Source organism: Somniosus microcephalus, chromosome 23 (assembly GCF_052327205.1).
Source record: "Somniosus microcephalus isolate GS21.2 chromosome 23, FLI_Smic_1.0, whole genome shotgun sequence".
Taxonomy (NCBI): Eukaryota; Metazoa; Chordata; class Chondrichthyes; order Squaliformes; family Somniosidae; genus Somniosus; species Somniosus microcephalus.
In genome coordinates this window covers 69,747,546-69,866,314 of record NC_141009.1, presented here as the reverse complement: position 1 = coordinate 69,866,314, position 118,769 = coordinate 69,747,546, and the positions used below count along the sequence as shown (strand labels likewise).

Below are 118,769 nucleotides of genomic sequence, written 5' to 3'. Positions count from 1 at the left end.
CCCGGGTTACACACTGCATTACCCCCCGGGTTACACACTGCATTACCCCCTGGTTACACACTGCATTACCCCGGGTTACACACTGCATTACCCCCCGGGTTACACACTACATTACACCCCGGGTTACACACTACATTACCCCCCAGGTTACACACTGCATTACCCCCCGGGTTACACACTGCATTACCCCCGGGTTACACACTGCATTACACCCCGGGTTACACACTGCATTACCCCCCGGGTTACACACTGCATTACCCCCCGGGTTACACACTGCATTACCCCCGGGTTACACACTGCATTACCCCCACAGGTTACACACTGCATTACCCCCACGGGTTACACACTGCATTACCCCCCGGATTACACACTGCATTACCCCCACGGGTTACACACTGCATTACCCCCCGGATTACACACTGCATTACCCCCCAGTTACACACTACATTACCCCCGGGTTACACACTACATTACCCACCGGGTTACACACTACATTACCCCCGGGTTACACACTGCATTACCCCCGGGTTACACACTACATTACCCCCGGGTTACACACTACATTACCCCCCGGGTTACACACTGCATTACCCCTGGGTTACACACTGCATTACCCCCCGGGTTACACACTACATTACCCCCGGGTTACACACTGCATTACCCCCAGGTTACACACTGCATTACCCCCAGGTTACACACTACATTACCCCCGGGTTACACACTGCATTACCCCCCAGTTACACACTACATTACCCCCGGGTTACACACTACATTACCCCCGGGTTACACACTGCATTACCCCCCGGGTTACACACTGCATTGCCCCCCAGGTTACACACTGCATTACCCCCGGGTTACACACTGCATTACCCCCGGGTTACACACTGCATTGCCCCCCAGGTTACACACTGCATTACCCCCCGGGTTACACACTGCATTACCCCTGGGTTACACAGTGCATTACCCCCGGGTTACACAGTGCATTACCCCCGGGTTACACAGTGCATTACCCCCAGGTTACACAGTGCATTACCCCCAGGTTACACACTGCATTACCCCCGGGTTACACACTGCATTACCCCCCGGGTTACACACTGCATTACCCCCGGAGTTACACACTACATTACCCCCGGAGTTACACACTACATTACCCCCCAGTTACACACTGCATTACCCCCGGGTTACACACTGCATTACCCCCGGGTTACACACTGCATTACCCCCGGGTTACACACTGCATTACCCCCGGGTTACACACTGCATTACCCCCCGGGTTACACACTGCATTACCCCCGGGTTACACACTGCATTACCCCCGGGTTACACACTGCATTACCCCCGGGTTACACACTGCATTACCCCCCAGTTACACACTACATTACCCCCAGTTACACACTACATTACCCCCAGTTACACACTACATTACCCCCAGTTACACACTACATTACCCCCCGGGTTACACACTGAGCTCAGTCAGTTTTTACCTCTTCTGTTTGAGAAAGAAAGAGAAAGAAACCTCTGGTTTGTAAAATACAAAAGAAATCTTTATTGGTGAGACAGCCCGTAACTTTGACAAACAGTACCTGAGTACAGGGATATCATCAGCTGACGGCTCTGTTCAGGGAACACCTTCAATGTTACAGCACCGGTGCCGCGGGAAATACGGACTTACAGCCCAATCCGTCCGGCGTGCGAACACAGCGGCTCACTGGGGACTGAGGGGTAGGGCAGGGGGAGCAGGATAGCAGCACGGGAACCGTGAGACAAGAAAAGCCAAGGTCCATCCACTTCGCCGTCTGCTATCCTGGGCGTTGCAGATAGAATCCTCCCGGATTTGTTGACTAATCAATCTCGATCAACAGACCCAGACAGGAGGTGAGGTAAACCCCAGTGCTGGAGAGCTGTGGGGACCACAGGATCCCTTCAGTGTGCATTCACCGCTTAACAGGAAGACGTTTCAGGACCATTTCAACATGCTGCCATGTGCCTTTAAAACTAATGAAAGACACCACCTCCAAACCCATGTATATCAAGCACGCGTATTCATGGGATAACAGGGTACTGTAATTGGAGGGAGTAATGGAGAGAGTGATTGGAGAAGACAGTGGAGGGGGTAATGGGAGAGGACAGTGGGAGAGGGCAATGGGAGAGGGTACTGGGAGAGGTCAGTGGGAGAGGGCAGTGGGAGAGGACAGTGGGAGAGGGTAATGGGAGAGGACAGTGGGAGAGGGCAGTGGGAGAGGGTAGTGGGAGAGGGTAATGGGAGAGGGCAGTGGGAGAGGGTAGTGGGAGAGGGTAATGGGAGAGGGCAGTGGGAGAGGGTAGTGGGAGAGGACAGTGGGAGAGGGTAATAGGAGAGGGCAATGGGAGAGGACAATGGGAGAGGACAATGGGAGAGGGCAGTGGGAGAGGGCAGTGGGAGAGGACAATGGGAGAGGGCAATGGGAGAGGGTAATGGGAGAGGGCAATGGGAGAGGGCAGTGGGAGAGGGTAGTGGGAGAGGGCAATGGGAGAGGGCAGTGGGAGGGGGTAATGGGAGAGGACAGTGGGAGAGGGCAATGGGAGAGGGTAATGGGAGGGGGTAATGGGAGAGGGCAGTGGGAGGGGGTAATGGGAGAGGGTAATGGGAGAGGGCAATGGGAGAGGGCAATGGGAGAGGGTACTGGGAGAGGGCAGTGGGAGAGGACAATGGGAGAGGGCAATGGGAGAGGGTAATGGGAGAGGGCAATGGGAGAGGGCAGTGGGAGGGGGTAGTGGGAGAGGGTAGTGGGAGAGGGCAGTGGGAGAGGGCAATGGGAGAGGGCAGTGGGAGAGGGCAATGGGAGAGGGCAATGGGAGAGGGTAATAGGAGAGGGCAATGGAGAAGGCAATGGGAGGGGGTAATGGGAGAGGGTAGTGGGAGAGGGCAGTGGGAGAGGGCAGTGGGAGAGGGCAATGGGAGAGGGCAATGGGAGGGGGTAATGGGAGAGGGCAATGGGAGAGGGCAATGGGAGAGGGCAGTGGGAGAGGTCAATGGGAGAGGGTAATGGGAGAGGGCACTGGGAGAGGGCAGTGGGAGAGGGTAGTGGGAGAGGGCAGTGGGAGAGGGCAGTGGGAGAGGGTAGTGGGAGAGGGCAATGGGAGGGGGTAATGGGAGAGGGCAATGGAGAGGGCAGTGGGAGAGGGCAGTGGGAGAGGGCAATGGGAGAGGGCAATGGGAGAGGACAGTGGGAGAGGGCAGTGGGAGAGGGTAGTGGGAGAGGGCAATGGGAGAGGGCAATGGGAGAGGGCAGTGGGAGAGGGCAGTGGGAGAGGGCAATGGGAGAGGGCAATGGGAGAGGACAATGGGAGAGGGCAGTGGGAGAGGGCAGTGGGAGAGGACAATGGGAGAGGGCAATGGGAGAGGACAGTGGGAGAGGGCAGTGGGAGAGGGCAATGGGAGAGGGCAATGGGAGGGGGCAATGGGAGAGGACAATGGGATGAGGGCAATGGGAGAGGGTAGTGGGAGAGGGCAATGGGAGAGGGCAATGGGAGAGGACAATGGGAGAGGGCAATGGGAGAGGGCAGTGGGAGAGGGCAGTGGGAGAGGGCAATGGGAGGGGGTAATGGGAGGGGGTAATGGGAGAGGACAATGGGAGTAGGGCAATGGGAGAGGGCAGTGGGAGAGGGTAGTGGGAGAGGGCAGTGGGAGAGGACAGTGGGAGAGGGCAATGGGAGAGGGCAATGGGAGAGGGTAATGGGAGAGGGTAGTGGGAGAGGGCAATGGGAGAGGGCAGTGGGAGAGGGTAGTGGGAGAGGGCAGTGGGAGAGGACAGTGGGAGAGGGCAATGGGAGGAGGGCAATGGGAGAGGGCAGTGGGAGAGGTCAATGAGAGAGGGCAATGGGAGAGGGCAATGGGAGAGGGCAGTGGGAGAGGTCAATGAGAGAGGGCAATGGGAGAGGGCAATGGGAGAGGGCAATGGGAGAGGGCAATGGGAGAGGACAGTGGGAGAGGGCAATGGGAGAGGGCAATGGGAGAGGGCAGTGGGAGAGGACAATGGGAGAGGGCAATGGGAGAGGGCAATGGGAGAGGGCAGTGGGAGAGGTCAATGAGAGAGGGCAATGGGAGAGGGCAGTGGGAGAGGGCAATGGGAGAGGGCACTGGGAGAGGGCAGTGGGAGAGGTCAATGAGAGAGGGCAATGGGAGAGGACAATGGGAGAGGGCAGTGGGAGAGGACAGTGGGAGAGGGCAATGGGAGAGGGCAATGGGAGAGGACAATGAGAGAGGGCAGTGGGAGAGGACAGTGGGAGAGGGCAATGGGAGAGGGCAGTGGGAGAGGGCAGTGGGAGAGGGCAGTGGGAGAGGGTAATGGGAGAGGGCAGTGGGAGAGGGTAGTGGGAGAGGACAGTGGGAGAGGGTAATAGGAGAGGGCAATGGGAGAGGACAATGGGAGAGGACAATGGGAGAGGGCAGTGGGAGAGGGCAGTGGGAGAGGACAATGGGAGAGGGCAATGGGAGAGGGTAATGGGAGAGGGCAATGGGAGAGGGCAGTGGGAGAGGGTAGTGGGAGAGGGCAATGGGAGAGGGCAGTGGGAGGGGGTAATGGAGAGGACAGTGGGAGAGGGCAATGGGAGAGGGTAATGGGAGGGGGTAATGGGAGAGGGCAGTGGGAGGGGGTAATGGGAGAGGGTAATGGGAGAGGGCAATGGGAGAGGGCAATGGGAGAGGGTACTGGGAGAGGGCAGTGGGAGAGGACAATGGGAGAGGGCAATGGGAGAGGGTAATGGGAGAGGGCAATGGGAGAGGGCAGTGGGAGGGGGTAGTGGGAGAGGGTAGTGGGAGAGGGCAGTGGGAGAGGGCAATGGGAGAGGGCAGTGGGAGAGGGCAATGGGAGAGGGCAATGGGAGAGGGTAATAGGAGAGGGCAATGGGAGAAGGCAATGGGAGGGGGTAATGGGAGAGGGTAGTGGGAGAGGGCAGTGGAGAGGGCAGTGGGAGAGGGCAATGGGAGAGGGCAATGGGAGGGGGTAATGGGAGAGGGCAATGGGAGAGGGCAATGGGAGAGGGCAGTGGGAGAGGTCAATGGGAGAGGGTAATGGGAGAGGGCAATGGGAGAGGGCAGTGGGAGAGGGTAGTGGGAGAGGGCAGTGGGAGAGGGCAGTGGGAGAGGGTAGTGGGAGAGGGCAATGGGAGGGGGTAATGGGAGAGGGCAATGGGAGAGGGCAGTGGGAGAGGGCAGTGGGAGAGGGCAATGGGAGAGGGCAATGGGAGAGGACAGTGGGAGAGGGCAGTGGGAGAGGGTAGTGGGAGAGGGCAATGGGAGAGGGCAATGGGAGAGGGCAGTGGGAGAGGGCAGTGGGAGAGGGCAATGGGAGAGGGCAATGGGAGAGGACAATGGGAGAGGGCAGTGGGAGAGGGCAGTGGGAGAGGACAATGGGAGAGGGCAATGGGAGAGGACAGTGGGAGAGGGCAGTGGGAGAGGGCAATGGGAGAGGGCAATGGGAGGGGGCAATGGGAGAGGACAATGGGAGAGGGCAATGGGAGAGGGTAGTGGGAGAGGGCAATGGGAGAGGGCAATGGGAGAGGACAATGGGAGAGGGCAATGGGAGAGGGCAGTGGAGAGGGCAGTGGGAGAGGGCAATGGGAGGGGGTAATGGGAGGGGGTAATGGGAGAGGACAATGGGAGAGGGCAATGGAGAGGGCAGTGGGAGAGGGTAGTGGGAGAGGGCAGTGGGAGAGGACAGTGGGAGAGGGCAATGGGAGAGGGCAATGGGAGAGGGTAATGGGAGAGGGTAGTGGGAGAGGGCAATGGAGAGGGCAATGGGAGAGGGTAGTGGGAGAGGGCAGTGGGAGAGGACAGTGGGAGAGGGCAATGGGAGAGGGCAATGGGAGAGGGCAGTGGGAGAGGTCAATGAGAGAGGGCAATGGGAGAGGGCAATGGGAGAGGGCAGTGGGAGAGGTCAATGAGAGAGGGCAATGGGAGAGGGCAATGGGAGAGGGCAATGGGAGAGGGCAATGGGAGAGGACAGTGGGAGAGGGCAATGGGAGAGGGCAATGGGAGAGGGCAGTGGGAGAGGACAATGGGAGAGGGCAATGGGAGAGGGCAATGGGAGAGGGCAATGGGAGAGGGCAGTGGGAGAGGTCAATGAGAGAGGGCAATGGGAGAGGGCAGTGGGAGAGGGCAATGGGAGAGGGCACTGGGAGAGGGCAGTGGGAGAGGTCAATGAGAGAGGGCAATGGGAGAGGACAATGGGAGAGGGCAGTGGGAGAGGACAGTGGGAGAGGGCAATGGGAGAGGGCAATGGGAGAGGACAATGAGAGAGGGCAGTGGGAGAGGACAGTGGGAGAGGGCAATGGAGAGGGCAGTGGGAGAGGGCAGTGGGAGAGGGCAGTGGGAGAGGCAATGGGAGAGGACAATGGGAGAGGGCAGTGGGAGAGGACAATGGGAGGGGTAATGGGAGAGGACAATGGGAGAGGGCAATGGGAGAGGGCAGTGGGAGAGGTCAATGAGAGAGGGCAATGGGAGAGGGCAATGGGAGAGGACAGTGGGAGAGGTCAATGAGAGAGGGCAATGGAGAGGGCAATGGGAGAGGACAGTGGGAGAGGACAGTGGGAGAGGGCAATGGTAGAGGTCAATGAGAGAGGGCAATGGGAGAGGGCAATGGGAGAGGACAGTGGGAGAGGGCAGTGGGAGAGGTCAATGAGAGAGGGCAATGGGAGAGGGCAGTGGGAGAGGGCAATGGGAGAGGCAGTGGGAGAGGGCAGTGGGAGAGGGCAATGGGATGAGGGCAATGGGAGAGGGCAATGGGAGAGGGCAATGGGAGAGGGCAGTGGGATGAGGGCAATGAGAGAGGGCAATGAGAGAGGGCAATGAGAGGCAATGGAGAGGGCAATGGGAGAGGGCAATGGGAGAGGGCAATGAGAGAGGGCAATGAGAGAGGGCAGTGGGAGAGGGCAATGAGAGAGGGCAATGGGAGAGGGCAATGGGAGAGGGCAATGAGAGAGGGCAATGAGAGAGGGCAATGGGAGAGGGCAATGGGAGAGGTCAATGGGAGAGGGCAATGAGAGAGGGCTATGAGAGAGGGCAATGGGAGAGGTCAATGGGAGAGGGCAATGAGAGAGGGCAATGAGAGAGGGCAGTGGGAGAGGGCAATGGGAGAGGGCAATGAGAGAGGGCAGTGGGAGAGGACAATGGAGAGGGCAATGGGAGAGGACAATGGGAGAGGGCAATGGGAGAGGGCAATGGGAGAGGGCAATGAGAGAGGGCAATGAGAGAGGCAGTGGGAGAGGGCAATGGGAGAGGGCAATGAGAGAGGGCAGTGGGAGAGGGTAATGGAGAGGGCAGTGGAGAGGACAATGGGAGAGGCAGTGGGAGAGGGTAATGGGAGAGGGCAATGGGAGAGGGCAGTGGGAGAGGGTAATGGGAGAGGGCAATGGGAGAGGGCAATGGAGAGGGCAGTGGGAGAGGACAATGGGATGAGGGCAATGGAGAGGGCAATGGAGAGGGCAATGGAGAGGGCAATGAGAGAGGGCAATGAGAGAGGGCAGTGGGAGAGGGCAATGGGAGAGGGCAGTGGGAGAGACAATGGGAGAGGACAATGGGAGAGGGCAATGGAGAGGACAATGGGAGAGGGCAATGGGAGAGGGCAATGGGAGAGGGCAATGGGAGAGGGCAATGGGAGAGGGCAATGGAGAGGGCAGTGGGAGAGGGCAATGGGAGAGGGCAATGGGAGAGGACAATGGAGAGGGCAATGGGAGAGGGCAATGGAGAGGGCAATGAGAGAGGCAGTGGGAGAGGGCAGTGGGAGAGGGCAGTGGGAGAGGGCAATGGGAGAGGACAATGGAGAGGGCAATGGGAGAGGCAATGGGAGAGGGCAGTGGGAGAGGGCAATGGGAGAGGACAATGGGAGAGGGAATGGGAGAGGGCAATGGGAGAGGGCAATGGGAGAGGACAATGAGAGAGGGCAATGAGAGGACAATGGAGAGGGCAGTGGGAGAGGGCAATGGGAGAGGACAATGAGAGAGGGCAATGGGAGAGGACAATGGGAGAGGGCAATGGAGAGGACAATGGGAGAGGGCAATGGGAGAGGACAATGGAGAGGGCAATGGGAGAGGACAATGGGAGAGGGCAATGGGAGAGGACAATGGAGAGGGCAATGGGAGAGGACAATGGGAGAGGGCAATGGGAGAGGGCAATGGGAGAGGACAATGAGAGAGGGCAATGGGAGAGGACAATGGGAGAGGGCAATGGAGAGGACAATGGGAGAGGGCAATGGGAGAGGGCAATGGAGAGGGCAATGAGAGAGGGCAGTGGGAGAGGGCAGTGGGAGAGGGCAGTGGGAGAGGGCAGTGGGAGAGGGCAATGGGAGAGGGCAATGGGAGAGGGCAATGGGAGAGGCAATGGGAGAGGGCAATGGGAGAGGGCAATGAGAGAGGGCAGTGGGAGAGGGCAGTGGGAGAGGGCAGTGGGAGAGGGCAATGGGAGAGGCAATGGGAGAGGACAGTGGGAGAGGGCAGTGGGAGAGGGCAGTGGAGAGGGCAGTGGGAGAGGGCAGTGGGAGAGGGCAATGGGAGAGGGCAATGGGAGAGGACAGTGGGAGAGGGCAGTGGGAGAGGGCAGTGGGAGAGGGCAGTGGGAGAGGTCAATGGGAGAGGTCAATGGGAGAGGGCAGTGGGAGAGGGCAGTGGGAGAGGGCAGTGGCAGAGGGCAATGGGAGAGGGCAGTGGGAGAGGACAATGAGAGAGGGCAGTGGGAGAGGGCAGTGGAGAGGGCAGTGGGAGAGGGCAATGGGAGAGGGCAATGGGAGAGGGCAGTGGGAGAGGGCAGTGGGAGAGGGCAATGGGAGAGGTCAATGGGAGAGGACAATGAGAGAGGGCAGTGGGAGAGGCAGTGGGAGAGGGCAGTGGGAGAGGGCAATGGGAGAGGGCAATCGGGAGAGGGCAGTGGGAGAGGTCAATGGGAGAGGTCAATGGGAGAGGGCAGTGGAGAGGGCAGTGGGAGAGGGCAATGGGAGAGGTCAATGGGAGAGGTCAATGGGAGAGGGCAGTGGGAGAGGGCAGTGGAGAGGGCAATGGAGAGGCAGAATGGGAGAGGACAATGAGAGAGGGCAGTGGGAGAGGGCAGTGGGAGAGGGCAGTGGGAGAGGGCAATGGGAGAGGGCAATGGGAGAGGGCAGTGGGAGAGGGCAGTGGGAGAGGGCAATGGAGAGGTCAATGGGAGAGGTCAATGGGAGAGGGCAGTGGGAGAGGGCAGTGGGAGAGGGCAATGGGAGAGGTCAATGGGAGAGGTCAATGGGAGAGGGCAATGGGAGAGGGCAATGGGAGTGGGTAATGGCAGAGGGTAATGGCAGAGGGTAATGGCAGAGGGCAATGGGAGAGGGCAATGGGAGAGGGCAATGGGAGAGGGCAATGGTGAGAGGGTAATGGGAGAGGGTAATGCAGAGGGTAATGGCAGAGGGCAATGGGAGAGGGCAATGGGAGAGGGTAATGGGAGAGGGCAATGGGAGAGGGCAATGGCAGAGGGAAATAATGGGACAGAGTAATGGAGAGTGATGGCTGTGGCACTCCTATGTTACAATCTGGATTTCCAATACGGGCCTGTCTGGTTTTGTGGTTTTCTGTCACTGAGGTCCAGCGGGATCCGGGCGGAGTTTCAGCAGTTTTCAGCCGGGCTGCCAGGTGTAGCTCTCCAGTGATGTGTGGGCAGTGATCGGGGCTTGACCTGTGATGGGAGAATGTGTTCCACATTGGGGGACACAGGCCCAGGAAACACTGCTTGGTGGGCAGTGCAATAGCTGCTGTGCTATTCACTTCAACACTCTCGCCTGGAGTGTCCCTTTACAGAACAGTCATGTAACATCCTGGACATGCGCCTATTTGGCTTAATTATATTACGTTATTGCAATAAAGTCAGGTTCTGTTCACAAAGGGTTAACTCGCAGAGTTGTAGAATGGTGATTAGGACAGTTAGCTAGAAGATCAATCGATACAGCCATCAGGATTGTGACATCTCACATATCACATTGTTTTGGAGACAAGGGAGAGCCACTGAGGTTTGGAAAGGCAGCATCTTTGACAGTGCAGCACTCCCTCAGCACTGCCTCTCCGACAGTGCAGCACTCCCTCAGCACTGCCTCTCCGACAGTGCAGCGCTCCCTCAGCACTGCCACTCCGACAGTGCAGCACTCCCTCAGCACTGCCACTCCGACAGTGCAGCACTCCCTCAGTACTGCCACTCCGACAGTGCAGCACTCCCTCAGCACTGCCACTCCCTCAGCACTGCCACTCCGACAGTGCAGCACTCCCTCAGCACTGCCACTCCGACAGTGCAGCACTCCCTCAGCACTGCCTCTCCGACAGTGCAGCACTCCCTCAGCACTGCCTCTCCGACAGTGCAGCACTCCCTCAGCACTGCCTCTCCGACAGTGCAGCACTCCCTCAGCACTGCCACTCCCTCAGCACTGCCACTCCGACAGTGCAGCACTCCCTCAGCACTGCCACTCCGACAGTGCAGCACTCCCTCAGCACTGCACTGGAGTGTCAGCCTGGATTTTTGTGGTCAAGTCTCTGGGGTGGGACATGAACTAACAACCTTCTGACTGCGAGGCAAGAGTGCTGCCCAAAGCTAAATGTTCCTGTCAGTTGGGTTTGCCCTCCTCAGAAGCGCCAAGCGTGTCGAGGAGTGAGAGCTAACGGCAATGGTCCAGTTTCCTGACGCTGCCTTTCTATAAAGGGCCGAGACACGTTCGGCCAATGGTCCGAGGAGCCTGCGTTTAACCCTTTGTGACAAATGTCCCTCCACCATCTGGTTTGGGATCGGGCTGAAGCCGGAGGGGCCAAAACCAGGAACCACTGCGAATGGAGGGACTCAGGCCGTCCATTGCTGGAGGCCCCACCGCTCCCCGGCATGGTGAGGCTTTACCAGACCCGCCGGCGGTGGGTGGCACCTTCTGGGTGAAAGCACCACGGTGTGATGGGAGTCCCAGGGCCACAGTCGGCTGTTCACTCATGGTTCAAACCGTGTGCAACAATCGAAAGTAAAACCCACCTGAAGGTTCCCTTTGAAATGTTCTAATCAGTGCCCTGGGTGCCCTACACACACGCACACACACTGGCACACACTCCACCGCCAAGATCGGACCAGCCAGACTCTCCTCCGACCGGTACAAGCTGGGGGCCTGAGCGGGCACCTCCCTCACCTAGTCCTCACCAGCGGTCCCGGTGGGAGGGGTATCGGAGGAGAAGTGAGCAAGGCTCAGAGAGAGGGGAATTGGCGAGCAAAACACCAGAGAGCCATCGAGGACAAAAACCCTAGAAATGGAAATCAAATGAGTTCATGTTGCAGCATGAGAAGGGAGGCTGAAGGAAGCCTGGCTCCTGGTCGGGCTTCGAGATGATGGAATTCTCAACTGTTGAATGGGATAGATCGATCTGATCCCTGTGGTGAAGGGGTTAACAATGAGGAAGTGAACTGTAAGAAGCGGAGTCCTGAGGGAGTTCTCCCACCCAATGGGAATTGAGTCGGGGAGTAAGTTACCAAGGCAGGACATTGAAGGGGGCCATGTAAATGGGGTCAAGGGGCAATGAGGCTCGTTATTGGAGAGTGAAGGGTTGGGGCTATGGGGAGAGGGTGGGTAGGTGGGGTTGGGGAGAGGGTGGGTAGGTGGGGTTGGGGATATGGGGAGAGGGTGGGTAGGTGGGGTTGGGGAGAGGGTGGGTAGGTGGGGTTGGGGAGATGGGGAGAGGGTGGGTAGGTGGGGTTGGGGAGAGGGTGGGTAGGTGGGGTTGGGGATATGGAACTGAGCTTTGTAAAGCGTCCTTGGTCCCGCTAAATGTCATTAAATTAGCTTTGAACCATGTCTCAGGAGCGCTGCGAGTGCAGCGAGAGGTCTGAGCACCGCCCAGTGCTGGAACTGTGCTGAATCCTCGGTTAAATTTCAAATGTAATTACATGAGGACTAAGTGGGGGTGGGGTGGGGTAAGCGGGGTGGGGTGGGGTAAGCGGGGTGGGGGTGGGGTGGGGTAAGCGGGGTGGGTGGGGTGAGCGGGTGGGTGGGGTGAGCGGGTGCGGGTGGGGTGGGGTGCGGGTGGGGTGGGGGTGGGGTAAGCGGGGTGGGGTAGGGTGGGTGGGGTAAGCGGGGTGGGGTGGGGTAAGCGGGGTGGGGTGAGCGGGGTGGGTGGGTGGGGTAAGCGGGGTGGGTGGGGTGAGCGGGGTGGGTGGGTGGGTGGGGTAAGCGGGGTGGGGGAGGGGTGGGGTAAGCGGGGTGGGTGGGGTGGGGGGGTGGGTGGGGTAAGCGGGGTGGGTGGGGTAAGCAGGGTGGGGGTGGGGTGGGGTAAGCGGGGTGCGGTGCGGGTGGGTGGGGGTGGGGGTGGGTGGGTGGGTGGGGTAAGCGGGGTGGGTGGGGTAAGCGGGGTGGGGGAGGGTGGGGGTGGGGTGGGGTAAGCGGGGTGGGTGGGGGGGTGGGTGTGGTAAGCGGGGTGGGTGGGGTAAGCGGGGTGGGGGAGGATGGGGGTGGGGTAAGCGGGGTGGGGTGCGGGTGGGTGGGGGTGGGGGTGGAGGTGGGGTAAGCGGGTGGGTGGGTTATGGCTGCTCTTGCTGTTAGTACATGGCACAGTCGAAGGGCTCCAATCCTCCAGCTCGGGGTGCGGAGTGCCAGTGACGAGGCCGTGTTAGTAAACGAGGGAGATCCCAGCCGAGGGATGAGTCCACACACTACAACACCGAGTCAGTCTTCACCGAGCGGGTGGACAACACAAAGACCAGGACTCCCACCACAATGACCAGGATGAAGATGACGATGAGCACCGACCAGGCACCGAGCACCTGTGCTTTCCGGAAGTCAGGGTCTTCAGCTGGGATCATGTTGGTGAGATTGAGCATGTAACCCAGAGCCCACCCGATAGTGGTGTCCCCAGCCTGCAAAAGGGCAAAACAAGAAGGATGGTCAGAGGCTGAGGCAAGGGGCTGTGAGGGCAGCAAACCAGAACAAGGGAGGGGGGAAAAGGAGAAAGAGACTGGGGAAGAGAGAAAGAGAGAGACGGGGAGAGAGAGAGAGAGAGACTGGGGGAGAGAGAGAGAGAGACTGGGGGAGAGAGAGAGAGAGACTGGGGGAGAGAGAGACTGGGGAGAGAGAGAGAGACTGGGGGGAGAGAGAGAGAGACTGGGGGAGAGAGAGAGACGGGGGAGAGAGAGAGAGAGAGACTGGGGGAGAGAGAGAGAGAGACTGGGGAGAGAGAGACTGGGGAGAGAGAGAGAGACTGGGGGAGAGAGAGAGAGACAGGGAGAGAGAGAGACGGGGAGAGAGAGAGACGGGGGGAGAGAGAGACGGGGAGAGAGAGAGAGACTGGGGGAGAGAGAGAGAGAGACTGGGGGAGAGAGAGAGAGACGGGGAGAGAGAGAGAGACTGGGGAGAGAGAGAGAGACGGGGAGAGAGAGAGAGAGACTGGGGAGAGAGAGAGACTGGGGGAGAGAGAGAGAGAGACTGGGGGAGAGAGAGAGAGAGACGGGGGAGAGAGAGAGAGAGACTGGGGGAGAGAGAGAGACTGGGGGAGAGAGAGAGAGAGACGGGGAGAGAGAGAGAGACTGGGGGAGAGAGAGAGAGACTGGGGGAGAGAGAGAGAGACTGGGGGAGAGAGAGAGAGATGGGGAGAGAGAGAGAGACTGGGGGGGAGAGAGAGAGAGACTGGGGGAGAGAGAGAGAGAGAGACTGGGGAGAGAGAGAGAGACTGGGGGAGAGAGAGAGAGAGACTGGGGGAGAGATAGAGAGACTGGGGGAGAGAGAGAGAGAGACTGGGGGAGAGAGAGAGACTGGCGAGAGAGAGACTGGCGAGAGAGAGACTGGGGGAGAGAGAGAGAGAGACTGGGGGAGAGAGAGAGAGAGACGGGGAGAGAGAGAGAGACTGGGGGAGAGAGAGAGAGAGACGGGGAGAGAGAGAGACTGGGGGAGAGAGAGAGAGACGGGGAGAGAGAGAGAGACGGGGGAGAGAGAGAGACTGGGGGAGAGAGAGAGACTGGGGGAGAGAGAGAGAGAGACTGGGGGAGAGAGAGAGAGACTGGGGGAGAGAGAGAGAGACTGGGGGAGAGAGAGAGAGAGACTGGGGGGAGAGAGAGAGAGAGACTGGGGGGGAGAGAGAGAGAGACTGGGGGAGAGAGAGAGAGAGAGACTGGGGAGAGAGAGAGAGACTGGGGGAGAGAGAGAGAGAGACTGGGGGAGAGATAGAGAGACTGGGGGAGAGAGAGAGAGACTGGGGGAGAGAGAGAGAGAGACTGGGGGAGAGAGAGTGACTGGCGAGAGAGAGACTGGCGAGAGAGAGAGAGACTGGGGGAGAGAGAGAGAGAGACTGGGGGAGAGAGAGAGAGAGACGGGGAGAGAGAGAGAGACTGGGGGAGAGAGAGAGAGAGATTAGTCCTAGGAGAAGGAGACAGACCATACCTAGGGGCCAAATATGTAACAACATGTCACAACCTGAGGACTGTTTAAAATTAAGACTGTTTAAAATTAATATTGAACGTACCAAATGAAGTACAAAGACTGTTTAAAATTAATATTGTTTAAAAGTAATATTGTATGTACCCAACAAATGTCAAATCGATTGACACCTACAGAATGTTGGAAAACTGTACCTTTTTGCTATGTAAGCTTTGGCAATATGGTTCTCTGTAAACTTTCATGCCAATAAAGCATTTGAACTGAACTGAACTGAACTGAACTGACTGGGGGAGAGAGAGAGACTGGGGAGAGAGAGAGAGACTGGGGGAGAGAGAGACTGGGGGAGAGAGAGATACTGGGGGGGAGAGAGAGAGAGACTGGGGGAGAGAGAGAGAGATGGGGAGAGAGAGAGAGAAACTGGGGGAGAGAGAGAGAGACTGGGGGAGAGAGAGATTGGGGGAGAGAGAGAGATTGGGGGAGAGAGAGAGACTGGGGAGAGAGAGAGAGACTGGGGGAGAGAGAGACTGGGGGGAGAGAGAGATACTGGGGGGGAGAGAGAGAGAGACTGGGGAGAGGGAGAGAGACTGGGGAGAGAGAGAGAGACTGGGAGAGAGAGAGAGAGAAACTGGGGGAGAGAGAGAGACGGGAGAGAGAGAGAGAGACTGGGAGAGAGAGAGAGACTGGGGGAGAGAGAGAGATACTGGGGGGAGAGAGAGACTGGGGAGAGAGAGAGAGAGAGACTGGGGGAGAGAGAGAGAGAGACTGGGGGAGAGAGAGAGTGAGACTGGGGGAGAGAGAGAGAGAGACTGGGGAGAGAGAGAGAGAGACTAGGGGGAGAGAGAGATACTGGGGGAGAGAGAGAGAGAGACTGGGGGAGAGAGAGAGTGAGACTGGGGGAGAGAGAGAGAGAGACTGGGGAGAGAGAGATACGGTGGGGAGAGAGAGAGAGACTGGGGGAGAGAGACTGGGGGAGAGAGAGATGGGGAGAAGAGTGAGGGAGAGAGTAAGGGAGATATGGAAAGAGAGAGTGGAAAGGAGAGAGAGGGAGATGGAGAGAATGAGGTTGTGAAAGATGGGGAGTGAGAAATAAAGGGAGAGAGAGCGAAAGCAATAGAACAGAGAAACAGAGAGAGAGGCAGATGACCAAAGGGGGCAGAGAGAGACAAAGAGGGAGAGACAGAGATATGGAGACACAGAGAGTGTAACAGAGGGAGAAATAGAGAGACAGACAGAGAGAGAGAGAGAGAGAGAGACAGATAGAGCTATAGAATCATAGAAAGTTACAGCACGGAAGGAGGCCATTTCGGTCCATCGTGTCCGCGCCGGCCAACAAAGAGCTCTCCAGCCTAATCCCACTTCCCAGCTCTTGGTCCGTAGCCCTGCAGGTTAGAGCATCCCAAGGGCACATCCAAGTACTTTTTAAATGTGGTTAGGGTTCCTGCCTCTACCACCCTTTCAAGCAGTGAGTTCCAGACCCCCACAACCCTCTGGGTGAAGAAATTTCCCCTCAAATCCCCTCTAAATCTTCCACCAATTACTTTAAATCTGAGCCCCCTGGTTGTTGACCCCTCTGCTAAGGGAAATAGGTCCTTTCTATCCACTCTATCTATGCCCCTCATAATTCTATACACCTCAATAAGGTCTCCCCTCAGCCTCCTCTGTTCCAAGGAAAACAAACCCAGCCTATCCAGTCTTTCCTCATAGCTAAGATTCTCTACTCCCAGCAACATCCTTGTAAATCTCCTCTGTACCCTCTCTAGTGCAATCACATCTTTCCTGTAATGTGGTGACCAGAACTGCATGCAGTACTCTAGCTGAGGTCTAACTAGTGTTTTATACAGTTGAAGCATAACCCCCCTGCTCTTGTATTCTATGCCACGGCTAATAAAGGCAAGCATTCCGTATGCCTTCTTAACCACCTTATCTACCTGGCCTGCTACCTTCAGGGATCTGTGGACATGCACTCCAAGGTCCCTTTGTTCCTCTACATTACTCGGTGTCCTACCATTTAATGTGTATTCCCTTTCCTTGTTAGCCCTCCCCAAATACATTACCTCACACTTCTCCGATTGAATTCCATTTGCCACTGTTCTGCCCACCTGACCAGCCCATTGATATCTTCCTGCAGTCTACAGCTTCCTTCTTCAGTATCAACCACACAGCCGATTTTAGTATCATCTGCAAACTTCTTAATCATACCCCCTATATTCAAGTCTGGATCATTGATATATACCACAAAAAGCAAGGGACCTAGTACTGAGCCCTGCGGAACCCCACTGGAAACAGCCTTCCAGTCACAAAAACACCCATCAACCATTACCCTCATCTACCCTCCTTGTTACCTTCTCAAAAAATTCAATCAAGTTGTCAGACACGACCTTCCCTTAACAAATCCGTGCTGACTATCCTTGATTAATCCGTGTATTTCTAAATGAAGATTTATCCTGTCCTTCAGAATTCTTTCCAATAATTTTCCCACCACCGAAGTTAGGCTGACTGGCCTGTAATTACTCGGTCTATCCTTTTCTCCCTTTTTAAACAAGGGTACCACATTAGCAGTCCTCCAGACCTCCGGCACCACACCTGAAGCCAGAGAGGATTGGAAAATGATGGTCAGGGCCTCTGCTATTTCCTCTTTTGCTTCGCTTAACAGCCTGGGATACTTTTCATCCGGGCCTGGGGATTTATCCACTTTTAAAACTGCTAAACCCCTTAATACTTCCTCTCTCACTATGTTTATTTCATCTAATATTTCACACTACTCCTCCCTGATAGCAATGTCTGCTTCACCCCTCTCCTTTGTGAAAACAGACGCAAAGGAGTCAATTTTATCTCAGGTGCGGGGAATTGGCGGGTTCCCCGAATTTAGCGATTCCCACACGATTCTAAATGGGTCTATGAGATTGATGCAATTTTAACTCAATTGGCCAATTGATTTCCAGCGTGTGGGAAGCCTTGGCAATTGAGTATTTCCAGTCAGAAAGTTGCAGAATATGACGTCATCATTGCTGCTGCTTTTAAGGTCCACAGCAAGCCTTGCTTCCTCTGCAGGCTTCCAACCTTCAACATTAAGATGGCACAGGAGCCTGCAAGAGCAACGGCCAGTGGGAGGGCCAGATCTGCCCCCAAATTTGATGAGGCTTCACTCCAGGTATTACTGGATGGTGCTAGGGTCCATAGGGAGGTCCTGTTCCCTTCTTCAGGGAGGAAGAGGCCTCCCAGCCAGACCAAGGCTGTGTGGCTACAGGTGGTAGATCAAGTCAACTCCTTGGGGCTCACACGAAGAATGTGGTTGCAGTGCAGGAAAAGATTCCATGACCTTCTTCGCACTGGAAAAGGAAATACTGTATGATGTTTCCATCACCCTCAATCTGATCCCCATTGCCTTTCCTCACCAGCACTCAGCTTTAGCAATCTCTTCCTGCACTTCCCACTAGACACTCACATCCATGCACCCTTACCCATTCCCTCTCTCTCTATGCTCACATTCACAGAACTATTCCACCATGCAGCCCTCACACTCCCTCTCACTCTGATGCTTTGAACACAACTGACAACCTCACTCCATCTTTGTCTCCTTCTAAGTATCTATGCTATGCAATCTCTACACTCACTCCTTCATTCTCACTCAACCTCCACTTGTCTCCCTCATTGCAGGAACAGAGAGCTCACAACAGGAGAGAGCGAGCCAGGACAGGAGGAGGGCTGCCCTCATTAGCCCAGCTCAAACCCTGGGAGGAAGGCATCCTGGAGATTGCCGGGGCTGACCGAGATGTGGACGTTGGGGAAGGACAGGCAGGAGCATCCCTGCAAGCTGGTGACAGAATAGTTTTCCATCTCTCTCATTGGCATTGCATGAGTCACTGATAATGATTCTGAAGCTACATCATATGGACTTATGATCATCTGCAAAATGCAATGTGCATGTAACCTTGGCATCACATCTCTAACTTTTTCCTTGACTCCCCCACAGGACCATCGAGAGCCCCCGTCCCCAGTGTGCAGGAGGAAGAGCCTGAGCAGCCAGACTCCTCAGAGGAATCTGCAACCTCTGAGGGCGCAGCGTCAGCAGAAATAAGCACACCCAGCACCAGCGCAGACACTCACACCTCAGTGGGACCTTCGGGACATAGAGTAGAGTTGTCACCTGGTGTATCACAGCTCACAAGTGAGCATCAGCAGATTGTGGAGACAGGGACAGCAGTGGAGAGTCCTCGTCGGAGGGCGCAGGACTCTGCCAGCTCGGCTCAGCAGCATGTCAACCCTCTGCCTCTGGGTCCATCCGTAAGATCAGAGGTGATGGAACTCCATGCACAGATGCAGGAGTCTCTGGCAGGTTTTGTCTCCAGGGTCGCTGCGAGTGTGGAGCGAATGGAGGAGTCCATAGTGAACATGAGCAGAGCCTTTGTGGAGTCATTGGCGCATGAACGCATCAACACGGACAGGATGGCTACCTACGTGGAAATGATTGCTGCCTCCGTGGTAAGGCTGGCTACGGTAGAGGAGAGGAGGGCTACGGCCATGGAGGAGGTTAGTCGCCAGGGTATGGAAAACATGGTGCGTGTTCAGAATAGAATGACATCTCTTGAGGAGCGATGGGCATCTATTGAACAAAGAAACCAGACCTTCATGGAAGTCCTTCTGAGTAGGACTGCCATTGTAGATACGGGCCCCCATGGCCTCCCTGATGTGTAGCAAGCTGCTCTCAAGCCACTTGCAGGCACTGAGGGGGACCTGACCCATGAGAGGGAGGTTGGTGGCAGACCTCAAGGAAGTGGGGGGCTCCTCTCCAAGCGCTCACACTTCCATGCCACTGCAGAGCCCTCGGTCAGAGCCCCGCCGGAGTCCACACCCAACGGAGATAGAGGTCTCTACCCCTGCACAGCCGCAGGAGCAGCAGATTGTTGACGAACCCTCACAGGCTCGCCATCCCAGAGGACGCCCGCCAAAGGTGTCGAGACAGGAGCAGCAGGAAAGTGAGCAAGGGGCCTCCACATCTGCTGAAGCCACGGGGGAACCACTACGTAAGAGCATGCGTAAGAGGAAAATAAAGCACAAATAGTCACGAGGGTAGTCACTTGGGTGAAATGCTATGTATTTTGTAAAAATGTCATCAGTTGTGTGTTTTTCATAAAAATTCTGATGGCAACTTCTGCAGTTGTGGCGTGTGTCATTTCGCGAATGGGGCTGGAGGTCCTCTAATGCCAAGAGGGGAAGGAAAAAAAGGCCTCCCATGCTTCTGGTAGGTGCCTCAGTTGAGGAAGCGCTGAGTGAGGGTGGCGAGAGGGGTCTCGCAGGAGGTCGCACTGGAGAAGTGTGTGAGGCTCAAACTTCCACAGCTGTGGCGATGCCTTCTAAAAGTTCCCCCAGACCTGAGACAACAAAGTCCTGCCACCTGCAAATGATGACTGATCAAATATCCTCTTTAATGTTAGACCTGCAGCTGATAGTCAGCAAGCCAATAGTGTTCATGCCAGGTTTCACAGGCGTGATCTCCACCAGGCGCGTTTTACGTGGGAAAAGGGTTAAACAGGCAAATGGGATTATAAAGGCCAATCAGTGCTGTTTAAGGGCCCTAAAGACCAGTCCCGCCTGTTGCAGGCGGGACTGATTCGGGTCAATCAGACACACCTAGGTTAAAATGGCGTGGAGGCGGGAACCAGGTTTTGCGATTTTAACCCCCCACACGCCTAAAAGCCCGCCTGTCGGCTGCATTAAAATCGAGCCCAAAGCATTCATTAAGAACTCTACCGACATCTCCCGCCTCCACACACAGATTACCCTCATGATCTCTAATAGGCCCTACCCTTTCTTTAGTTATCCTTACTCTTAATATATTTATAAAACATCTTTGAGTTTTCCTTGATTTTACTTGCCAAGAATTTTTCATGCTCTCTCTTTGCTTTCCTAATATCCTTTTTAATTGCACCCCTGCAGTTTCTGTACTCCTCTAAAGATTCTGGAGTATTTAGCCCTCGATATCTGTCATACGCCTCCCTTTTTTACTTTATCCTACCCTGCATGTCTCCAGACATCCAGGGGGCTCTAGATTTGTTAGTCCCAGCTTTTTTCTTTAAGGGCACATATTTGGTCTGAACCCTCCGGATCTCCTCCTTGAATGCCTCCCACTGCTCGGACACTGATTTACCTTCAAGTAGCTGTTTCCAGTCCACTATGGCTAAATCCCCTCTGAGCTTAGCAAAATTTGCTTCTCCCCAATTTAGAATTTTTATTCCTGGTCTATCCTTGTCCTTTTCCATAACTACCTTAAATCTAAATGAATTATGGTCACTAGCACCAAAATGCACCCCCACTGATACGCCTTCTACCTGCCCAGCTTCATTCCCTAAAACTAAGTCCAGAAACGCCCCCTCCCTTGTTGGGCTTGCTACATTCTGGCTAAAAAAGTTCTCCTGGATGCATTTGTCGAATTCCGCACCCTCTATACCCTTCACACTAATTTTATCCCAGTTAATATTGGGGTAGTTGAAAGCCCCTACTATTACTGCCCTATAGTTTTTGCACTTCTCAGAAATTTGTCTGCATATTTGTTCTTCTATCTCCCGCTCACTGTTTGGGGGTCTGTAGTACACTCCCAGCAGTGTGATCGCCCCTTTTTTGTTTTTCAATTCTACCCATATGGCCTCGTTTGATGATCCCTCCAACATATCATCCCTCCCCACAGCTATAATAGTTTCTTTAATCAATACCGCAACCCCCCCTCCCTTTTTACCTCCCTCTCTATCCTGTCTGAAAATCCTGTAACCAGGAATGTTGAACTGCCATACCTGCCCCTCTTTCAGCCACGTCTCTGTAATAGCTATAATATCATAGTCCCAAGTATCTACCTGTGTCCTCAGCTCATCTGCCTTGTTCGCTATACTCCTTGCATTGAAGTATATACCATTTAGTACAGGCAAACCTCCTTGTTGACTACGATCTAGCCCTTGATTCCTCTGTCCTTCCAATTTACTTTCTACGTTTTTGTTTTCCAATTCCAGTTTTTCTTCCCTCCCTACTGACTCTATACTTAGGTTCCCATCCCCCTGCCAAGCTAGTTTAAACCCTCCCCAACAGCACTAGCAAACCCTCCCGTTTGCTCCCATTGAGGTGCAACCCATCTGGCTTGTAGAGGTGACAGAGACAGAGAGAGCAATAGAGAGAGAGACAGAGGCAAAGAGAGAGGTAGACAGATAAAGAAACAGATAGAGGGAGAAAGAGAGAGGGGGAGAGAGATGTAGTATGAGAGAGAAAGACAGAGACAGAGACAATTAGATAAAGATGGAGAGAGACTGAGGGGGAGATAGAGAGAGCATAAGAGAGTGAGAAAGACAGAGAGAAAGAGAGCAAGAGAAAGACGGACAGAGTGAGATAGAGATCAAGACAGAGGAGAAAGAGACAGAGCGAGAGATAGAGAGAAAGAGACAGAGAGAAAGACCAACAGAAGGAGACAGAGTGGGACACAGAGTGAGAGGAACAGATAGATTGAGCGAGACAGAAAGATGAAGAAAGGGACAAAGAAAGACAGAGGAACAGGGAGAGAGGAGAAAGGAGAAAGAATAGAGAGACAAATACATAATACATGCGACAGTGAGGCTGAGAGGGAGATTGAGAGAATGGAGGGTGAGAGCCGGTCAGCCGCTGCGCTGGAAGCAGTCAGACTCCAACCTTTTTCTGGAAGGCGATGTTTTTGAAGGTTTGTTCGTTGAACTTGTAGCCTCTGGTTGTCAGGCTGTGAATGTACTGGGAGGTTGTGCAGTAATCCACCAGTCTGCGGACCGACACACTTGGTGCTTTCTCCTTCAGCTACAATGAGAGAAAGGAACCCAATTAGAATCATCACTGTACAAAGGACTGACCATTGTGAAGGGCGGCCTAGAATTCAGTACACGCCGGCACACAGTGTAAAGTGGATGTAGGGAACGATCTCAACCCAGGAACGGATAGGCCCGAGGCACACCCGATATTGGGCCTCAAGCCTCGTTTACAGGAGGCCGGCGAACTGTAGACATCAGCTGGGCCTCCCAGACAGCTCACTGGCAACCAGCCCAGAGGAGGTCCTGGGAGGGGCGGGTGGAGAAATCCGGATAGAGAGGGAACAATTGGGGAGAGAGGCAATCGGGAGAGAGAGTGAGGGAGATTGAGAGTGAGGAGGGATTGGGAGAGAGGGAAGATTGGGAGAGGGGGGATTGGGAGAGAGGGAGGGATTGGGAGAGAGGGAGGAATTAAGAGAGAGGGAAGGATTGGGAGAGAGGGAGGGATTGGGAGAGAGGGAGGGATTGGGAGAAAGGGGGGATTGGGAGAAAGGGGGGATTGGGAGAAAGGGGGGATTGGGAGAGAGGGGGGATTGGGAGAGAGGGGGGATTGGGAGAGAGGGGGGATTGGGAGAGAGGGAGGGATTGGGAGAGAGGGAGGGATTGGGAGAGAGGGAGGGATTGGGAGAGAGGGAGGGATTGGGAGAGAGGGAGGGATTGGGAGAGGGGGGATTGGGAGAAAGGGGGGATTGGGAGAGAGCGGGGATTGGGAGAAAAGGGGGATTGGGAGAGAGGGGGGATTGGGAGAGGGGGGATTGGGAGAGAGGGGGGATTGGGAGAGAGGGGGGGTTGGGAGAGAGGGATTGGGAGAGAAGGAGGGATTGGGAGAGAGGGAGGGATTGGGAGAGGGAGGGATTGGGAGAGAGGGAGGGATTGGGAGAGAGGGAGGGAGTGGGAAAGAGGGAGGGATTGGGAAAGAGGGAGGGATTGGGAGAGAGGGAGGTATTGGGAGAGAGGAGGGATTGGGAGAGAGGAGGAATTGGGAGAGAGGGGGGATTGGGAGAGAGGGGGATTGGGAGAGAGAGAGGGATTGGGAGAGAGAGGGATTGGGAGAAAGGGGGGATTGGGAGAGGGAGAGGATTGGGAGAGAGGGGGGATTGGGAGAGAGGGGGGATTGGGAGAGAGGGAGGGATTGGGAGAGAGGGGGGATTGGGAGAGAGGGGGGATTGGGAGAGGGGGAGGGATTGGGAGTGGTGGGGATTGGGAGAGAGGGAGGGATTGGGAGAGAGGGAGGGATTGGGAGAGAGGGAGGGATTGGGAGAGAGGAGGGATTGGGAGAGAGGAGGGATTGGGAGAGAGGGGGGATTGGGAGAGAGAGAGGGATTGGGAGAGAGAGAGGGATTGGGAGAGAGGGGGGGATTGGGAGAGAGGGGGGGATTGGGAGAGAGGGGGATTGGGAGAAAGGGGGGATTGGGAGAGAGAGAGGATTGGGAGAGAGGGGGATTGGGAGCGAGGGAGGGATTGGGAGAGAGGGGGGATTGGGGGAGAGGGAGGGATTGGGATTGGGAGAGAGGGAGGGATTGGGAGAGAGGGAGGGATTGGGAGAGAAGGAGGGATTGGGAGAGAGGGGGGATTGGGAGAGAGGGAGGGGTTGGGAGAGATGGGGATTGGGAGAGAGGGAGGGATTGGGAGAGAGGGAGGGATTGGGATAGAGGGAGGGATTGGGACAGAGGGAGGGATTGGGAGAGAGGGAGGGATTGGGAGAGAGGGAGGGATTGGGAGAGAGGGAGGGATTGGGAGAGAGGGAGGGATTGGGACCGAGGGAGGGATTGGGACAGAGGGAGGGATTGGGACAGAGGGAATGATTGGGACAGAGGGAGGGATTGGGAGAGAGGGGAGATTGGGAGAGAGGGGAGATTGGGAGAGAGGGGGGATTGGGAGAGAGGGGGGATTGGGAGAGAGGGGGGATTGGGAGAGAGGGGGGACTGGGAGATAGGGGGGATTGGGAGAGAGGGGGGATTGGGACCGAGGGAGGGATTGGGAGAGAGGGAGGGATTGGGAGAGAGGGTGGGATTGGGAGAGGGGGAATTGGGAGAGAGGGGGAATTGGGAGAGAGGGGGGATTGGGAGAGAGGGGGGATTGGGAGAGAGGGGGGATTGGGAGAGAGGAGGGATTGGGAGAGAGGAAGGATTGGGAGAGAGGGATGGATTGGGAGAGAGGAGGGATTGGGAGAGAGGAGGGATTGGGAGAGAGGAGGGATTGGGAGAGAGGAGGGATTGGGAGAGAGGCGGGATTGGGAGAGAGGAGGGATTGGGAGAGAGGAGGGATTGGGAGAGAGGGATGGATTGGGAGAGAGGGATGGATTGGGAGAGAGGACGGATTGGGGGAGAGGAGGGATTGGGGAGAGGAGGGATTGGGAGAGAGGGGGGATTGGGAGAGAGGGGGGATTGGGAGAGAGGAGGGATTGGGAGAGAGGAGGGATTGGGAGAGGGGGGATTGGGAAAGGGGTGATTGGGAGAGGGGGGAATTGGGAGAGAGGGGGGATTGGGAGAGGGGGGATTGGGAGAGAGGGGGGATTGGGAGAGAGGGGGGATTGGGAGAGAGGGGGGATTGGGAGTCAGAGGGGATTGGGAGTCAGGGGATTGGGAGAGAGGGGGGATTGGGAGAGAGGGGTGGATTGGGAGAGAGGGGGGGATTGGGAGAGGGGGGATTGGGAGAGAGGGGGGATTGGGAGAGTGGGGGGATTGGGAGAGAGGGGTGATTGGGAGAGAGGGGTGATTGGGAGAGAGGGAGGGATTGGGAGAGAGGGGGAATTGGGAGAGAGGGGGGATTGGGAGAGAGGGGGGATTGGGAGAGAGGGGGATTGGGAGAGAGGGGGATTGGGAGAGAGGGGGATTTGGAGAGAGGAGGGATTGGGAGAGAGGAAGGATTGGGAGAGAGGGATGGATTGGGAGAGAGGAGGGATTGGGTGAGAGGAGGGATTGGGAGAGAGGAGGGATTGGGAGAGAGGAGGGATTGGGAGAGGGGAAATTGGGAGAGGGAGGAATGGGAGAGAGGAGGAATTGGGAGAGAGGAGGGATTGGGAGAGAGGAGGGATTGGGAGAGAGGGGTGGATTGGGAGAGAGGAGGGATTGGGGGAGAGGAGGGATTGGGAGAGAGGGGGGATTGGGAGAGAGGGCGGATTGGGAGAGAGAGGGGATTGGGAGAGAGGAGGGATTGGGAGAGAGGGGGGATTGGGAGAGAGGGGGGATTGGGAGAGAGGAGGGATTGGGAGTCAGGGGGGATTGGGAGAGAGGGGGGATTGGGAGAGAGGGGGATTGGGAGAGAGGGGATTGGGAGAGAGGGGGGATTGGGAGAGAGGGGGGATTGGGAGAGAGGGGGGATTGGGAGAGGGGGGGATTGGGAGAGAGGGGGGATTGGGTGAGAGGAGGGATTGGGAGAGAGGAGGGATTGGGAGAGAGGAGGGATTGGGAGAGAGGGGAAATTGGGAGAGGGAGGAATGGGAGAGAGGAGGGATTGGGAGAGAGGGGTGGATTGGGAGAGAGGAGGGATTGGGGGAGAGGAGTGATTGGGAGAGAGGGGGGATTGGGAGAGAGGGGGGATTGGGAGAGAGTGGGGATTGGGAGAGAGGAGGGATTGGGAGAGAGGGGGGATTGGGAGAGGGGGGGATTGGGAGAGAGGGGGGATTGGGAGAGGAGGGATTGGGTGAGAGGAGGGATTGGGAGAGAGGAGGGATTGGGAGAGAGGAGGGATTGGGAGAGAGGGGAAATTGGGAGAGGGAGGAATGGGAGAGAGGAGGGATTGGGAGAGAGGGGTGGATTGGGAGAGAGGAGGGATTGGGGGAGAGGAGTGATTGGGAGAGAGGGGGGATTGGGAGAGAGGGGGGATTGGGAGAGAGTGGGGATTGGGAGAGAGGAGGGATTGGGAGAGAGGGGGGATTGGGAGAGAGGGGAAATTGGGAGAGGGAGGATTGGGAGAGGAGGGATTGGGAGAGATGGGTGGATTGGGAGAGAGAGGGATTGGGGGAGAGGAGTGATTGGGAGAGAGGGGGGATTGGGAGAGAGGGGGGATTGGGAGAGAGGGGGGATTGGGAGTCAGGGGGGATTGGGAGAGAGGGAGGGATTGGGAGAGAGGGGGATTGGGAGAGAGGGGGGATTGGGAGAGAGGGGGGATTGGGAGAGAGGGGGGATTGGGAGAGAGGAGGGATTGGGAGAGAGGGGAGTCGATGGGGGGCTATCTGAAGAGGGGGAGTTTGGTAAGGGGGATGATTGGGAGGGACACAGGGCTGCATGACTGTTCCCTGTTAATGCTGCTGTTATCGACAATTACCTTTTTGAAGTCCATTGCACAGATGGTATCAGCGGCTTCCTGCAGCTCGCTGGCTGATGTAATGCTTATGTCCAAAGTAGTCTGTAGAAAATTAACTGTGTAATAGAATGCTGCAAAGGCCTAGACAGACAGAGAAAGCAACATTATCAGATTAACTGTAACGACCAGCTCAGGTGGTGTTATAAAACCTCAGTTGTAACAGATGGAATTCAGTAAACAGGATTAAACACAGTGCAGAGAATTGTTCTTCAGGAGAGAGTGATGTTTGTGCTGGAGACAGAAATATTTACAGACACGGATGCGAGAGTCACATTAGGCATCGGTTAGATACAGAGTAAATTACCCTCTTCACTGTCCCATCAAACACTCCCAGGGCAGGTACAGCACGGGTTAGATACAGAGTAAAGCTCCCTCTACACTGTCCCATCAAACACTCCCAGGGCAGGCACAGCACGGGTTAGATACAAAGTAAAGCTCCCGCTACACTGTCCCATCAAACACTCCCAGGGCAGGTACAGCATGGGTTAGATACAGGGTAAAGCTCCCTCTACACTGTCCCATCAAACACTCCCAGGGCAGGTACAGCACGGGTTAGATACAGAGTAAAGCTTCCTCTACAATGTCCCTTCAAACACACCAAGGGCAGGTACAGCAGGGGTTAGATACAGAGTAAAGCTCCCTCTACACTGTCCCATCAAACACTCCCAGGGCAGGTACTGCATGGGTTAGGTACAAAGTACAGCTCCCTCTACACTGTCCCATCAAACACTCCCAGGGCAGGCACAGCACGGGTTAGATACAGAGTAAAGCTCCTTCTACACTGTCCCATCAAACACTCCCAGGGCAGGTACAGCACGGGTTAGATACAGAGTAAAGCTCCCTCTACAATGTCCCATTAAACACTCCCAGGGCAGGTGCAGCACGGGTTAGATACAGAGTAAAGCTCGCTCTACACTGTCCCATCAAACACCCCCAGGGCAGGTACAGCACGGGTTAGATACAGAGTAAAGCTCCCTCTACACTGTCCCATCAAATACTCCCAGGGCAGGTACAGCACAGGTTAAATACGGAGTAAAGCTCCCTCTACACTGTCCCATCAAACACTCCCAGGGCAGGTACTGCATGGGTTAGGTACAAAGTAAAGCTCCCTCGACACTATCCCAACAAACACTCCCAGGGCAGGTACAGCACGAGTTAGATGCAGAGTAAAGCTCCCTCTACACTGTCCCATCAAACACTCACAGGGCAGGTACAGCACGGGTTAGATACAGAGTAAAGTTCCCTCTACATTTTCCCCATCAAAGACTCCCAGGGCAGGTACAGCAAGGGATAGTTACTGAGTAAAGCTCCCTCTACACTGTCCCATCAAACAATCCCAGAGTGGATTCAGCATGGGGTAGATACAGAGTAAAGCTCCCTCTACACTGTCCCATCAAAAACTCCCAGGGCGGGAACAGCCCGGGTTAGATACAGAGTAAAGCTCCCACTACACTGTCCATTCAAACACTCGCAGGGCAGGGACCGCACGTGTTAGATACAGAGTAAATCACCCTCTACACTGTTCCATCAAACACTCCCAGGGCAGGTACAGCACGGGTTAGATACAGAGTAAAGCTCCCTCTACACTGTCCATTCAAACACTCCCAGGGCAGGTGCAGCATGGGTTAGATAAAGAGTAAAGCTCCCTCTACACTGTCCCTTCAACCACTCCCAGGGCAGGTAAAGCACGGGTTAGATGCTGAGTAAATCTCCGTCTTCACTGTCCAATCAAACACTCACAGGGCAGGTACAGCACAGTTTAGAGTAAAGCTCCCTCTACACTGTCCAATCAAACACTGCCAGGGCAGGTAAAGCACAGGTTAGATGGAGACTAAATCTCCCCCTTCACTGTCCCATCAAACACTCCCAGGGCAGGTGCAGCATGGGTTGGATACAGAGTAAAGCTCCCTCTACACTGTCCCATCAAACACTCCCAGGGCAGGTCCAGCATGAGATAGATACAGAGTAAATCTCCCCCTTCACTGTCCCATCAAACACTCCCAGGGCAGGTCCAGCATGAGATAGATACAGAGTAAAGCTCCCTCTACAATTTCCCCATCAAAGACTCCCAGGGCAGATACAGCACGGGTTAGGTACAGAGTAAAGCTCCCTCTACACCGTCCCATCAAACACTTCCAGGGCAGGTGCTGTACGGGTTAGATACTGAGTAAAGCTCCCTCTACATTGTCCAATCAAACAGTCCCAGGGCAGGTACAGCACGGGTTAGATACAGAGTAAAGCTCCCTCTACACTGTCCCATCAGAAACTCCCAGGGCAAGTGCAGCACGGGTTTGATACAAAGTAAAGCTCCCTCTACACGGTCCCATCAAACACTCCCAGGACAGGTGCAGCACGGGTTAGATACAGAGTAAAGCTCCCTCTACAGTGTCCCATCAAACACTCCCAGTGCAGGCACAGCATGGGTTAGATAAACAGTAAAGCGTCCTCTACACTGTCGCATCAAACATTCCCAGGGCAGGTACTGCACGGGTTAGATACAGAGTAAATCTCCCACTACACTGTCCCATCAAACACTCGCAGGGCAGGGACCGCACGGGTTAGATACAGAGTAAATCTCCCTCTATACTGTCCCATCAAACACTCCCAGGGCAGGTACAGCACGGGTTAGATACTGAGTAATGCTCCCATCTACACTGTTCCATCAAATACTCCCAGGGCAGGTACAGCATGGGTTAGATACAGAGTAAAGCTCCCTCTACACTGTCCCATCAAACACTTCCAGGGCAGGTGCAGCACGGGTTTAATACAAAGTAAAGCTCCCTCTACACGGTCCCATCAAACACTCCCAGAGCAGGTGCAGCACGTGTTAGATACAGAGTAAAGCTCACTCTGCACTGTCCGATCAAACACTCCCAGGGCAGGTGCAGCATGGGTTAGATACAGAGTAACGCTCCCTCTACACTTTCCCATCAAACACTCCCAGGGCAGGTACAGCACGGGTTAGATACAGAGTAAAGCTCCCTCTACACTGTGCCATCAAACACTCCCAGGGCCGGTGCAGCATCGGTTAGATGCAGAGCAAAGCTCCCTCTACACAGTCCCATCAAACACTCCCAGGGCAGGTACAGCACGGGTTAGATACAAAGTAAATCTCCCTCTTCACTGTCCAATCAAACACTGCCAGTGCAGGTAAAGCACAGGTTAGATGCAGACTAAACCTCCCTCTACACTGTCCCATCAAACACTCCCAGGGCAGGTCCAGCATGGGATAGATACAGAGTAAAGCTCCCTCTACACTTTCCCCATCAAACACTCCCAGGGCAGGTACAGCATGGGTTAGATACAGAGTATAGCGCCATCTACAATGTCCCATCAAACACTCCAAGGGCAGGTACAGCACGGGTTAGATACAGAGTAAAGCTCCCTCTAAACTTTCCCATCAAACACTCCCAGAGCAGGTGCAGCATGGGTTAGATACAGTGTAAAATTCCCTCTACACTGTCCCATCAAACACTCCCAGGGCAGGTGCAGCACGGGTTAGATACAGAGTAAAGTTCCCTCTACATTTTCCCCATCAAAGACTCCCAGGGCAGGTACGGCAAGGGATAGATACTGAGTAAAGCTCCCTCTAAACTCGCATCAAACACTCACAGGGCAGGTACAGCACAGTTTAGATACAGAATAAAGCTCCCTCTACACTGTTGAATGAAGCACTGCCAGGGCAGGCAAAGCACGGATTAGATGCAGAGTAAATCTCCCTTTTCACTGACCAATCAAACACTAACAGGGCAGGTACAGCACAGTTTAGAGTAAAGCTCCCTCTACACTGTCCAGTCAAACATTGCCAGGGCAGGTAAAGCACGGGTTAGATAAAGAGTAAAGCTCCCTCTACACTTTCCCCATCAAAGACTCCCAGGGCAGGTACAGCCCGGGTTAGATACAGAGTAAAGCTCCTTCTACACTGTCCCATCAAACACTCCCAGGGCAGGTACAGCACGGGTTAGATACAGAGTATAGCGCCATCTACAATGTCCCATCAAACACTTCCAGGGCAGGTGCTGCACGGGTTAGATACTGAGTAAAGCTCCCTCTACATTGTCCCATCAAACACTCCCAAGGCAGGTACAGCACGGGTTAGATACAGAGTAAAGCTCCCTCTACACTGTCCCATCAAAAACTCCCGGGGCAGGTGCAGCACGGGTTTGATACAGAGTAAAGCTCCCTCTACATGGTCCCATCAAACACTCACAGGGCAGGTACAGCACGGGTTAGATACACAGTATAGCGTCATCTACACTGACCCATCAAACACTCCCAGGGCAAGTTGAGCATGGGTTAGATAAAGATTAAAGCTCCCTCTACAAAGTCCCATCAAACAATCCCAGGGCAGGTAAAGCTCGGGTTAGATGCAGACTAAATCTCCCTCTTCACTGTCCCATCAAACACTCCCAGGGCAGGTGCAGCACGGGTTGGATACAGAGTAAAGCTCCCTCCACACTGTCCCATCAAACACTTCCAGGGCAGGTACAGCACGGGTTAGATACAGAGTAAAGCTCCCTCTACACTGTCCCATCAAACACTCCCAGGGCAGGTACAGTACGGGTTAGATACAGAGTAAAGCTCCCTCTACACTGTCCCATCAGACATTCCCAGGGCAGGTACAGCACAGGTTAGATACAGAGTAAAGCTCCCTCTACACTGTCCCATCAAACACTCCCAGGACAGGTACAGCACGGGTTAGATACAGAGTAAAGCTCCCTCTACACTGTCCCATCAAACACTCCCAGGGCAGGTACAGCACGGGTTAGATACAGAGTAAAGCTCTCTCTACACTGTCCCATCAAACACTCCCAGGGCAGGTACAGCACGGGTTATATAAAGAGTAAAGCTCTCTCTACACTGTCCCATCAAACACTCCCAGGGTAGCTACAGCATGGGTCAGATACAGAGTAATGCTCCCTCTACACTATCCCATCTTACACTCCTAGGGCAGGTACAGCACAGGTTTGAAACAGAGTAAGGCTCCCTCTGCACTGTCCCATCAAACACTCCAAGTGCAGGTACAGCAGGAATTAGATACAGAGTAATGCTCCTTCTACACTGTCCCATTAGAATGTCTCCGGTCAGGTACAGCACGGGTTAGATACAGAGTAAAGCTCCCTCTACACTCTCCCATCAAACACTCCCAGGGCAGGTACAGCACGGGGTTAGATACAGAGTAAAGCTCCCTCTACACTGTCCCGTCAAACACTCCCAAGGCAGGAACAGCATGGGTTAGATAAAGAGTAAAGCTCCCTCTACACTGTCCCATCAAACACTCCCAGGACAGGTACAGCACGGGTTAGATACAGAGTAAAGCTCCCTCTACACTGTCCCATCAAACACTCCCAGGGCAGGTACAGCACGGGTTAGATACAGAGTAAAGCTCCCTCTACACTGTCCCATCAAACACTCCCAGGGCAGGTACAGCATGGGTTAGATACAGAGTAAAGCTCCCTCTACACTGTCCCCATCAAACACTCCCAGGGTAGCTACAGCACGGCTCAGATACAGAGTAAAGTTCCCTGTACACTGTCCCATCAAACACTCCCGGGGCAGGTACAGCACGGGTTAGATAAAGAGTAAAGCTCCCTCTACACTGTCCCATCAAACACTCCCAGCGCAGGTACAGCACGGGTTAGATAAGGAGTATCGCTCCCTCCACACTGTCTCATCAAAGACTCCCAGGGCCGGTACAGCATGGGTTAAATACAGAGTAAAGCTCCCACTACATTGTCCCATCAGACACCCCCGGGGCAGGTGCAGCATGGGTTAGATAAAGACTAAAGCTCCCTCTACACTGTCCCATCAAACACTCCCAGGGCAGGTACAGCACGGGTTAGATACAGAGTAAAGCTCCCTCTACACTGTCCCATCAAACACTCCCAGGGCAGGTACAGCGTGGGTTAGATACAGAGTAAAGCTCCCTCTACACTGTCCCATCAAACAATCCCAGGGCAGGTACAGCACGGGTTAGATACAGAGTAAAGCTCCCTCTACACTGTCCCATCAAACACTCCCAGGGCAGGTACAGCACGGGCTAGATATAGAGTAAAGCTCCCTCTACACTGTCCCATCAAACACTCCCAGGGCAGGTACAGCACGGGTTAGATACAGAGTAAAGCTCCCTCTACACTGTCCCATCAAACAATCCCAGGGCAGGTACAGCACGGGTTAGATACAGAGTAAAGCTCCCTCCACAGTGTCCCATCAAACACTGGCAGGGTAGGTACAGCACGGTTTAGATACAGAATAAAGCTCCATCTACACTGTCCCAAAACACACTTCCAGGGCAGGTACAGCACGGGTTAGATACAGAGTAAAGCTCCCTCTAGACTGTCCCATTAATCACTCCCAGGGCAGGAACAGCACAGGATAGATACAGAGTAAAGCTCCCTCTACACTGTCCCATCAAACTCTCCTAGGGTGGGTACAGCACGTGTTAGATACAGAGTAAAGCTCCCTCTACACTGTCCCATCATACACTCCTAGGGCAGGTACAGCACAGGTTAGAAACAGAGTAAGGCTCCCTCTGCACTGTCCCATCAAACACTCCTAGTGCAGGTACAGCAGGAATTAGATACAGAGTAATGCTCCTTCTACACTGTCCCATCAGAAAGTCCCCGGTCAGGTACACCACGGGTTAGATATAGATTAAAGCTCCCTCTACACTGTCCCATCAAAAACTCCTATGGCAGGTACAGCACGGGTTAGATACAGAGTAAAGCTCCCTCTACACTGTCCCATCAAACACTCCCAGTGCAGGTCCAGCACAGGTTAGATACAGAGTAAAGCTCCCTCTACACTGTCCCATCAAACACTCCCAGGGCAGGTACAGCACGGGTTCGATACAGAGTAAAGCTCCCTCTACACTGTCCCATCAAACACTCCCAGGGCAGGTACAGCACGGGTTAGATACAGAGTAAAGCTCCCTCTACACTGTCCCATCAAACACTCCCAGGTCAGGTGCAGCACGGGTTAGATACAGAGTAAAGCTCCCTCTACACTGTCCCATCAAACACTCCCAGGCCAGGTACAGCACAGGTTAAATACAGTGTCAAGCTCCCTCTACACTGTCCCATCAAACACTCCCAGGTCAGGTTCAGCACAGATTAAATACAGTGTAAAGCTCCCTCTACACTGTCGCACAATACATATCACACCCTCCTCTAGAAAACTGTAAAAACAGCTGCCATTTTGATCCATAGTATCTGAAGTAAAAGAGCAGTTTTGACTGATCAACAATCTGCGAAATGTCTCTGAGTAGAGACACGGCAGGGATTTCGAAGATGGTAGGAATACTGGAGACAGGATTTGCGGTAGCATTGGGAGCTCTGGTTCGACATATTCCTGGAGATATCATCATATGTCCTTCCTGATGTGCCTCAATGAATCCGAGACTCGACGTTAACGGAGCAAGGCAAGGCTTTTATTAACTCAGAAAGTAATACACATTGGAGAAGTGTCTCTCATCCAGAGATCTGCTGTACTGCTGTGAGACACGCTGGGGCTTGCTTAAGTAGGGGCCAGGTATGGGCGGAGCCCTACACACAATACAATACAGGTAAGGAAATGAAACTGAAACTAAACTAAACACAGGGAATACAGTGCCTGATGAATGGCATATTTCATCACACTTCCCGCCTTTAAGCACACTGCCCCAAAGCACTTTACAACCAATGAAATACTTTTGAAGTGTAGTCACTGTTGTAGTCGAGGAAACACTTTGATTACTAATCTCCCATTAACACTTTCATTACTAATCTCACATTAACACTTTTATTACCAATCTCCCATTAACACTTTCATTACCAATCTCCCATTAACACTTTCATTACTAATCTCCCATTAACACTTTCATTACCAATCTCCCATTAACACTTTCATTACTAATCTCACATTAACACTTTCATTACTAATTTACGCACAGCAAGCTGCCACAAACAGCAATGTGATAATGACCTGATAATCTGTTTTAGTGATGTTGATTGAGGAATAAATATTGGCCGGGACACCGGGGAGAACTCCCCTGCTCTTCTTCAAAATAGCGCCAAGGGATTTTTACGTCTGTCTGAGAGTCTGAGAAACCTCGGTTTAACATCTCATCTGAAAGACTAATAAATGAAAATGTTCAAATAAAATGAAAAAAAGAACATTTTAGTTACCGCCCCAGTGATTGTTCTCCAGGGTTGTTGGAAGCAGTGTCCAAGAGATTAACCTTCAATTCCTGGAGACTCCAGGAGAATCCTGGAGGGTTGGCTACCTTGGATGAAGGATGGTTTGCAGGCAGGTTGTGAAGGGAACAGGGAAGCCAGGAAGGAAGTGGGTACAGGAGGGATACCCAGAGGGACTGAACGGTCAGCATTCCAGGGTGGAGTGGGAACGGGGAAGGAGTCATCCAGATGTGGGAGGAGCAGAGCCTTTGCCCAGGCTGGTGAAGAACCCTGCAATACCCTGGGTGACATCATGAGTTGGGGAATAAATGAGCATCTGACTGGAGTGGCACGGAAAATGGATGGCTATCCGAGTTAAACCCGATCAACCTACCAGAAAGTCCCCAGTAACCCTGGGCTGATAGACATCATTGAAGGCACAGCTGCTGTAGTTGCAGGTGGCAAAATCAAAGATGAGGTCAATGAGCTGACGGCACTTCGTCGGTTCCGAAGAGCCACTGAAGGTTACGAGTTTTACGCTGGTGTAATTTATGGGCCTCTCACTTGCGGTGCACGAGCTGTCGTATATAAAGCTCTGCGCGTAGGAGATGTTGTAGCCCTCTGGCATGCACGGGTTGAGAACACTGCTGCTGTAACCCTGGGTCTGTGGGAGGAACAGAACCGACAGGTAGTTAGACTTCCGACTGCAATATCAAATCCCCAACCCCACCTACCCACCCTCCCCCCAACCCCACCGACCCACCCTCTCCCCATATCCCCAACCCCACCTACCCACCCTCTCCCCATATCCCCAACCCCACCTACCCACCCTCTCCCCAACCCCACCGACCCACCCTCTCCCCATATCCCCAAACCCACCTACCCACCCTCTCCCCAACCCCACCTACCCACCCTCTCCCCAACCCCATCGACCCACCCTCTCCCCATATCCCCAACCCCACCTACCCACCCTCTCCCCAACCCCACCTACCCACCCTCTCCCCAACCCCACCGACCCACCCTCTCCCCATATCCCCAAACCCACCTACCCACCCTCTCCCCATATCCCCAACCCCACCTACCCACCCTCTCCCCATATCCCCAACCCCACCTACCCACCCTCTCCCCAACCCCACCTACCCACCTACCCACCCTCTCCCCAACCCCACCGACCCACCCTCTCCCCATATCCCCAACCCCACCGACCCACCCTCTCCCCATATCCCCAACCCCACCTACCCACCCTCTCCCCAACCCCACCTACCCACCTACCCACCCTCTCCCCAACCCCACCGACCCACCCTCTCCCCATATCCCCAAACCCACCTACCCACCCTCTCCCCATATCCCGAAACCCACCTACCCACCCTCTCCCCATATCCCCAACCCCACCTACCCACCCTCTCCCCATATCCCCAACCCCACCTACCCACCCTCTCCCCATCGCCCCAACCCCACCTACCCACCCTCTCCCCATATTCCCAACCCCACCTACCCACCCTCTCCCCATCTCCCCAACCCCACCTACCCACCCTCTCCCCATCGCCCCAACCCCACCTACCCACCCTCTCCCCATCGCCCCAACCCCACCTACCCACCCTCTCCCCATCTCCCCAACCCCACCTACCCACCCTCCCCCCGTATCCCCAACCCCACCTACCCACCCTCTCCCCATCTCCCCAAGCCCACCTTCCCACCCTCTTCCCATTGCCCCAACCCCACCTACCCACCCTCTCCCTATATCCCCAACCCCACCTACCCACCCTCTCCCCATCTCCCCAACCCCACCTACCCACCCTCTCCCCATATCCCCAACCCCACCGACCCACCCACTGCCCATATCCCCAACCCCACCTACCCACCCTCTCCCCAACCCCACCTACCCACCCTCTCCCCAACCCCACCTACCCACCCTCTCCCCAACCCCACCGACCCACCCTCTCAGCATCTCTGTCAACCCCACTGAACAAATTACATGAAATCCATCAACTGAGAGTACAGCCTCTTACACTCATCATTTTCGAGAAGACTTTCTTCATAACCTGGTCTCTCCCATAACAGAGGTAGCTGTGTGTGTACACTTTATAGTCATAGCCGTAGAGGTGTAGTAAGACTTCACTTTCAGGGTCTTCTATCTTCTCACTGGGCATGAAGGAGATCTGTGTGGAAGCCCCTCCAAAGTCCATTGCCCCCATGGTACTTTTTGCTGGCTTAATCCATCTTCCAATCCAGCCATACTGCAAAGGAAGAGAACATTATTCACAAGGTGTTTGTACCACTCAATCCGAGGCAGTGGCCAAGTGCCCCTCCCCTCCCCTCCCCCCTCTGAGGAATGTCCCTCCGAACCACGAGAGGAGAGCCAGATTTCCCGAGGGTGAGCTCCAGCTTTGGCCTTGCTTTCTCTCTGATCTGTGCAGTTCTGAGGCCGAGTGTTTACCTCCTGCTCGCTCCCCACTGACTAAACAAAACAGCTCAGTGTTGGCAGCAGCCCTGCTGTGTGGGAGAGGCTGCTTTGTTTAACCTCAGGTTCTGAGTATTTAAAAGCTTTTGAAATGGCGTGCCAGCTTCCCGTCATCGATAATCTGCAAATAGATTACTCGGCTTCTGACGTTCAGTGAGTGAGTGAGTAATCCGCGTGAGACCAGTAGGGTCCCGCTTGGATTCCTGGTCTGTGATTGGTTGGCTCATCTCAGTCGGGTTAACAGTTCAGGTGCCACAATTGGCCTCAGTACCCTTGGCTTCGGGACAGGGGGAACGCAGGGTTCCTGCTCCTGATCACTATCCCGTGACTCCTGCGTGACTGGCCTCGGCTCAGTGGTAGCGCTTAATCTGGCTGCCAGCGTTTGCAACCCTCCAGGATTCTCCCGGAGTCCTCAGGAAATTACAACAACAACAGCTGATTTCTATAGCGCCTTTAACGTTGCAAAACATCCCGCAGTGCTTCACAGGAGCGATTATCAAACAGAATCTGACACCGAGCCGCACAAGGAGGTATTAGGGCAGGTGATCAACAGCTTGGTCAACGAGGGAGGTTTTAAGGTGCGTCTTAAAGGAGGAGAGAGAGGTGGAGAGGTTTAGGGAGAGAGTTCCAGAGCTCAGGGCCCAGGCAGCTGAAGGCACGGCCATGGAAATCGGGGATGCGCAAGAGGCCAAAATTGGGGGAGCGCAGAGATCTGGGAGGATTGTAGGGCTGGAGGTTACAGAGATAGGGAGGGGCGAGGCCATAGAAGGATTTAAAGACAAGGGTGAGAATTTTAAAATCGAGGCATTGCTTAACCGGAAGCCAATGTAGGTCAGTGAGCACAGGGGTGATGGGTGAATGAGACTTGGTGTGGGTGAGGGCTGGGGGTGGGGTTTGTGGTGGGTGAGGGCTGGGGGTGGGGATTGGGGGGGTGGGGGCTGGGGGTGGGGATTGGGGTGATGGAGGACTGGGGGTGGGGATTTGGGGTGATGGAGGTCTGGGGGTGGGGTTTGTGGTGGGTGAGGGTTGGGGGTGGGGATTGGGGTGGGTGAGGGCTGGGGGTGGGGTTTGTGGTGGGTGAGGGCTGGGGGTGGGGATTGGGGGGGTGGGGGCTGGGGGTGGGGATTGGGGTGATGGAGGACTGGGGGTGGGGATTTGGGGTGATGGAGGTCTGGGGGTGGGGGTTGGGGTGGGTGAGGGCTGGGGGTGAGGATTGGGGTGGTGGGGGCTGGGGGTGGGGATTGGGGGGGTGGGGGCTGGGGGTGGGGATTGGGGGGGTGGGGGCTGGGGGTGGAGATTGGGGTGATGGAGGACTGGGGGTGGGGATTGGGGTGATGGAGGACTGGGGGTGGGGGTTGTGGGTGGGTGAGGGCTGGGGGTGGGGGTTGGGGTGGGTGAGGGCTGGGGGTGGGGATTGGGGTGGGTGAGGGCTGGGGGTGGGGGTTGGGGTGGGTGAGGGCTGGGGGTGGGGGTTGGGGTGGGTGAGGGCTGGGGGTGGGGGTTGGGGTGGGTGAGGGCTGGGGGTGGGGGTTGTGGGTGGGTGAGGGCTGGGGGTGGGGGTTGGGGTGGGTGAGGGCTGGGGGTGGGGATTGGGGTGGGTGAGGGCTGGGGGTCGGGGTTGGGGTGGGTGAGGGCTGGGGGTGGGGGTTGTGGGTGGGTGAGGGCTGGGGGTGGGGGTTGGGGTGGGTGAGGGGTGGGGGTTGTGGGTGGGTGAGGGCTGGGGGTGGGGGTTGGGGTGGGTGAGGGCTGGGGGTGGGGGTTGGGGTGGGTGAGGTCTGGGGGTGGGGATTGGGGTGGGTGAGGGCTGGGGGTGGGGGTTGGGGTGGGTGAGGGCTGGGGGTGGGGGTTGGGGTGGGTGAGGGCTGGGGATGGGGATTGGGGTGGGTGAGGGCTGGGGTGGGGTTTGGGGTGGTGGAGGGCTGGGGTGGGGATTGGGGTGGGTGAAGGCTGGGGGTGGGGATTGGGGTGGGTGAGGGCTGGGGGTGGGGGTTGGGGTGGTGGAGGGCTGGGGGTGGGTGAGGGCTGGGGTGGGTGTTGGGGTGGGTGGGGGCTGGGGTGGGGGTTGGGCTGGGGGCTGGGGGTGGGGATTTGGGGTGATGGAGGGCTGGGGGTGGGGTTTGGGTGGGTGAGGGCTGGGGGTGGGGATTGGGGTGGGTGAGGGCTGGGGGTGGGGATTGGGGTGATGGAGGACTGGGGGTGGGGATTGTGGGTGGGTGAGGGCTGGGGGTGGGGATTGGGGTGGTTGAGGGCTGGGGGTGGGGGTTGGGGTGGGTGAGGGCTGTGGGTGGGGATTGGGGTGGGTGAGGGCTGGAGGTGGGGGTTGGGGTGGTGGAGGGCTGGGGGTGGGGATTGGGGTGGGTGAAGGCTGGGGGTGGGGATTGGGGTGGGTGAGGGCTGGGGGTGGGGGTTGGGGTGGGTGAGGGCTGGGGGTGGGGATTGGGGTGGGTGAGGGCTGGGGTGGGGGTTGGGGTGGGTGAGGGCTGGGGGTGGGGGATGGGGTGGTGGAGGGCTGGGGGTGGGGATTGGGGTGGGTGAAGGCTGAGGGTGGGGATTGGGGTGGGTGAGGGCTGGGGGTGGGGGTTGGGGTGGTGGAGGGCTGGGGGTGGGTGAGGGCTGGGGTGGGTGTTGGGGTGGGTGGGGGCTGGGGTGGGGGTTGGGCTGGGGGCTGGGGGTGGGGATTTGGGGTGATGGAGGGCTGGGGGTGGGGATTGGGGTGGGTGAGGCTGGGGGTGGGGATTGGGGTGGGTGAGGGCTGGGGGTGGGGATTGGGGTGATGGAGGACTGGGGGTGGGGATTGTGGGTGGGTGAGGGCTGGGGGTGGGGATTGGGGTGGGTGAGGGCTGGGGGTGGGGATTGGGGGGGTTGGGGCTGGGGGTGGGGATTGGGGTGATGGAGGACTGGGGGTGGGGTTTGTGGTGGGTGAGGGTTGGGGGTGGGGATTGGGGTGGGTGAGGGCTGGGGGTGGGGTTTGGGGTGATGGAGGACTGGGGGTGGGGATTTGGGGTGATGGAGGTCTGGGGGTGGGGTTTGTGGTGGGTGAGGGCTGGGGGTGGGGATTGGGGTGGGTGAGGGCTGGGGGTGGGGTTTGTGGTGGGTGAGGGCTGGGGGTGGGGATTGGGGGGGTGGGGGCTGGGGGTGGGGATTGGGGTGATGGAGGACTGGGGGTGGGGATTTGGGGTGATGGAGGTCTGGGGGTGGGGGTTGGGGTGGGTGAGGGCTGGGGGTGAGGATTGGGGTGGTGGGGGCTGGGGGTGGGGATTGGGGGGGTGGGGGCTGGGGGTGGGGATTGGGGGCGTGGGGGCTGGGGGTGGAGATTGGGGTGATGGAGGACTGGGGGTGGGGATTGGGGTGATGGAGGACTGGGGGTGGGGGTTGTGGGTGGGTGAGGGCTGGGGGTGGGGGTTGGGGTGGGTGAGGGCTGGGGGTGGGGATTGGGGTGGGTGAGGGCTGGGAGTCGGGGTTGGGGTGGGTGAGGGCTGGGGGTGGGGGTTGGTGTGGGTGAGGGCTGGGGGTGGGGGTTGGGGTGGGTGAGGGCTGGGGGTGGGGGTTGTGGGTGGGTGAGGGCTGGGGGTGGGGGTTGGGGTGGGTGAGGGCTGGGGGTGGGGATTGGGGTGGGTGAGGGCTGGGGGTGGGGGTTGGGGTGGGTGAGGGCTGGGGGTGGGGATTGGGGTGGGTGAGGGCTGGGGGTGGGGGTTGGTGTGGGTGAGGGCTGGGGGTGGGGATTGGGGTGGGTGAGGGCTGGGGGTGGGGATTGGGGTGGGTGAGGGCTGGGGGTGGGGATTGGGGTGGGTGAGGGCTGGGGGTGGGGATTGGGGTGGGTGAGGGCTGGGGGTCGGGGTTGGGGTGGGTGAGGGCTGGGGGTGGGGGTTGTGGGTGGGTGAGGGCTGGGGGTGGGGGTTGGGGTGGGTGAGGGCTGGGGGTGGGGGTTGTGGGTGGGTGAGGGCTGGGGGTGGGGGTTGGGGTGGGTGAGGGCTGGGGGTGGGGGTTGGGGTGGGTGAGGGCTGGGGGTGGGGATTGGGGTGGGTGAGGGCTGGGGGTGGGGGTTGGGGTGGGTGAGGGCTGGGGGTGGGGGTTGGGGTGGGTGAGGGCTGGGGATGGGGATTGGGGTGGGTGAGGGCTGGGGTGGGGGTTGGGGTGGTGGAGGGCTGGGGTGGGGATTGGGGTGGGTGAAGGCTGGGGGTGGGGATTGGGGTGGGTGAGGGCTGGGGGTGGGGGTTGGGGTGGTGGAGGGCTGGGGGTGGGTGAGGGCTGGGGTGGGTGTTGGGGTGGGTGGGGGCTGGGGTGGGGGTTGGGCTGGGGGCTGGGGGTGGGGATTTGGGGTGATGGAGGGCTGGGGTGGGGATTGGGTGGGTGAGGGCTGGGGGTGGGGATTGGGGTGGGTGAGGGCTGGGGGTGGGGATTGGGGTGATGGAGGACTGGGGGTGGGGATTGTGGGTGGGTGAGGGCTGGGGGTGGGGATTGGGGTGGTTGAGGGCTGGGGGTGGGGGTTGGGGTGGGTGAGGGCTGTGGGTGGGGATTGGGGTGGGTGAGGGCTGGGGGTGGGGGTTGGGGTGGTGGAGGGCTGGGGGTGGGGATTGGGGTGGGTGAAGGCTGGGGGTGGGGATTGGGGTGGGTGAGGGCTGGGGGTGGGGGTTGGGGTGGGTGAAGGCTGGGGTGGGGGTTGGGGTGGGTGAGGGCTGGGGTGGGGGTTGGGGTGGGTGAGGGCTGGGGGTGGGGGTTGGGGTGGTGGAGGGCTGGGGGTGGGGATTGGGGTGGGTGAAGGCTGAGGGTGGGGATTGGGGTGGGTGAGGGCTGGGGGTGGGGGTTGGGGTGGTGGAGGGCTGGGGGTGGGTGAGGGCTGGGGTGGGTGTTGGGGTGGGTGGGGGCTGGGGTGGGGGTTGGGCTGGGGGCTGGGGGTGGGGATTTGGGGTGATGGAGGGCTGGGGGTGGGGATTGGGGTGGGTGAGGCTGGGGGTGGGGATTGGGGTGGGTGAGGGCTGGGGGTGGGGATTGGGGTGATGGAGGACTGGGGGTGGGGATTGTGGGTGGGTGAGGGCTGGGGGTGGGGATTGGGGTGGGTGAGGGCTGGGGGTGGGGGTTGGGGTGGTGGAGGGCTGGGGGGTGGGGATTGGGGGGGTGGGGGCTGGGGTGGGGATTGGGCGGTGGAGGGTTGGGGGTGGGGATTTGGGGTGGGTGGAGGCTGCGGGGGTTGGTGTGGGGGAAGGAGTTAACAGCAGAAACGGGTCCCAGATTCTCAGACACGGCCCTTGAGGTTCTTGAGGTGAAAATCAAGGTCCGGGGATTACGCTGGCTGGGCTCTGAGGTCCCCCCGATCAGACAACGGGGGTCCCCCCGATCAGACAATGGGGGTCCCCCCGATCAGACAATGGGGGTCCCCCCGATCAGACAATGGGGGTCCTCCCGATCAGACAATGGGGGTCCCCCCGATCAGACAATGGGGGTCCCCCCGATCAGACAATGCGGCTCCTCCCGATCAGACAATGGGGGTCCCCCCGATCAGACAATGGGGGTCCCCCCGATCAGACAATGGGGGTCCCCTGATCAGACAATGGGGGTCCCCCCCGATCAGACAATGGGGGTCCCCCCGATCAGACAATGGGGGTCCCCTGATCAGACAATGGGGGTCCCCCGATCAGACAATGGGGGTCCTCCCGATCAGACAATGGGGGTCCCCTGATCAGACAATGGGGGTCCCCTGATCAGACAATGGGGGTCCCCCCAGTCAGACAATGGGGGTCCTCCCGATCAGACAATGGGGGTCCCCCCGATCAGGCAATGGGGGTCCCCCCCGATCAGACAATGGGGGTCCTCCCCCCCGATCAGACAATGGGGGGTCCCCCCGATCAGACAATGGGGGTCCTCCCCCCCCGATCAGACAATGGGGGTCCTCCCCCCCCGATCAGACAATGGGGGTCCTCCCCCCCGATCAGACAATGGGGGTCCCCCCGATCAGACAATGGGGGTCCCCCCAGTCAGACAATGGGGGTCCCCCCAGTCAGACAATGGGGGTCCCCCCGATCAGACAATGGGGGTCCCCCCGATCAGACAATGGGGGTCCACCCGATCAGACAATGGTGGTCCTCCCGATCAGACAATGGGGTCCCCCCCATCAGACAATGGGGGTCCTGCCCCCCTGATCAGACAATGGGGGTCCCCCCGATCTGACAATGGGGGTCACCCCGATCAGACAATGGGGGTCCCCCCGATCAGACAATGGGGGTCCTCCTGATCAGACAAACCATGGGGTTCCGCCCCCCCCACCCCCCCCGTATATCAGACTGTGGGGTCCACACACATTCAGCCATTCCCCAGCCAGGACCAGCGCCTTTGTGCCAGGTGCTTGGAATTGTCCAGACCTCTCGCTCTCTCTGGCCCAGTCACACTCCGTGTCCAGACCTCTCGCTCTCTCTGGCCCAGTCACACTCCGTGTCCAGACCTCTCGCTCTCTCTGGCCCAGTCACACTCCGTGTCCAGACCTCTCGCTCTCTCTGGCCCAGTCACACTCCGTGTCCAGACCTCTCGCTCTCTCTGGCCCAGTCACACTCTGTGTCCAGACCTCTCGCTCTCTCTGGCCCAGTCACACTCCGTGTCCAGACCTCTCGCTCTCTCTGGCCCAGTCACACTCTGTGTCCAGACCTCTCGCTCTCTCTGGCCCAGTCACACTCCGTGTCCAGACCTCTCGCTCTCTCTGGCCCAGTCACACTCTGTGTCCAGACCTCTCGCTCTCTCTGGCCCAGTCACACTCTGTGTCCAGACCTCTCGCTCTCTCTGGCCCAGTCACACTCCGTGTCCAGACCTCTCGCTCTCTCTGGCCCAGTCACACTCTGTGTCCAGACCTCTCGCTCTCTCTGGCCCAGTCACACTCCGTGTCCAGACCTCTCGCTCTCTCTGGCCCAGTCACACTCCGTGTCCAGACCTCTCGCTCTCTCTGGCCCAGTCACACTCTGTGTCCAGACCTCTCGCTCTCTCTGGCCCAGTCACACTCTGTGTCCAGACCTCTCGCTCTCTCTGGCCCAGTCACACTCCGTGTCCAGACCTCTCGCTCTCTCTGGCCCAGTCACACTCTGTGTCCAGACCTCTCGCTCTCTCTGGCCCAGTCACACTCCGTGTCCAGACCTCTCGCTCTCTCTGGCCCAGTCACACTCCGTGTCCAGACCTCTCGCTCTCTCTGGCCCAGTCACACTCCGTGCTACCTTACCTTGATGAAGTTTTCCAGCAGGTAGTTGACGGTGACCCAGCCGAACACCCCCTCCTCGTTTCCCGACAGGATCTTCGCTCCTCGGTAGTTGAACTTGTAGGATTTCAGGGTGGTGGTGACGGCAGCAAGGACCCCCTCAGTGGCCTCAGGATCGGTCAGACTGCAGACAGACAAAGACAAGGGCTGCAGTAGCTTAGTGTTATGGGACTGGGCTGGCAACCCGGAGATCAGGAGGGGGGGCGGGGTGGCAGGGCGGTCTTAAGGAACGGCGGGATCGATGTCACTGCGGGGGGTCCGAGGTGAATGGGTAACCGTCCACACCCCTGCCCCCGCCCCAGAGAGATTTTAACCCCCAGGCCTCATGTACATGGCTTCTGACAGCCTCTAGCCCAAACCCATGACCTTCTGACTCAGAAGTGAGAGTGATTCTTGTAAAACCCCAACTGGTTCACTCAAGTCCTTCAGGGAGGGGAGCCTACCCACCCCTCCCTGACTTGGGCCTACATGTGACTCCAGTCCCACACTCTGAGTGTCCTCAGGGCAGCTAGGGATGGGCAATAAATGACAGCCTTACCCGTGTCGCCCAGTAACAGAGGAGGTCACATGTAACTTGGGCCCAGACATTAAAGCATTTGTCAGGCTGGTGAGGAGTTGGTTTGGTAGCTAGGACCTTGGTTACGAGCTCTGCTCCAAGCTCTGGGGCTTGGTCCCCAAAGTCACTGAATGAAACACCCTCAACTGGAATGTCGGACAAAGCTGTTGGAAACTCAGCACGGTGACTCCTTGTTTCTTTCTCTTTCTCTCCCCCTCTCTCTCCATCTTTCTCGCATTATCTGTTATCTGCCTCTTTCTCCCCTTCTCCCTCTCTGTTTCTCCCCATTTGTCTCTCCCTCGCTCTCACTTCCTCCTTCCCTCTCACCTCTCTCCCTCTCTCTTCTCTCCTACTTCCCTTTTCCCTCTCTCTTCCCCTCTCTTTCTGCCCTCTTCCTCCTCTCTCTGCCAGTCCCTCTCCTTTCTCTCCCTCTCTCACCCTCCCCTACCTCATCCTCCTCTCTCTTCTCTCTCACTCCTCCCTCTCTCTTTCTCCTCCCTTTCTCTGCACCTCTCTTTATCTCCTCTCTCTGCACCCTCTCACTCTCCTGCCTGTATTTATTAATACTATTCTGCTCTCTTGTCCTCAAGCTCTGGACCTCTTGCCTTCGACACTCTGCCTCCTCTCTGAATCCTCACTGAGTTGAAATCATCACCCTGCTTCCTACTCTAACAGGACCGCAAACCTGTTGATCTCCTCCCCTCTTTAGTCTTCCATACAGGCTTTTAAAACCCACACTTGACGTCAACTTCCCCTCATTGCTTAGATCTTCCCTCTAGTTCTTTTTACATAGGATTACATAGAATACACAGCACAGAAACAGGCTATTCGGCCCAACCAGTCCATGCCGGCGTTTATGCTCCACTCGAGCCTCCTCCCGTCTTTCCTCATCTAAATCAGTATAACCCTCTATTCCCTTCTCCCTCATGTGCTTGTCCAGCCTCCCCTTAAATGCATCGATACTATTCACCTCAACCACTCCCTGTGGTAGCGAGGTCCACATTCTCACCACTCTTTGGGTAAAGAAGTTTTTTCTGAATTCCCTATTGGATTTCTTGGTGACTATCTTATATTGATGGCCTCTAGTTATGCTCTTCCCCACAAGTGGAAACATTCTCTCTGTATCCACTCTATCAAAACCTTTCATAATTTTAAAGACCTCTATTAGGTCACCCCTCAGCCTTCTTTTTTCAAGAGAAAAGAGACCCAGCCTGTTCATCCTTTCCTGATATGTATAGCCTCGCATTTCTGGTATCATCCTTGTAAATCTTCCCTGCACCCTCTCCAGTGCCTCTATATCCTTTTTATAATATGGCGATGAGAACTGTACGCAGTACTCCAAGTGTGGTCTAACCAAGGTTCGATACAGGTTTAGCATAACTTCCCTACTTTTCAATTCTATACCTCTAGAAATAAACCCGAGTGCTTGGTTTGCTTTTTTATGGCCTTGCTAACCCGTGTCGCAACTTTTAGTGATTTGTGTATTTGTACTCCGAGATCCCTTTGTTCCTCTACCCCACCCAGACTTGCACCCTCCAAGTAATAAGTGACCTCCCTATTCTTCCTAGCAAAATGTAATACCTCACATTTATCTGTGTTGAACTTCATTTGCCAATTATATGCCCATTCTGCAAGTTTATTAATGTCCTCCTGTAATTTGTTGCAGTCCTCCTCAGTATTGACTATCCCCCCAATTTGGTGTCATCCGCAAATTTAGAAATTGTGTTTTTGATTCCAAAGTCTAAATCGTTAATATAAATTGTGAACAACAGTGGTCCCAGCACTGATCCTTGTGGAACACCACCTTCTGCCACTGTGAATAGCGACCATTTACCCCCACTCTCTGCTTTCTGTCCTGAAGCCAGCCAGCAATCCATTCTGCTACTTGTCCCCTGACTCCGCATTCTCTGACCTTGTTCATCAGTCTATTATGGGGTACCTTATCGAAGGCCTTTTGAAAATCCAGATAAATTACATCTACTACATTACCCTTGTCTACTCTCTCTGTTACCTCTTCAAAAAATTCAATGAGGTTGGTCAAGCAAGACTTTCCCTTTTGAAATCCATGCTGACTGTTCATTATTATGTTTTTGGTTTCTAAATGTTCTTCTATTTTCTCCTTTAGTAGGGATTCCATTATTTTTCCTGCCACCGATGTTAAGCTGACTGGTCTATAGTTCCTTGAACATGTTCTATACCCCTTCTTAAATATAGATATTATTTTAGCTATCCACCAGTCCTCTGGCACTACACCTTTTCCTAACGAATTATTAAATATGTGTAGTAATGCCTCTGCTTTCTATTCCCTAGATTCTTTTAAAATGCTCTGATGCAATCTATCCGGACCAGGGGTTTTATCCTCTTTGAGTTTGATTAATTTATTTAATATATCCCCTCTTTATTTTAAATGCACTTATCTCATTACTAATCTCATCATTCAATGTCATGTCCACCTGTTCTATCTCCCTGGTAAATACTGAAGCAAAATAATGATTTAATATTTCTGCCATCTCTCTATCGTTACCTGTGGTATTATTCTGTCTATCCCTTAATGGCCCTATTCCCATCCCAACCTTCCTTTTTTTATTGATGTGCCTGTAAAATATTTTACTATTTTGTTTTATGTTCTTTGATAATTTAATTTCATAGTTCCTCTTTGCTTTCCTAATTGTTTTTTTGACTTCTCTCCTAATCTCTTTGTATTCTCCCTTAACTTGCACTGCCCTGCTGTCCATGTACTTAGTGTATGCCTCTTTCCTTACCCTCAGTTGCTCCCTTATGGCTTTATTCATCCATGGAGTCTCGTTAGTGTTTAGTTTGTTCTTTCCTTTTAGCGGAATATATTGTCCCTGCACTCTGTTGAACACCGTTATAAATGTTTCCCATTGCTGTTCTACATCATTGTTTGCCAATATTGTTGCTCATTTTATTTTCCCAAGTTCTATTCTCAGCCCCTCAAAATCAGCTTTTCTCCAATCTATTACCCTGGTTTTTGTCATATTTATGTCCTTCTCAATTATCATCTTAAAGTGTATTACATTATGGTCACTATTGCCTAGATGTTCCTCTACTTTTACTTCTCTTATCTGCTCTGGTTCATTCCCCATTACTAGATCCAATAGCGAATCCTCTCTTGTTGGGCTTTTTACATATTGGGTTAGAAAGGAGTCCTGTACACATTGTAGGTACTCCATTCCCTTATCCCCTTTACCTACCTCTTCCAGTTCAATTAATATCAGGGTAGTTGAAATCCCCCATTATTATTATATGTTTTTTACTCATTTCCCTAATTTGTCTGCATATTTCTTCCACCGCCTAGCTTCCACTATTAGGTGGTCTGTAGACTACACCTTTTAGTGTAATTGATCCTTTATTGGCCCAGAAATTCGGGTCTCCACGGGTGAGTACGCACGGGGTACTCACCCGTAGACCCAATGGAAGTGCCGGTTTCCTGCATGCACTGCGCATGCGCGGGAAACCGGCACTTCCGTTCCTCTGAACAAAGGGGTTCAGAGGTCAAACGCATGCACAGGAGGGGCTGCGCGTGCGCATCGAACTTACGTTTTCTTTTTACAGGTTTTCCCGGGAGGGTAAGTCTCCAGAAGTTAGAAATGTAAAAAGCAGGCGTAAGGCCTGCTTTTCACAAGGTAAGTGGAGAATTAATTAAAATTAAAACATTTTTTCCACAGGTTTATTATTTTAAAATACTTTAAAGCAAGGTAAGTTTATTTTTAGCCCTGTTAGAAAATACAATTATTTTTTTCAAAAATTTAAATTATTGTTTAAAATAGTTATTTCATGTAATTTATAGTTTATTTAAAAAATGTGATGTTTTTAAAAAATGTATTTGAAGATTTAGTGCTGTTTGGGGCCGTAGTATTTCTAAGGGACTAACAAGGCAAAGGAATACACAATGAATGGAAAGACCCTAGGCAAGACGGAGGGTCAGAGGGATCTGGGTGTGCAAGTACACAGATCCCTGAAGGCGGCGGAACAGGTGGATAAGGTGGTAAAAAAGGCATATGGGATACTTGCCTTCATTAGCCGAGGCATTGAATATAAGAGCAAGGAGGTTATGATGGAGCTGTATAAAACACTGGTTAGGCCACAGCTGGAATACTGTGTGCAGTTCTGGTCACCACACTACAGGAAGGGTGTGATCGCGTTGGAGAGGGTGCAGAGGAGGTTCACCAGGATGTTACCAGGGCTGGAGCGCTTCAGCTATGAAGAGAGACTGGGCAGATTGGGTTTGTTTTCCTTGGAGCAGAGGAGGCTGAGGGGGGACATGATTGAGGTGTACAAAATTATGAGGGGCATAGATAGGGTGGATGCTGAGGAGCTTTTTCCCTTAGTAGAGGGGTCAATAACTAGGGGGCATAGATTCAAGGTAAAGGGCGGGAGGTTTAGAGGGGATTTGAGAAAGAACTTTTTCACCCAGAGGGTGGTTGGAGTCTGGAACTCACTGCCTGAGAGGGTTGTGGAGGCAGAAACCCTCACAACATTTAAGAAGCATTTGGATGTGCACTTGAAATGCCATAGCATACAAGGCTACGGGCCAAATGCTGGAATATGGGATTAGATTAGACAGGGCTTGATGGCCGGCGCGGACACGATGGGCCGAAGGGCCTCTATCCGTGCTGTATTACTCTATGACTCTATGACCCTATGACTCTATAAGTCTTGACAGCACTTTCTGTCAGACTTATGAATGGAGCATTCCCTGCTCCGATTGGCTCCCCATGGCCCACGTGATCCCAGGGGATGCATCGAACTAACTGCGCCCCTGGGATACGCAAGCACTGCCCGCCGGCAGCTGGAGCAGGCCCCGGATCGGAATTCCACGGGGGTCCACAGCACAACGGCCAGCGCGCTAGGTAAGTGCAGATCGGGGGCTTGCACTCATGGGAAGCCCCCGACCCGAATTTCTGGGCCATTATCTTTTATCTCTATCCATATGGATTCTATTTTTTTACTGCTGATAGCTGCGTCACTTTTTTCTACTGCCATTATATTATCCCTAATAAGTACAGCTAGTCCACCTCCTTTTTCCCGCTCTATCTTTTCTAAATATGTTTAATTCCCAGTCCTGATTTTTCTGTAGCCATGTCTCAGTAATCCCTACCATGTCTGATTCCTCGTAACGCATGATTGCCTCCAGCTCCCCTGTTTTATTACAGACACTGTGTGCATTTCTGTACAGACAGTTTAACTCATTTTTAATAGGATTTCCTCTCACTTTATGTTTAAGCTCCTGTTCTATAACTCTATTTATTCCCTCTATTTATACTGCTCTCTGAACCTCACTGAGCACCCACACGAATCTCCCACCAAGCCTAGCTGCCTGCTTCTACCAGAGGTGCGATGAAGGGTACGGTAGTGTAGTGGTTTATGTTACTGAACCATCGATCCAGAAAATGTTAGTTCAAATCCCACCGCGGCAGTTTGAGGATTTAAATTCAGTTTAAAAAAAATCTGGAACTAAAAAGCCGGATCAGTAAAAGTCACAATGAAGCTGTCGGATTGTCGTAAAAATCCATCTGGTTCACTAATGTCCTTTAGAGAAGGAACCCTACCATCCTTACCCAGTCTGGGTCTATATGTGACTCCAGTCCCACACCAATGTGGTTGACTCTTAACTGCCTCTCTGAAATGACCCCTTAGTTGTATCAAACCTCCTACCGCCAGTTCAAGAAGGCGGCCCACCACCACCTTCTTACTACAGGGAGGTTACTAATCTGCTGATACACAATTATCTTCCCCATCATGGGCATTAGAAAGACAAAAGGGGCATCGGTACACGGGGGAGGAATAATGTGAAGCACCAAACCCAGTCAGTGATGTACAGGGCCCAGCCCACAGTGACTGAAGAAACCAGACCCGGTTAGAGTTCCATGGGATTCCCGGGATATTACCGATGTTTCGGAGATTGTGTCACATCCGTGTCCACTTTTCCAAAAGACTTTGTGCAGAGAGTTAAGTCCCTTTGGTGATTGGGGGAGAGTGTACAGCCCTTTGGTGATTGGTAGAGAGAACGTACGGCCCTTTAGTGATTGGTGGAGAGAGTGTACAGCCCTTTGGTGATTGGTGGAGGGAGTGTACAGCCCTTTGGTGATTGGTGGAGAGAGCGTACAGACCTTTGGTGATTGGTGGAGAGTGTACAGACCTTTGGTAATTGGTGGAGAGAGTGTACAGCCCTTTGATGATTGGTGGAGAGAGTGTACAGACCTTTGGTGATTGGTGGAGAGTGTACAGACCTTTGGTAATTGGTGGAGAGAGTGTACGGCCCTTTGGTGATTGGTGGAGAGAGTCTACAACCTTTAGGTGATTGGTGGAGAGTGTACAGACTTTAGGTGATTGGTGGAGAGCCCCGAGATGTTACTTACTTCAATAAGCGCATCCCAGCCGTAGCGCCGAGGTAGAGGGGGGTCTCAGCATGTCGCTCTGAGGGGATGTTTTTCACAGTCTTATCGAGACAATACTTCAGACTTCTCCCAGCCGCTGGCAGGTCTGCTGCATAGCTGGAGATTCCAGAACCTACAGACAGACATCGAACATGGCATCAGTGCTGTTGGGGTTTGTGTCCCTGGAGTGTGCACTCTTTCTTTACTTCCCCCCTAACACTCTGAAGAATGGCAGTTGCCCTCCAGTGCTTTGTCAAAACATCCATTTTCCATCGCTCGGAGGCTAGTCCACTAAGGATGGCATCACAATCCATCCTGATCCGGGATGATTTTCCCCTCCCTAGCACAGGGGCACTGAACCCAATTGACACACCTGCCATCCAAGCTCAAACTAGCTAGCGCAGCGAGAACCAGAAGTCAATCCAGAGTGTTATTAATATCAGGCAGATTAATGGTTACAGCAAGCAGTGACTCTCCATGTAAAAACACTCCCAGGGCAGGTACAGCATGGGTTAGATACAGAGTAAAGCTCCCTCTACACTGTCCCATCAAACACTCCCAGGGCAGGTACAGCACGGGTTAGATACAGAGTAAAGCTCCCTCTACACTGTCCCATCAAACACTCCCAGGGCAGGTACAGCGTGGGTTAGATACAGAGTAAAGCTCCCTCTACACTGTCCCATCAAACAATCCCAGGGCAGGTACAGCACGGGTTAGATACAGAGTAAAGCTCCCTCTACACTGTCCCATCAAACACTCCCAGGGCAGGTACAGCACGGGCTAGATATAGAGTAAAGCTCCCTCTACACTGTCCCATCAAACACTCCCAGGGCAGGTACAGCACGGGTTAGATACAGAGTAAATCTCCCTCTACACTGTCCCATCAAACAATCCCAGGGCAGGTACAGCACGGGTTAGATACAGAGTAAAGGTCCCTCTACACTGTCCCATCAAACACTCCCAGGGCAGGTACAGCATGGGTTAGATACAGAGTAAAGCTTCCTCTACACTGTCCCATCAAACACTCCCAGGGCAGGTACAGCACGGGTTAGATACAGAGTAAAGCTCCCTCTACACTGTCCCATCAAACAATCCCAGGGCAGGTACAGCACGGGTTAGATACAGAGGAAAGCTCCCTCTACACTGTCCCATCAAACACTCCCAGGGCAGGTACAGCACGGGTTAGATACAGAGTAAAGCTCCCTCTACACTGTCCCATCAAACAATCCCAGGGCAGGTACAGCACGGGTTAGATACAGAGTAAAGGTCCCTCTACACTGTCCCATCAAACAATCCCAGGGCAGGTACAGCACGGGTTAGATACAGAGTAAAGCTCCCTCTACACTGTCCCATCAAACACTCCCAGGGCAGGTACAGCACGGGCTAGATATAGAGTAAAGTTCCCTCTAAACTGTCCCATCAAACACTCCCAGGGCAGGTACAGCACGGGTTAGATACAGAGTAAAGATTTACACTGTCACAGCCCAAAATGTAGATCAGTGCCCCTGACAGCGCTAGCTCAAGCCTCACATCTCAGGACCTCACTCCATCTCAGGGCCCAACCCAATCTCAGGCCCTCACTCCATCTCAGGACCTCACTCCATCGCAGGACATCACTCCATCTCAGGACCTCACTCCATACCAGGACCTCACTCCACCTCAGGACCTCATTCCATCTCCGGACCTCACTCCATCTCAGGACCTCACTCCATCTCAGGACCTCACTCCATCTCAGGACCTCACTCCATCTCAGGACCTCACTCCATCTCAGGACCTCACCCCATCTCAGGACCTCCCTCCATCTCAGGACCTCACTCCATCTCAGGACCTCACCCCAACTCAGGATCTCACTCCATCTCAGGACCTCACTCCATCTCAGGACCTCACTCCATCTCAGGACATCACTCCATCTCAGGACCCCACTCCATCTCATGACCTCACTCTATCTCAGGACCTCACTCCATCTCAGGACCCCACTCCATCTCAGGACCTCACTCCATCTCAGGACCTCACTCCATCTCAGGACCTCACCTCATCTCAGGACCTCACTACATCTCAGGACCTCACTCCATCTCAGGACCTCACTCCATCTCAGGATGTCAGCCCATCTCAGGACCTCACTCCATCTCAGGACGTCACCACATCTCAGGACCTCACTCCACCTCAGAACCTCACTCCACCTCAGAACCTCACTCCATCTCAGGACCTCACTCCATCTCAGGATCTCAACCACAACTCAGGACCTCACTCCATTTCAGGACCTCACTCCATCTCAGGACCTCACGCCATCCCAGGACCTCACTCCATCCCAGGACCTCACTCCATGTCAGGACCCCACTCCATGTCAGGACCCCACTCCATCTCAGGACATCACTCCATCCCAGGACCTCACTCCATCTCAGGATTTCACTCCATCCCAGGACATCACTCCACCTCAGGACCTCACTCCATCTCAGGGCCTCACTTCAACTCAGGACCTCACTCCATCTCAGGACCTCACTCCATCTAAGGACCTCACAGCATCTCAGGACCTCACTCCATCTCAGGACCTCACCACATCTCAGGACCTCACTCCATCTCAGGACCTCGCTCCATCTCAGGACCTCACCCCATCTCAGGACTTCACTCCATCTCAGGACCTCACCCCATCTCAGGACCTCACTCCATCTCAGGACCTCACTCCATCTCAGGACCTCACTGCATCTCAGGACCTCACTCCATCTCAGGACCTCACTGCATCTCAGTGCCTCACCCCATCTCAGGACCTCACCCCATCTCAGAACCTCACTCCATCGCAGGACCTCACTCCATCTCAGGACCTCACTCCTTCTCAGGACCTCACTCCATCTCAGGACCTCACTCCATCTCAGGACCTCACTCCATCTCAGGACCTCACCCCATCTCAGGACCTCACTCCATCTCAGGACCTCAATCCATCTCAGGACCTCACTCCATCTCAGGACCTCACTCCATCTCAGGGCCTCACTCCATCTCAGGGCCTCACTCCATCTCAGGACCTCACCCCATCTCAGGACCTCACCCCATCTCAGGACCTCACTCCATCTCAGGACCTCACTCTACCTCAGGACCTCACTCCATCGCAGGACCTCACTCCATCTCAGGACCTCACTCCATCTCAGGACCTCACCCATCTCCGGACCTCACTCCATCTCAGGACCTCACTCCATCTCAGGACCTCACTCTATCTCAGGACCTCACTCCATCTCAGGACCCCACTCCATCTCAGGACCTCACTCCATCTCAGGACTTCACTCCATCTCAGGACCTCACCTCATCTCAGGACCTCACTCCATCTCCGGACCTCACTCCATCCCAGGACCTCACTCTATCTCAGGATGTCAGCCCCTCTCAGGACCTCACTCCATCTCAGGACCTCACTCCATCTCAGGACCTCACTCCACCTCAGAACTTCACTCCACCTCAGAACCTCACTCCATCTCAGGACCTCACTCCATCTCAGGACCTCAACCACAACTCAGGACATCACTCCATCTCAGGACCTCACTCCATCTCAGGACCTCACGCCATCCCAGGACCTCACTCCATCCCAGGACCTCACTCCATGTCAGGACCCCACTCCATCTCAGGACATCACTCCATCCCAGGACCTCACTCCATCTCAGGACCTCACTCCATCCCAGGACCTCACTCCACCTCAGGACCTCACTCCATCTCAGGACCTCACTTCAACTCAGGATCTCACTCCATCTCAGGACCTCACTCCATCTCAGGACCTCACTCCATCTCAGGACCTCACACCACCTCACGACCTCACTCCACCTCAGGAACTCACCCCATCTCAGGACCTCGCTCCATCTCAGGACCTCACCCCATCTCAGGACCTCACTCCATCCCATAACCTCACTCCATCTCAGGAGCTCACCCCATCTCAGGACCTCACTCCATCTCAGGACCTCACTCCATCTCAGGACCTCACTCCATCTCAGGACCTCACTCTGCCTCAGGACCTCACCCCATCTCAGGACCTCACTCCATCTCAGGAGCTCACTCCATCTCAGGACCTCACTCCATCTCAGGACCTCACTCCATCTCAGGACGTCACTCCATCTCAGGGCCTCACCCCATCTCAGGACCTCACCCCATCTCAGGACCTCACTCCATCTCAGGACCTCACTCCATCTCAGGACCTCACTCCATCTCAGGACCTCACTCCATCTCAGGTCCACACTCTACCTCAGGACCTCACCCTACCTCAGGACCTCACCCCATCTCAGGACCTCACTCCATCTCAGGACCTCACTGCATCTCAGGACCTCACTCGATCTCAGGACCTCACCCCATCTCAGGACCTCACTCCATCTCAGGACCTCACTCCACCTCAGGACCTCACTCCATCTCAGGACCTCACTCCATCTCAGGACCTCACTCCTTCTCAGGGCCTCACTCCATCTCAGGACTTCACTCCATCTCAGGACCTCACCCCATCTCAGGACCTCACTCCATCTCAGGACCTCACTCCACCTCAGGACCTCACTCTATCTCAGGACCTCACTCCACCTCAGGACCTCACTCCACCTCAGGAACTCACCCCATCTCAGGACCTCACTCCATCTCAGGACCTCATCCCATCTCAGGACCTCACTCCATCCCAGGACCTCACTCCATCTCAGGTCCTCACCCTATCTCAGGACCTCATTCCATCTCAGGACCTCACTCCATCTCAGGACCTCACACCATCTCAGGACCTCACTCCATCTCAGGACCTCACTCTACCTCAGGACCTCACCCCATCTCATGATCTCACTCCATCTCAGGACCTCACTCCATCTCAGGACCTCACTCCATCTCAGGACCTCACTCCATCTCAGGACCTCACTGCATCTCAGGACCTCACTCCATCTCAGGACCTCACTGCCTCTCAGTGCCTCACCCCATCTCAGGACCTCACCCCATCTCAGAACCTCACTCCATCGCAGGACCTCACTCCATCTCAGGACCTCACTCCTTCTCAGGACCTCACTCCATCTCAGGACCTCACTCCATCTCAGGACCTCACTCCATCTCAGGACCACACCCCATCTCAGGACCTCACTCCATCTCAGGACCTCAATCCATCTCAGGACCTCACTCCATCTCAGGACCTCACTCCATCTCAGGACCTCACTCCATCTCAGGACCTCACCCCATCTCAGGACCTCACCCCATCTCAGGACCTCACTCCATCTCAGGACCTCACTCCACCTCAGGACCTCACTCCATCTCAGGACCTCACTCCATCTCAGGAGCTCACTCCATCTCAGGACCTCACTCCATCTCAGGACCTCACCCATCTCAGGACCTCACTCTATCTCAGGACCTCACTCCATCTCAGGACCTCACTCTATCTCAGGACCTCACTCCATCTCAGGACCCCACTCCATCTCAGGACCTCACTCCATCTCAGGACTTCACTCCATCTCAGGACCTCACCTCATCTCAGGACCTCACTCCATCTCCGGACCTCACTCCATCCCAGGGCCTCACTCTATATCAGGATGTCAGCCCATCTCAGGACCTCACTCCATCTCAGGACCTCACTCCATCTCAGAACCTCACTCCATCTCAGGACCTCACTCCATCTCAGGACCTCAACAACAACTCAGGACCTCACTCCATCTCAGGACCTCACTCCATCTCAGGACCTCACTCCATCTCAGGACCTCAGGCCATCCCAGGACCTCACTCCATCCCAGGACCTCACTCCATGTCAGGACCCCACTCCATCTCAGGACGTCACTCCATCCCAGGAACTCATTCCATCTCAGGACCTCACTCTATCCCAGGACCTCACTCCACCTCAGGACCTCACTCCATCTCAGGACCTCACTTCAAATCAGGATCTCACTCCATCTCAGGACCTCACTCCATCTCAGGACCTCACTCCATCTCAGGACCTCACTCCATCTCAGGACCTCACCACATCTCAGGACCTCACTCCATCTCAGGACCTCACTCCATCTCAGGACCTCACCCCATCTCAGGACTTCACTCCATCTCAGGACCTCACCCCATCTCAGGACCTCACTCCATCTCAGGACCTCACTCCACCTCAGGACCTCACTCCATCTCAGGAACTCACTCCATCTCAGGACCTCACTCCACCTCACGACCTCACTCCACCTCAGGAACTCACCCCATCTCAGGAGCTCACTCCAGCTCAGGACCTCACCCCATCTCAGGACCTCACTCCATCCCAGGACCTCACTCCATCTCAGGACCTCACCCCATCTCAGGACCTCACTCCACCTCAGGACCTCGCTCTACCTCAGGACCTCACCCCATCTCAGGACCTCACTCCATCTCAGGACCTCAGTCCATCTCAGGACCTCACTCCATCTCAGGACCTCACTCCATCTCAGGACTTCACTCCATCTCAGGGCCTCACCCCATCTCAGGACCTCACCCCATCTCAGGACCTCACTCCATCTGAGGACCTCACTCCATCTCAGGACTTCACTCCATCTCAGGACCTCACTCCATCTCAGGACCTCACTCCATCTCAGGACCTCACCCTACCTCAGGACCTCACCCCATCTCAGGACCTCACTCCATCTCAGGACCTCACTCCATCTCAGGACCTCACTCCATCTCAGGACCTCACCCCATCTCAGAACCTCACTCCATCTCAGGACCTCACTCCACCTCAGGACCTCACTCCATCTCAGGACCTCACTTCATCTCAGGACCTCACTCCATCTCAGGACTTCACTCTATCTCAGGACCTCACTCCATCTCAGGGCCCCACTCCATCTCAGGACCTCACTCCATCTCAGGACTTCACTCCATCTCAGGACCTCACCTCAACTCAGGACCTCACTCCATTTCCGGACCTCACTCCATCCCAGGGCCTCACTCTATCTCAGGATGTCAGCCCATCTCAGGACCTCACTCCATCTCAGGACCTCACTCCATCTCAGAACCTCACTCCATCTCAGGACCTCACTCCATCTCAGGACCTCAACCACAACTCAGGACCTCACTCCATCTCAGGACCTCACTTCAACTCAGGATCTCACTCCATCTCAGGACCTCACTCCATCTCAGGACCTCACTCCATCTCAGGACCTCACTCCATCTCAGGACCTCACCACATCTCAGGACCTCACTCCATCTCAGGACCTCACTCCATCTCAGGACCTCACCCCATCTCAGGACTTCACTCCATCTCAGGACCTCACCCCATCTCAGGACCTCACTCCATCTCAGGACCTCACTCCACCTCAGGACCTCACTCCATCTCAGGACCTCACTCCATCTCAGGACCTCACTCCACCTCACGACCTCACTCCACCTCAGGAACTCACCCCATCTCAGGAGCTCACTCCAGCTCAGGACCTCACCCCATCTCAGGACCTCACTCCATCCCAGGACCTCACTCCATCTCAGGACCTCACCTCATCTCAGGACCTCACTCCATCTCAGGACCTCACTCCATCTCAGGACCTCACTCCACCTCAGGACCTCACTCTACCTCAGGACCTCACCCCATCTCAGGACCTCACTCCATCTCAGGACCTCACTCCATCTCAGGACCTCACTCCATCTCAGGACTTCACTCCATCTCAGGGCCTCACCCCATCTCAGGACCTCACCCCATCTCAGGACCTCACTCCATCTGAGGACCTCACTCCATCTCAGGACTTCACTCCATCTCAGGACCTCACTCCATCTCAGGACCTCACTCCATCTCAGGACCTCACCCTACCTCAGGACCTCACCCCATCTCAGGACCTCACTCCATCTCAGGACCTCACTCCATCTCAGGACCTCACCCCATCTCAGAACCTGACTCCATCTGAGGACCTCACTCCACCTCAGGACCTCACTCCATCTCAGGACCTCACTCCATCTCAGGACCTCACTCCATCTCAGGACCTCACCCCATCTCAGGACTTCACTCCATCTCAGGACCTCACCCCATCTCAGGACCTCACTCCATCTCAGGACTTCACTCCACCTCAGGACCTCACTCTATCTCAGGACCTCACTCCACCTCAGGACCTCACTCCACCTCAGGAACTCACCACATCTCAGGACCTCACTCTACCTCAGGGCCTTACCCCATCTCAGGACCTCACTCCATCTCAGCACCTCACTCCATCTCAGGACCTCACTTCATCTCAGGACCTCATTCCATCTCAGGACCTCACTGCATCGCAGTGCCTCACCCCATCTCAGGACCTCACCCCATCTCGTCACCTCACTCCATCGCAGGACCTCACTCCACCTCACGATCTCACTCCACCTCAGGAAATCACCCCATCTCAGGACCTCACTCCATCTCAGGACCTCACCCCATCTCAGGACCTCACTCCATCTCAGGACCTCACTCCATCTCAGGACCTCACTCCATCTCAGGACCTCACTCCATCTCAGGATCTCACTCCATCTCAGGACCTCACTCTGCCTCAGGACCTCACCCCATCTCAGGACCTCACTCCATCTCAGGACCTCACTCCATCTCAGGACCTCACTCCATCTCAGGACCTCACTCCATCTCAGGGCCTCACCCCATCTCAGGACCTCACCCCATCTCAGGACCTCACTCCATCTCAGCACCTCACTCCATCTCAGGACCTCACTCCATCTCAGGACCTCACTCCATCTCAGGACCTCACCCTACCTCAGGACCTCACCCCATCTCAGGACCTCACTCCATCTCAGGACCTCACTGCATCTCAGGACCTCACTCCATCTCAGGACCTCTCCCCATCTCAGGACCTCACTCCATCTCAGGACCTCACTCCATCTCAGGACCTCACTCCATCTCAGGACCTCACTCCATCTCAGGACTTCACTCCATCTCAGGACCTCACCCCATCTCAGGACCTCACTCCATCTCAGGACCTCACTCCACCTCAGGACCTCACTCTATCTCAGGACCTCACTCCATCTCAGGACCTCACTCCATCTCAGGACCTCACTCCATCTCAGGACCTCACCCTACCTCAGGACCTCACCCCATCTCAGAACCTCACTCCATCTCAGGACCTCACTCCATCTCAGGACCTCACTCCATCTCAGGACCTCACTCCATCTCAGGACCTCACCCCATCTCAGGACCTGACTCCATCTCAGGACCTCACACTATCTCAGGATGTCAGCCCATCTCAGGACCTCACTCCATCTCAGGACCTCACGCCATCTCAGGACCTCACTCCACCTCAGAACCTCACTCCACCTCAGAACCTCACTCCATCTCAGGACCTCACTCCATCTCAGGACCTCAACCACAACTGAGGACCTCACACCATCTCAGGACCTCACTCCATCTCAGGACCTCACGCCATCCCAGGACCTCACTCCATCCCAGGACCTCACTCCATGTCAGGACCCCACTCCATCTCAGGACATCACTCCATCCCAGGACTTCACTCCATCTCAGGACCTCACTCCATCCCAGGACCTCACTCCACCTCAGGACCTCACTCCATCTCAGGATCTCACTTCAACTCAGGACCTCACTCCATCTCAGGACCTCACTCCATCTCAGGACCTCACTCCATCTCAGGACCTCACTCCATCTCAGGATCTCACTCCATCTCAGGACCTCACCACATCTCAGGACCTCACCACATCTCAGGACCTCACTCCATCTCAGGACCTCACTCCATCTCAGGACCTCACCCCATCTCAGGACTTCACTCCATTCAGGACCTCACCCCATCTCAGGACCTCACTCCATCTCAGGACCTCACTCCACCTCAGGACCTCACTCCATCTCAGGACCTCACTCCATCTCAGGACCTCACTCCACCTCACGACCTCACTCCACCTCAGGAACTCACCCCATCTCAGGACCTCGCTCCATCTCAGGACCTCACCCCATCTCAGGACCTCACTCCATCCCAGGACCTCACTCCATCTCAGGACCTCACCCCATCTCAGGACCTCACTCCATCTCAGGACCTCACTCCATCTCAGGACCTCACTCCATCTCAGGACCTCACTCTGCCTCAGGACCTCACCCCGTCTCAGGACCTCACTCCATCTCAGGACCTCACTCCATCTCAGGACCTCACGCCATCTCAGGACCTCACTCCATCTCAGGGCCTCACCCCATCTCAGGACCTCACCCCATCTCAGGACCTCACTCCATCTCAGGACCTCACTCCATCTCAGGACCTCACTCCATCTCAGGACCTCACTCCATCTCAGGACCTCACTCCATCTCAGGACCTCACCCTACCTCAGGACCTCACCCCATCTCAGGACCTCACTCCATCTCAGGACCTCACTGCATCTCAGGACCTCATTCCATCTCAGGACCTCACCCCATCTCAGGACCTCACTCCATCTCAGGACCTCACTCCACCTCAGGACCTCACTCCATCTCAGGACCTCACTCCATCTCAGGACCTCACTCCATCTCAGGTCTTCACTCCATCTCAGGACCTCACCCCATCTCTGGACATCACTCCATCTCAGGACCTCACTCCACCTCAGGACCTCACTCTATCTCAGGACCTCACTCCACCTCAGGACCTCACTCCACCTCAGGAACTCACCCCATCTCAGGGCCTCACTCCATCTCAGGACCTCACCCCATCACAGGACCTCACTCCATCCCAGGACCTCACTCCATCTCAGGACCTCACCCTATCTCAGGACCTCATTCCATCTCAGCACCTCACTCCATCTCAGGACCTCACTCCATCTCAGGACCTCACTCCATCTCAGGACCTCACTCTACCTCAGGACCTCACCCCATCTCAGGACCTCACTCCATCTCAGGACCTCACTCCATCTCAGGACCTCACTCCATCTCAGGACCTCACTGCATCTCAGGACCTCACTCCATCTCAGGACCTCACTGCATCTCAGTGCCTCACCCCATCTCAGGACCTCACCCCATCTCAGAACCTCAGTCCAAAGCAGGACCTCACTCCATCTCAGGATTTCACTCCTTCTCAGGACCTCACTCCATCTCAGGACCTCACTCCATCTCAGGACCTCACTCCACCTCAGGACCTCACCCCATCTTAGGACCTCACTCCATCTCAGGACCTCAATCCATCTCAGGACCTCACTCCATCTCAGGACCTCACTCCATCTCAGGACCTCACTCCATCTCAGGACCTCACCCCATCTCAGGACCTCACCCCATCTCAGGACCTCACTCCATCTCAGGACCTCACTCCACCTCAGGACCTCACTCCATCTCAGGACCTCACTCCATCTCAGGACCTCACTCCATCTCAGGACCTCACTCCATCTCAGGACCTCACTCTATCTCAGGACCTCACTCCGTCTCAGGACCCCACTCCATCTCAGGACCTCACTCCATCTCAGGACTTCACTCCATCTCAGGACCTCACCTCATCTCAGGACCTCACTCCATCTCCGGACCTCACTCCATCCCAGGACCTCACTCTATCTCAGGATGTCAGCCCATCTCAGGACCTCACTCCATCTCAGGACCTCACTCCATCTCAGGACCTCACTCCACCTCAGAACCTCACTCCACCTCAGAACCTCACTCCATCTCAGGACCTCACTCCATCTCAGGACCTCAACTGCAACTCAGGACCTCACTCCATCTCAGGACCTCACTCCATCTCAGGACCTCACGACATCCCAGGACCTCACTCCATCCCAATACCTCACTCCATGTCAGGACCCCACTCCATCTCAGGACATCACTCCATCCCAGGACCTCACTCCATCTCAGGACCTCACTCCATCCCAGGACCTCACTCCACCTCAGGACCTCACTCCACCTCAGGACCTCACTCCATCTCAGGACCTCACTTCAACTCAGGATCTCACTCCATCTCAGGACCTCACTCCATCTCAGGACCTCACTCCATCTCAGGACATTACTCCATCTCAGGACATCACCACATCTCAGGACCTCACTCCATCTCAGGACCTCACTCCATCTCAGGACCTCACCCCATCTCAGGACTTCACTCCATCTCAGGACCTCACCCCATCTCAGGACCTCACTCCATCTCAGGACCTCACTCCACCTCAGGACCTCACTCCATCTCAGGACCTCACTCCATCTCAGGACCTCACTCCACCTCACGACCTCACTCCACCTCAGGAACTCACCCCATCTAAGGAGCTCACTCCAGCTCAGGACCTCACCCCATCTCGGGACCTCACTCCATCCCAGGACCTCACTCCATCTCAGGACCTCACCACATCTCAGGACCTCACTCCATCTCAGGACCTCACTCCATCTCAGGACCTCACTCCACCTCAGGACCTCACTCTACCTCAGGACCTCACCCCATCTCAGGACCTCACTCCATCTCAGGACCTCACTCCATCTCAGGACCTCACTCCATCTCAGGACCTCACTCCATCTCAGGGCCTCACCCCATCTCAGGACCTCCCCCCATCTCAGGACCTCACTCCATCTGAGGACCTCACTCCATCTCAGGACCTCACTCCATCTCAGGACCTCACTCCATCTCAGGACCTCACCCTACCTCAGGACCTCACCCCATCTCAGTACCTCACTCCATCTCAGGACCTCACTCCAGCTCAGGACCTCACTCCATCTCAGGACCTCACCCCATCTCAGAACCTCACTCCATCTCAGGACCTCACTCCACCTCAGGACCTCACTCCATCTCAGGACCTCACTCCATCTCAGGACCTCACTCCATCTCAGGACCTCACTCCATCTCAGGACCTCACCCCATCTCAGGACTTCACTCCATCTCAGGCCTCACCCCATCTCAGGACCTCACTCCATCTCAGGAATTCACTCCACCTCAGGACCTCACTCTATCTCAGGACCTCACTCCACCTCAGGACCTCACTCCATCTCAGCAACTCACTCCATCTCAGGACCTCACTCCATCTCAGGACCTCACTCCATCTCAGGACCTCACTGCATCTCAGTGCCTCACCCCATCTCAGGACCTCACCCCATCTCGTCACCTCACTCCATCGCAGGACCTCACTCCGTCTCAGGACCTCACTCCTTCTCAGGACCTCACTCCATCTCAGGACCTCACTCCATCTCAGGACCTCACTCCATCTCAGGACCTCACCCTACCTCAGGACCTCACCCCATCTCAGGACCTCACTCCATCTCAGGACCTCACTCCATTTAAGGACCTCACTCCATCTCAGGACCTCACTCCATCTCAGGACCTCACCCCATCTCAGGACCTCACTCCATCTGAGGACCTCACTCCATCTCAGGACCTCACTCCATCTCAGGACCTCACTCCACCTCAGGACCTCACTCCATCTCAGGACCTCACTCCATCTCAGGACCTCACTCCATCTCAGGACTTCACCCATCTCAGGACCTCACTGCATCTCAGGACCTCACTCCATCTCAGGACCTCACTCCATCTCAGGACCTCACTCCATCTCAGGACCTCACCCCATCTCAGGACTTCACCCCATCTCAGGACCGCACTCTATCTCAGGACCTCACTCCATCTCAGGACCTCACTCCACCTCAGGATCTCACCCCACCTCAGGACCTCACTCCATCTCAGGACCTCAACCACAACTCAGGACCTCACTCCATCTCAGGACCTCACTCCATCTCAGGACCTCACCCAACTCAGGACCTCACTCCATCTCTGGACCTCACTCCATCTCAGGACCTCACTCCATCTCAGGACCTCACTCCATCTCAGGACCTCACTCCATCTCAAGACCTCACCCCATCCTAGGATCTCACCCCATCTCAGGACCACTGACTAAGACTGCAGCCACTCCAGGATGACACGTTTTTCCTTACCATTCACTTGGCAGTTGCTGTGCTCACTCACAATGCCAGTGTTGTTCTCTTTTCCAGCTGGCCATTTGTAAACAAACAGTGTAGTGCGAGAGGAGCCGGCATCAATGACAATCCCGTACTGTCGGAATGGAAAACAAAAAAAGTGCTTCAGAACATCTTTGTAATGTACAAGTTTAGAAAGCACAGGAGTCAATAAATAAAATATCTGTAATATTGTGCTGGGCCTATTCTACAGTGTTGTTTAGATGTTAGCTGTGGGTCAATAGTAGTGTTCTCACCTCGGAACCAAGTTTGTGGGTTCAAGTCTCATTCCAGAGAATTGAGCCCATAATCGATGCTGACATTCCAGTGCAGTGCTCAGGGAGCATTGCACTGTCGTGCGGTCTGTACTGTGGGAGCGCCGCACTGTCGGAGAGGCAGTACTGAGGAAGTGCTGCACTGTCGGAGAGGCAGCACTGAGGAAGTGCTGCAATTTCGGAGGGGCAGTACTGAGGGGGTGCTGCACATTCGGAGGGGCAGTACTGAGGGAGTGCTGCACTATCAGAGGGCAGTACTGAGGGGGTGCTGCACTGTCGGAGGGGCAGTGCTGAGGGGGTGCTGCACTATCAGAGGGCAGTACTGAGGGAGCTCTGCACTGTTGGAGGGGCAGTACTGAGGGAGTGCTGCACTGTCGGGGGGCAGTACTGAAGGAGCGCTGCACTGTCGGAGGGACAGTACTGAGGGAGTGCTGCACTGTCAGAGGGGCAGTACTTAGGGAGTGCTGCACTGTCGGAGGGGCAGTACTGAGGGAACGCTGCACTGTCGGGGGGCAGTACTGAGGGAGCACTGCACTGTCAGGGGCAGTACTGAGGGAGCGCTGCACTGTCGGAGGGGCAGTACAGAGGGAGGTACAACCATCGGGCAAGGAACTGTACAAGGAAGGTTTTAGAGCAAGAGGGCAGGAGAGGGAGAGGGAGAGGGCAGGTGAGGGAGAGGGAGAGGGAGAGAGCAGGTGAGGGAGAGGGCAGGGAGAGGGTAGGTGGAGGGAGAGGGAGAGGGCAGGTGACAGTAAAGGAGAGGTAGAAAGCAGGTGAGGGAGAGGGCAGGTGGAGGGGGAGCAAAAGCGTGACGGCAGATGTGGAAGGGAGAGGGTAGGTGAATGGGAGAGAGAGGGGAGAGGAGGGAGAGTGCAAATGGGGGGACAGGAAGTGACGGCATCCAACATATTGATCTTCGCACCTCCAAATTTTCATACAGATCTGATCGGTGGTTTGGTACAGGTGTGATCGGGGGTTTGGAACAGGTGTGATCAGGGGATTGGTACAGGTGTGATCGGAGGGTTGGTACAGGTCTGATCGGTGGTTTGGTACAGGTGTGATCGGGGGTTTGGAACAGGTGTGATCGGGGGATTGGTACAGGTGTGATCGGAGGGTTGGTACAGGTGTGATCGAGGGTTTGGTACAGGTGTGACCGGGGGTTTGGTACAGGTGTGATCGGGGGATTGGTACAGGTGTGATCAGGGGTTTGGTACAGGTGTGATCGGGGGTTTGTTACAGGTTTGATCGGGGGGATGTGGTACAGGTGTGATCGGGGTTTGGTACAGGTGTGTTCAAGGGGTTTGGTACAGGTGTGTTCGAGGGGTTTGGTACAGGTGTGAACTGGGGGTTTGGTACAGGTGTGATCTGGCGGTTTGGTAAAGGTGTGATTGTGGGTTTGGTAAATGTGTGATCGGGGTGTTTGGTGCAGGTGTGATCGGGGGTTTGGTACAGGTGTGATCGGGGTCTTTGGTACATGTGTGATCGGGGGTTTGGTGCAGGTGTGATTGTGGGTTTGGTACAGGCGTGATCGGGGGTTTGGTACAGGTGTGATTGGGGGTTTGGTAGAGGTGTGATCGCAGGTGTGGTCGGGGTGTTTGGTACACGTGTGATCGGGGGTTTGGTACAGGTGTGATTTTGGGTTTGGTAAAGGTGTGATCGGTGTGTTTGGTACAGGTGTGATTGGGGGTTTGGTGCAGGTGCGATCGGGGGTTTTGTACAGGTGTGATCGGGGTTTTGGTACAGGTGTGATCGGGGTGTTTGGTACAGGTGTGATCGGGGTTTTGGTACAGGTGTGATCGGGGTGTTTGGTACAGGAGTGATCGGGGTGTTTGGTACAGGTGTGATCGGGGGTTTGGTACAGGTGTGATCGGGGTTTTGCTGGAGGTGTGATCGGGGTTTGGTACAGGTGTGATCGGGGGTTTGCTGGAGGTGTGATCGGGGTTTGGTACAGGTGTGATCGGGGTTTTGGTACAGGTGTGATCAGGGTGTTTGGTACAGGAGTGATCGGGGTGTTTGGTACAGGTGTGATCGGGGGTTTGGTACAGGTGTGATCGGGGTTTTGCTGGAGGTGTGATCGGGGTTTGGTACAGGTGTGATCGGGGTTTTGCTGGAGGTGTGATCGGGGTTTGGTACAGGTGTGATCGGGGTTTGGTACAGGTGTGATCGGGGTTTTGCTGGAGGTGTGATCGGGGTTTGGTACAGGTGTGATCGGGGTTTGGTACAGGTGTGATCGGGGGTTTGGTACAGGTGTGATCGGGGGTTTGATACAGGTGTGACCGGGGTTTGGTACAGGTGTGTTCGGGGATTTGGTACAGGTGTGACCGGGGTTTGGTACAGATGTGTTCAGGGATTTGGTACAGGTGTGCTCAGGGGGATTGGTACAGGTGTGATTGGGGGTTTGGTACAGGTGTCATCGGGGGTTTGGTACAGGTGTGATTGGGGTGCTTGGTGCAGGTTTGATCGGGGGTTTGGTACAGGTGTGATCGGTGTGTTTGGTACATGTGTGATCGGGGGTTTGGTACAGGTGTGACTGGGGGTTTGGTACAGGTGTGATCGGGGATTTGGTACAGGTGTGACTGGCGGTTTGGTACAGGTGTGATCGTGTGGTTTAGTACAGGTCTGACTGGGGGTTGGGTACAGGTGTGCCTGGGGGTTTTGGACAGGTGTGATCGGGGATTTGGTACAGGTGTGATTGGAGGGTTTGGTACAGGTGTTATCGGGAGTATTTGATACAGGTGTGATCGGGGTGTTTGGTACAGGTGTGTTCGGGTATTTGGTACATGTGTGGTCGGGAGGTTTTGGTACAGGTGTGATCGGGGGTTTGGTACAGGTTGGATTGGGGGGGTGGTACATGTGTGATCGGGTGGTTTGGTACATGCATCATCGGAGGTTTGATACAGGTGTGCTGATGGGTTTGGTACAGGTTGTGATCGGGGCTTGGTGCAGGTGTGATCGGGGGGTTTGGTACAGGCGTGAACGGGAATTTGGTACAGGTGTGATCGGAGGGTTTGGTAGAGGTGTATTCGGGGATTTGGTACAGGTGTGATCGGGGGGTTTGGTAAAGGTGTGATCGGGGATTTGGTACAAGTGTGATTGGGGTTTTGGTACAGGTGTGATCGGGGTTTTGCTACAGGTGTGATTGGTGGGTTTGGTACAGGGGTGATCGGGGGTTTGGTACAGGTGTGGTTGGTCGGTTTGGTACAGGTGTGTTCGGGGGTTTTGGTACAGGTGTGATCGGGGATTTGGTACAGGTGTGATCGGGGGTTTGGTACAGGTGTGATCGGGGGTTTGGTACAGGTGTGACTGGGGGTGTGGTACAGGTGTGATTGGGGGTTTGGTACTGGTGTGATTGGAGGCTTTGGTACAGGTGTGATTGGGGGTTTGGTACAGGTGTGATCGGGGGGTTTTGTACAGGTGTGATCGGGAATTGTTACAGGTGAGATCGGGGGATTGGTACAGGTGTGATCGGGGGGTTTTGTATAGGTGTGAATGGGGGGTTTGGTACAGATGTGATCTGGGGTTCTGGTACAGGTGTGATCGGGGGTTTCGTGCAGGTGTGATTGGGGGTTTTGTACAGGTGTGAGTGGGGTGCTTGTTGCAGGTTTGATCGGGGGTTTGGTACAGGTGTGATCGGGGGTTTGGTACAGGTGTGATTGGGGTGCTTGTTGCAGGTTTGATCGGGGGTTTGGTACAGGTGTGATCGGGGGTTTGATACAGGTGTGACCGGGGTTTGGTACAGGTGTGTTCGGGGATTTGGTACAGGTGTGACCGGGGTTTGGTACAGATGTGTTCAGGGATTTGGTACAGGTGTGCTCAGGGGGATTGGTACAGGTGTGATTGGGGGTTTGGTACAGGTGTCATCGGGGGTTTGGTACAGGTGTGATTGGGGTGCTTGGTGCAGGTTTGATCGGGGGTTTGGTACAGGTGTGATCGGTGTGTTTGGTACATGTGTGATCGGGGGTTTGGTACAGGTGTGATTGGGGGTTTGGTACAGGTGTGACTGGGGGTTTGGTACAGGTGTGATCGGGGATTTGGTACAGGTGTGACTGGCGGTTTGGTACAGGTGTGATCGTGTGGTTTAGTACAGGTCTGACTGGGGGTTGGGTACAGGTGTGCCTGGGGGTTTTGGACAGGTGTGATCGGGGATTTGGTACAGGTGTGATTGGAGGGTTTGGTACAGGTGTTATCGGGAGTATTTGATACAGGTGTGATCGGGGTGTTTGGTACAGGTGTGTTCGGGTATTTGGTACATGTGTGGTCGGGAGGTTTTGGTACAGGTGTGATCGGGGGTTTGGTACAGGTTGGATTGGGGGGGTGGTACATGTGTGATCGGGTGGTTTGGTACATGCATCATCGGAGGTTTGATACAGGTGTGCTGATGGGTTTGGTACAGGTTGTGATCGGGGCTTGGTGCAGGTGTGATCGGGGGGTTTGGTACAGGCGTGAACGGGAATTTGGTACAGGTGTGATCGGAGGGTTTGGTAGAGGTGTATTCGGGGATTTGGTACAGGTGTGATCGGGGGGTTTGGTAAAGGTGTGATCGGGGATTTGGTACAAGTGTGATTGGGGTTTTGGTACAGGTGTGATCGGGGTTTTGCTACAGGTGTGATTGGTGGGTTTGGTACAGGGGTGATCGGGGGTTTGGTACAGGTGTGGTTGGTCGGTTTGGTACAGGTGTGTTTGGGGGTTTTGGTACAGGTGTGATCGGGGATTTGGTGCAGGTGTGATCGGGGATTTGGTACAGGTGTGATCGGGGTTTTGGTACAGGTGTTGTTGGTCGGTTTGGTACAGGTGTGTTCGGGGGTTTTGGTACAGGTGTGATCGGGGATTTGGTACAGGTGTGATCGGGGGTTTGGTACAGGTGTGATTGGGGGTTTGGTACAGGTGTGATCGGGGGGTTTGGTACAGGTGTGATTGGGGGTTTGGTACTGGTGTGATTGGAGGCTTTGGTACAGGTGTGATTGGGGGTTTGGTACAGGTGTGATCGGGGGGTTTTGTACAGGTGTGATCGGGAATTGTTACAGGTGAGATCGGGGGATTGGTACAGGTGTGATCGGGGGGTTTTGGTACAGGTGTGATCATGGGATTTGGTACAGGTGTGATCAGGGTTTTGGTACAGGTGTGATCGGGGGTTTGGTACAGGTGTGATCGGGGATTTGGTGCAGGTGTGATCGGGGTTTTGGTACAGGTGTGATCGGGGTTTTGGTACAGGTGTGATCGGGGCTTTGGTGCAGGTGTGATCAGGGGGGTTTTGTATAGGTGTGTTCAGGGGAATGGTACAGGTGTGATCCGGGGGGTGGTAAAGGTGTGATCGGTGATTTGGTACAGGTGTGATCGGGGGTTTGGTACAGGTGTGATTGGGGGTTTGATACAGGTGTGATCGGGGGTTTGGTACAGGTGTTATCGGGGCTTTGGTACAAGTGTGTTTGGGGGGTTGGTACAGGTGTGATCGGGCGTTTGGTACAGATGTGATCGGGGGTTTGGTACAGGTGTGATCGGGGGGTTAGGTATAGGTTTGATCGGCAGTTTTGATATAGGTGTGATCGGGTTTTTGGTACAGGTGTGATTGGGGATTTGGTACAGGTGTGATCTGGGGGTTTTGTGCAGCTGTGATCGTGGGTTTGGTACAGTTGTGATCAGGGGTGTGGTACAGGTGTGATCAGCGGTTTGGTACAGGTGTAATTGGGGGTTTTGCTACAGGTGTGATCGGGGGTTTGGTACAGGTGTTATCGGGGCTTTGGTACAGGTGTGTTTGGGGGGTTGGTACAGGTGTGATCTGGGGGTTTTGTACAGCTGTGATCGTGGGTTTGGTACAGTTGTGATCAGGGGTGTGGTACAGGTGTGATCAGCGGTTTGGTACAGGTCTGATCGGGGGTTTGATACAGGTGTGATCGGGGATTTGATACAGGTGTGATCAGGGGTTTGGTGCAGCTGTTATCGGGGCTTTGGTACAGGTGTGTTTGGGGGGTTGGTACAGGTGTGTTTGGGGGGTTGGTACAGGTCAGATCGGGCGTTTGGTACAGATGTGATTGGGGGTTTGGTACAGGTGTGATTGGTGGCTTTGGTACAGGTGTGATCAGGGGGGTTTTGTACAGGTGTGTTCAGGGGAATGGTACAGGTGTGATCGGGGGGGTGGTATAGGTGTGATCGGTGATTTGGTACAGGTGTGATCCGGGGTTTGGTACAGGTGTGATCGGGGATTTGGTACATGTGTGATCGGGGTGTTTGGTACAGGTGTGATCGGGGGTTTGGTACAGGTGTGATCGGGGATTTGGTACAGGTGTGATCGGGGTGTTTGGTACAGGTGTGATCGGGGTGTTTGGTACAGGTGTGATCGGGGATTTGGTACAGGTGTGATCGGGGTGTTTGGTACAGGTGTGATCGGGGTGTTTGGTACAGGTGTGATCGGGGATTTGGTACAGGTGTGATCGGGGTGTTTGGTACAGGTGTGATCGGGGGTTTGGTACAGGTGTGATCGGCGGGTTTGGTACAGGTGTGATCAGGGGTTGGGTACAGGTGTGATTGGGGGTTTTGATACATGTGTGATCGGGGGTTTTGATACAGGTGTGATCGGGGGTTTGGTACAGGTGTGATCAGGGCTTTGGTACAGGTGTGATCAGGGGGGTTTTGTATAGGTGTGTTCAGGGGAATGGTACAGGTGTGATCCGGGGGGTGGTAAAGGTGTGATCGGTGATTTGGTACAGGTGTGATCGGGGTTTAGTACACGTGTGATCGGGGGTTTGGTACACGTGTGATCGGGGGTTTTGGTACAGGTGTGATCGTGGGGTTTGGTACAGGTGTGATCGGTGGGGTTGGTACAGGTGTGATCGGGGGTTTGGTACAGGTGTTATCGGGGCTTTGGTACAGGTGTGATCGTGGGGTTTGGTACAGGTGTGATCGGTGGTGTTGGTACAGGTGTGATCGGGGCTTTGGTACAGGTGTGATCGGGGGTTTGGTACAGGTGTGATCGGGGATTTGGTACAGGTGTGATCGGGGTGTTTGGTACAGGTGTGATTGGGGATTTGGTACAGGTGTGATCAGTGGGTTTGGTACAGGTGTGATCAGGGGTTGGGTACAGGTGTGATTGGGGGTTTGCTACAGGTGTGATTGGGGATTTGGTACAGGTGTGATTGGGGATTTGGTACAGGTGTGATTGGGGATTTGGTACAGGTGTGATCAGTGGGTTTGGTACAGGTGTGATCGGCGGTTTGGTACAGGTGTGATCAGGGGGGTGGTAAAGGTGTGATCGGTGATTTGGTACAGGTGTGATCGGGGTTTAGTACACGTGTGATCGGGGGTTTGGTACACGTGTGATCGGGGGTTTTGGTACAGGTGTGATCGTGGTGTTTGGTACAGGTGTGATCGGTGGGGTTGGTACAGGTGTGATCAGGGGTTTGGTACAGGTGTTATCGGGGCTTTGGTACAAGTGTGTTTGGGGGGTTGGTACAGGTGTGATCGGGCGTTTGGTATAGATGTGATCGGGGCTTTGGTACAGGTGTGATCAGGTGGGTTTTGTACAGGTGTGTTCAGGGGATTTGTTACAGGTGTAATCGGGGTTTGGTACTGGTGTGATCGGGGGGTTTGGTACAGGTGTGATCGGGGGTTTGGTACTGGTGTGATCGGGGGGTTTGGTACAGGTGTGATCGGGGGTTTGGTACTGGTGTGATCGGGGGTTTGGTACAGGTGTGATCGGGGCTTTGGTACAGGTGTGATCAGGGGGGTTTTGTACAGGTGTGTTCAGGGGAATGGTACAGGTGTGATCGGGGGGGTGGTGTAGGTGTGATCGGTGATTTGGTACAGGTGTGATCGTGGATTTGGTACAGTTGTGACCAGGGGTGTGGTACAGGTGTGATCAGCGGTTTGGTACAGGTGTGATCGGGGGTTTGATACAGGTGTGATTGGGGGTTTGGTACAGGTGTTATCAGGGCTTTGGTACAGGTGTGTTTGGGGGGTTGGTACAGGTGTGATCGGGGGTTTGGTACAGATGTGATCGGGGGTTTGGTACAGGTGTGATCAGGGGGGTTTTGTACAGGTGTGTTCAGGGGAATGGTACAGGTGTGATCGGGGTTTGGTACAGGTGTGATCTGGATGTTTGGTACAGGTGTGATTGGGGAGTTTGGTACATGTGTGTTCAGGGTTTGGGTACAGGTGTGATCGGGGGTTTGGTACAGGTGTGATCGGGGATTTATTACAGGTGTGATCGGGTGTTTGGTACAGGTGTAATCGGAGGGTTTGTTACATGTGTGTTCAGGGGTTGGGTACAGGTGTGATCGGGGGTTTGGTACAGGTGTGATCGGGGGTTTGCTACAGGTGTAATTGGGGTGTTTGGTACAGGTGTGATCGGGGTTTGGTACAGGTGTGATCGGCGGGTTTGGTAGAGGTGTGATCGGGAGTTTGTTGAAGGTGTGATCGGCGGGTTTGGTAGAGGTGTGATCGGGGGTTTGGTACAGGTGTAATCAGGGGGTTTGGTACAGGTTTGATCGGCGGTTTTGGTATACGCGTGATCGGGGGTTTGGTACTTGTGTGATCGGGGTGTTTGGTACAGGTGTGGATAGTGGTTAGCACTGTTGCCTCACAGCGCCAGGGACCCAGGTTCGAATCCGGCCTCGGGTGACTGTCTGTGTGGAGTTTGCACATTCTCCCCGTGTTTGCGTGGGTTTCCTCCGGGTGCTCCGGTTTCCTCCCAAAGTCCAAAGATGTGCGGGTTAGGTTGATTGGCTATGATAAAAATTGACCCTTAGTGTCAGGGGGGATTAAATACGTGGGGATAGGGTGGGATATATGTTGGTGTAGGGGTTACGGGGATCGGGTGGGATATGTGTCGGTGCAGGCTCGGTGGGCCGAAATGGCCTCTATCTGCACTGTGGGGTTTCTGTGATTCTGCGATTCTGTGAGGTGTGATCAGGGGTTTGGTACTGGTGTAATTGGGGGGTTTGGTACAGATGTGATCGGGGTTTGGTACTGGTGTGATCGGGGGTTTGGTACAGGTGTGATCGGGTGGTTTGGTACAGGTGTGATCGGGGGTTTGGTACAGGTGTGATTGGGGGTTTGGTACAGGTGTAATCGGCGGATTTCGTACAGGTGTGATCGGGGATTTGGTACAGGTGTGATCAGGGGTTTGGAACAGGTGTGATTGGGGGTTTGATACAGGTGTGACTGGGGGTTTGGTACAGGTGTGATTGTGTGGTTTGGTACAGGTGTGATCAGGGGATTTGGAACAGGTGTGATCAGGGGTTTGTCACAGGTGTGATGGGGGTTTGGTACAGGTGTGCTCAGGGGGTTTGGTACAGGTGTGACTGGGGGTGTGGTACAGGTGTGATCGGGGGTTTGGAACAGGTGTGATCAGGGGTTTGTCACAGGTGTGATGGGGGTTTGGTACAGGTGTGCTCAGGGGGTTTGGTACTGGTGTGTTCGGGGTGTTTGGTACAGGTGTGATCGGGGGTTTGGTACAGGTGTGACTGGGGGTGTGGTACAGCTGTGATCAGGGGTTTGGTACAGGTGTGATTGGAGGCTTTGGTACAGGTGTGACCGGGGGGATTTGTACAGGTGTGATCGGGAATTGTTACAGGTGAGATCGGGGGTTTGGTGCAGGTGTGATCGGGGGGTTTGGTACAGGTGTGATCGGGGATTTGGTACAGGTGTGAATGGGGGGTTTGGTACAGATATGATCTGGGGTTCTGGTACAGGTGTGATCGGGGGTTTCGTGCAGGTGTGATTGGGGTTTTGTACAGGTGTGAATGGGGGGTTTGGTACAGATGTGATCTGGGGTTCTGGTACAGGTGTGATCGGGGGTTTCGTGCAGGTGTGATTGGGGGTTTTGTACAGATGTGAGTGGGGGGTTTTGTACAGGTGTGATTGGGCATTTGGTACAGGTGTGATCGGGGGTTTGGTACAGGTGTGATCGGTGTGCTTGGTACAGGTGTGATCGGGGGTTTGGTACAGGTGTGATTGGGGGTTTGGTACAGGTGTGACTGGGGGTTTGGTACAGGTGTGATCGGGGATTTGGTACAGGTGTGACTGGCGGTTTGGTACAGGTGTGATCGTGTGGTTTAGTACAGGTGTGACTGGGGGTTGGGTACAGGTGTGCCTGGGGGTTTTGGACAGGTGTGATCGGGGATTTGGTACAGGTGTGATTGGGGGGTTTTGGTACAGGTGTGATCGGGGGTTTTGTACAGGTTGGATTGGGGGGGTGGTAAAGGTGTGATCGGGTGGTTTGGTACATGCATCATCGGAGGTTTGATACAGCTGTGCTGATGGGTTTGGTACAGGTTGTGATCGGGGGCTTGGTGCAGGTGTGATCGGGGGGTTTGGTACAGGTGTGAACGGGAATTTGGTACAGGTGTGATCGGAGGGTTTGGTAGAGGTGTATTCGGGGATTTGGTACAGGTGTGATCGGGGGGTTTGGTACAGGTGTGATCAGGGGATTATGTACAGGTGTGATCGGAGGTTTGGTACAGGTGTGATCGGGGATTTGCTACAGGTGTGATTGGTGGGTTTGGTACAGGTGTGATCGGGGTTTTTGCTACAGGTGTGATTGGTGGGTTTGGTACAGGTGTGATCGGGGGGTTTGGTACAGGGGTGTTCGGGGGTTTGGTACAGGTGTGGTTGGTCGGTTTGGTACAGGTGTGTTCGGGGGTTTTGGTACAGGTGTGATCGGGGATTTGGTGCAGGTGTGATCGGCGATTTGGTACAGGTGTGATCGGGGTTTTGGTACAGGTGTGATCGGGGGTTTGGTACAGGTGTGATCGGGGGGTTTGGTACAGGTGTGATCGGTGGGGTTGGTACAGGTGTGATCGGGGGATTGATACAGGTGTGATAGGGGGTTTGGTGCAGCTGTTATCGGGGCTTTGGTACAGGTGTGATAGGGGGGTTTGGTACAGATGTGATCAGGGGTTTGGTACAGGTGTGATCGGTGATTTGGTACAGGTGTGATCGGTGATTTGGTACAGGTGTGATCGGTGATTTGGTACAGGTGTGATCGGGGGTTTGGTACAGGTGTGATTGGGTGTTTGGTACAGGTGTGATCGGGTGGTTTTGTGCAGGTGTGCTCGGGGGTTTGGTACAGGTGTGATCGGGTGGTTTGGTGCATGTATGTTCGGGGGATTTGGTACAGGTGTGATTGGGTGTTTGGTACAGGTGTGATCGGGTGGTTTTGTGCAGGTGTGCTCGGGGGTTTGGTACAGGTGTGATCGGGTGGTTTGGTGCATGTATGTTCGGGGTTTTGGTACAGGTGTGATCGGGGGTTTGGTACCGGTGTGATTGGGGGTTTGGTACAGGTGTGATCGGGTGGTTTGGTACAGGTGTGATCGGGGGTTTGGTACAGGTGTGATCGGGGGTTTGGTACAGGTGTGATCGGCGGATTTGGTACAGGTGTGATCGGGGATTTGGTACAGGTGTGATCGGGGGTTTGGAACAGGTGTGATCGGGGGTTTGTCACAGGTGTGATGGGGGTTTGGTACAGATGTGCTCAGGGGGTTTGGTACAGGTGTGTTCGGGGTGTTTGGTACAGGTGTGATCGGGGGTTTGATACAGGTGTGACTGGGGGTGTGGTACAGGTGTGATTGGGTGGTTTGGTACAGGTGTGATTGGGGGTTTGGTACAGGTGTGATCGGGGGGATTTGTACAGGTGTGATCGGGGTTTGGTACAGGTGTGATCGGGGGTTTGGTGCAGGTGTGATCGGGGGGTTTGGTACAGGTGTGATCGGGGGGTTTTGTACAGGTGTGATCGGGGGTTTGGTACAGGTGTGATCGGGGAGTTGGTACAGGTGTGATCGGGGGTTTGGTACAGGTGTGATCGGGGTTTGGTACAGGTGTAATCGGGGTTTGGTACAGGTGTAATCGGGGGGTTTGGTACAGTTGTGATCGGGGGAATGGTACAGGTGTGATCGGGGGTTTGGTACAGGTGTGATCGGGGGTTTGGTACAGGTGTGATCGGGGTTTGGTACAGGTGTAATCGGGGTTTGGTACAGGTGTGATCGGGGGTTTGGTACAGGTGTGATCGGGGTTTGGTACAGGTGTAATCGGGGTTTGGTACAGGTGTAATCGGGGGGTTTGGTACAGGTGTGATCGGGGGTTTGGTACAGGTGTGATCGGGGAGTTGGTACAGGTGTGATCGGGGGTTTGGTACAGGTGTGATCGGGGTTTGGTACAGGTGTAATCGGGGGGTTTGGTACAGTTGTGATCGGGGGAATGGTACAGGTGTAATCGGGGGGTTTGGTACAGGTTTGATTGCACGGTTTGGTACAGGTGTGATCGTGGGTTTGGTAAAGGTGTGATCAGCGGTTTGGTGCAGGTGTGATCGGGGATTGATACAGGTGTGATCAGGGGTTTGGTACAGGTGTTATCGGGGCTTTGGTACAGGTGTGTTTGGGGGGTTGGTACAGGTGTGATCGGGGGTTTGGTACAGATGTGATCGGGGGTTTGGTACAGGTGTGATCAGGGGGGTTTTGTACAGGTGTGTTCAGGGGAATGGTACAGGTGTGATCGGGGATTTGTTACAGGTGTGATCGGGGGTTTGGTACAGGTGTAATCAGGGGGTTTGGTACAGGTGTGATCTTGGGGTTTGGTACAGGTGTGATCGGGGTTTGGTACAGGTGTGATCGGGGTTTGGTACAGGTGTGATCTTGGGGTTTGGTACAGGTGTGATCGGGGTTTGGTACAGGTGTGATCGGCGGGTTTGGTAGAGGTGTGATCGGGGTTTGGTACAGGTGTGATCTTGGGGTTTGGTACAGGTGTGATCGGGGGTTTGTTGCTGGTGTGATCGGGGGTTTGGTACTGGTGTGATTGGGGGGTTTGGTACAGATGTGATCGGGGTTTGGTACTGGTGTGATCGGGGGTTTGGTACAGGTGTGATCGGGGTTTGGTACTGGTGTGATCGGGGGTTTGGTACAGGTGTGATCGGGGGTTTGGTACTGGTGTGATCGGGGGTTTGGTACAGGTGTGATCAGGTGTTTGGTACAGGTGTGATCGGGGGTTTGGTACAGGTGTGATTGGGGGTTTGGTACAGGTGTGATCGGTATGTTTGGTACAGGTGTGATCGGGGGTTTGGTACAGGTGTAATCGAGGTTTTGGTACAGGTGTGATCGGGGGTTTGGTACAGGTGTGATTGGGGGTTTGGTACAGGTGTGATTGGGCTGTTTGGTACAGGTGTGTTTGGGCGGTTTGGTACATATGCGATCGGGGGTTTGGTACAGGTGTGATCGGCGGATTTGGTGCAGGTGTGATCGGGGATTTGGTACAGGTGTGATCGGGGATTTGGTACAGGCGTGACCGGGGCTTAGGTACAGGTGTGATCGGGGGTTTTATACAGGTGTGTTCAGGGGAATGGTACAGGTGTGATTGGGGAGGTGGTACAGGTGTGATTGGGGAGGTGGTACAGGTGTGAGCGGGGGTTTGGTACAGGTGTGATCGGGGGGTTGGTAGAGGTGTGATCGGGGCTTTGGTACAGGTGTGATCGGGTGTTTGATACAGGTGTAATTGGGGTGTTTGGTTCAGGTGTGATCGGGGTTTGCTACAGGTGTGATCGGCGGGTTTGGTACAGGTGTGATCGGGGGTTTGGTACAGGTGTAATCAGGGGGTTTGGTACACGTTTGATCAGCGGTTTTGGTATAGGTGTGATCGGGGGTTTGGTACTTGTGTGATCGGGGGGTTTGGTACAGGTTTGATCGGCGGTTTTGTTGTAGGTGTGATCGGGGTTTTGGTACAGGTGTGATCGGGGGCTTTGGTACAGGTGTGATCGGGGTTTTGGTACTTGTGTGATCGGGGGGTTTGGTACAGGTTTGATTGGCGTTTTTGGTATAGGTGTGATCTGGGGGGTTTGTACAGCTGTGATCGTGGGTTTGGTACAGGTGTGATTGGAGATTTGGTACATGTGTGATTGGTGGGTTTGGTACCGGTGTGATCGGTGGGTTTGGTACAGCTGTGATCGTGGGTAATATTAAAGGTGTGATCAGGGGTTTGGTACAGGTGTGACCGGGGGTTTGGTGCAGGTGTGATCGGGGGTTTGATACAGGTGTGACCGGGGGTTTGGTGCAGGTGTGATCGGTGGGTTTGGTACCGGTGTGATCGGTGGGTTTGGTACAGGTGTGACCAAGGGGTGATGCAGGTGTGATCGGGGGTTTGATACAGGTGTGACCGGGGGTTTGGTACAGGTGTGATTGGGGCGTTTGTTACAGGTGTGATCGGGGAATTGGTGCTGGTGTGATCGGGGGTTTGGTACATGTGTGATTGGGAGGTTTTGGTACAGGTGCTTTTGGGCAGTTTGGTACAGGTGTGATCGGTGGGTTTGGTACAGTTGTGATCGGGGGTTTTGGTACAGGTGTGATCGGGGTTTGGTGCAGGTGTGATCGGGGATTTGGTACAGGTGTGATCGGGGGTTTGGTACAAGTGTGATCGGGGATTTGGTACAGGTGTGATCGGGGTTTGGTACAGGTGTGATCGGGGGATTTGGTACAGGTGTGATCGGGGGTTTGGTACAGGTGTGATCGGGGGTTTGGTACAGGTGTGATCGGAGGTTTGGTACAGGTGTGATCGGGGGATTTGGTACAGGTGTGATCGGGGTTTGGTACAGGTGTGATCGGGGGATTTGGTACAGGTGTGATCGGGGTTTGGTACAGGTGTGATCGGGGGATTTGGTACAGGTGTGATCGGGGGTTTGGTACAGGTGTGATCGGAGGTTTGGTACAGGTGTGATCATGGGGTTTGGTACAGGTGTGATCGGAGGTTTGGTACAGGTGTGATCGGGGGGATTGTTACAGGTGTGATCGATGCGTTTGGTACAGGTGTGAGCGGGGGTTTTGTTACAGGTGTGATCGATGCGTTTGGTACAGGTGTGATCGGGGGTTTGCTACAGGTGTTATCGGGGGTTTGGTACAGATGTGATCGGGGTTTGGTACTGGTGTGATCGGGGGGTTTGGTACAGGTGTGATCGGGGGTTTGGTACAGATGTGATTGGGGTTTGGTACTGGTGTGATCGGGGGTTTGGTACAGGTGTGATCGGGGGTTTGGTACAGGTGTGATCTTGGGGTTTGGTACAGGTGTGATCGGGGGTTTGCTACAGGTGTAATTGGGGTGTTTGGTACAGGTGTGATCGGGGGTTTGGTACAGGTGTGATCTTGGGGTTTGGTACAGGTGTGATCGGGGGTTTGGTACAGGTGTGATCTTGGGGTTTGGTACAGGTGTGATTGGGGGTTTGGTACAGGTGTGATCGGGGTTTGCTACTGGTGTGATCGGGGGTTTGCTACTGGTGTGATCGGGGGTTTGGTACAGGTGTGATTGGGGGTTTGGTACAGGTGTGATCGGGGGTTTGGTACAGGTGTGATTGGGGGTTTGGTACAGGTGTGACCAGGGGTTTGGTACAGGTGTGATTGGGGCATTTGGTACAGGTGTGATCGGGGGTTTGGTACAGGTGTGATCGGGCTGTTTGGTACAGGTGTGATCGGGCTGTTTGGTACATGTGTGATTGGGGGTTTGTTACAGGTGTGTTCAGGGTAATGGTACAGTTGTGATTTGGGAGGTGGTGCAGGAGTGATTGGGGAGGTGGTACAGGTGTGAGCGGGGGTTTGGTACAGGTGTGATCGGGTGTTTGGTACAGGTGTGATCGGGGGTTTGCTACAGGTGTAATTGGGGTGTTTGGTTCAGGTGTGATCGGGGTTTGGTACAGGTTTGATCGGCGGGTTTGGTACAGGTGTGATCGGGGGTTTGGTACAGGTGTAATCAGGGGGTTTGGTACAAGTTTGATCAGCGGTTTTGGTATAGGTGTGATCGGGGGTTTGGTACTTGTGTGATCGGGGGGTTTGGTACAGGTTTGATCGGCGGTTTTGTTATAGGTGTGATCGGGGTTTTGGTACAGGTGTGATCGGGGGCTTTGGTACAGGTGTGATCGGGGTTTTGGTACTTGTGTGATCGGGGGGTTTGGTACAGGTTTGATTGGCGTTTTTGGTATAGGTGTGAGCTGGGGGGTTTGTACAGCTGTGATCGTGGGTTTGGTACAGGTGTGATTGGTGATTTGGTACATGTGTGATTGGTGGGTTTGGTACCGGTGTGATCGGTGGGTTTGGTACAGGTGTGATCGTCGGTAATATTAAAGGTGTGATCAGGGGTTTGGTACAGGTGTGACCGGGGGTTTGGTGCAGGTGTGATCGGGGGTTTGATACAGGTGTGACCGGGGGTTTGGTGCAGGTGTGTTTGGTGGGTTTGGTACCGGTGTGATCGGTGGGTTTGGTACAGGTGTGACCGGGGGGTGGTGCAGGTGTGATCGGGGGTTTGATACAGGTGTGATTGGGGGTTTGGTACAGGTGTGATCGGGGTTTGGTGCAGGTGTGATCGGGGGTTTTGGTACAGGTGTGATCGGGGTTTGGTGCAGGTGTGATCGGGGATTTGGTACAGGTGTGATCGGGGTTTGGTGCAGGTGTGATCGGGGATTTGGTACAGGTGTGATCGGGGGTTTGGTACAGGTGTGATCGGGGATTTGGTACAGGTGTGATCGGGGTTTGGTACAGGTGTGATCGGGGGTTTGGTACAGGTGTGATTGGGGGATTTGGTACATGTGTGATCATGGGGTTTGGTACAGGTGTGATCGATGGGTTTGGTACAGGTGTGATTGGGGTGTTTGGTACAGGTGTGATCATGGGGTTTGGTACAGGTGTGATCGGGGGTTTGGTACAGGTGTGATCGGGGGTTTGGTACAGGTGTGATCGGGGGTTTGGTACAGGTGTGATCGGGGGTTTGGTACAGGTGTGATTGGGGGTTTGGTACAGGTGTGATCGGGGGTTTGGTACAGGTGTGATTGGGGGTTTGGTACAGGTGTGATCGGGGGTTTGGTACAGGTGTGATTGGGGGTTTGGTACAGGTGTGATCGGGGGTTTGATACAGGTGTGATCGGGGGGAATAGTACAGGTGTGATCAGGGGTTTGGTACAGGTGTGATCGGCGGGTTTGGTACAGGTGTGATCGGGGGTTTGGTACAGGTGTGATCAGGGGGTTTGGTACAGGTTTGATCGGCGGTTTTGGTATAGGTGTGATCGGGGGTTTGGTACTTGTGTGATCGGGGGGTTTGGTACAGGTTTGATCGGCGGTTTTGTTATAGGTGTGATCGGGGTTTTGGTACAGGTGTGATCGGGGGCTTTGGTACAGGTGTGATCAGGGGTTTGGTACTTGTGTGATCGGGGGGTTTGGTACAGGTTTGATTGGCGTTTTTGGTATAGGTGTGATCTGGGGGGTTTGTACAGCTGTGATCGTGGGTTTGGTACAGGTGTGATCGGGGGTAATATTAAAGGTGTGATCAGGGTTTTGGTACAGGTGTGACCGGGGGTTTGGTGCAGGTGTGATTGGGGGTTTGGTACAGGTGTGATTGGGGGTTTGGTACAGGTGTGATTGGGGGTTTGGTACAGGTGTGATTGGGGGTTTGGTACAGGTGTGACCGGGGTTTGGTACAGGTGTGATTGGGGTTTGGTACAGGTGTGATTGGGGGTTTGGTACAGGTGTGATCGGGGGTTTGGTACAGGTGTGATTGGGGGATTGGTGCTGGTGTGATCGGGGGTTTGGTACAGGTGTGATCGGGGGTTTGGTACAGGTGTGATCGGGGGTTTGGTACAGGTGTGATCGGGGTTTGGTACAGGTGTGATCGGGGGTTTGGTACATGTGTGATTGGGGGTTTGGTACATGTGTGATCGGGGTTTGGTACAGGTGTGACCGGGGTTTGGTACAGGTGTGATCGGGGGTTTGGTACAGGTGTGATCGGGGTTTGGTACAGGTGTGACCGGGGTTTGGTACAGGTGTGATCGGGGGTTTGGTACAGGTGTGATTGGGGGTTTGGTACAGGTGTGATCGGGGGTTTGGTACAGGTGTGATCGGGGGTTTGGTACAGGTGTGATTGGGGGATTGGTGCTGGTGTGATCGGGGGTTTGGTACATGTGTGATTGGGAGTTTTTGGTACAGGTGCTTTTGGGCAGTTTGGTACAGGTGTGATCATGGGGTTTGGTATAGGTGTGATCGGTGGGTTTGGTACAGGTGTGATCGGGGGTTTGGTACAGGGTTGATCGGGGGTTTGGTACAGGTGTGATTGGGGTGTTTGGTGCAGGTGTGATCAGGGATTAGGTACAGGTGTGATCAGGGGTTTTGTACAGGTGTGATCGGGGATTTGGTACAGGTGTGATTGGGGGTTTGGTACAGGTGTGATCAGGGGTTTGGTTCAGGTGTGATCAGGGGTTTGGTTCAGGTGTGATTGGGGGTTTGGTTCAGGTGTGATCAGGGGATTGGTACAGGTGTGATTGGGAGGTTTTGGTACAGGTGTGATCGGGCTGTTTGGTACAGGTGTGTTTGGGCGGTTTGGTACAGGTGTGATCGGGGGATTTGGTACATGTCTGATCGGGTGGTTTGGTACAGGTGTGATCGGGGGTTCGATATATGTGTGATCGGGGGATTTGGTACAGGCGTGATTGGCGGTTTGGTACAGGTATGATTGGGTGGTTTGATACAGGTGTGGTCGGGGGTTTGGTACAGGTGTGATCAGGGGTTTTTTATACAGGTGTGTTCAGGGGAATGGTACAGGTGTGATCATGTGGTTTGGTACAGGTGTGATTGGGGGGTTAGGTACAGGTTTGATTGGTGGGGTTGGTACAGGTGTGATCAGGGGTTTGGTACAGGTGTGATCGGGGCTTTGGTACAGGTGTGATCAGGGGGGCTTTATACAGGTGTGTTCAGGGGAATGGTACAGATGTGATCGGGGGTTTGGTACAGGTGTGATCAGGGACTTGGTACAGGTGTGATCGGGGGTTTACATAGAAACATAGAAGATAGGAGCAGGAGTAGGCCATTCGGCCCTTCGAGCCTGCTCCGCCATTCAACGAGATCATGGCTGATCATCCAAACCCTAGCACCCGGTCCCTTTACCGACAGCCATCCCACCCAAGCCCTATCCCCGTAACCCCGTAACCCCACGTATTTAATCCCCCCTAACACTAAGGGTCAATTTTTATCATGGCCAATCAACCTAACCCGCACATCTTTGGACTGTGGGAGGAAAACGGAGCACCCGGAGTAAACCCACGCAAACACGGGGAGAATGTGCAAACTCCACACAGACAGTCACCCGAGGCCGGATTTGAACCCGGGTCCCTGGCGCAGGTGTGATCGGGGTGTTTGGTACAGGTGTGATTGTGGGGTTTGGTACAGGTGTGATCGGTGGGTTTGGTACAGGTGTGATCGGGGACTTGTTACAGGTGTGATCGGGGGTTTGGTACAGGTGTGATCGGGGTGTTTGGTACAGGTGTGATCGGGGGGTTTGGTACATGTGTGATCGGGGGTTGGGTACAGGTGTGATCGGGGGTTTGGTACAGGTGAGATCGGGGTGTTTGGTACAGGTGTGATCGGGGTGTTTGGTACAGGTGTGATCGGGGGGTTTGGTACATGTGTGTTCAGGGGTTGGGTACAGGTGTGATCGGGGGTTTGGTACAGGTGAGATCGGGGATTTGTTACAGGTGTTATCAGGGCTTTGGTACAGGTGTGATCGAGGGTTTAGTACATGTGTGATCGGGGGTTTGGTACTTGTGTGATTGGGGGGTTTGGTACACGTGTGATCGGGGTGTTTGGTACAGGTGTGATCGGGGTTTGGTACAGGTGTGATCGGCGGGTTTGGTACAGGTGTGATCGGCGGGTTTGGTACAGGTGTGATCAGGGGTTAGGTACAGGTGTGATCGGGGATTTGTTACAGGTGTAATCGGGGGGTTTGGTATAGGTGTGATCCGGGTTTTTGGTACAGGTGTGATCGGGGGTTTTGATACAGGTGTGATCGGGGGTTTGGTACAGGTGTGATCAGGGGTTTGGTACAGGTGTGATCGGGGGTTTGGTACAGGTGTGATTGGGGCGTTTGGTACAGATGTGATCGGGGGTTTGGTACAGGTGTGATCGGGGGTTTGGTACAGGTGTGATTGGGGCGTTTGGTACAGGTGTGATCGGGGGTTTGGTACAGGTGTGATCGGGGGTTTGGTACAGGTGTAATCGGGTTTTGGTACAGGTTTGATCGGCGGTTTAGGTGTAGATGTGATCGGTGTTTTGGTACTTGTGTGATCGGGGTGTTTGGTACAGGTTTGATCGGCGGTTTTGTTATTGGTTTGATCGGGGTTTTGGTACAGGTGTGATCGGGGATTTGGTACAGGTGTGATCTGGGGGGTTTGTACAGCTGTCATCGTGGGTTTGGTACAGGTGTGATCGGGGCTTTGCTACAGGTGTGATCAGGGGGGCTTTGTACAGTTGTGTTCAGGGGAATGGTAAAGGTGTGATTGGGGGGGTGGTACATGTGTTATCGGGGCATTTAGTACAGCTGTGAATGAGGGGTTTGGTACAGGTGTGATCGGGGGATGGTACAGGTGTGATCGGGGGATGGTACAGGTGTGATCATGTGGTTTGGTACAGGTGTGATAGTGGTTTGCTGCAGGTGTGATCGGTGTTTGGTACATGTGTGAATGGGGTTTTTGGTACAGGTGTGATCGGGGGTTTAGTACATGTGTGATCGTGGGTTTGGTACACGTGTGATCGGGGGTTTCGGTACAGGTGTGATTGGGGGGTTTGGTACGGGTGTGATCGGGGGTTTGGTACAGGTGTGATCGTGGGGTTTGGTACAGGTGTGATCGGTGGGGTTGGTACAGGCGTGATCAGGGGTTTGATACAGGTGTGATCGGGGGTTTGGTACAGGTGTTATCGGGGCTTTGGTACAGGTGTATTTGGGGGGTTGGTACAGGTGTGTTTGGGGGGTTGGTACAGGTGTGATCGGGGGTTTGGTACAGGTGTGATCGGGGGTTTGGTACAGGTGTGATCGGGGCTTTGGTACAGGTGTGATCAGGGGGGTTTTATACAGGTGCGATCGGGGACTTGGTACAGGTGTGATCGGGGGTTTGGTACAGGTGTGATCGGGGACTTGGTACAGGTGTGATCGGGGGTTTACATAGAAACATAGAAACATAGAAGATAGGAGCAGGAGTAGGCCATTCGGCCCTTCGAGCCTGCTCCACCATTCAACGAGATCATGGCTGATCATCCAAACCCTAGCACCCGGTCCCTACACCGACAGCCATCCCACCCAAGCCCTATCCCCGTAACCCCGTAACCCCACGTATTTAATCCCCCCTAACACTAAGGGTCAATTTTTATCATGGCCAATCAACCTAACCCGCACATCTTTGGACTGTGGGAGGAAACCGGAGCACCCGGAGGAAACCCACGCAAACACGGGGAGAATGTGCAAACTCCACACAGTCAGTCACCCGAGGCCGGATTCGAACCCGGGTCCCTGGCGCAGGTGTGATCGGGGTGTTTGGTACAGGTGTGATCGTGGGGTTTGGTACATGTGTGTTCAGGGGTTGGGTACAGGTGTGATCGGGGGTTTGGTACAGGTGTGATCGGGGAATTGGTACAGGTGTGATCATGGGGTTTGGTACAGGTGTAATTGGGGGGTTTGTTACATGTGTGTTCAGGGGTTTGGTACAGGTGTAATCGGGTTTTGGTACAGGTTTGATCGGCGGTTTTGGTGTAGGTGTGATCGGGGGTTTGGTACTTGTGTGATCGGGGTGTTTGGTACAGGTTTGATCGGCGGTTTTGTTATTGGTTTGATCGGGGTTTTGGTACAGGTGTGATCGGGGTTTTTGGTACAGGTGTGATCGGGGATTTGATACAGGTGTGATCTGTGGGGTTTGTACAGCTGTGATCGTGGGTTTGGTACAGGTGTGATCAGAGCTTTGGTACAGGTGTGATAGTGGTTTGCTACAGGTGTGATCGGTGTTTGGTACATGTGTGAATGGGGTTTTTGGTACAGGTGTGATCGGGGGTTTAGTACATGTGTGATCGGGGGTTTGGTACACGTGTGATCGGGGGTTTCGGTACAGGTGTGATTGGGGGGTTTGGTACAGGTGTGATCATGGGGTTTGGTACAGGTGTGATCGGGGGTTTGGTACAGGTGTTATCGGGGCTTTGGTACAGGTGTATTTGGGGGGTTGGTACAGGTGTGTTTGGGGGGATGGTACAGGTGTGATCGGGGGTTTGGTACAGATGTGATCGGGGGTTTGGTACAGGTGTGATTGGGGCTTTGGTACAGGTGTGATTGGGGCTTTGGTACAGGTGTGTATGGTGGGTTGGTACAGGTGTGATCGGTGGGGTTGGTACAGGTGTGATCAGGGGGGTTTTATACAGGTGTGTTCAGGGGAATGGTACAGGTGTGATCGGGGGGGTGGTATAGGTGTGATCGATGATTTGGTACAGGTGTGATCGGGGGTTTGGTACAGGTGCGATCGGGGATTTGGTACAGGTGTGATCGGGGACTTGGTACAGGTGTGATCGGGGGTTTACATAGAAACATAGAAACATAGAAGATAGGAGCAGGAGTAGGCCATTCGGCCCTTCGAGCCTGCTCCACCATTCAACGAGATCATGGCTGATCATCCAAACCCTAGCACCCGGTCCCTACACCGACAGCCATCCCACCCAAGCCCTATCCCCGTAACCCCGTAACCCCACGTATTTAATCCCCCCTAACACTAAGGGTCAATTTTTATCATGGCCAATCAACCTAACCCGCACATCTTTGGACTGTGGGAGGAAACCGGAGCACCCGGAGGAAACCCACGCAAACACGGGGAGAATGTGCAAACTCCACACAGACAGTCACCCGAGGCCGGATTTGAACCTGGGTCGCTGGCGCAGGTGTGATCGGGGTGTTTGGTACAGGTGTGATCGTGGGGTTTGGTACATGTGTGTTCAGGGGTTGGGTACAGGTGTGATCGGGGGTTTGGTACAGGTGTGATCGGGGAATTGGTACAGGTGTGATCGTGGGGTTTGGTACAGGTGTGATCGGTGGGTTTGGTACAGGTGTGATCGGGGTGTTTGCTACAGGTGTGATCGGGGTTTTTGGTACAGGTTTGATCGGGGGTTTGGTACAGGTGTGATCTGGGGGTTTTGTACAGCTGTGATCGTGCGTTTGGTACAGTTGTGATCAGGGGTGTGGTACAGGTGTGATGAGCGGTTTGGTACAGGTGTGATCGGGGGTTTTGATACAGGTGTGATCGGGGGTTTGGTACAGGTGTTATCGGGGCTTTGGTACTGGTGTGTTTGGGGGGTTGGTACTGGTGTGTTTGGGGGGTTGGTACAGATGTGATCGGGGGTTTGGTACAGTTGTGATGAACGGTTTGGTACAGGTGTGATCGGGGGTTTGATACAGGTGTGATCGGGGGTTTGGTACAGGTGTTATCGGGGCTTTGGTACAGGTGTGCTTGGGGGGTTGGTACAGGTGTGATCGGGGGTTTGGTACAGATGTGATCGGGGGTTTGGTACAGGTGTGATCGGGGCTTTGGTGCAGGTGTGATCGGGGGTTTGGTACAGGTGTTATCGGGGCTTTGGTACAAGTGTGTTTGGGGGGTTGGTACAGGTGTGATCGGGGGTTTGGTACAGATGTGATCGGGGGTTTGGTACAGGTGTGATCGGGGGTTTGGTACAGGTGTGATCTTGGGGTTTGGCACAGGTGTGATCGGTGGGGTTGGTACAGGTGTGATCAGGGGTTTGATACAGGTGTGATCGGGGGTTTGGTACAGGTGTTATCGGGGCTTTGGTACAGGTGTATTTGGGGCTTGGTACAGGTGTGTATGGTGGGTTGGTACAGGTGTGATCGGGGCTTTGGTACAGGTGTGATGAGGGGGGTTTTATACAGGTGTGTTCAGGGGAATGGTACAGGTGTGATCGGGGAGGGTGGTGTAGGTGTGTTCGGTGATTTGGTACAGGTGTGATCGGGGGTTTGGTACAGGTGTGATTGGGGATTTGGTACAGGTGTGATCGGGGACTTGGTACAGGTGTGATTGGGGGTTTACATAGAAACATAGAAGATAGGAGCAGGAGTAGGCCATTCGGCCCTTCGAGCCTGCTCCGCCATTCAACGAGATCATGGCTGATCATCCAAACCCTAGCACCCGGTCCCTACACCGACAGCCATCCCACCCAAGCCCTATCCCCGTAACCCCATAACCCCACGTATTTAATCCCCCCTAACACTAAGGGTCAATTTTTATCATGGCCAATCAACCTAACCCGCACATCTTTGGACTGTGGGAGGAAACCGGAGCACCCGGAGGAAACCCACGCAAACACGGGGAGAATGTGCAAACTCCACACAGACAGTCACCCGAGGCCGGATTTGAACCCGGGTCCCTGGCGCAGGTGTGATCGGGGTGTTTGGTACAGGTGTGATCATGGGGTTTGGTACATGTGTGTTCAGGGGTTGGGTACAGGTGTGATCGGGGGTTTGGTACAGGTGTGATCGGGGCTTTGGTGCAGGTGTGATTGTGGGTTTGGTACAGGTGTGATCAGGGGGGTTTTGTACAGGTGTGTTCAGGGGAATGGTACAGGTGTGATGGGGGTGGTATAGGTGTGATCGGTGATTTGGTACAGGTGTGATCGGGGGTTTAGTACACGTGTGATCGGGGGTTTGGTACACGTGTGATCGGGGGTTTTGGTACAGGTGTGATTGGGGGGTTTGGTACAGGTGTGATCGGGGGTTTGGTACAGGTGTGATCGGTGGGGTTGGTACAGGTGTGATCGGGGGTTTGGTACAGGTGTTATCGGGGCTTTGGTACAAGTGTGTTTGGGGGGTTGGTACAGGTGTGATCGGGGGTTTGGTACAGATGTGATCGGGGGTTTGGTACAGGTGTGATCTTGGGGTTTGGTACAGGTGTGATCGGTGGGGTTGGTACAGGTGTGATCAGGGGTTTGATACAGGTGTGATCGGGGGTTTGGTACAGGTGTTATCGGGGCTTTGGTACAGGTGTATTTGGGGGGTTGGTACAGGTGTGTATGGTGGGTTGGTACAGGTGTGATCGGGGGTTTGGTACAGGTGTGATCAGGGGGGTTTTATACAGGTGTGTTCAGGAGAATGTTACAGGTGTGATCGGGGAGGGTGGTGTAGGTGTGTTCGGTGATTTGGTACAGGTGTGATCGGGGGTTTGGTACAGGTGTGATTGGGGATTTGGTACAGGTGTGATCGGGGACTTGGTACAGGTGTGATCGGGGGTTTACATAGAAACATAGAAGATAGGAGCAGGAGTAGGCCATTCGGCCCTTCGAGCCTGCTCCGCCATTCAACGAGATCATGGCTGATCATCCAAACCCTAGCACCCGGTCCCTACACCGACAGCCATCCCACCCAAGCCCTATCCCCGTAACCCCGTAACCCCACGTATTTAATCCCCCCTAACACTAAGGGTCAATTTTTATCATGGCCAATCAACCTAACCCGCACATCTTTGGACTGTGGGAGGAAACCGGAGCACCCGGAGGAAACCCACGCAAACACGGGGAGAATGTGCAAACTCCACACAGACAGTCACCCGAGGCCGGATTCGAACCCGGGTCCCTGGCGCAGGTGTGATCGGGGTGTTTGGTACAGGTGTGATCATGGGGTTTGGTACAGGTGTGATTGTGGGGTTTGGTACAGGTGTGATCGGGGATTTGGTACAGGTGTGATTGTGGGGTTTGGTACAGGTGTGATCGGGGGTTTGATACAGGTGTGATCGGGGGTTTGGTACAGGTGTGATCGGGGTTTTTGGTACCGGTGTGATCGGGGGTCTGGTACAGGTGTGATCAGGGATTTGGTACAGGTGTGATCGGGGGTTTGGTACAGATGTGATCGGGGGTTTGGTACAGGTGTGATCGGGGCTTTGGTACAGGTGTGATCGGGGGTTTGGTACAGATGTGATCGGGGCTTTGGTACAGGTGTGATCAGGGGGGTTTTGTACAGGTGTGTTCAGGGGAATGGTACAGGTGTGATCGGGCGTTTAGTACACGTGTGATCAGGGGTTTGGTACAGGTGTGATTGGGGGGTTTGGTGCAGGTGTGATCGTGGGGTTTGGTACAGGTGTGATCGGTGGGGTTGGTACAGGTGTGATCGGGGGTTTGATACAGGTGTGATCGGGGGTTTGGCACAGATGTGATCGGGGGTTTGGTACAGGTGTGATCGGGGGTTTGGTACAGGTGTGATCGTGGGTTTGGTACAGGTGTGATCGGGGGTTTGGTACAGATGTGATCGGGGGTTTGGTACAGGTGTGATCGGGGGTTTGGTACAGGTGTGATCGGGGGTTTGGTACAGGTGTGATCGGTGGGGTTGGTACAGGTGTGATCAGGGGTTTGATACAGGTGTGATCGGGGGTTTGGTACAGGTGTTATTGGGGCTTTGGTACAGGTGTATTTGGGGGGTTGGTACAGGTGTGTTGGGGGGTTGGTACAGGTGTGATCGGGGGTTTGGTACAGGTGTGATCAGGGGGGTTTTATACAGGCGTGTTCAGGGGAATGGTACAGGTGTGATCGGGGGGGTGGCGTAGGTGTGATCGGTGATTTGGTACAGGTGTGATCAGGCGTTTGGTACAGGTGTGATCGGGGACTTGGTACAGGTGTGATCGGTGATTTGGTACAGGTGTGATCAGGCGTTTGGTACAGGTGTGATCGGGGACTTGGTACAGGTGTGATCGGGGGTTTACATAGAAACATAGAAGATAGGAGCAGGAGTAGGCCATTCGGCCCTTCGAGCCTGCTCCGCCATTCAACGAGATCATGGCTGATCATCCAAACCCTAGCACCCGGTCCCTACACCGACAGCCATCCCACCTAAGCCCTATCCCCGTAACCCCGTAACCCCGTAACCCCATGTATTTAATCCCCCCTAACACTAAGGGTCAATTTTTATCATGGCCAATCAACCTAACCCGCACATCTTTGGACTGTGGGAGGAAACCGGAGCACCCGGAGGAAACCCACGCAAACACGGGGAGAATGTGCAAACTCCACACAGACAGTCACCCGAGGCCGGATTTGAACCCGGGTCCCTGGCGCAGCTGTGATCGGGGTGTTTGGTACAGGTGTGATCGTGGGGTTTTGTACATGTGTGTTCAGGGGTTGTGTACAGGTGTGATCGGGGGTTTGGTACAGGTGTGATCGGGGATTTGGTACATGTGTGATCGTGGGGTTTGGTACAGGTGTGATCGGTGGGTTTGGTACAGGTGTGATCGGGGTGTTTGGTACAGGTGTGATCGGGGTTTGGTACAGGTGTGATCGGCGGGTTTGGTACAGTTGTGATCAGGGGTTGGGTACAGGTGTGATCGGGTGTTTGGTACAGGTGTAATCGGGGGGTTTGGTCTAGGTTTGATCGGCAGTTTTGGTATAGGTGTGATCGGGGGTTTTGTACAGCTGTGATTGTGGGTTTGGTACAGGTGTGATCGGGGGTGTGGTACAGGTGTGATCAGCGGTTTGGTACAGGTGTGATTGGGGGTTTTGATACAGGTGTGATCGGGGGTTTTGATACAGGTGTGATCGGGGGTTTGGTACAGGTGTTATCGGGGCTTTGGAACTGTTGTGTTTGGGGGTTGGTACAGGTGTGATCTGGGGGTTTTGTACAGCTGTGATCGTGGGTTTGGTACAGGTGTGATCGGCAGTTTGGTACAGATGTGATCGAGGGTTTGGTACAGGTGTGATCGGGGCTTTGGTACAGGTGTGATCAGGGGGGTTTTGTACAAGTGTGTTCAGGGGAATGGTACAGGTGTGATGGGGGGTGGTAAAGGTGTGATCGGTGATTTGGTACAGGTGTGATCGGGGGTTTAGTACACGTGTGATCGGGGGTTTGGTACAGGTGTGATTGGTGGGGTTGGTACAGGTGTGATCGGGGGTTTGGTACAGGTGTTATCGGGGCTTTGGTACAAGTGTGTTTGGGGGTTGGTACAGGTGTGATCGGGGGTTTGGTACAGATGTGATCGGGGGTTTGGTACAGGTGTGATCGGGGTTTTGGTACAGGTGTTATCGGGGCTTTGGTACAAGTGTGTTTGGGGGGTTGGTACAGGTGTGATCGGGGGTTTGGTACAGATGTGATCAGAGGGGTTTTGTACAGGTGTGATCGGGGTTTTGGTACAGGTGTTATCGGGGCTTTGGTACAAGTGTGTTTGGGGGGTTGGTACAGGTGTGATCGGGGGTTTGGTACAGGTGTAATCGGGGGGTTAGGTATAGGTTTGATCGGCAGTTTTGGTATAGGTGTGATCGGGGTTTTTGGTACAGGTGTGATCGGGGATTTGGTACAGGTGTGATCTGGGGGTTTTGTACAGCTGTGATCGTGGGTTTGGTACAGGTGTGATGAGCGGTTTGGTACAGGTGTGATTGGGGGTTTTGATACAGGTGTGATCAGGGGTTTTGAAAGAGGTGTGATCGGGGGTTTGGTACAGGTGTTATCGGGGCTTTGGTACAGGTTTGTTTGGGGTGTTGGTACAGGTGTGATCTGAGGGTTTTGTACAGCTGTGATCGTGGGTTTGGTACAGTTGTGATCAGGGGTGTGGTACAGGTGTGATCAGTGGTTTGGTACAGGTGTGATTGGGGGTTTGATACAGGTGTTATCGGGTCTTTGGTACAGGTGTGTTTGGGGGGTTGGTACAGGTGTGATCGGGGGTTTGGTACAGGTGTTATCGGGTCTTTGGTACAGGTGTGTTTGGGGGGTTGGTACAGGTGTGATCGGGGGTTTGGTACAGATGTGATCGGGGGTTTGGTACAGGTGTGATCGGGGCTTTGGTACAGGTGTGATCAGGGGGGATTTGTACAGGTGTGTTCAGGGGAATGGTACAGGTGTGATCGGTGGTTGGTATAGGTGTGATCGGGGGTTTGGTACATTTGTAATCAGGGGTTTTGGTACAGGTTTGATCGGCGGTTTTGGTATAGGTGTGATCGGGGGTTTGGTACAGGTGTGATCGGGGTTTGTTACAGGTGTGATCGGGGGTTTGGTACATTTGTAATCAGGGGTTTTGGTACAGGTTTGATCGGCGGTTTTGGTATAGGTGTGATCGGGGTTTTGGTACTTGTGTGATCGGGGGGTTTGGTACAGGTGTGATTGGGGATTTGGTACAGGTGTAATCGGGGGGGTGGTACAGGTGTGATTGGGGCATTTAGTACAGCTGTGAACGGGGGGTTTGGTACAGGTGTGATCGGGGGATGGTACAGGTGTGATCGTGTGGTTTGGTACAAGTGTGATAGGGGTTTGCTACAGGTTTGATCGGTGTTTGGTACGTGTGTGAATGGGGTTTTTGGTACAGGTGTGATTGGGGGTTTAGTACATATGTGATCGGGGGTTTGGTACAGGTGTGGTCGGGGGTTTGGTACAGGTGTGGTCCGGGGTTTTGGTACGGGTGTGATTGGGGGGTTTGGTACAGGTGTGATCGGGGGTTTGGTACAGGTGTGATCGGTGGGGTTGGTACAGGTGTGATCAGGGGTTTGGTACAGGTGTGATTGGGGGATTGGTACAGGTGTGATCGGGGTTTGGTACAGATGTGATCAGGGGTTTGGTACAGGTGTGATCGGGGTTTGGTACAGGTGTGATCAGGGGGGTTTGGTACAGCTGTGATCGGGGGAATGGTACAGGTGTGATCAGGGGTTTGGTACAGGTGTGATCGGGGGTTTGGTACAGGTGTGATCGGTGATTTGGTACAGATGTGATCAGGGGTTTGGTACAGGTGTGATCAGGGGTTGGGTACAGGTGTGATCGGGGGTTTGGTACAGGTGTGATCGGGGTTTGGTACAGGTGTGATCAGGGGGGTTTGGTACAGCTGTGATCGGGGGAATGGTACAGGTGTGATCAGGGGTTTGGTACAGGTGTGATCGGGGGTTTGGTACAGGTGTGATCGGTGATTTGGTACAGATGTGATCAGGGGTTTGGTACAGGTGTGATCAGGGGTTGGGTACAGGTGTGATCGGTGGGTTTGGTACAGGTGTGATCAGGGGTTTGGTACAGGTGTGATCAGGGGTTTGGTACAGGTGTGATCAGGGGTTTGGTACATTTGTAATCAGGGGTTTGGTACAGGTGTGATCGGGGGTTTGGTACAGGTGTGATCGAGGGTTTGGTACAGGTGTGATCGGGGGTTTGGTACAGGTGTGATCGGGGGTTTGGTACAGGTGTGATCGGGGGTTTGGTACAGGTGTGATCAGGGGTTTGGTACAGGTGTGATCAGGGGTTTGGTACAGGTGTGATCAGGGGTTTGGTACAGGTGTGATCGGGGGTTTGGTACAGGTGTGATCGAGGGTTTGGTACAGGTGTGATCAGGGGTTTGGTACAGGTGTGATCAGGGGTTTGGTACAGGTGTGATCGGGGGTTTGGTACAGGTGTGATCGGGGGTTTGGTACAGGTGTGATCAGGGGTTTGGTACAGGTGTGATCGGGGGGTTTGGTACAGGTGTGATCGGGGGGTTTGGTACAGGTGTGATCGGGGGTTTGGTACAGGTGTGATCGGGGGTTTGGTACAGGTGTGATCGGGGGTTTGGTACAGGTGTGATCGGGGGGTTTGTTATAGGTGTGATCGGGGGTTTGGTACAGGTGTGATCGAGGGTTTGGTACAGGTGTGATCAGGGGTTTGGTACAGGTGTGATCGAGGGTTTGGTACAGGTGTGATCAGGGGTTTGGTACAGGTGTGATCGGGGGTTTGGTACAGGTGTGATCGGGGGTTTGGTACAGGTGTGATCAGGGGTTTGGTACAGGTGTGATCGAGGGTTTGGTACAGGTGTGATCAGGGGTTTGGTACAGGTGTGATCGGGGGGTTTGGTACAGGTGTGATCGGGGGTTTGGTACAGGTGTGATCGAGGGTTTGGTACAGGTGTGATCAGGGGTTTGGTACAGGTGTGATCGGGGGGTTTGGTACAGGTGTGATCGGTGATTTGGTACAGGTGTGATCGGTGATTTGGTACAGGTGTGATCGGGGGGTTTGGTACAGGTGTGATCGGGGTGTTTGGTACAGGTGTGATCGGGGTGTTTGGTACAGGTGTGATCGGGGGTTTGGTACAGGTGTGATCGGGGTGTTTGGTACAGGTGTGATCGGGGGTTTGGTACAGGTGTGATCGGGGGTTTGGTACAGGTGTGATCGGGGGGTTTGGTACAGGTGTGATCGGGGGTTTGGTACAGGTGTGATCGGGGGGTTTGGTACAGGTGTGATCGGGGGGTTTGGTACAGGTGTGATCGGGGGTTTGGTACAGGTGTGATCGGGGGGTTTGGTACAGGTGTGATCGGGGGTTTGGTACAGGTGTGATCGGGGGTTTGGTACAGGTGTGATCGGGGGGTTTGTTATAGGTGTGATCGGGGGTTTGGTACAGGTGTGATCGGGGGGTTTGGTACAGGTGTGATCGGGGGGTTTGGTACAGGTGTGATCGGGGGTTTGGTACAGGTGTGATCGGGGGTTTGGTACAGGTGTGATCGGGGGTTTGGTACAGGTGTGATCGGGGGTTTGGTACAGGTGTGATCGGGGGTTTGGTACAGGTGTGATCGGGGGTTTGGTACATGTGTGATCGGGGGTTTGGTACAGGTGTGATCGGGGGTTTGGTACAGGTGTGATCGGGGGTTTGGTACATGTGTGATCGGGGGTTTGGTACAGGTGTGATCGGGGGTTTGGTACATGTGTGATCGGGGGTTTGGTACAGGTGTGATCGGGGGTTTGGTACAGGTGTGATCGGGGGTTTGGTACAGGTGTGATCGGGGGGTTTGGTACAGGTGTGATCGGGGGGTTTGGTACAGGTGTGATCGGGGGTTTGGTACAGGTGTGATCGGGGGTTTGGTACAGGTGTGATCGGGGGGTTTGGTACAGGTGTGATCGGGGGGTTTGGTACAGGTGTGATCGGTGATTTGGTACAGTTGATCGGGGGTTCTGGCACAGGTGTGATCGGGGTGTTTGGTACAAGTGTGATCAGGGGTTTGGTACAGGTGTGATGACGTGTATTGATATATCTATGTTTAGGCCAATTGATATTTTTAGGCTTTCAACGTGAAATGATCAGAAAATATTATTTCACTCGCCCCTTGCAGAAAGGCAACTGTGCATTGACCGTACTTTCACCGCAGTGTGTTATACTGGAGGGCTGGATGAATGGGGATACTAATAGACCCAGTGGTTCCTGCAGGTTGTTACCTTTGCCCCAGCGCCCTGACGGCAGTTCCGCACACCGACCTCCCCGTGCCATGTGACTGACGGCTGCTGCTCAGTATTTGACATTCAGCCATCCAGCCCCCAGAGCTCTGCACGTGACTCATTGATGTTTGGTCAGTTACAGAAGGAACCATTGTGTGTGCAAACAATGAGCTCCAGTTCGGTAAACATCTCCTCTCTGTATCTGTTGTGTGACACCCACCCGAAAGAACTGTTTCTCAGTGTTACAGCATTCATTATTTTTCCTCTCCATTCACTTTTCCTTCAGTGTCCCATCCACCACGCTCCTGAACACATGACTATCTGCCAATCACCCCCAGCCAAGTGATCATTCTTTATGGGTGATGTGGAGATACTGGAGAAGCTGGGGTGGTTCTCTTTCGAGCAGAGAAGGTTAAGGGGAGATTTATTAGAGGTGTTCAAATATATGTAGGGTTTTGATTGAGTAGACAGGGAGAAACTGTTTCCACAGGTAGGAGGGTCGTTACCCAGAGGTGACCGACTTAAGATATTTGGCAAAAGAATGGCGGGGCGGAGCTGAGGAAAATGTTTTTTATGCAGCGAGTTGTTGTGGTCTGGAATGCGCTGCCAGAATGGATGTTGGAAACAGATTCAATAGTAACTTTCAAAAGGGAATTTAATGTATACTTGAACAGGGAGATTCACAGGGCAATGGGGAAAGAGCAGGGGAGTAGGACTAATCGGAGAGCTCTTTCAAAGAGCCAGCGCAGGCACGATGGGCCGAATGGCCTCCTTCTGTGCTGCATGATTCTATGATTCTATGAGTCATCAGAATATCGGATCACAGCCAAGCCCTATCCTGTCCTGGTGCAGTTTGCCATGGGGGGCACAGGTTGGCAATCAACAGTCAGAGCCTCTGGTGAGACAAAGAGGGAGTCTCGGGCATTTCCAATTGTAAGAAAGTCTGCCGCTTGCCATTTCCGTGTGAGGTCAGCAGAACCGCCATAGAAATGGAGCAAACGGCTCCCGACAGCCGTGTGTGATGGTTTGCCGGGGATTCCATCAACCTCCTCGTGGAGAGACGATGGGAGGTTGGAAGAAGCCCCACAGATATCCAGGGCTGATATAGTTCAAGGTCTTGGTATGGGAATCACTTTCAATGGATGGCTGGCTACGTCTCAAGGCCGCAGAGATCTCGCGTCACAATTAAGTAAAGTCATAGACCATTTCACCGGCACTGGTCTTTACCTGCCGGCTCTGTTTGATCTTTGCTGATCAGCATCTGTCAGCAACTCCCACGGAACAAAAGCCAGTTTAATACGTTGATGTTTGTTAAACACAGAACCCTGGGCAATTTTCTGTTTAGTAGTGTTCCTGCTAGTTGTCTAAATCTAGGCTGACACTCCAGTGCAGTGCTGAGGGAGCGCTGCACTGTCAGAGGGGCCGTCCTTTGGATGAGACGTTAAGCCGAGGCCCCGTCTGCTCTCTCACATGGATGTAAAAGATACCCTGGCATTATCTGAACAAGAGCAGGGGAGTTCTCCCCGGTGTCCTGGCCAATATTTATCCCTCAACCAACATCACTAAAACAGATTATCAGGTCATGGTCACATTGCTGTTTGTGGGAGCTTGCTGTGGGCAAATTGGTTGCCGTGTTTCCTACATTACAACAGTGACTACACTTCAAAAAGTACTTCATCGGCTTAAAGCATATTGGGGTGTCCTTTGGATGGGAAGGGTGCTATAGAAATGCAAGTCTGTCTTTGTTTAACTAGCTCTGAATGTCTTGCTGCTACAGGCCCTGAGAGTTCGCACTCGGTGTTTAACAGCCTCCAGCTTTTCTCTGAGCGGCTCTTTGATTGGCAGCGCTACCTGTGTTGGACCAGACCTGCTTTATTGCCTTTGTTCTGTGGGTTATGAAGGTGTACCTGGGCTGCGCCTGTACTGCACTAATGTCAGCAATCACACTGAAGCTGGCACCGATCGCGCAGGTTGGAGATCGGTGATAGCGGACGGTCACACTCAGTCAGCGGCCCCGAGGGTATGGGGCGGTTGGGGATTGGTGATAGCGGACGGTCACACTCAGTCAGCGGCCCCGAGGGTATGGGGCGGTTGGAGATCGGTGATAGCGGACAGTCGCACTCAGTCAGCGGCCCCGAGGGTATGGGGCGGTTGGAGATCGGTGATAGCGGACGGTCGCACTCAGTCAGCGGCCCCGAGGGTATGGGGCGGTTGGAGATCGGTGATAGCGGACGGTCACACTCAGTCAGCGGCCCCGAGGGTATGGGGCAGTTGGAGATCGGTGATAGCGGACGGTCGCACTCAGTCAGTGGCCCCGAGGGTATGGGACGGTTGGAGATCGGTTTTAGCGGACGGTCACACTCAGTCAGCGGCCCCGAGAGTATGGGGCGGTTGGAGATCGGTGATAGCGGACGGTCACACTCAGTCAGCGGCCCCGAGGGTATGGGGCGGTTGGAGATCGGTGATAGCGGATGGTCACACTCAGTCAGTGGCCCCGAGGGTATGGGACGGTTGGAGATCGTTTTAGCGGACGGTCACACTCAGTCAGCGGCCCCGAGGGTATGGGGCGGTTGGAGATCGGTGATAGCGGACGGTCACACTCAGTCAGCGGCCCCGAGGGTATGGGGCGGTTGGAGATCGGTGATAGCGGACGGTCACACTCAGTCAGTGGCTCCGAGGGTATGGGGCGGTTGCCGGGGCAGGAGGGTAGAGCGAGCTCGAGCCTCCAAGTGGGCGGCACACCCGGGGGGTCCTGGTCCTGGGGTGGTAGAATGGGAGTTCACCAGCAGGAGGTACAGGGCTATGGGGAGAGAATGGGACAGTGGGATTAGTTTCGGATTGATACAGGGCTATGGGGTGACATGGGGGCCATTGGGATTAGTTTGGGATTGATACAGGGCTATGGAATTTGAGTGGGGCCATGGGATTACTTCGGGATTGAAACAGGGCTACAGAGTGAGAGAGGGTCCGTGGAATATGTCTGGGATTGATACAGGGCTATGGGGAGCGAGTGAGCAAGTGGGATTAGTTTGGGATTGATACAGGGCTATGGGGAGAGAGCGGGGCAGTGGGATTAGTTTGGAATTGATGCAGGGCTATGGGGATAGAGCGGGGCAGTGGGATTAGTTTGGGATTGATACAGGGCTATGGGGATAGAGCGGGGCAGTGGGATTCGTTTGGGATTGATACAGGGCTATGGGGAGAGAGCGGGGCAGTGGGATTAGTTTGGGATTGATACAGGGCTATGGGAGAGAGTGGGACAGTGGGATTAGTTTGGGATTGATACAGGGTTATGAGAGAGAGTGGGACAGTGGGATTAGTTTGGGATTGATACAGGGTTATGGGAGCGAGTGGGACAGTGGGATTAGTTTGGGATTGATACAGGGTTATGGGAGAGAGTGGGACAGTGGGATTAGTTTGCGATTGATACAGGGCTATGGGGAGAGAGCGGGGCAGTGGGATTAGTTTGGGATTGATACAGGGCATGGGGAGAGAGCGGGGCAGTGGGATAAGTTTGGGATTGATACAGGGCTATGGAGAGGGAGCGGGGCAGTGGGATTAGTGTGGGGTTGATACAGGGCTATGGGGAAAGAATGGAGCAGTGGGATTAGTTTGGGATTGATAGAGGGCTATGGGGAGAGAATGGGACAGTGGGATTAGTTTGGGATTGAGGCAGGGTTATCGGGAGAGAGCAGGGCAGTGGGATTAGTTTGGGATTGATACAGGGCTATGGGGAGAGAATGGGACAGTGGGATTAGTTTGGGATTGATGCAGGGCTATCAGGAGAGAGCAGGGCAGTGGGATTAGTTTGGGATTGATACAGGGCTATGGGTTGAGTGCGGGCTGTGGGATTAGATTGGGATTGATACAGGGCTATGCAGAGAGAGTGGGGCAGTGGGATTAGTTTGGGATTGATACAGGTCTATGGGGAGAGAATGGGACATTGGGATTAGTTTGGGATTGATGCAGGGCTATGGGGCAGTGCGGGGCAGTGGGATTAGTTTGGGATTGATACATGGCTATGGGGAGAGAACGGGGCAGTGGGATTAGTTTGGGATTGATACACGGCTATGGGGAGAGAGTGGGGCAGTGGGATTAATTTGGGATTGATACCAGGCTATGGGGTGAGAGCGGTATGTGGGATTAGTTTGGGATTGATACAGGGTTATGGGGTGAGATGTGGGCCATTGGGATTAGTTTGGGATTGATACAAGGCTTTGGGGAGAGAGTGGGGCAGTGGGATTAGTTTGGGATTGATACAGGGCTATTGGGAGAGAGCGGGACATTGGGATTAGTGTGGGATTGATACAGGGCTATGGGGAGAGAGCTGGGCAGTGGGATTACTTTAGGATTGTTACATGCCTATCGAGAGAGAGCGGGGCTGTGGGATTAGTTTGGGATTGATTCTGGTCTATGGGGAGAGAGTGGGGCAGTGGGATTAGTTTGGGATTGATGCAGAGCTATGGGGAGGTAGCAGGGCAGTGGGATTATTTTGTGAGTGATACAGGGCTATGGGGAAAGAATGGAGCAGTGGGATTAGTTTGGGATTGATAGAAGGCTATGGGGAGTGAGTGGGACAGTAGGATTAGTTTGGGATTGTTTCAGGGCTATGGGGAGAGAGTGGGTCAATGGGATTAGTTTGGGATTGATACAGGGCTATGGGGAGAGAGCGGGCTGTGGGATTAGTTTGGGATTGATACAGGGCTATGGGGAGAGAGCGGGGCAGTGGGATTAGTTTGGGATTGATACACGGCTATGGGGAGAGAGTGGGGCAGTGGGATTAATTTGGGATTGATACCGGGCTATGGGGTGAGAGCAGTATGTGGGATTAGTTTGGGATTGATACAGGGCTATGGGGTGAGATGGGGGCCATTGGGATTAGTTTGGGATTGATACAGGGCTATGGGGAGAGAGCAGGGCAGTGGGACTAGTGTGGGATTGATACAAGGCTTTGGGGAGAGAGTGGGGCAGTGGGATTACTTTGGGATTGATACATGCCTATTGAGAGAGAGCGGGGCTGTGGGATTAGTTTGGGATTGATTCTGGTCTATGGGGAGAGTGTGGGGCAGTGGGATTAGTTTGGGATTGATGCAGAGCTATGGGGAGGTAGCAGGGTAGTGGGATTATTTTGTGAGTGATACAGGGCTATGGGGAAAGAATGGAGCAGTGGGATTAGTTTGGGATTGATAGAAGGCTATGGGGAGTGAGTGGGACAGTGGGATTAGTTTGGGATTGATTCAGGGCTATGGGGAGAGAGTGGGTCAATGGGATTAGTTTGGGATTGATACAGGGCTATGGGGAGAGAGCGGGCTGTGGGATTAGTTTGGGATTGATACAGGGCTATGGGGAGTGAGTGGGACAGTGGGATTAGTTTGAGATTGATGCAGGGCTATCGGGAGAGAGCAGGGCAGTGGGATTAGTTTGGGATTGATACAGGGCCATGGGGTGAGAGCAGGCTGTGGGATTAGTTTGGGATAAATACAGGGCTATGGGTTGAGAGCGGGGCAGTGGATTAGTTTGGGATTGATTCAGGGCTATTGGGAGAGAGCGGGACATTGGGATTAGTGTGGGATTGATACAGGGCTATGGGGAGAGAGCTGGGCAGTGGGATTACTTTAGGATTGATACATGCCTATCGAGAGAGAGCGGGGCTGTGGGATTAGTTTGGGATTGATTCTGGTCTATGGGGAGAGAGTGGGGCAGTGGGATTAGTTTGGGATTGATGCAGAGCTATGGGGAGGTAGCAGGGCAGTGGGATTATTTTGTGAGTGATACAGGGCTATGGGGAAAGAATGGAGGGGTGGGATTAGTTTGGGATTGATAGAAGGCTATGGGGAGTGAGTGGGACAGTAGGATTAGTTTGGGATTGATTCAGGGCTATGGGGAGAGAGTGGGTCAATGGGATTAGTTTGGGATTGATACAGGGCTATGGGGAGAGAGCGGGCTGTGGGATTAGTTTGGGATTGATACAGGGCTATGGGGAGAGAGCGGGGCAGTGGGATTAGTTTGGGATTGATACACGGCTATGCGGAGAGAGTGGGGCAGTGGGATTATTTTGGGATTGATACCGGGCTATGGGGTGAGAGCGGTATGTGGGATTAGTTTGGGATTGATACAGGGCTATGGGGTGAGATGGGGGCCATTGGGATTAGTTTGGGATTGATACAGGGCTATGGGGAGAGAGCAGGGCAGTGGGACTAGTGTGGGATTGATACAAGGCTTTGGGGAGAGAGTGGGGCAGTGGGATTACTTTGGGATTGATACATGCCTATTGAGAGAGAGCGGGGCTGTGGGATTAGTTTGGGATTGATTCTGGTCTATGGGGAGAGTGTGGGGCAGTGGGATTAGTTTGGGATTGCTGCAGAGCTATGGGGAGGTAGCAGGGTAGTGGGATTATTTTGTGAGTGATACAGGGCTATGGGGAAAGAATGGAGCAGTGGGATTAGTTTGGGATTGATAGAAGGCTATGGGGAGTGAATGGGACAGTGGGATTAGTTTGGGATTGATACAGGGCTATGGGGAGAGAGCGGGCTGTGGGATTAGTTTGGGATTGATACAGGGCTATGGGGAGTGAGTGGGACAGTGGGATTAGTTTGAGATTGATGCAGGGCTATCGGGAGGGAGCAGGGCAGTGGGATTAGTTTGGGATTGACACAAGGCTATGGGGTGAGAGCAGGCTGTGGGATTAGTTTGGGATAAATACAGGGCTATGGGTTGAGAGCGGGGCAGTGGATTAGTTTGGGATTGATTCAGGGCTATGGGGAGAGAGCGGGGCAATGGATTCGTTTGGGATTGATACAGGGCTAGGCGGTGAGAGCGGGGCAGTGGGATTAGTTTGGGATTGATACAGGGCTATGGGGAGAGAGCAGGCTGTGGGGTTAGTTTGGGATTGATACAGGGCTATGGGGAGAGAGCAGGGCAATGGGATTAATTTGGGATTGATACAGGGCTATGGGGTGAGAGCGGGCTGTGGGGTTAGTTTGGGATTGATACAGGGCTTTGGGGAGAGAGCGGGGCAATGGGATTAGTTTGGGATTGAGACAGGGCCATGGGGACAGAGCAGGGCAGTGGGATTAGTTTGGGATTGATACAAGACTATGGAGAGAGAGCGGGTCCGTGGAAGTTGTCTGGGATTGATACAGGGCTATGTGGTGAGACGGGGCTGTGGGATTAGTTTGGGATTGATACAGGGCTCTGGAAAGGGAGCGGGGCAGAGGGATTAGTTTGGGATTGATACAGGGCTATGGGGACAGAGCAGGGCAGTGGGATTAGTTTGGGATTGATGCAGGGCTATGGGGAGAGAGCGGGGCAGTGGGATCAGTTTGGGATTGATACAGGGCTATGGAGAAAGAGTGGGGCAGTCGGAGTAGTTTGGGATTCATACAGGGCTATGCGGAGAGAGCGGGGCAGTGGGGTTTGTTTGGGATTGATACAGAGCTATGAGGAGAGAGTGGGGCAGTGTGATTAGTGTGGGATTGATACAGGGCTATGGGGAAAGAGCGGGGCAGTAGGGTTAGTTTGGGTTTGATACAGGGCTATGGGGAGAGAGCAGGGCAGTGGGATTAGTTTGGGATTGATACAGGGCTATGGGGTAAGTGGGGCAGTGGCATTAATTTGGGATTGATACAGGGCTATGCGGAGAGAGCGGGGCAGTGGGATTAGTTTGGGATTAATACAGGGCTATGGGGAGAGAGCAGGACAGTGGGATTAATTTGGGATTGATACAGGGCTATGGGGTGAGAGCGGGCTGTGTGATTAGTTTGGGATTGATATAGGGTTATGGGGAGAGTGTGGTGCAGTGGGATTAGATTGGGATTGATACAGGGCTATGGGTTGAGAGCGGGCTGTGGGATTAGTTTGGGATTGATTCTGGGCTATGGGGCGAGTGGGGCAGTGGGATTAGTTTGGGATTGATACAGGGCTATGGGGAGATTCAGTGTCTGTGGAACTGTACCCCAGTGAGAGTCAGTGCCTGTGGAACTGTACCCCAGTGAGAGTCAGTGTCTGTGGAACTGTAACCCAGTGAGAGTCAGTGTCTGTGGACCTGTAACCCTGTGAGAGTCAGTGTCTGTGGAAATGTACCCCAGTGAGAGTCAGTGTCTGTGGACCTGTAACCCAATGAGAGTCAGTGCCTGTGGAACTGTACCCCAGTGAGAGTCAGTGCCTGTGGAACTGTACCCCAGTGAGAGTCAGTGTCTGTGGAACTGATCCCTGTGAGAGTCAGTGCCTGTGGAACTGTACCCCAGTGAGAGTCAGTGTCTGTGGAACTGTAACCCAGTGAGAGTCAGTGTCTGTGGACCTGTAACCCAGTGAGAGTCAGTGTCTGTGGAAATGTACCCCAGTGAGAGTCAATGTCTGTGGACCTGTAACCCAGTGAGAGTCAGTGTCTGTGGACCTGTAACCCAGTGAGAGTCAGTGCCTGTGGAACTGTATCCCTGTGAGAGTCAGTGTCTGTGGAACTGTATCCCTCTGAGAGTCAGTGTCTGTGGAACTGTACCCCAGTGAGAGTCAGTATCTGCGGAACTGTACCCCAGTGAGAGTCAGTGTCTGTGGAACTGTACCACAGTGAGAGTCAGTGTCTGTGGAACTGTACCCAAGTGAGAGTCAGTGCCTGTGGAACTGTACCCCAGTGAGAGTCAGTGTCTGTGGAACTGTAACCTAGTGAGAGTCAGTGTCTGTGGACCTGTAACCCAATGAGAGTCAGTGCCTGTGGAACTGTACCCCAGTGAGAGTCAGTGTCTGTGGAACTGTACCCCAGTGAGAGTCAGTGCCTGTGGAACTGTACCCCAGTGAGAGTCAGTGTCTGTGGAACTGTACCCCAGTGAGAGTCAGTGTCTGTGGAACTGTACCCCAGTGAGAGTCAGTGTCTGTGGAACTGTACCCCAGTGAGAGTCAGTATCTGTGGAACTGTACCCCAGTGAGAGTCAGTGTCTGTGGAACTGTACCACAGTGAGAGTCAGTCTCTGTGGAACTGTACCCCAGTGAGAGTCAGTGTCTATGGAACTGTACCCCAGTGAGAGTCAGTGTCTGTGGAACTGTACCCCAGTGAGAGCCAGTGCCTGTGGAACTGTACCCCAGTGAGAGTCAGTGTCTGTGGAACTGTACCCCAGTGAGAGTCAGTGTCTGTGGAACTGTACCCCAGTGAGGGTCAGTGTCTGTGGACATGTACCGCAGTGAGAGTCAGTGTCTGTGGAACTGTACCCCAGTGAGAGTCAGTGTCTGTGGAACTGTACCCTAGTGAGTGTCAGTGTCTGTGGAACTTTACCCCAGTGAGAGTCAGTGTCTGTGGAACTGTACCCCAGTGAGAGTCAGTGTCTGTGGAACTGTACCCCAGTGAGAGTCAGTGTCTGTGGAACTGTACCCCAGTGAGAGTCAGTGTCTGTGGAACTGTACCCCAGTGAGAGTCAGTGTCTGTGGAACTGTACCACAGTGAGAGTCAGTGTCTGTGTCTGTGGAACTGTACCCCAGTGAGAGTCAGTGTCTGTGGAACTGTACCACAGTGAGAGTCAGTGTCTGTGTCTGTGGAACTGTACCCCAGTGAGAGTCAGTGTCTGTGGAACTGTACCCCAGTGAGAGTCAGTGTCTGTGGAACTGTACCCCAGTGAGAGTCAGTGTCTGTGGAACTGTACCCCAGTGAGTGTCAGTGACTACTGCAGTATAGTCATTATCTGAATCCCAGATATCCATTATTTTTGATCAGTCACAAATGATTCTCTCTGTCAAAATCAGTTTTTAGAAATTCCACATGTGCAATCATGAAGCAGAATGAGGCCTTTCGGCCCTTTGAGCCTGTGCTGGCCCTTTGACCAGTTAGACTCACTCCCTGCTCTTTCCCTATAACCCGACACATTTCTCCTGTTCAAGTATACTTACATTCTCTTTTGAAAGTTACTATTGAGTCTGCTTCCACCGCCCGTTCTGGCAGCGCACTCCAGATCACAACAACTCGCTGTGTAAAAACCTCTTTCCTCCTGTGGTCTCTAGCTCTTTTGCTAGTTGCCGTATATCAGCATCCTGTGATTAACATGTAAATGACACATAAACTGGTTTGAGTTGCCAGCCTGGTGTAGTGAGTGTCTGAGGCTGTTGTAAATGCAGGGATTCGGGGAGGTAGAGTGTGGATCAGCCTTGTTTCCAGCCGCCTGGCAGCCAGCCCAGGTGTCCAGGTGCCCAGGTGTCCAGGTGTCTAGGTGTCCAGGTGCCCAAGTGTCCAGGTGCCCAGGTGTCCAGGTGCCCAGGTGTCCAGGTGCCCAGGTGTCCAAATGCTCAGGTGTCCAGGTGCCCAGGTGCCCAGGTGTCCAGATGTCCAGGTGCCCAGGTGTCCAGATGTCCAGGTGCCCAGGTGTCCAGGTGTCCAGGTGCCCAGGTGCCCAGGTGTCCAGGTGTCCAGATGCCCAGGTGTCCAGGTGCCCAGGTGTCCAGATGCCCAGGTGTCCAGATGTCCAGGTGCCCAGGTGTCCAGATGTCCAGGTGCCCAGGTGTCCAGGTGTCCAGGTGCCCAGATGTCCAGGTGTCCAGGTGTCCAGATGCCCAGGTGTCCAGGTGCCCAGGTGTCCAGATGCCCAGGTGTCCAGATGCCCAGGTGTCCAGGTGCTCAGGTGCCCAGGTGCCCAGGTGTCCAGGTGTCCAGGTGCCCAGGTGTCCAGGTGTCCAGGTGCCCAGGTGTCCAGATGCCCAGGTGTCCAGGTGCCCAGATGCCCAGGTGCCCAGGTGTCCAAGTGCCCAGGTGTCCAGGTGTCCAGGTGCCCAGGTGTCCAGATGCCCAGGTGCCCAGGTGTCCAGGTGCCCAGGTGTCCAGATGCCCAGGTGTCCAGATGCCCAGGTGCCCAGGTGTCCAGGTGTCCAGGTGCCCAGCCACCTGTGCCTGCTGCCAGAGACCGGGGAAGGACGCTTGCTGTGCAGCAACAGCAGGGGGAGCCCGGGCGCCGAGGGAGGATGGGTGGAACCCGCGGCTGCTCCTCAATGGGCAGGTGGACGGGACCCTGGCCCCGGGTAACTGGTCCCGGGAAGGAGGGGAGGGTGCGGGGGGCAGAGAGGAGCCTGCACTCCAAGGGCAGTGTGACGGCCAGGCGTGTGGTGGAGCTGGGGGCGGTTCAGAACCAATCACCCGCTGGCTTGTCGCCCAATTGCTTCTTAATAAAACAAATGTGCACAACACAGGTTATAGTCCAACAGCTTTATTTGAAATCACAAGCTTTCGGAGCGCTGCTCCTTCGTCAGCGCTCCGAAAGCTTGTGATTTCAAATAAAGCTGTTGGACTATAACCTGGTGTTGTGTGACTTCTTACAATTGTCCACCCAAGTCCAACTCCGGCATCTCCACACCATGGCTACCAATAAAACAATGTCGCGGGCCTCACTCTATCGCATTGAAGGTCCTTAATATTCCGAGTCAGCCGCCCTCCGGCTGGCAGTTTAAAGTTTCCCGGTGCATTCTCTGGGCCAGGAGCGGCCCGCACCGCCAGCTCCAACTGATCATTTGCAGCAATATCTGGGCGATACTCTGCCCATCTTATTTAACACTGATTCTGCCCACCCCCCTCCCCATCTCCCGAACAGGCAAGGCAGCTCAGACCGATGGACCTCACTGAGCAGCAGAAATCAATCGCACGTTCAACCCCCGGGGACTGGCAGTGTCCCGCACCCTGAGCCACAGCGCTGGATCCTCCTGACAGCCTGTGGTCTATGGCCCATGACCGAGCCTCAGGAAACACTGGACTGGGTTAACACTGGACTGGGTAAACACTGGGCTCTGTAAACACTGGACTCAATAAGTAGAAACATAGAAGATAGGAGCAGGAGTAGGCCATTCGGCCCCTCGAGCCTGCTCCGCCATTCAATGAGATCATGGCTGATCATCCAAATTCAGTACCCTGTCCCTGCCTTCCCCCCATATCCCTTGATCCCTTTAGCCTTAAGAAATATATCCAACTCTTTCTTGAATATATTTAATGAACTGGCCTCCACCGCCCTCTGTGGCAGAGAATTCCACAGGTTCACCACTCTCTGGGTGAAGAAATTCCTCCTCATCTCAGTCCTAAATGTCTTACCCCTTATCCTTAGAGTACAAGAGCAGGGGGGTTATGCTCGAACTGTATAAAACACGAGTTAGGCCACAGCTAGAGTACTGCGTGCAGTTCTGGTCACCACATTACAGGAAGGATGTGATTGCACTAGAGAGGGTGCAGAGGAGATTTACGAGGATGTTGCCTGGGCTGGGGAATTTTAGCTATGAGGAAAGATTGGATAGGCTGGGGTTGTTTTCTTTGGAACAGAGGAGGCTGAGGGGAGACCGGATTGAGGTGTATAAAATTATGAGGGGCCTAGATAGAGTGGATAGGAAGGAGCTATTTCCCTTAGCAGAAGGGTCAGTAACCAGGGGGCATAGATTTAAAGTAATTGGTCGGAGGTTTAGAGGGGATTTGAGGAGAAATGTTTTCCCACAGAGGGTGGTGGGGGTCTGGAACTCACTGCCTGAAAGGCTGGTAGAGGCAGAGACCCTCATCACATTTAAAAAGTACTTGGATATGCACCTGAAGTGCCGTAACCCACAGGGCTAAGGACCAAGAGCTGGCAAGTGGGGTTAGGCTGGAGAGCTCTTTGTCGGCCAGCACGGACAAGATGGGCCGAATGGCCTCCTTCTGTGCTGTAAATTTCTATGATTCTATGGACTCAATAAGCACTGGATTCAATGGACACTGGATTCAATAAGCACTGGATTCAATGGACACTGGACTCAATAAGCACTGGATTCAATGGACACTGGACTCAATAAGCACTGGATTCAATGGACACTGGATTCAATAAGCACTGGATTCAATAGACACTGGACTCAATAAGCACTGGATTCAATGGACACTGGACTCAATAAGCACTGGATTCAATGGACACTGGATTCAATAAGCACTGGATTCAATGGACACTGGACTCAATAAGCACTGGATTCAATGGACACTGGATTCAATAAGCACTGGATTCAATAGACACTGGACTCAATAAGCACTGGATTCAATGGACACTGGACTCAATAAGCACTGGATTCAATAGACACTGGACTTAATAAGCACTGTATTCAATGGACACTGGACTCAATAAGCACTGGATTCAATGGACACGGGAATCAATAAGCACTGGATTCAATAGACACTGGACTTAATAAGCACTGGATTCAATGGACACGGGAATCAATAAGCACTGGATTCAATAGACACTGGACTCAATAAGCACTGGATTCAGACACTGGATTCAATAAGCACTGGATTCAATGGACACTGGACTCAGTAAACGCTGGACTCTCCAGGTATCAGGTGGGCTGCTAACAATTCATTTCAGGGATGCAATTACCCTTCCGACTTGTGATCGGCTGCAAGGAGAGGGAATCCCTGTCGGCAGAACTGACAACCTGGGCTCTGTCAATACTTCACACAGCCCGGAACCAGGCGCGGTCTCCCAGCGTTTCCCAGAGACAGGAAGGGGAGTGGAAAGACTCACCTTGTAGGAAGGAGGCTGCTCCAGGTCCCGAGACGTTGCACACAGCAGGATGATCCCCAGCACTCCCAAAATGCCGAGTGCCACTGAGATGAGGAGGTGATACACGCCAGGCATGGTGGAGTTCAGGTACACAGCGGCGGTACAGAGCTGGTCGGCAGGAGCCGCGGAGAGCTGTTCAGGGTTTGTGACAGCGACACAGGGATTGATTGGCTGTTGCTCTGTTGAGTGTAAACTGACTGTGAACCTGCGGCACTCCTCCGAACGCTCTCTCTCTCTCTCTGCAGCTCAAGTCCCGTCCTGTCCGCTGGCAACCCAGGAACTGCCAGTGTGCTCAGGGGCTCTGGGCTGCGGTCAGAGTGTCGGTGAGCAGCAGGGAGCCCAGCCCTTCTCCCACCTCCCGGGGATGCCCTGCCCGCTGTCAGCCTCGCCGGCCAGCTCTGTGCAGCACGCGTGCAACCGCTGGACCTCAGCCAAGTTCCCGTCTCATTGCACATCTGTCAAAACAGGTTAATCCCAACACGGTCCTCCCATCAGCCCAGGGCGTCGGAAACACGCAAGGATACTTAAAAACAACGACTTGTGTCTGTCACACCGGGTGCAAAAGATGACCTGTCCTCCCGTCTACCTGTTTATCACTCACTGCATCAGATGGGCAGTACTGAGAGAGTGCTGCACTATCGGAGGGGCAGTACTGAGGGAGTGCTGCACTATCGGAGGGGCAGTACTGAGGGAGTGCTGCACTATCGGAGAGGCAGTACTGAGGGAGCGCTGCACCGTCGGAGGGACAGTACTGAGGGAGCGCTGCACTGTCGGAGGGGCAGTACTGAGGGAGCGCTGCACTGTCAGAGGGGCGGTACTGAGGGAGCGCTGCACTGTCGGAGGGGCAGTACTGAGGGAGCGCTGCACTGTCAGAGGGGCGGTACTGAGGGAGCGCTGCACTGTCGGAGGGGCAGTACTGAGGGAGCGCTGCACTGTCGGAGGGGCAGTACTGAGGGAGCACTGCACTATCGGAGGGGCAGTACTGAGGGAGCGCTGCACTGTCGGAGGGGCAGTACTGAGGGAGCGCTGCACTGTCGGAGGGGCAGTACTGAGGGAGCGCTGCACTGTCAGAGGGGCGGTACTGAGGGAGCGCTGCACTGTCGGAGGGGCAGTACTGAGGGAGCGCTGCACTGTCGGAGGGGCAGTACTGAGGGAGCGCTGCACTGTCGGAGGGGCAGTACTGAGGGAGCACTGCACTATCGGAGGGGCAGTACTGAGGGAGTGCTGCACTGTCGGAGGGGCAGTACTGAGGGAGCGCTGCACTGTCGGAGGGGCGGTACTGAGGGAGCGCTGCACTGTCGGAGGGGCAGTACTGAGGGAGCGCTGCACTGTCGGAGGGGCAGTACTGAGGGAGTGCTGCACTGTCAGAGGGGCAGTACTGAGGGAGCGCTGCACTGTCGGAGGGGCAGTACTGAGGGAGCGCTGCACTGTCGGAGGGGCAGTACTGAGGGAGCGCTGCACTGTCGGAGGGGCGGTACTGAGGGAGCGCTGCACTGTCGGAGGGGCAGTACTGAGGGAGCGCTGCACTGTCGGAGGGGCAGTACTGAGGGAGTGCTGCACTGTCAGAGGGGCAGTACTGAGGGAGCGCTGCACTGTCGGAGGGGCAGTACATAGGATTACATAGGATCTATGGCACAGAAACAGGCCATTCGGCCCAACCAGTCCATGCCGGTGTTTATGCTCCACTCGAGCCTCCTCCCGTCTTTCCTCATCTAACTCTATCAGCGTAACCCTCTATTCCCTTCTCCCTCATATGCTTGTCCAGCCTCCCCTTAAATGCATCGATACTATTCGCTTCAACCACTCCCTGTGGGAGCGAGTTCCACATTCTCACCACTCTCTGGGTAAAGAAGTTTCTCCTGAATTCCCCATTGGATTTCTTGGTGACTATCTTATATTGATGGCCTCTAGTTATGCTCTTCCCACAAGTGGAAACATTCTCTCTCTATCTACTCTATCAAAACCTTTCATAATTTTAAAGACCTCTATTAGGTCACCCCTCGGCCTTTTTTCAAGAGACAAGAGACCCAGCCTGTTCATCCTTTCCCGATATGTATACCCTCGCATTTCTGGTATCAACCTAGTAAATCTTCCCTGCACCCTCTCCAGTGCCTCTATATCCTTTTTATAATATGGCGATGAGAACTGTACGCAGTACTCCAAGTGTGGTCTAACCAGGGTTCGATACAGGTTTAGCATAACTTCCCTACTTTTCAATTTTATCCCTCTAGAAATAAACCCTAGTGCTTGGTTTGCTTTTTTTATGGCCTTGCTAACCCGTGTCACAGCTTTTAGTGATTTGTGTATTTGTATTCTTGAGATCCCTTTACTCTTCTACCCCATTTAGATCTGTATTTTCCAAGTAATTTGTGACCTCCCTATTTTTCTTACCAAAATGTAATACCTCACATTTATCTGTGTTGAAATTCATTTGCCAATTATTTGCCCATTCTGCAAGTTTATTAATGTCCTCCTGTAATTTGTTGCAGTCCTCCTCAGTATTGACTATCCCCCCAATTTGGTGTCATCCGCAAATTTAGAAATTGTGTTTTTGATTCCAAAGTCTATATCATTAATATAAATTGTGAACAACAGTGGTCCCAGCACTGATCCTTGTGGAGCACCACTACCCACCTTCTGCCACTCTGAATAGCTACCATTTACCCCAACTCTCTGCTTTCTGTCTTGAAGCCAGCTAGCTATCCATTCTGCTACTTGTCCCCTGACTCTGCATTCTCTGACCCTATTCATTAGTCTATTATGTGGTATCTTATCAAAGGCCTTTTGAACATCTAGATAAATTACATCTACTACATTACCCTTGTCTACTCTCTCTGTTGCCTCTTCAAAAAATTCAATGAGGTTGGTCAAGCAAGATTTTCCCTTTTGAAATCCATGCTGACTGTTCATTATTATAGTTTTGGTTTCTAGATGTTCTTCTATTTTCTCCTTTAGTAGGGATTCCATTATTTTTCCTACCGCTGATGTTAAGCTGACTGGTCTATAGTTCCCTGGATATGTCCTATTTCCCTTCTTAAATATAGGTATTATGTTAGCTATTTGCCAGTCCTCTGGCACTACACCGTTTTCCCTAGATTCTTTTGAAATGCACGGATGTAATCCGTCCGGACCAAGGGTTTTATCCTCTTTGAGTTTGATTAGTTTATTTAATATTTCTCCTCTTTATTTTAAATGCAGTTATCTCATTTCTAATCTCATCCTACAATGTCATGTCCACCTGTTCTGTCTCCCTGGTAAATAAGGAAGCAAAGTAATCATTTAATATAGAAACATAGAAGATAGGAGCAGGAGTAGACCATTCGGCCCTTCGAGCCTGCTCCGCCATTCAATGAGACCATGGCTGATCATCCAAATTCAGTACCCTGTCCCTGCCTTCTCCCCAGATCCCTTTAGCCTCAAGAAATATATCCAACTCTTTCTTGAATATATTTAATGAACTGGCCTCCACCGCCCTCTGTGGCAGAGAATTCCACAGGTTCACCACTCTCTGGGTGAAGAAATTCCTCCTCATTTCAGTCCTAAATGGCTTACCCCTTATCCTTAGACTATGACCCCTGGTTCTGGACTCCCCGGCCATCAGAAACATCCTTCCTGCATCTAGTCTGTCCAGACCTGACAGAATTTTATAGGTTTCGATGAGATCCCCTCTCAATCTTCTAAACTCCAGTGAATATAAGCCCAATCGACACAATCTCTCCTCATACGTCATTCCTGCCATCCCAGGTATCAGCCTGGTGAATCTTCGCTGCACTCCCTCCATGGCAAGAACGTCCTTCCTCAGGTAAGGTGACCAAAACTGCACACAATACTCAAGGTGCGGTCTCACCAAGGCCCTGTACAACTGCAGCAAGACATCCTTGTTCTTGTACTCGAACCCTCTTGCTACGAAGGCCAACATACCATTTGCCTTCTTAACTGCCTGCTGCACCTGCATGCTTACCAGCGACTGGTGCACAATAACACCCAGGTCTCTTTGCACTTCCCCTTCTCCCAATCTATTGCCATTCAAATAATAATCTGCCTTCCTGTTTTTGCCACCAAAGTGGATAACCTCACATTTATCCACATTATAGTGCATTTGCCATGTTTCTGCCCAATCACCCAACCTGTCCAAATCGTACTGGAGTTTCATGACATCCTCCTCACAGCTTACCCTCCCACCCAGCTTTGTGTCATCTGCAAATTTGGAGATATTACATCCAATTCCCTCGTCCAGATCATTAATATATATTGTGAACAGCTGGGGTCCTAGGACCAATCCATGCGACACCCCACTAGTCACTGCCTGCCACTTGGAAAACGACCCGTTTATTCCAACTCTTTGCTTTCTGTCCGCCAACCAGTTCTCTATCCAAGTCAATACCTTGCCCCCAATCCCATGTGCCTTAATTTTGCACGCTAATCTCTTATGTGGGACCTTATCGAAAGCCTTCTGAAAGTCCAAATACACCACATCCACTGGTTCTCCCTTATCTATTTTGCCATCTCTCTATCACTGCCTGTGGTATTATCCTGTCCATTCCTTAGCAGCCCTATTCCCATCCCGACCTTCCTGTTTTTATTTATGTGCCTGTAAAATATTTTACTATTTTGTTTTATGCTCTTTGATAATTTAATTTCATAGTTCCTCCTTGCCTTCCAAATTTTTTTTGACATCGCTCCTAATCTCTTCCTATTCTCCCTTATCATGCTCTCTGCCGCTGTCCATGTCCTCAATTGTTCCCTTATGTCTTTATTCATCCATGGTGTCTCATTAGTGTTTAGCTTGTCCTTGTTTTTTAGCGGATATATTTTTCCTGGACACTGTTAAACACCATTTTAAATGTTTCCCATTGCTGTTCTATGTCATTGTTTGACAATATTGTTGCCCATTTTATTTTCCCAATTTCTATTCTCTGGGAGTACTGAGGGAGCGTTGCACTGTTGGAGGGGCACTACTGAGGGAGCTCTGCACTGTTGGAGGGTCAGTGCTGGGGGAGCGCTGCACTGTCGGAGGGTCAGTACTGAGGGAGTGCTTCACTGTCGGAGGCTCAGTACTGAGGGAGCGCTGCACTGTCGGAGGGTCAGTACTGAGGGAGCGTTGCACTGTTGGAGGACTAGTATTGAGGGAGTGCTGCACCGTCGGAGGGGCAGTACTGAGGGAGTGCTGCACTGTCGGAGGGGCAGTACTGAGGGAGCGCTTCACTGTCGGAGGGGCACTACTGAGGGAGCTCTGCACTGTTGGAGGGTCAGTACTGAGGGAGCGCTGCACTGTCGGAGGGTCAGTGCTGAGGGAGCGCTGCACTGTCGGAGGGTCAGTACTGAGGGAGCGCTGCACTGTCGGAGGGGCAGTACTTAGGGACTGCTGCACTGTCGGAGGGGCAGTACTGAGGGAATGCTTCACTGTTGGAGGGGCAGTACTGACGGAGCGCTGCACTGTTGGAGTGTCAGTGCTGAGGGAGTGCTGCACTGTCGGAGGGTCAGTACTGAGGGAGCGCCACACTGTCAGAGGGGCAGTACTGAGGGAGTGCTGCACTGCCGGAGGGGCAGTACTGAGGGAGTGCTGCACTGCCGGAGGGTCAGTACTGAGAGAGTGTTGCACTGTCGGAGGGTCAGTACTGAGGGTCAGTACTGAGGGAGTGCCACACTGTTGGAGGGTCTGTACTGAGGGAGTGCTGCACCATCGGAGGTTCAGTACTGAGGGAGTGCTGCACTGTCGGAAGGACAGTACTGTGGGACTGCTTCACTGTCGGAGGGTCAGTACTGAGGGAGCGCTTCACTGTCGGAGGGGCGGTACTGAGGGAGCTCTGCACTGTTGGAGTGTCAGTACTGAGGGAGCGCTGCACTGTCGGAGGGTCAGTGCTGGGGGAGCGCTGCACTATCGGAGGGTCAGTACTGAGGGAGTGCTTCACTGTCGGAGGCTCAGTACTGAGGGAGCGCTGCACTGTCGGAGGGTCAGTACTGAGGGAATGCTTCACTGTCGGAGGGGCAGTACTCACGGAGCACTGCACTGTCGGAGTGTCAGTGCTGAGGGAGTGCTGCACTGTCGGAGGGTCAGTACTGAGGGAGCGCCACACTGTCGGAGGGGCAGTACTGAGGGAGTGCTGCACTGCCGGAGAGGCAGTACTGAGGGAGTGCTGCACTGTCGGAGGGTCAGTACTGAGGGAGTGCTGCACTGCCGGAGGGGCAGTACTGAGGGAGTGCTGCACTGTCTGAGGGTCAGTACTGAGGGAGCGCTGCACTGTCTGAGGGTCAGTACTGAGGGAGCGCTGCACTGTCGGAGGGGCAGTACTGAGGGAGTGCTGCACTGTCGGAGGGGCAGTACTGAGGGATATTGACCTTGGAGGGGGGCTAACGCAGATTCACCAAAATGATACCGGGACTGAAAGGGTTAAATTATGAACACAGATTGCATAGACTTGGTTTGTATTCCCTTGAGTATAGAAGATTAAGGACGATCTAATTGAGGTGTTTAAGGTGATTAAAGGATTTGATAGGATAGATAGAGAGAAATTATTTCCTCTGGTGGGGGGAGTCCTGAACAAGGGGACATAACCTTAAAATTATAGCCAGGCCGTTCACGGGTGATGTCAGGAAGCACTTCTTCACACAGAGTAGTGGAAATCTGGACCTTCCCCCAAAAGCTGTTGCGGCTGGGGGTCAATTGAAAATGTCAAACCTGAGATGATAGATTTTTGTTGGTTAAGGGTATCAAGGGATATGGAACCAAGGCAGGTAGATGGAGTTGAAGCACAAATCAGACAGGGTGTGATGGAACAGGCTCGAGGGGCTGAATGGCCTGAGTTTGGGAGAGGGGGCCGGCAGGGCCTGGGCTGGGGCGATCAGTGGTTGGGAACAGTAGCAAAAGGGGGGGGGATTAACTGTGGGGTCAGGAGGAGCAGGAGTGCTTACATTCAGGGCAGTAACTCACCTGCTTTGTTGCAGGCGATCCCGAGGGCTGTACCCCCAGAGTGCAGCAGGGAAAACCAGTCTTGGAGAGGGGACTTAAGTAATTGTTAGGTCACTTATTTGCATAGGCAAAGAGCCTAACGCCTGCTTCAGCCGGGGGTAAAGGACGCCGCTTGTTTCTCCATAACCAACATGGCGGGTGCCACACTTCCTGTTGGAAATATGCGCGTGCTTCCTGCCCGCCAGATTGGGGCTTCAGCTGTGCGAGCAGCGCCCGAGAAACGGGAGTTGTGCGGACCAACCTCTAGCCATTGTTCCAGTAAACCGAATACACTCTAAAAAACACTGCCTTCACCACCTGTGCTGTCCTGCTTCTCCCAGTCTCTGAAAATTAAAATCTCCCATTATAACCACTTTCTTTCTGCCACATTACAACAGTGACTCCACTTCAAAAGCACTTCATTGGCTGGAAAGTGCTTTGAGACGTCTGGTGGTCGTGAAAGACGCTATAGAAATGCAAGTCTGTCTTTCTTTCACATGCTTCCCTGAACTCGGATTTAGTTCTGGGTGGGGGGGGGGGGGCTCAGGAGTGACCTCAGTCCCTGGGGGTGGGGGGTCAGGAGTGACCTCAGTCCCTGGGGGTGGGGGGTCAGGAGTGACCTCAGTCACTGGGGGTGGGGGCTCAGGAGTGACCTCAGTCACTGGGGGTCGGGGTCAGGAGTGACCTCAGTCACTGGGGGTCGGGGCCAGGAGTGACCTCAGTCACTGGGGGTCGGGGTCAGGAGTGACCTCAGTCACTGGGGGTCGGGGTCAGGAGTGACCTCAGTCACTGGGGGTGGGGGGTCAGGAGTGACCTCAGTCACTGGGGGTCGGGGTCAGGAGTGACCTCAGTCACTGGGGTGGGGGGCTCAGGAGTGACCTCAGTCACTGGGGGTCGGGGTCAGGAGTGACCTCAGTCACTGGGGGTCGGGGTCAGGAGTGACCTCAGTCACTGGGGGTCGGGGTCAGGAGTGACCTCAGTCACTGGGGGTGGGGGGTC

At 54.3% G+C, this 118,769-nt stretch overlaps 1 protein-coding gene across 1 annotated transcript; it reads right to left on the bottom strand.

The window, feature by feature from the left end:
• Positions 1 to 12,415: 12,415 nt before the first annotated feature.
• On the bottom strand, positions 12,416 to 111,317 carry LOC147101942 (ectonucleoside triphosphate diphosphohydrolase 2-like). Its single transcript, XM_085965961.1, has 9 exons — positions 110,783 to 111,317; positions 65,053 to 65,170; positions 51,297 to 51,447; positions 44,322 to 44,481; positions 36,672 to 36,899; positions 35,057 to 35,326; positions 26,471 to 26,590; positions 22,056 to 22,193; positions 12,416 to 12,874 (listed from the first exon to the last, which is right to left on the bottom strand). The coding sequence occupies exons 1-9, from the start codon at positions 110,894 to 110,896 to the stop codon at positions 12,671 to 12,673; spliced, it is 1,503 nt and encodes a 500-aa protein (XP_085822087.1). The 5' UTR covers positions 110,897 to 111,317; the 3' UTR covers positions 12,416 to 12,670.
• Between the last annotated feature and the right edge of the window lie 7,452 nt (positions 111,318 to 118,769).

Coding starts and splice junctions, on each gene's coding strand:
- LOC147101942 (XM_085965961.1), bottom strand. CDS start 110,896: ATGCCTGGCGTGTATCACCTCCTCATCTCAGTGGCACTCGGCATTTTG. Junction 35,327..36,671: donor TCTTCTCGAAAATGATGAGT/GTAAGAGGCTGT, acceptor TTCCTCCCACAG/ACCCAGGGTTACAGCAGCAG. Junction 12,875..22,055: donor ACATCGCCTTCCAGAAAAAG/GTTGGAGTCTGA, acceptor GCCCTTTTGCAG/GCTGGGGACACCACTATCGG.